The sequence below is a fragment of the Manihot esculenta genome, chromosome 3 (genome assembly GCF_001659605.2).
Source record: "Manihot esculenta cultivar AM560-2 chromosome 3, M.esculenta_v8, whole genome shotgun sequence".
Lineage (NCBI taxonomy): Eukaryota > Viridiplantae > Streptophyta > Magnoliopsida > Malpighiales > Euphorbiaceae > Manihot > Manihot esculenta.
In genome coordinates, this window is record NC_035163.2 from 4,561,016 (window position 1) to 4,704,440 (window position 143,425).

General features: G+C 33.8%; 11 protein-coding genes and 2 long non-coding RNA genes across 22 annotated transcripts in view; 7 read left to right on the top strand and 6 right to left on the bottom strand.

Moving 5' to 3' along the window:
* Window positions 1-3,570: 3,570 nt before the first annotated feature.
* Window positions 3,571-32,801, top strand: LOC110611125 (heat shock factor protein HSF30). 3 transcript variants are annotated; one of them, XM_043955433.1, is made up of 4 exons: window positions 3,571-4,024; window positions 4,663-5,573; window positions 5,697-5,960; window positions 32,617-32,801. In XM_043955433.1, exons 1-2 carry the CDS (start codon window positions 3,719-3,721, stop codon window positions 5,491-5,493), a joined length of 1,137 nt encoding a protein of 378 aa, XP_043811368.1. In that variant the 5' UTR covers window positions 3,571-3,718; the 3' UTR covers window positions 5,494-5,573; window positions 5,697-5,960; window positions 32,617-32,801. The 3 variants fall into 3 exon arrangements, with proteins under 3 accessions (XP_043811368.1, XP_043811367.1, XP_043811369.1); XM_043955432.1 differs by having other exon boundaries at window positions 5,700-5,960; XM_043955434.1 differs by having other exon boundaries at window positions 4,663-5,480; window positions 5,839-5,960.
* Window positions 32,802-34,913: 2,112 nt separating this feature from the next.
* Window positions 34,914-37,872, bottom strand: LOC110611328 (IQ domain-containing protein IQM1). 2 transcript variants are annotated; one of them, XR_006350233.1, is made up of 10 exons: window positions 37,683-37,872; window positions 37,096-37,535; window positions 36,885-36,999; window positions 36,726-36,791; window positions 36,531-36,619; window positions 36,255-36,342; window positions 35,929-36,159; window positions 35,648-35,749; window positions 35,016-35,553; window positions 34,914-34,931 (listed from the first exon to the last, which is right to left on the bottom strand). XR_006350233.1 is itself a non-coding variant. In XM_021751581.2 (9 exons), exons 2-9 carry the CDS (start codon window positions 37,494-37,496, stop codon window positions 35,113-35,115), a joined length of 1,533 nt encoding a protein of 510 aa, XP_021607273.1. In that variant the 5' UTR covers window positions 37,497-37,535; window positions 37,683-37,872; the 3' UTR covers window positions 34,929-35,112. The 2 variants fall into 2 exon arrangements, 1 of the variants encoding a protein (XP_021607273.1); XM_021751581.2 differs by having other exon boundaries at window positions 34,929-35,553.
* A 1,400-nt stretch (window positions 37,873-39,272) lies between these two features.
* LOC110611329 (mitochondrial carrier protein CoAc1) lies at window positions 39,273-44,206 on the bottom strand. 3 transcript variants are annotated; one of them, XM_043955136.1, is made up of 8 exons: window positions 43,980-44,206; window positions 43,172-43,227; window positions 42,598-42,683; window positions 42,316-42,523; window positions 41,023-41,155; window positions 40,279-40,463; window positions 39,780-39,908; window positions 39,273-39,638 (listed from the first exon to the last, which is right to left on the bottom strand). In XM_043955136.1, the coding sequence occupies exons 4-8, from the start codon at window positions 42,469-42,471 to the stop codon at window positions 39,546-39,548; spliced, it is 696 nt and encodes a 231-aa protein (XP_043811071.1). In that variant the 5' UTR covers window positions 42,472-42,523; window positions 42,598-42,683; window positions 43,172-43,227; window positions 43,980-44,206; the 3' UTR covers window positions 39,273-39,545. The 3 variants fall into 3 exon arrangements, with proteins under 3 accessions (XP_043811071.1, XP_021607276.1, XP_021607274.1); XM_021751584.2 differs by having other exon boundaries at window positions 43,172-43,252; XM_021751582.2 differs by having other exon boundaries at window positions 43,172-43,668.
* Window positions 44,207-49,931: 5,725 nt separating this feature from the next.
* Window positions 49,932-52,597, top strand: LOC110610474 (cytokinin riboside 5'-monophosphate phosphoribohydrolase LOG8). The gene is made up of 7 exons (XM_021750410.2): window positions 49,932-50,441; window positions 50,867-50,964; window positions 51,098-51,128; window positions 51,380-51,479; window positions 51,644-51,714; window positions 51,789-51,932; window positions 52,299-52,597. The coding sequence occupies exons 1-7, from the start codon at window positions 50,325-50,327 to the stop codon at window positions 52,389-52,391; spliced, it is 654 nt and encodes a 217-aa protein (XP_021606102.1). The 5' UTR covers window positions 49,932-50,324; the 3' UTR covers window positions 52,392-52,597.
* Window positions 52,598-63,621: 11,024 nt separating this feature from the next.
* On the bottom strand, window positions 63,622-69,101 carry LOC110610338 (probable magnesium transporter NIPA9). The gene is made up of 9 exons (XM_021750214.2): window positions 68,733-69,101; window positions 68,031-68,129; window positions 67,374-67,503; window positions 66,903-66,991; window positions 66,248-66,304; window positions 66,097-66,155; window positions 65,159-65,279; window positions 64,666-64,814; window positions 63,622-64,146 (listed from the first exon to the last, which is right to left on the bottom strand). Exons 1-9 carry the CDS (start codon window positions 68,841-68,843, stop codon window positions 63,927-63,929), a joined length of 1,035 nt encoding a protein of 344 aa, XP_021605906.1. The 5' UTR covers window positions 68,844-69,101; the 3' UTR covers window positions 63,622-63,926.
* Window positions 69,102-90,572: 21,471 nt separating this feature from the next.
* On the top strand, window positions 90,573-91,784 carry LOC110612389. Its single transcript, XR_002487473.2, has 2 exons — window positions 90,573-91,037; window positions 91,572-91,784. It is a non-coding gene; the product is annotated as an uncharacterized LOC110612389 (long non-coding RNA).
* Window positions 91,785-94,729: 2,945 nt separating this feature from the next.
* Window positions 94,730-97,052, top strand: LOC110610804. Its single transcript, XR_002487270.2, has 2 exons — window positions 94,730-95,235; window positions 95,537-97,052. It is a non-coding gene; the product is annotated as an uncharacterized LOC110610804 (long non-coding RNA).
* A 909-nt stretch (window positions 97,053-97,961) lies between these two features.
* On the bottom strand, window positions 97,962-98,975 carry LOC110612193 (leucine-rich repeat extensin-like protein 2). Its single transcript, XM_021752898.2, has one exon. It carries the CDS (start codon window positions 98,825-98,827, stop codon window positions 98,288-98,290), a length of 540 nt encoding a protein of 179 aa, XP_021608590.1. The 5' UTR covers window positions 98,828-98,975; the 3' UTR covers window positions 97,962-98,287.
* Window positions 98,976-100,818: 1,843 nt separating this feature from the next.
* LOC110611050 (U-box domain-containing protein 52) lies at window positions 100,819-104,734 on the bottom strand. 2 transcript variants are annotated; one of them, XM_021751167.2, is made up of 9 exons: window positions 104,222-104,734; window positions 104,018-104,100; window positions 103,715-103,836; window positions 103,379-103,588; window positions 102,981-103,281; window positions 102,792-102,893; window positions 102,251-102,679; window positions 101,403-102,168; window positions 100,819-101,311 (listed from the first exon to the last, which is right to left on the bottom strand). In XM_021751167.2, exons 1-9 carry the CDS (start codon window positions 104,388-104,390, stop codon window positions 101,298-101,300), a joined length of 2,196 nt encoding a protein of 731 aa, XP_021606859.1. In that variant the 5' UTR covers window positions 104,391-104,734; the 3' UTR covers window positions 100,819-101,297. The 2 variants fall into 2 exon arrangements, with proteins under 2 accessions (XP_021606859.1, XP_021606860.1); XM_021751168.2 differs by having other exon boundaries at window positions 104,218-104,385.
* A 4,810-nt stretch (window positions 104,735-109,544) lies between these two features.
* On the top strand, window positions 109,545-116,572 carry LOC110611800 (peptidyl-prolyl cis-trans isomerase CYP57). 2 transcript variants are annotated; one of them, XM_021752285.2, is made up of 10 exons: window positions 109,545-109,969; window positions 110,895-111,073; window positions 111,234-111,335; window positions 111,705-111,811; window positions 111,927-112,068; window positions 112,630-112,873; window positions 113,676-113,715; window positions 114,518-114,713; window positions 115,652-115,792; window positions 116,141-116,572. In XM_021752285.2, exons 1-10 carry the CDS (start codon window positions 109,750-109,752, stop codon window positions 116,279-116,281), a joined length of 1,512 nt encoding a protein of 503 aa, XP_021607977.1. In that variant the 5' UTR covers window positions 109,545-109,749; the 3' UTR covers window positions 116,282-116,572. The 2 variants fall into 2 exon arrangements, with proteins under 2 accessions (XP_021607977.1, XP_021607978.1); XM_021752286.2 differs by having other exon boundaries at window positions 112,660-112,873.
* A 4,111-nt stretch (window positions 116,573-120,683) lies between these two features.
* Window positions 120,684-122,810, top strand: LOC110612207 (protein ALP1-like). Its single transcript, XM_021752918.2, has one exon. The coding sequence runs from the start codon at window positions 120,855-120,857 to the stop codon at window positions 122,337-122,339; it is 1,485 nt and encodes a 494-aa protein (XP_021608610.1). The 5' UTR covers window positions 120,684-120,854; the 3' UTR covers window positions 122,340-122,810.
* A 1,569-nt stretch (window positions 122,811-124,379) lies between these two features.
* Window positions 124,380-127,433, bottom strand: LOC110610672 (RNA-binding protein 2). Of its 2 annotated transcripts, none has more exons than XM_021750709.2 (6): window positions 127,267-127,433; window positions 126,143-126,273; window positions 125,745-126,054; window positions 125,428-125,489; window positions 125,070-125,151; window positions 124,380-124,791 (listed from the first exon to the last, which is right to left on the bottom strand). In XM_021750709.2, exons 1-6 carry the CDS (start codon window positions 127,313-127,315, stop codon window positions 124,697-124,699), a joined length of 729 nt encoding a protein of 242 aa, XP_021606401.1. In that variant the 5' UTR covers window positions 127,316-127,433; the 3' UTR covers window positions 124,380-124,696. The 2 variants fall into 2 exon arrangements, with proteins under 2 accessions (XP_021606401.1, XP_021606402.1); XM_021750710.2 differs by having other exon boundaries at window positions 126,143-126,255; window positions 127,267-127,432.
* Window positions 127,434-135,998: 8,565 nt separating this feature from the next.
* LOC110611848 (serine/threonine-protein kinase 38) overlaps window positions 135,999-143,425 on the top strand; it is an 11,310-nt gene continuing 3,883 nt past the window's right edge. Inside the window, exons 1-8 of one of the 2 annotated variants that reach the window (XM_043955011.1) lie at window positions 135,999-136,319; window positions 138,087-138,261; window positions 138,416-138,499; window positions 139,266-139,507; window positions 139,642-139,885; window positions 141,320-141,399; window positions 141,695-141,779; window positions 143,260-143,391. In XM_043955011.1, the coding sequence (XP_043810946.1) occupies window positions 136,039-136,319; window positions 138,087-138,261; window positions 138,416-138,499; window positions 139,266-139,507; window positions 139,642-139,885; window positions 141,320-141,399; window positions 141,695-141,779; window positions 143,260-143,391 (1,323 nt within the window). In that variant the 5' untranslated portion in view covers window positions 135,999-136,038. The remainder of the gene's footprint in view (window positions 136,320-138,086; window positions 138,262-138,415; window positions 138,500-139,265; window positions 139,508-139,641; window positions 139,886-141,319; window positions 141,400-141,694; window positions 141,780-143,259; window positions 143,392-143,425) is intronic. The other variant, XM_021752365.2, reaches the window with a different exon arrangement.

The window sequence follows — 143,425 nt, forward strand, 5'->3', positions numbered from 1 at the left end:
TCATAAGACTTTTCATATGCTTTTTTCTGTCTACTAGGATTTCTGGTATTGTGGTTTTTGGGCCTTTTTTATTTGCCTATTTTAAACTTATATTTGTTATGGTTGTATGGGGGCTTAGGCTGAAGTCTATCTCTAATAAATCTATGTTATCTATAGACAAAAAAAAAAAAAAAAAAAAAAAAAAAAACTCTAAAGCTGATGCTCCAAACTCTTGGATTGTATACTAGACCTACACAGAGAGCTAATGGAGCATTTGAGATCAAATTGGTTTGGGCCAAAGTTTTAAAAGCCCATCAAAAGCCATCTTTTTAAACTAAATTTTAATTGTGTATTTAAAAAAAAAAGGGAAAAAAATAAATTTGTATATGAAAAATATTTGGAAGAAAGCTCAATTATATCCCTAAACTTTTGATCGAAGACCAATTTTACTCAAAATTTACTTTTGGATCCAATTAAACTAATGCTTTCAATTTCAGCTCATATTAAACCACTTCTGACATTTTGGTGGAGTATACTAAAAAAAATTTAAAATAATGAGGGAGAGAGAACTTATTATTATTATTTTATATTTTAAAAATATAAATAGGAAAAGAGAAACAAATAACTTGGAGATTGAATTGATCTTGCATCTCCACAGCATCTCACTGTCATTAAAATGGAGAGATTAATGCAGGAGCAATATTCCAAGGAGGCAGAGAACATAGACGCTACTCTCATCTCCACCCACTTTAGCTTTTCATACGATTTGCAATTGTTTACATTATTATTCATAGCTTTTTCGATCGATTTTGAAGAATAAATCAATAGTTAAAAAAAATTTTAATTTTTGAATTGTCAAAATTCTTTGAATAAAAATAAAAAATGGGAACATGACACGATACTTCAAAATTAAGCGTCAAATTGTAAGTAATATATTAGATATTTGGCAACTTAGTTTTGCTTTTTAAATTAGTTAATGACAAAAAGCTAAACTCAATCCATATTTAGCGTCGGTGTTAGTATCATTGAGTTTCACATCTACCAATAATTGCTTTGCATTATTATTATATTTTATTATATTCAATCTCAAATTCTTGCCTCTTGAAATTGTAGCCACTCAGCTCTATTATGGAAGGCTCTTCTCCTCCTTTGAAATCCTAATGTTTTTTTCTACTACACTCCTATCAACATTAAAATCCTACACTTTTTGTCCTTGTATTTATTGTTAAGATCCTTGTATTTATTGTTAATAGTATACTTCACTATTATTTAGAACGTCTAGATCTCTCCAATATCTCCTAATCAAATTTAATTTACAAAATAAAAAATTAAGTTAAACCACACATAAAACCCACTCAACCCATGCAAAATTTGTTCTAAGGATAAAAAAAAAAACAAATTTGTAAGTAATACATAATAGAGTAGCACAGTGGCGGAGGGAGGGTACGGTAAGGGGGCACGTGCCGTACCGGCGACCGGAAAATGCTTTGAAGGGGGATGAAGGTGCCGCAGCGGCGCAGCCGGTGGTACCGCAGCAATGCAGTTGCAGTGCCCTATCAAAGGGAAGATTCTGGCTCCGCCACTGGAGTAGCAGCAAAATATGGTATGGGGACTTCTCTTCAAAAAATGAACATTTGAGACATTGAATGAAAAAGAAAAAGGTGACGGCAACTGAACTAGCAGTGAAGGGGAAGAAAAACCTGAAAAACAAATAAAATATAGATTGCTATGGCCAGCACCAGCCGTTCTACCCCTCAAAATGGATTTGCCAGTAATCAAATTTTTGGCTCATTTTTTTTATATTTTCAAGCAAAATTTAAGGATTTCAAAAGTAAATGCTAAAGGCAAAGAGAGAGGAGAGAGGTGTAAGGAAAAAAAGAAATATATTTTAATATTTACTTAATTTGATGTATAATAATATTAAATGTTCAATCATCCCACTTCTGCTTTGATGCTTTTGTTTCACTTTTCTTCAACCTATAATTAAATAGATTAATATGGACTAAAATAAGAAAGAGTTTACTTAAACCTATCATTATTTAGGTTAATATGGACTAAAATAAGAAAGATCGGTTTACTTAGGTCCAAAAATTAATTTTGAATAAAATTGATCCTCTACTAAAAATTTAGGGGGACAATTAAGCTTTTATAAAAAAAATATTTGTTAATATATTTTATACAGAAAATGTTTTATAAAAAAAGAATTTCCAAGAAAATAATTTATTTTTTATTCTTTAATCATAACTTAAAAAATAAAGTAGACTAATAAATTTATACATAATAGTGTTAATAAGATTAACTTTTAGGCTTGTACAAAACTTACTGTTCATATCTTTATAAATTTACTCCTAAAATTGAATCTCCCATGTAATCCAATTACACGCGTACACAACAAATACGCACCGAACAATTTAAAAATTCAATTATTTTAAGGGTCCTTTAGGTTTTACCTATCTTTCTTTAAAGAGGAATCCATCTGACCTCTTGAGTTTCTATTATTATTTGTAACAACACCACAAAACACTCACAACCACAAAACACAAATTTCCTAGAAAGCTAAATACGCATTAAGAGAATCCCTTGCTAATAAGCTACGATTGCAGTAAAAATAAAAAGAAAACTATTCACGAACCTGAATGATGGAGAGAAAGACCCATTATCAAGTAGGAGAGGTGGATCAGCGCTAACGAAAAGGACTTACCCTACCGTACATGAAAGAAAAAAAAAAACTCGCTGCTAAAAACTATAGTATGTATGATTTAAAATATCGAATAACCTACTTGAACCTACTAGTAGAATATGAACTTGCTTACAACTAAACAAAAATAGTATAACTTGCTCACAACTAACAAAAAAACACTATGCTAAACAATCTTTGTTTTTAATTAGATATATACACACACCACAATTTTTGTTCTCTTTTTTTTTATATGTATTTTGTAATTTTATGATAAAATTATTATTTAGTCCTCCAATTCCTAAAAGGCATCTAATTTGTGCCTCATAATTTTCTTTATTCTTTTAACATTAGATGAAAACAAGTTTCACCTTCTTTTTAAAATATTATTTAAGCTCTAGCATGAAACCAAGGCAAAAAAACAAAAACAAAATTTTATTTTATTGAAAAGTTTGAGTTATCAAAGATGACAAAACTTTAATTTATTTTAGTTCTAAAAAACACATATATATTAATTTAATGCTCAAAGAAAATATATAATTAATATAATTTATTGCATCTTGAAATTGCACAAATTTCTTGTGAAAGAAAGCTTTTTGACGTTATAATTTCTTGTGAACTAATATGGACTACAACATAGGAGATGCACTACATGTATAGGTATAGGCCCATGGACCATAATTCTTGGGCCTAGTTATGTAGGCTGTCACAAAACAATCATAGCCCACTCAGGAATTGACACGTGTTCGATGACAATATCCATGATCCGACTATAAGTTCCAGAACTTTCAAGATTGTTTGACAAGTGGCAGAAAGTTCTTACAGCGTTCAGAAAATTGCTGACAACCAAATCTCTTAGGATTTTTTCACTTTCTAGAACTTTCCTCTACCTTCTCATATAAACTCACTCTCTCCTTTCAGAATTAAGAAACATTTTACACTTGCTCCAAAGCTTCATTGTTTTTTCTCAGTGAACTCTAACCAAGAGAACAAGACACGAGCCTGACTCCCGAGAACACCGACATCGAGTAAGCCTAGAGATACGTAAACTAAACAAGCGCGATGGACGGAGTGGTAGTGAAAGAAGAGAAGGAAACGGTGACGTGTGCTGGAGGTTTGTCTTCTTCTTCCTCGTCTTCAAGCTTCCAACCGCAGCCGATGGAGGGGCTGCACGAGGTGGGTCCTCCTCCCTTTCTTACTAAGACTTATGAAATGGTGGAAGACCCTTCAACGGACTCGGTGGTTTCATGGAGTAGAGCTCACAACAGCTTCATTGTTTGGGACTCTCATAAGTTCTCCACTACTCTGCTTCCTAAGTACTTCAAGCACAATAACTTCTCCAGCTTCATTCGCCAGCTTAACACTTATGTAAGTTCTGCAATTGATCAAAGACATCAATTTTTCTGCTATTTCTGTTCTTTGTTTTTAAGTACCTCATCTGGGTTACTTCTGTTTCGATTTTTTTTTGAATAGTTTTCTTTTGAGATTGCAAAATTGGGTTGAACTGTTATCTTTTAGGGTTCTACTGTGAAGTAAGTTTCTCTTTAGCGGCTGATTCTTCTACTAAGATCTTATTCAAAGTGGGTTTTAGATATCTTGTGATGGGATTTCAATGGGCACTTTTGTGGCTGTAGATGCTGTGTTTGTGAAAAGTTCAGTGTGTGCTGTAGGCCTGTAGTATAGGATTCCCCCTCCCCACCCCACCCCCCCCACCCCACCCCCCCCGGAGATATGATCACATACCAAGCGCCATCGATTTTTGGGCCAGTGACTCTTAATATTCGGTATTACTGAGTTCTTCTTTCCTACTCTGCTCATTGCTTCCAAAATTATTAATTTTGGCTGTGGATTTCGATTACTGAAACAGTTGTGAACAATATGGGTCGATTTCTGTTGAATGGGATCCCAATTCCCAGTTGACGAGTGAGCTCTTTGTTTGGCCTTTCACATTTGATATATTGGATTTCAATGTATAATAATCACTTTCCTGATTCTGCATGATGTAGGGATTCAGAAAAGTTGATCCTGATCGATGGGAATTTGCAAATGAAGGGTTTCTGAGGGGGCAGAAGCATCTACTGAAAACCATCAAAAGAAGACGACATATTTCACAAAGTATGCAACAGCAAAGTGGAGGACCTTGTGTTGAAGTGGGAGAATTTGGATTAGAAGGTGAGCTAGAGAGATTAAAAAGAGATAGAGGTGTGCTAATGGCAGAAATCATAAAGCTTAGGCATCAACAACAGCAGTCAAGGGAACAAATAGCTGCAATGGAGGATAGATTACAAAGTACAGAAAGAAAACAACAGCAAATAATGACATTCCTAGCTAAGGCTCTCAACAACCCATCCTTTGTCCAGCAATTGTCTATGAAGGGTACGCAAATGAGAGAAGTGAGAGGTGTTGAAATCGGCCGCAAGCGGAGACTCATGGCAAGCCCAAGTTTAGAAAATTTGCAAGATGAAGCTGCTTCAATGGTGATGGATACTAGCCAAGCGCTGGATTACACAAATCAAGAATTGGGAACCACAGAAACTGAGATAGATACACTCTTCTTAGCCACCTTTGATGATGAATCGAGCAGTGATGTCAGGGATCCAATAGGAGGTTCTACACAAGGAACTAGCATGGACAACTGGGGTTCAGTGAATGAGACCATTTGGGAGGAGTTGCTGAATGATGATGTAATTGCTGGCAACCCCAATGAAGAAATTATCCTAGAAGATGAACTTGAATTCGATGTGAAAGTTGAAGATTTGGTTGCAAAACCTGATGACTGGGGTGAGGAATTGCAAGGCCTTGTGGATCGAATGGGTTATCTAAGGTCAAAGCCATGATTTAAAGGATTTGCTGTTACAAAATGGCTTTGATATTATCTTGAGTTGGTCTCTGCAACGCCATTCCTGTCGTTATAATGGTATGCCTGCAAAACCAGGATCATATGTTAGTCTTTCTTCATGTATTATTGATTGTTTTGTCAGCAACTCATAGAAGAAATTGTCTTTTTTTTTTTTTTTTTTTTTTTTTTTTTTTCACACAGCAGGGAATGGTGGAAGTTGCAGTGGGGCCAACAGATGTTATCGTTCTTCTGTATCCTTAATGATATTCTAGTTCTTTCTAGATTTTCCAAGTAAATTTGTTCTTCAGTGATTGTTCTGATTATTCTGTGTGGCATTTTGCAGGCAGGAAAGCTAAAGAAGATCAGTAGGGGAAGGTTTCAAATCCCAGGCTAGTATGAAGGAGTGTCTTGGAATCTGCCTGGTGTCTATAGGGGTAGATGTTTCTTTTGTTCAAAGTTTGCAAGTTTCTATTAAGATAAAGACTTAATAGTTTTATCTATTTTTAGTATTTGAGTTATAGCTGTATACTTATTTTTATTATTTGAGATATAGCTGTATACTTATCTTGTATTTAGTTAGTTGTAGATTTGTATTATATAAGTTTCTGTAATACGTTCAGTAAATAATACAAAAACTCTTTTCTCTATATGGTATCAGAGTCGCAATTTGCTCTTACGAGTTTTCTGATCCAATTTTTTTAAACTTTAATTAAAGGCTTCGTCATTTATTACTGTTATTCAATTAAATGCTCCAACGCATTTTTCTATTAAACTTACTTAGGAGAATTTTCCTGTTTGGAGAAAACAGATCCAATCAACCTTAATTGGTCTTGATTTACTTAATTTTATTGATGGTTCACGGGTTGCACCATCACAATTTCTTTCTGAAAAAGACAAAACAGCCAACCCAGCTTTCGCCTTATGGTTTCGACAAGATCAAATCTTGATCAGTGCTCTTTTAGGAAGTTGTTCCAATACTATTTAACCCTTGATTTCTTCAGCCAATACTGCCAAAGAAGCATGGGATCGGTTTCACCAGAGTTTTGCTAATGTTTCTCGTTCTAGAATTTTATCCTTAAAGACTAAATTAGCACAGAACTCTAAGGAAACCAAATCGATTGCTGTTTTTCTCAATGAGATGAGGGCTATTGCAGATGAGTTTGCTCTTACCCAGAATCCGGTGAGTGATGATGATTTAATTGTTTATATTATCACGCGATTGGGAGATGATTACAGTCCCATAGTTGCTGCGTTAAAAGTTCGTGAAACCCCAATAACCTTTTCTGATCTCTTTGAAAAACTTACTGATCATGAACGATCCTTGCAAGAAAAAGATTCCACAACTGTTTCAGCTACGTCACAAGTGATTGCTATTGTCAATTACACTCAACGTTCTAGAGGGCGTTCACAAAATCAGAATGGCAATTATAATCGATCTCCACAAAACTACAATTATTCTAGAAATCGACGTGGTGGTCATGGTTCTTACTCTGGTGGTCGAGGTTGAGGTTCTTATCGACCTGATGTTGTATGTCAATTTTGTGAATATACTGGGCATACTGCTGCTAAATGTCGCAAATTGGCTCGCTTTCTTAAGGAGAATAATATGTCTTTGAAGACTGATACCTCTCATTCTTTAGCACCGATACCTGCAGTTAATGTTACTTCTGCTATGGCTGCTTCTTCTCCACAACAATGGTTGTTTGATAATGGAGCTTCTCATCATGTTGTGTCGAATCCAGCTTCTTTGCAAAGTTATTCTGACTATGGAGGTCCTGAGGAAGTACAACTTGGTGATGGTAAAACGCTTGCTGTATCACATACTGGTTTTGTGCAAATTCCTGCTTACTCTAAGAATTTATCATTGCCTAATGTGTTATATGTGCCTAATCTGCGCAAGAATTTGGTTTCAATTGCTAAGTTATGTCGCACTAATCATGTTTCTCTGGAATTTTTTCCATCTTATTTTGTTGTGAAGGATCTGTACACGGGGGCGTCTCTGCTACGGGGAGAGAACATTGATGATATCTACTGTGCAAGTTTTTCCAGAGTTAATTCTCAACGTCCTCAGCTGAATGTTACTACTCGGTGTCTGTCTTTGCTTTCTGAATGGCATCACAAGCTTGGTCATCCCAACAATAAAGTCTTTTTGTTAGTACTTCAAAATATTGGTCTTCAGTCTATGTCTAACTATGTTTCTAGTTTTCATTGTACTTCATGCTCTATGAGCAAGAGTCATAAATTACCGTTTTCTGAGAATTCTCTTGTTAGTAATAAGCCTTTGCAACTTGTTTATTCTGATGTTTGGGGTCCTACACAAAAATCTATTGATGGCTATGAGTATTACGTTACATTTATTGATCACTATTCTAAGTATGTTTGGCTATATCCCATGAAGAAAAAATCTGATACTCATGATTTGTTTATCCACTTTCAGAAATTGGTTGAAAATTATTTTCACACTAAAATTGTTTCTGTGTTCACTGATAATGGTGGGGAGTATCAAAAGCTTAAGCATCATTTTTTGTCTTGTGGTATTTCACATTATACAACACCTCCACATACGCCAGAGCATAATGGTACTGCTGAACATCGTCATCGCTCAATAGTTGAAACAGGTCTTGCTATGTTACAATTTTCGTCTTTACCTTCTAATTATTGGTCTCATGCTTTCCAGGCTGCTGTTTATTTGCTCAATCGGTTGCCTTCGTCCGCTATTTCGTTTCAAACACCTTTCTCTAGATTGTTTGGTATGTCTCATAATTTTAAGAGATTGAAATCTTTTGGTTGTCTTTGTTTTCCATGGCTAAGGCCATATAATAATTCTAAACTTCAGTGTCGTTCATTGCCTTGTATTTTTCTTGGATATTCTCCAACTCAATCTGCATACAAATGTTACGATCCAAAGGCTAATCGTTTATATTTGTCTCGTCATGTTCAATTTGTTGAGCATATTTTTCCATCTGAAACTTGCACTAGTTCTCATCAATTTACAGATTATTTTCGAGATGCTTCTTGTACAGGTTCGGCACAATAACAAAATTCATCACCTGTTGCACCAACTGCAGTTGCTTCGGTTCCATTGGCAATTTCTATTCCAAGTGATTCTGATTTGTTGGTTTCGAGTACTGGTTCAGAATCTATTACAACATTATTAGCAGAATCTGATCAATCTGTCATGCCATTAATTAGTACTGAGACTCAACAAGTTGAACCTTTGATGACTGAATCTTCTACTGCTGATTTAGATTTGCCACTACCGATTGTTTCACAAGACTCAGTTTCAGCTCCTGTACAACGACAGCAGCGACAAAGGAAGCCTAACTCAAAGTATTTTAATTCTTCTTTTGTTAATCTTACAACTAAATATCCTTTACAGGATACACTCGAGCCAAGAACAGTTAAACAAGCTCTGGCAAGTTCACTTTGGCGGCAGGCGATGGATTCAGAGTACAATGCTCTTTTGCAAAATAAAACTTGGGAGCAGGTTCCGAGAGACAAACATCATCTTATTAGTTGCAAATGGGTGTTTCGGATTAAGCGTAAACCGAATGGTTGATAAGCGGTTGTCGAAGCCGTCAAAAATAAACCTATTAAACAATCAACAATAAACTTGTAGATAGTGGCAATAGGATCGAACCACAGGGAATTGACACTAAAGATCTTCCTAATAATAACCAAGATAAGTAAATAACAAATAATTAAAAGAGGGGGGTTTTGAGTTGATGGATTAACACTAAATAACAAAAGAAAGCAATAATTTAAAGATGAGTAAATCAATAAGAGAAAAGCTTCTAGTTGAAGTATGGATCTTATTTCAGATTGTTTAGAATTGATCATTGATTCTTTAACTCTCCTATTTATTCCAATAAATTAGTTTTGGATGTGGAAGACGCTTCTCACAATCCAAATTCCTCCTTAGTTCTAGTTTGATTAGGAAACGTTCGCTAATCAAACACTAATCAACAAGTTGCCAAGGAACGTCCTTGGGGCATTGTAGCATCGAACAACTGTTGACTGCATTAAGACTTAGAGAAACCCAATTCTATCCTTGCCAACCGCGTTGTCAAGTTTAGATTATGCAATTTGATTAAATGTGTATTTGAACAACCTAAGCAATTACGGACCTAAATCATTCAAACAATATTACTTAAGCAATTTAAAAGCAATGGGCCCTTATTGATTCTAAAAGCAAAGTAATATTTATGGAAAGCTCAAATTGCATAAATATTGAAAATAAATAGAAGTTTAACAATGGAGATTTAAATCTCCCAATTCATCACAAAATCTGAAATTCACCAACTTCAACTAGAAAAGAAAAGAGTTTAGCCACTCATGGTGGACTAAATACACAAAAAGATGAAAGGAAAAGAAAAAGGAAGATGCTGGAGAGTTTCTGGCGAGTCAATTCCTCAGCAGAAGATGCCTTTGCTGGTTTGGAGGTTGCCTTTTTATAGTTGAAGAGTTCCATCCTTCTAGGGTTTTGAATTCCCTTTTTAATTTGGCTTGTGACTCCTCTTTTGATGTTGAATTTAATTGCAACTGGAATTCCTTAGGTGAGAAACTCTTTCGTGGCTCTTGGAATTGTTTTGGTAGTGATTGAGTTGGATTTGGACTTCTGAAAACTTGAAATTCGGTTTCCTGAACAATTTCCCGCTCTGCTGTATTTTCTGCTGTCGAAGTGATTTGCCCGGTGATTTGACCAGTTTCTTCAAGTGATTGGGCAAATCACTGACCAGATCGCTTCTCTGTGAGTCAGTCCTCTATGTCTCTGCGAGTGATTTGGCCAGTGATCTTCGAGTTTCTTGGGCAAATCACTGCCCATATCACTGCTGTCTGTTGCCTCCGGGTTTCTGCTTTAGCTTGATCTGGGCAGTGATTGGAGCAGTTTAGCTGGTGATCTTGGGCAAATCACTGGGCAAATCATCCTTCTGTACTTTTTCTGCACTTTTTCTCCCATTTTCTAATTTCTTCATTTTCTGTAAAAACAAGATAAAAACCATAAATTAAACTAAAAAATGTGTAAATAAGCAACAATAATTATGATAAAAGTGTGGCTAAATTATGCTTCATCAAATACCCCCACACCTAGCTTTTTGCTTGTCCTCAAGCAATAAATAACTTAGCCAATCAAGCCCCCTTTTTCTTTAGAGCCTAAGTTCCACTTAATTAGCCCCCCTAGACTCCTAAACTGAAGTATCACAGTATAGAGTACATGCACTAAGGTCATCCTCTCCTTTCCTTGTTTCCTTTCACCTACCATGGTCAAGAGAAAGGTTTTTGACTCAATCATGCTTATTCCTTTATGTTAGTTTTAATGCAACCCCTAGGAGTGATTTGCCCATTTTCTTCTCTTTTTCTTTTATTTTTATTTTTATTTTTAGCAGCACTTATTCTTATCCTTGCCTGAAAAAGTCACTAACCTTTTTACGCGATTGTGTACATGGGTGATACACCCCCGGTTACTCAGTTAGTCACTTGTTCAAGTGGCTACTAGCTCTGTTCACAGTCTAGACCATCGAAACTTATTTGCTTGAAAAAGTTACTGACCTTTTTACGCGATTGTGTACATGGGTGATACACCCCCGGTTACTCAGTCAGTTACTTCTCCAAGTGGCTATTAGGCTTAGTTCATAGTCTTAGACCATTGGAACAAGTTTGTGATTTGTGCTTTGTGCTGGTTTTTCATGATATTTTGGGCAAATCAGCTCTTAGGGAGTTACACTGACTTTGTGTTTGTATGTATTTGTATTTTTATTTCCCTTGACCTTAGCAAATTTGAGGATTCAATTCAAGAGAAAAACTCCCTAAGTGAAGGTAACATACTGTGAATGATTCAATTTAAGCTTAAAGGGGTGGCAAATCAATGGGGTCATGAGATAAGGAAACTCTTTCAGCATTGTTATCTATGTTGAGTAAAGCAATTAGCTACAAAATTCTGTGTGTGTGCGCTAGGAGTGTGAAAAAAAAAAAAATTCTGGTGTGTGCAAAAAGGGGTAAGAACAATGCAAAAAGAAACAAAAAGAAACAACAAGAAGCAAAAAGATGGTGTAATCAATGAATAAATACTCTCCAGTACCCCCACACCTAACCCAAATATTGTCCTCAATATTTGAATAAATGTATAGAAAAATGAAGGAGAAAAGGGAAAGTGACTTCCTGGCATGTGAGTGATTTGACCAGTGACTTGGGCAAGCACTGGGCAAATCACTGGGCAGATCGCTATCTGTCACGGTGCTGGGGCAGAAAATGGTCCACCAGCAGGTTCAACAAGTGCTCCATCCTTTGCATTCGGTCCTCAATCCTACTGAGATGAGCCTCTACTGTCTGGTTGGGGGCTTCGTCTTCAGGTGGCTGAGGAGCATCCTGCTGGGCGGCTGCTAGAGGTGGCTCATTTGCTGGTGCCTGCCCTATTGCTTGTGTTGTCTCATCTGCAGGGGCTGCTATAGTGGCTGGCTGCTGGGTGGTGGTGCTTATGGTGGCTTTCTTCCTTCTGAAAACACGCTCATGGCGTGGCGTTACTGGACCTGCAGGTGCAATGGAAAAAACATCCCCCACCTTGCAAAGCAACCCCATGTCATCTAATGTGCGTAGGTCCAAGGGGGTTGTTTTGGAAGTGGGGGAAAGGTCAGTATATGCTGGGTGCAATAATTTGAGATTTACTGCAATGGCAGTGATCAAGGGACCAAAAATCAAGGGCCTGTTATATTGTATGATGCTGGATAGTTGGGTGGCAACCCAATATCCAAGATGAATTTTCCTGCCCCTGTGCATGCACCAAAGGATATACAACTCAGTTCTGGTCAGGATGTTGGAAGCATCCTTCCTCCCAGAGAATGTATAGGCCAGGAATCTGTGGAGGTATTTCAAACTGGGGTTGCTGAGGTATAGGTCCTTGGACCTAGTGGGTGAGTATGAATCTGGGGGGTTATCACTTAATTCCAAGTACACAGAGCTTGGATCAAACTCAGCAGGGAAGTCCCAGGTGGACTGAGGGCATTCACAGCCCATGGCTATACCGAATTCCTGCAGGGATAAGCGAAATCGCTTCCCCAATAACCTAAATCCAATAGTGTCTGGTGTGTGTATGTTGTGCATGGCAGGTTTGTCAAAATAGAATGTGGTGAAAAACTCATGTGTGAGTTCAAGGAAGGAGGGCATGCGCAGGAAGAAAAAGGTGTCCCAGCCAATAGCAGAGATGAGAGAACGTACCTGGGAATGGAGTCTCAGTGCTCCAAGGGTGGCATGGTGGATATACTTACCTGGGTGATATGGTAGGGATGAAACTTTAAGCAGCCTGGTGCGCTCAGAAATTTTGTTGAATGTCAGTGATTTGACGATGTGATCTGGGTATGCTGGTCTGGGCAAATCGCTGGGCAAATTGCTGGGCATATCACTGAGTGTATCACTTGGTAAGTCCATGGGCGCATCACTTGGCACATTGCTAGGCGCATCAGTGGGCATATTGCTGGGCACATCGCTGGCCATAGCGCTTGGCAAGTCCGCGGGCGTATCAGTGGGCACAGCGCTGGTGGAATCAGGGGGCGTAGTGTTCTCTTTGTGTCCTGTGGGATGCATGGCTGGCTCTGGCTCTGATCTCAGTGGCGACTGTGGTCTTGGCCGTTTTTGGCCGTGGCCGGAGGAAGTGGTGGCTTCAGGTAGCATTTCGCCCGCAGGGTTTGCCTTCGGGACTATTATGGACGGTGGTGGCGGCGTTCTTGGCCGTTTCTTTTGCCGGTGGTATGTCTGGGCGGCCGGTAAGTCGGTGCGTCCTGTTGCTGGTTCAGTAGCCGGTGACGTTTCGGTGTTGGTGGTGGTTGGTGGAGTGGTGTCCCACGCTTCATCGTCGCTGTCATAGGGGATGGGTTTCGGTAGCCCTAGTTTCTTCCACATGAACGGTCCGCCGGTGGCCTTCATCTTAATTCGGACCATTGTGGTCTTGAGTTTGCCGGTGGGTGAGTGGTGGTCGGAGAGGAGAAAGCTTGAAGAAGAAGAAGAGATAAAAAAAAAAAACAGTAGTTTAGCGTAAAAAGTAAAAGAATAAGAAAAGAACTACTTAAAGTGATTTGGGTATGTGAATCTGCCCTGATCATTTAATGCTGGCCCTCTGGATTCTTGACAGGGTGATTTGACCAGTGATTTGGGTAAGCAGTGGGCAAATCACTTGGCCAGATCGCTGCTCCTTTGCAGTTGCTGGGCTGGTACTGTTCATGCCCTTTTCTGATGATGTGCTTGATTTTGCGACTTGACCGGTGATCTTGGTCGAATTATCTGGGCAATTGGGCAAATCACTGCCCCGATCACTTGTGACTATGGGACATTCAGTCGATTCGCCCAGCGATTTGGGCGAGCAGTGGGCAAATCACTGCCTCTGGGCTGCCTCCCAGTAGCGCCCTGTTTTCTGTCTTGGGCTGGACTTCAGTGTCTTGCTCAGCAGTCTTGGGAAGGGGGATCCAAGGGAACCTCCTCCACAACATGGACAGTAAAACCTTCATAGAATCTCTTCAAACGATGCCCATTAACTTTGAAAACTTTGCTTGTTTGTGGGCTCCTAATGTCAACAGCTCCATGTGGATAGATATGTTCAACCAAGAATGGTCCAATCCACCTAGACCGAAGCTTCCCAGGGAATAATTTGAACCTGGAATCAAAAAGCAAGACTTTATCACCAACCTGGAAGTGTTTTCTGGAGATATTCTTATCATGGAAGGCTAAAGTCTTTGCTTTGTAATCCCATGAAGCTTCATAGGCATCACGCCTAATCTCCTCAAGCTCTTGAATCTGTAATTTTCTGTTAACTTCAGCTTCTTTTTCATCAAGATTACAGCTCTTCACAGCCCAATAGGCTTTGTGTTCAAGTTCCACAGGAAGATGGCATGCTTTTCCATAAATCAGCCTATATGGAGACATCCCAATTGGAGTTTTATATGCTGTTCTATATGCCCATAAGGCATCATTGAGGCGTGTACTCCAGTCCTTGCGATTTGGGCAGACCGTTTTCTCCAAGATGGACTTGATCTCCCTATTTGACACTTCAGCCAGCCCATTTGTTTGAGGGTGATAGGCAGTAGAGGTTCTATGGATGACATGGTGCTTCTTGAGGAGAGTTTCTACTACCTTGTTGCAAAAATGGGTGCCTCGGTCACTGATTATGGCCTTGGGTAGTCCAAATCTTGAGAAAATGTGGGACTTTACAAAATCACATACTGTTTTTGCATCATCAGCCCTTGTTGCCTTGGCCTCAATCCACTTGGACACATAATTCACAACAAGAAGTATGTAGGTGTTGCCAAAGGAAGGTGGGAATGGTCCCATGAAGTCAATGCCCCATATGTCAAAGATTTCACACACCATGATGGGTGCTTGTGGCATTTCACTTCTTTTGCCAAGGTTTCCTGTTTGTTGGCATCTTGCACATGACCTACAAAATAAATAAGCATCTCTAAATATGTTAGGCCAAAATAACCCACTTTCAAGAACCTTCAAGGCTGTCTTGCGTGGCCCAAAGTGACCTCCACAGCTGTAAGAGTGGCAGAAAGTTAGGACAGATGTGATCTCATGGTTTGGGATGCATCTCCTTATGACTTGGTCTGCACAATGCTTCCATAGGTAAGGCTCATCCCACACATAATACCTTGCCTCTTTCTTGATCTTGTCTCTTATGTGTTTGGGCAAATCAGTGGGCAAATCACCTATGGCAAGGAAATTAACAATATCAGCATACCATGGTTCCTCTTCTTGGACAGCAAAGAGGTGCTCATCAGGGAAGGTCTCATTGATGGGGCATGTCTCCATCTCGGTCAGAATTCTGCTGAGGTGATCAGCCACAAGGTTCTCCTTGCCTTTCTTGTCACGGATCTCCAAGTCAAACTCTTGTAACAGTAATATCCATCTCACCAGCCTTGGTTTGGACTCCTTTTTCTTGATTAAATACCTTAGTGCAGCATGATCTGAGTATATAATCACCTTTGTACCAAGTAGGTAGGGTCTAAACTTCTCCAATGCAAACACAACAGCCAGCAACTCTTTTTCCGTGGTGGAATAATTGCATTGTGCAGCATCTAGGGTGCGTGAGGCATAGTGAATGACATGAGGAGAGTTACCTATGCGCTGTCCCAATACTGCACCTATAGCAAAGTTGCTGGCATCACACATGATCTCAAATGAAAGGGTCCAATCAAGTGGCTGGATGACTGGGGCAGAAATTAGGAGTGATTTGATCAAATCAAAGGCTGATTTGCAGCTGTCATCAAAGTTGAAGGGTACATCCTGCTGTAACAATCTGCAAAGAGGCCGAGTTATTTTAGAAAAATCCTTGATAAACCTCCTGTAAAAACCAGCATGTCCAAGGAATGATTGAATCTCCCTAATGCTGGTTGGGTAGGGCAGATTTTTGATGGTGTCAATTTTGGCTTTGTCCACCTCAATCCCTTTTGCTGAAACAATATGGCCTAAAATTAAGCCATGGCTGACCATGAAGTGGCACTTCTCATAGTTGAGAACCAAGTTTGTCTCCAAACACCTTTGAAGTATCTTCTCCAAGTTGGCTAGGCATTCATGGAATGAGTTGCCATACACCGTAAATTCATCCATGAAGACTTCAATGATCCTCTCCACATAGTCAGAAAAAATGCTCATCATGCACCTTTGGAAAGTGGCTGGTGCATTACAAAGACCGAAGGGCATCCTCCTAAATGCGAATGTGCCAAATGGGCATGTGAAAGTGGTCTTCTCTTGGTCTTCTGGTGCGACGGGGATTTGATAAAACCCCGAATATCCATCTAGGAGGCAGTAATGGCTTTTTCCAGCAAGTCTCTCAAGCATTTGGTCCATGAAGGGCAAGGGAAAGTGGTCCTTCCTTGTGGCTGTGTTGAGCTTCCTGTAGTCCATGCAAACTCTCCACCCATTTTGTACACGAGTGGGTACTAGCTCTCCTTCTGTAACGATCTGAAAATCGGACCGCTACCGGCGCTAGGATCCAGATCGGCTTAAGGCCGCCGGGACCCGTAGCAAGCCTGACATAAACCTGTAAACTTGTATAATCCCATACATGATCAACAACATGCATAAAAATTTAAAACTTTTCTTTCAAACATCCAACTCAACCTGAACATACATGTACATAGTCATGATCATAGTCATGATCCCTCTGTGGGATCTCATCAATGCCCCAACGGGCGATACAACATGAGATGAGTTGGCTTTCATGAACATTATAAAACATTTCTATAGATCATGTATCAAAAGGGATAACAATACTCATAGGGTCAAGCACATCTATAACCTCAATATACCTCATTACATAACATACTGTAATCTCTTACATTACATCATAATACAATTGTCATGTCCACAATCTAACTATTACATCAACATACTTCAAAAACTCTGGCTAACCTTCTGGTCTACCCTGTACCTGCACACCTAGGGTTAGGGGAGAGGGGTGAGCTACAAAGCCCAGTGAGCAGAATAGTGAAATCATACATTAAAATTTCATGCCATTATGTAATGCAACACATCACAACTAATCACATCTCGGATGGTATTGTCACCTATAGTCCTCCACATAGTCCAACTGTGCCGGGACGTAGAATGGGTACAACCGGTCTTTCTCTTAACATAACATATCATACAGTCCAACTGTGCCAGGGACGTAGAATGGGTACAACCTGGACTTCCTCTTACATCGTGCCAGGGACGTAGAATGGGTACAACCTGGACTTCCATACCATATCATGCCATAACATCATCATATCATATGAGGACTAAAGGATCATTCCATAACCAATCCACATCAACATCATAAATGCAATGCAACATATTCGTGAATACTAATGCAGCAACCTACTATATCTCATGGCATTCATGATGCATGGATCATGCTCAAAATTCATATTTCATTTATTTTAAAACTTAAGGTTTATTCCACTCACCTCTGGCTAGCTCTGACAAACTCTGTAGCAGCTGGCTCACTGCTGGGGTCCTCGGTTCCTCGGGTCCAAACCTACACAGGTGGACTCCAATGAGGGACCAAACATACATAAACATAACTCTAACATACTCCCCAAAAACTCCCTAAAACACCACAAAACAACTATATAAAAACATGCAAGAAATGGTTGAACAGGGCACTTTCGGCGGCAGGTTCGGCGGCCGAAAGTCCCTCCAGAGCCGAAAGTCAGGCACTTTCGGCGGCCGAAAGTCCCAGACAGATCCGAAAGTCCTCTTTCGGGGGCAAGCTTCGGCAGCCGAATGCTGCCTCCACAAGGGGGTTCGACGGCCGAAAGTCCCTTCGGCTGCCGAACCTGGTTTCTCCCAGAATGGCAGAAACTTGGTTCACATGAACCTCTTGCCTCCCAAAACTTCAAATCATGCATATAACTCAACCAAAACATGCATACAAGCTCCTAGGGCCCTCAAACAAACAAATACCCCAACTACAACACTTCAAACATACTCAAACATGCCACATTGTTCAAAAATCACATAAAACCTAACATAGCTCAACTAACTTAAACATGCATTTCTACCCCATAAAAATTCATAAAACTTATTTAAAACATACATTGAGCTTAAGATCGGCTCTTACCTCTTGAAGATCGAGAAAGAGACGACCTAAACTTGGAGATCCAAGAAAATGAGCTCCTGAGTTCCCAAAGCTCCAAAACTTGTTTCAAAAGTTCAAAACCTTCAATGCAAGTTTAAAACTCAAGAAAAATGGTGGGGATTTGGAGGAAAAACACTAGATTTGGAAGAGGGAGGTTGGAAGCTAGCTGTGGCCGAAAATGGAAGAAAGCTCATCCATTTCGGCTAAGGGTCTCTTTTATAGGTGGCTGGCCAGGCCACGTTCGGGGGCCGAAAGTGCTTCCGCAAGCATGCCATGTTCGGCGGCCGAACTTGAGTTTCGGCGGCCGAACCTGAACTTCCCTCACCTATGCTTTCGGGGGCCTAACGGGCCTCCAAAACACATGCATGTTCGGCGGCCGAACTTGAGCTTCGGCGGCCGAACCTGGGTTTTCCTCCAAGGACTTTTCATGTAAAAACTCATTAAATTTTTATACTTAAAACCATGAAATACCTTAAAACATTTTATGAAAATATGATTCTACCCTACTAGAGGCTTCCGACATCCGAGATTCCACCGGACGGTAGGAATTCCGATACCGGAGTCTAGCCGGATATTACATTCTCCCCCCCTTAAGAACATTCGTCCCCGAATGTACCTCAACTAGTACACATAGCATGACATAAAACATAACATACATGTAAAGCACATAAACTTCACGAAGAACTAACCTCAGAAAAGATAAGGGTATTGCTGGAGCATGGACTCCCGTGTCTCCCAAGTGCATTCCTCCAAATTGTGGTGGTTCCACAAAACTTTCACCATCGGGATTTCCTTGTTCCTTAACTTTCTGATCTGGGTGTCTATGATCCGCACTGGCTGCTCAACATAGGTGAGATCCTCTTGGATCTCCACATCAGGCTCACTAAGAACCTTGCTCGGATCTGACACAAACTTCCTCAACATTGAAACATGGAAAACCGGATGGATTCTTTCCATTGAAGCAGGTAAATCCAGCTTGTACGACACATTCCCAATCTTTTGCAAGATTTCGAAGGGTCCGATGTATCGTGGGGCTAGTTTACCTTTCTTCCCAAAGCGAACCACTCCTTTCATTGGAGACACCTTGAGCAATACCAGATCCCCCTCCTGAAACTCTAACTGACTTCTGCGGACGTCTGCATAACTCTTCTGTCTGCTGGCAGCAGTCTTGATTCTCTCTCTGATTATGGGTACCACCCTGCTGGTGATCTCTACTAGTTCAGGCCCTGCCAAGGCCTTTTCTCCAACTTCTTCCCAGCAACAGGCGATCTGCACTTCCTTCCGTACAAAGCTTCATATGGAGCCATCCCGATGCTAGCATGATGGCTGTTGTTGTAGGCAAACTCCACCAAAGGTAGATGCTGCCTCCAAGAACCGCCAAAGTCCAGCACACACATTCTGAGCATATCCTCGATAGTCTGGATGGTCCTTTCTGACTGTCCATCCGTCTGGGGGTGGAAGGCAGTACTGAAATCCAACCTAGTACCCATGGCATTCTGCAGACTCCGCCAAAACCTGGAGGTGAACTGGGGCCCTCTATCTGACACTATCGAAACAGGAACCCCATGCAGCCTGACGATCTCATCCACATATACCTGCGCCAACTTGTCCACAGAGTAGCCACTCCTGACAGGAATGAAGTGAGCAGATTTGGTGAGTCTGTCCACAATCACCCATATGGAGTCCACTCTGTTGGACGCCGCCGGTAACCCCACTACGAAGTCCATAGCTATATTCTCCCATTTCCATTCTGGAATAGGTAGCGGGTTAAGCATTCCAGCCGGCTTCTGATGTTCCAGCTTCACCCTCTGACATACTTCGCAGGCGGACACAAAGTGTGCCACTTCTTTCTTCATCGCTGGCCACCAATAAACTTTCTTCAAATCTTGATACATCTTGGTGGCTCCGGGGTGAATGCTGTATCTCGCATTATGAGTCTCTCTCATAATGTCTCCTTTTAGCCCTATGTCATCTGGTACACATAGTCTGCTCCCATAGCGGAGGATCCCCTTGCTGTCAAATCTGAACTCGCTGTCATTGCCTGACTGGACAGTCCTGGCAATCTTCACTAACTCCGGGTCCTCATGCTGTTTCTGAGCCACCTGCTCCAGAAACACGGGTGCCACTCTCATCTGGGCCACCAGGGCACCTGTACCAGACAACTCCATCTGTAGACCTTCCTCAATGAGCTTGTAGAGCTCCTTCACCACTGGCCTCCTCTCTGCCGATATGTGGGATAAGCTACCAAGTGATTTCCGGCTTAGGGCGTCTGCCACGACATTCGCCTTACCCGGATGGTACTGAATCTTGCAATCATAGTCACTCAGCAGCTTCACCCATCTCCTCTGCCTCAAGTTCAAATCTCTTTGACTCAAGATGTACTGCAGGCTCTTATGATCTGTAAAGATCTCACATTTTACCCCATAGAGGTAGTGCCTCCACATCTTGAGTGCAAAGATTACTGCTGCCATCTCAAGGTCATGTGTGGGGTAATTCAACTCATGCTTCTTTAGCTGCCTAGAAGCATAAGCGATCACCCTCTCCTTCTGCATTAGTACACAACCCAGTCCCACACGGGATGCATCACAAAAGACTGTGAAGTCCTCATCACTAGATGGCAGAGCTAAAACTGGTGCTGAAGTCAACCTCTTCTTAAGCTCTTCAAAACTCTCTTCGCACTGGTCGGTCCACACAAACTTCTGATTCTTCCTGGTTAGTCTGGTCAGAGGAGCTGCAATCTTAGAGAAGTCCTGAACGAACCTCCTGTAGTAACCTGCCAAACCCAAGAAACTTCTAATCTCTGTCACTGAAGTGGGTCTAGGCCAGTTAGCCACAGTTTCTGTCTTCTTGGGGTCTACCTCTATCCCATTCTCTGACACTACATGCCCCAAGAACGAAATGCTCCTTAGCCAGAACTCACATTTAGAGAACTTGGCATACAAGCCATGTTCCCTCAAGGTCTGTAAGACCAATCGCAGATGATGGGCATGTTCTTCTGCATTCCTGGAATACACCAAGATATCATCTATGAAGACAATAACGAAGTGATCCAGGTACTGGCTAAACACTCTGTTCATGAGATCCATGAATGCGGCAGGGGCGTTGGTTAACCCGAACGGCATTACAAGGAACTCAAAATGCCCATATCTGGTCCTGAAGGCTGTCTTCGGCACATCCTCCTCCCTTATCCTTAACTGATGGTACCCCGATCTCAGATCTATTTTGGAGAAACAACCTGCTCCGGCTAGCTGGTCGAATAGATCATCGATCCTTGGCAATGGGTACTTATTCTTGGTAGTGACTTTGTTCAACTGTCTGTAGTCGATACAAAGCCTAAGGGATCCATCCTTCTTTCTCACGAATAAAATTGGTGCACCCCAAGGTGAAGTGCTCGGTCGGATGAAGCCCTTTTCTACCAACTCTTGCAACTGCTCTTTCAACTCCTTTAACTCGGCTGGGGCCATCCTGTAGGGAGGGATAGAGATCGGTCTAGCTCCAGGCACCAACTCTATCTCGAACTCTATCTCCCTAGCAGGTGGTAAACCTGGAAGCTCATCAGGAAAGACATCCTGAAACTCTCTGACAACTGGCACCGAGGCCGGCTCACTGACCTGACTGTCTAGCTCTCTCACATGAGCTAAGTACCCCTGACATCCCTTCCTAAGCAACCTACGAGCCTGAAGAGCTGATATCAGACCTCTAGGTGTGCCCCTCATGTCTCCTCTGAAGACAACCTCTGACCCGTTCTGATCTCTGAACCTGACTACTTTGTCCCTGCAGTCCAAGGTAGCACCATGGGTAGATAGCCAATCCATCCCTAGAATGACGTCAAAGTCTGTCAAATCTAGAACCACAAGGTCGGCGGAGAGGCATCTTCCCTCAACAAGAACTGGACTGTATTGGCAGACTGACACTGCCACTGACGGGTCACACTTGGGTCCACTGACCCATAGGGGACACTCTAACCCAGAGACTATCAGACCCAACCTCTCAACGGCTCTTGGAGCAATAAATGAATGAGATGCACCCGGGTCCATTAATGCATACACATCAGAACACCCAATGACGAGATTACCTGACACCACGGTGTTGGATGTGTTAGCCTCCTGCTGTGTCATGGTGAAGATCCTGGCTGGAGCTGATGGACCTTCACCTCGGGAACCAGAAGAAGAGGCTGCCTCTCTCCCTCTACCTCTGCCACTGCCCTGAGTTGTGGCTGGAACTGCTGGCTGTGCCACACTACCAGAAGCTGTCTGCTGGGGCTGGCCCATAAAAGGCGCTCTAGGACAATCCCGAGCTATGTGTCCCTCCTGTCCACATCTGAAACACGTGTTAGTCCCAGCTCGACACACTCCCCTGTGCGGTCTTCCACATCTCTGACATTCTGTACCATCTGAGCCTGAGCTCGAGCCACCGCCAAATCCCAGACCGGATTTCAACTTGTTCCAAAACTTATTCTTCTTCGGCTTCCTGGTGGTGTTATCCCACCTCTTCTTACCTGAGCTCTGAGAAGAGAAACCTGGTCCTCCTCTGCCTGGGGTCTTAACCCCTGAAGACTGGGTCACTGACTGCTTCACTGACCCCTCAACTATAGCACTTGCTTCCATTCTTCGAGCCATATCCACCACAGTGTGGAAACTTTCTCTCTCAGTTGACTGAATCAACGAGGAGTACCTGGAATGCAGCTTCATAACATACCTCTTGGCTTTCTTCGTATCTGTATCTAGAGCTTGCCCTGAAAAAGGCAATAGCTCCAAGAATTTATCCGTGAACTCCTCTACACCCATGTGCTCTGACTGCCTCAGTTGCTCAAACTCAATCATCTTCAGTTCTCTAGAACTGTCTGGAAAAGCCCATCCAGCGAACTCATTCGCAAATTCCTCCCATGTCATACCGTCTAGTCTCGGGTCCACATAACACTTGAACCATTCCCGTGCCTTCTTGCACTTTAAAGTGAACCCTGCCATCTGAATGGCCCTGCTGTCACTTGCCCCTAGCTCATCAGTTATTGTCTTCACCACTCTCAGATACTCAAAGGGGTCATCCCCTGACTTGTAATTGGGAGCATCTAGCTTGAGGTAATCTGTCATCTTTACTTTGCTCCCATCGGCTGAGCTAGGTCTAGGTGGTTGAGTAACTGGGGCTGCTGGTTCTGTAGGTGGTGGAGGTGGAGGTGCAGCATTCCCCGAGGTGGGGTTTGCCGGGTTTGGATAGAAGGGTGAGGGTGGATAAGCTGGGTACTGTGTGTAAGGTGGATAGAAAGGTGGATAGGGCATGTAGGTAGGGTAGGGGTTAAAGCTGGAGTAATCCGATGTACCTCCCATCGGATACCCTGAACCCTGTGGGAAGGGCGGATAATGGGGTGAAAAACCATACCCCGAGGCCTGAACGCCTCCCTGAGACTCCCCTGTCCCCTCTTCCTCCATGCTCACATCCAGGTTCCCATCCCTCCTTTGATCCTCTTCCATAACCTCCCTCACATCTGAGGAACTTCTTCCTCTATCAGTCCCCCTTCTGCTAGCATCAAAAGACCTTCTAGGGTCCCTTGACACTCTCTCTCTGTTGGCTCTACAAGACATTGCCCTAGGCAATGTAGGAGGACAGACGCTCGTGCCCTTATCCTCAGGTGGCACTCTAGTCAATCATGCAGATCGACGAGTTCCTCTCATCCTATTTTCTGAAAACAGTACACGTCATACAAACATTAGCATCACATGGTTCATGTGGGCACACATGAACCCTCATCACATATACATCATTCATATCATAGCATATCATTAATGCACATGCATAAAGTCATGGCATTTCACATCATCATACAAGACAGGACTCCACATCCTATCCTAGTGGACATGATCTTCCTATTGTGCTTGACCTTCTAGAACATCTATGAGCCCGACACTCTAGGTCCGATCCTATGAACCTAGGGCTCTGATACCATTCTGTAACGACCCGAAAATTGGACCGCTACCGGCGCTAGGATCCAGATCGGCTTAAGGCCGCCGGGACCCGTAGCAAACCTGACATAAACCTGTAAACCTGTATAATCCCATACATGATCAACAACATGCATAAAAATTTAAAACTTTTCTTTCAAACATCCAACTCAACCTGAACATACATGTACATAGTCATGATCATAGTCATGATCCCTCTGTGGGATCTCATCAATGCCCCAACGGGCGATACAACATGAGATGAGTTGGCTTTCATGAACATTATAAAACATTTCTATAGATCATGTATCAAAAGGGATAACAATACTCATAGGGTCAAGCACATCTATAACCTCAATATACCTCATTACATAACATACTGTAATCTCTTACATTACATCATAATACAATTGTCATGTCCACAATCTAACTATTACATCAACATACTTCAAAAACTCTGGCTAACCTTCTGGTCTACCCTGTACCTGCACACCTAGGGTTAGGGGAGAGGGGTGAGCTACAAAGCCCAGTGAGCAGAATAGTGAAATCATACATTAAAATTTCATGCCATTATGTAATGCAACACATCACAACTAATCACATTTCGGATGGTATTGTCACCTATAGTCCTCCACATAGTCCAACTGTGCCGGGACGTAGAATGGGTACAACCGGTCTTTCTCTTAACATAACATATCATACAGTCCAACTGTGCCAGGGACGTAGAATGGGTACAACCTGGACTTCCTCTTACATCGTGCCAGGGACGTAGAATGGGTACAACCTGGACTTCCATAACATATCATGCCATAACATCATCATATCATATGAGGACTAAAGGATCATTCAATAACCAATCCACATCAACATCATAAATGCAATGCAACATATTCGTGAATACTAATGCAGCAACCTACTATATCTCATGGCATTCATGATGCATGGATCATGCTCAAAATTCATATTTCATTTATTTTAAAACTTAAGGTTTATTCCACTCACCTCTGGCTAGCTCTGACAAACTCTGTAGCAGCTGGCTCACTGCTGGGGTCCTCGGTTCCTCGGGTCCGAACCTACACAGGTGGACTCCAATGAGGGACCAAACATACATAAACATAACTCTAACATACTCCCCAAAAACCCCCTAAAACACCACAAAACAACTATATAGAAACATGCAAGAAATGGCTGAACAGGGCACTTTCGGCGGCAGGTTCGGCGGCCGAAAGTCCCTCCAGAGCCGAAAGTCAGGCACTTTCGGCGGCACCTTCGGCGACCGAAAGTCCCAGACAGATCCGAAAGTCCTCTTTCGGGGGCAAGCTTTGGCAGCCGAATGCTGCCTCCACAAGGGGGTTCGGCGGCCGAAAGTCCCTTCGGCTGCCGAACCTGGTTTCTCCCAGAATGGCAGAAACTTGGTTCACATGAACCTCTTGCCTCCCAAAACTTCAAATCATGCATATAACTCAACCAAAACATGCATACAAGCTCCTAGGGGCCTCAAACAAACAAATACCCCAACTACAACACTTCAAACATACTCAAACATGCCACATTGTTCAAAAATCACATAAAACCTAACATAGCTCAACTAACTTAAACATGCATTTCTACCCCATAAAAATTCATAAAACTTATTTAAAACATACATTGAGCTTAAGATCGGCTCTTACCTCTTGAAGATCGAGAAAGAGACGACCTAAACTTGGAGATCCAAGAAAATGAGCTCCTGAGTTCCCAAAGCTCCAAAACTTGTTTCAAAAGTTCAAAACCTTCAATGCAAGTTTAAAACTCAAGAAAGATGGTGGGGATTTGGAGGAAAAACACTAGATTTGGAAGAGGGAGGTTGGAAGCTAGTTGTGGCCGAAAATGGAAGAAAGCTCGTCCATTTCGGCTAAGGGTCCCTTTTATAGGTGGCTGGCCAGGCCACGTTCGGGGGCCGAAAGTGCTTCCGCAAGCATGCCATGTTCGGCGGCCGAACTTGGGTTTCGGCGGTCGAACCTGAACTTCCCTACCTATGCTTTCGGGGGCCTAACGGGCCTCCAAAACACATGCATGTTCGGCGGCCGAACTTGAGCTTCGGCGGCCGAACTTGAGCTTCGGCGGCCGAACCTGGGTTTTCCTCCAAGGACTTTTCATGTAAAAACTCATTAAATTTTTATACTTAAAACCATGAAATACCTTAAAACATTTTATGAAAACATGATTCTACCCTACTAGAGGCTTCCGACATCCGAGATTCCACCGGACGGTAGGAATTCCGATACCGGAGTCTAGCCGGGTATTACACCTTCAGAATTAGGGACAATGGTAATTCCGGTCTTCTTTGGTACCACATGGATGGGACTCACCCATTTACTGTCAGAAATGGGGTAGATTACCCCAATGTCTAGGAGCTTCACAATCTCCTTCTTTACAACCTCCATCATAGGTGGATTCAGCCTTCTTTGTGCCTCACGAACAGGTTTGCACTCATCCTCCATAAGTATCCGATGCATGCACGTTGAGGGTGAGATACCCTTTATGTCCTCCAATGTCCACCCAATTGCCTTCTTGTGTTTCCTCAACACATCCAGGAGCTTTTCCTCTTCTTCTTAGTTGAGCTGGTTGGAGATGATTACTGGAAGTGTATTTTCAGCTCCCAAGTAGGCATATTTGAGGTGGTTAGGCAAGGGTTTCAGTTCTGGTGCATTTTCTGTCTGCTGGTTTTCTGTCTGCCTGCTGTCTGATTTGAGCTGTGATTTGAGCAGATTTTCTGGTGTTCTGGGCAAATCACTGGGCAAATCACCCACATCCAGCAAGTTACAACAGTCTGCTGTTTTCTTTGTTTCAGTGATGTTGCTGTCCACTTCTTCTCTCCTGCAAAGACCTTCATAAAGTAAGTTTTCTTGATTAAAATCAAAAACTTCTTGACTTAAATTATCAATAACATCAAGGCCATAAACAGGAGAAACATCATTTGGGAATTTCATGACATCATAAACATTAAATTTGATAACTTCCCCTTCAAACTCCATAGTCAATGTGCCATCATGCACATCAATTTTTGTTCTTGCTGTGCTCAAGAATGGTCTCCCAAGTAAGATATCAGAGGTGGTGTTGCTCTTGTCTTCCTCCATGTCAATAACATAAAAATCTGCTGGAAAGACTAATTGGTCCACTTGCACCAACACATCTTCTAGCACTCCTTTGGGGTAGACAATGGATCGGTCAGCTAATTGGATCACAATACTAGTGCCCTTGAGTGTACCTGCATTCAACAAGTTAAAAATAGACAGAGGCATGACATTTATTGAAGCTCCAAGGTCACACATGGCCTTCTTTATTCCCACATTGCCTATTTTACATGAAACCGCAAACATTCCTCTATCCTTGCATTTGACTGGTAGTTTCCTTTGGATGACAGCTGAAACACACTCCCCCACACTTACCTTTTCACGTTCAGCAAGTTTTCTTCGGTTGTTGCATAGCTCTTTGAGAAATTTGGCATACCTTGGAATTTGCTTTACGGCATCAAGTAGGGGAATGTTAATTTCCACTTTGCGAAGTGTCTCCAATATCTCTTTTTCCTCTTTCTCCTTTTGGGATCTTGCAAATCTTTTTGGGAAGGGAGGTGGTACCTTGAATTTCTCCATAGGTTGCTGTTTCTGCCTTTCACTTGATTCTGCCTGGTCTGTTGATTTGGGCAAATCACTTCCTGCCTTCTCTGGAGAATTGGTCAAATCACTGCTGGACAGCTTAGTTTGCCCAACGATCGGGTCAGTTCCTATCAGTGAACTGGGCAAATCACTGCCCTGATCACTTTCTGGCAGAATTTCTTCCATGGTCTGTTTTTGCAATTTTTCAGCCCTATTGTCTTGCAACTCCTTTCCACTCCTCAATGTGATGGCACTAGCATTTTGCCTTGGATTTATCTCAGTTTGGGAAGGTAGCTTTCCTTGAGATTCAATTTTGTTCAAGGATGAAGCCATTTGCCCCATTTGTTTCTCAAGATTCTGCACAGTATTTGCCAAATTTTTCACAATCTCTTCAAGAGATGCATTGGGATTCTGAGGTGGAGCTTGAGCTTGATTCCTTTGCTGGTAGCTTGGATATTGATTTCCCCTTGCATAACTGAAATTTGGATGGTCCCTCCAACCTGGATTATAAGTATTAGAATAGGGATCATACCTTCGTTGCCCATTGAAACCTCCAACAGCATTGACTTGCTGGTCCTCCTCTTGAAGGGAAGGACATAGATCAGTTGGGTGGTTGTTGGCACATATTCCACATGTCTTGGGCTGCTGAATCTGCTGGACTTGTTGGGTTTGACTCACAATAAGGCTTCGGACAGCATTGGTGAGTTCAGAAAGTTGGGATGATAAAATGGAATTACTCACCTCATTTACATTCCTTGTTGGCAGCTCTTGGTCTCCAAATTGTTGAGAAGCTGCAGCCATGGAGGAAATTAAGTCCCTCATCTCTCGAGGTGATTTTTTTTCAATTGTTCCTCCACAGGCTGCGTCAATAAATTTTCTCTCTGAGGGTAGCAAACCTCCATAAAAGTACTCAATGAGAGATTGGTCAGAAATATCATGCCGAGGGCAGCTTGTGCACAACTTTTTGAACCTCTCCCAGTACTCATACAAGCCTTCAGAGTGCTTTTGCTTTATGCCACTTATTTCTCTACGGATGCCTATGGCTTTTGAGGTGGAAAAGAATTTTCTCAAGAATGCTCTTACCATATCAGCCCATGATGTGATGGATCCGGGTGGCAAGTAGAATAGCCATTCTTTGGCATAGTCTTCAAGGGAAAAAGGGAAGGCTTTAAGCTTGATATCGTCTTCTGGAATGCCTTGGGGTCTCATGGTTGAGCACACAACGTGGAATGCCTTTAAATGTTTGTGAGGATCTTCATTTTCTAGGCCTCTGAATTTAGGAAGGAGATGAATCAGACCTGTCCTTAGCTCGAATGGTGCTGTCAATAGGGGATATTCAATGCATAAGGGTGCTTGATCTCCTGTTGGTTCAGCTAACTCTCCGAGAGTTCTTTCCCTTTGTTGTGGTGCTTGGATGGGCACGTTTCTTGCTTGATTTTCAGCTTCTACTTGTGCAGCAGGTGGTGCTGCCATTGCTGGATTTTCTGCCATGACCAGAAATTCAGTTTCTGGTAAAAATTCTGCTGTAGCAGGTGCGGTGGTGGAAGTTTCTGCTGGTGCAGAAATTTCTTCAGCAGGGGCAGTAGGTGGTCTGTGAGATGGTGTTGTTGATGAAGATGGTCTTGAGGCTTGGTTCCTCAAATTTGCTTGCTTCCTTAAGCTCTTGGCAGTTTTTTCAATCTCGGGGTCGTAAAGAAGAGTGTCTTTACGGCCAGACCTGGTCATAAAGGGAAAATACGTTAGTTTAAATCAATTCCCCGGCAACGGCGCCAATTTTTGATAAGCGGTTGTCGAAGCCGTCAAAAATAAACCTATTAAACAATCAACAATAAACTTGTAGATAGTGGCAATAGGGTCGAACCACAGGGAATTGACACTAAAGATCTTCCTAATAATAACCAAGATAAGTAAATAACAAATAATTAAAAGAGGGGGGTTTTGAGTTGATGGATTAACACTAAATAACAAAAGAAAGCAATAATTTAAAGATGAGTAAATCAATAAGAGAAAAGCTTCTAGTTGAAGTATGGATCTTATTTCAGATTGTTTAGAATTGATCATTGATTCTTTAACTCTCCTATTTATTCCAATAAATTAGTTTTGGATGTGGAAGACGCTTCTCACAATCCAAATTCCTCCTTAGTTCTAGTTTGATTAGGAAACGTTCGCTAATCAAACACTAATCAACAAGTTGTCAAGGAACGTCCTTGGGGCATTGTAGCATCGAACAACTGTTGACTGCATTAAGGCTTAGAGAAACCCAATTCTATCCTTGCCAACCGCGTGGTCAAGTTTAGATTATGCAATTTGATTAAATGTGTATTTGAACAACCTAAGCAATTACGGACCTAAATCATTCAAACAATATTACTTAAGCAATTTAAAAGCAATGGGCCCTTATTGATTCTAAAAGCAAAGTAATATTTATGGAAAGCTCAAATTGCATAAATATTGAAAATAAATAGAAGTTTAACAATGGAGATTTAAATCTCCCAATTCATCACAAAATCTGAAATTCACCAACTTTAACTAGAAAAGAAAAGAGTTTAGCCACTCATGGTGGACTAAATACACAAAAAGATGAAAGGAAAAGAAAAAGGAAGATGCTGGAGAGTTTCTGGCGAGTTCAATTCCTCAGCAGAAGATGCCTTTGCTGGTTTGGAGGTTGCCTTTTTATAGTTGAAGAGTTCCATCCTTCTAGGGTTTTGAATTCCCTTTTTAATTTGGCTTGTGACTCCTCTTTTGATGTTGAATTTAATTGCAACTGGAATTCCTTAGGTGAGAAACTCTTTCGTGGCTCTTGGAATTGTTTTGGTAGTGATTGAGTTGGATTTGGACTTCTGAAAACTTGAAATTCGGTTTCCTGAACAATTTCCCGCTCTGCTGTATTTTCTGCTGTCGAAGTGATTTGCCCGGTGATTTGACCAGTTTCTTCAAGTGATTGGGCAAATCACTGACCAGATCGCTTCTCTGTGAGTCAGTCCTCTATGTCTCTGCGAGTGATTTGGCCAGTGATCTTCGAGTTTCTTGGGCAAATCACTGCTGTCTGTTGCCTCCGGGTTTCTGCTTTAGCTTGATCTGGGCAGTGATTGGAGCAGTTTAGCTGGTGATCTTGGGCAAATCACTGGGCAAATCATCCTTCTGTACTTTTTCTGCACTTTTTCTCCCATTTTCTAATTTCTTCCTTTTCTGTAAAAACAAGATAAAAACCATAAATTAAACTAAAAAATGTGTAAATAAGCAACAATAATTATGATAAAAGTGTGGCTAAATTATGCTTGATCAATGGTACTATTGATAAGTACAAGGCACGTTTGGTTGCCAAAGGATTTCTTCAGGAACCTGGGCGTGATTATTTTGATACATTTAGTCCGGTTACAAAACCGGTCACAATTCGGGTAGTTCTTACTCTTGCAATTTCTAAAGGATGGCAGTTAAGGCAATTAGATGTAAATAATGCCTTTTTACATGGCACACTTTATGAAGATGTCTACATGCAGCAACCTCCAGGATATGTGCAACCTGAGTTTTTTGATTATGTTTGCAAACTGAAGAAGTCTCTTTATGGTTTGAAACAGGCTCCACGAGCTTGGTATCTTGAACTTACTTCTTTTTTGCTCAAACTTGGTTTTCGCAAATCAAATGATGATGCGTCCTTGTTTATTTTTTCCTCCAATGGGATTACTGCATATTTTCTAGTATATGTTGATGATATTGTACTTACAGGTAATAACAATCATTTTCTGAATACATGTGTACAGAAGCTATCTGCTCAGTTCTCTATCAAAGATTTGGGAATATTAAATCATTTTTTGGGGGTTGAAGTAATTTCTACAGCTGCAGGATTATTTCTTTCGCAACATCGACATATTGCTAATTTGTTAGACCGATTTGATATGGCTGGAACTAAAGAGGTGAATACTCCTATGTCTACAGGAGACAAGCTGATCTTAAATGATGGTTCTAGTTCGACTGATTCCACTGTATATCGCCAAATTGTTGGATCTCTTCAATATTTGGCAATTACGCGTCCTGATGTTTCTTTTGCAGTGAATCGGCTGTCACAGTTTATGCATGCACCGACGCAAACTCATCTTCAAGCACTGAAACGTGTTTTGCGATATCTCAAAGGAATCATATATTATGGCTTATTTCTCAATCGAAATTCCACTCATACTCTGTCTGCCTTCTCTGATTCTGATTGGGGTGGTGTCCTTGATAATGGGCAGTCTACAACTGCTTATGTTCTATATCTTGGTTCTAATATTATCTCTTGGAAATCTAGTCGGCAAAAGACTGTCTCACGATCTTCTACAGAGGCTGAGTACAAAACCTTAGCCAATGCTGCAGCAGAGGTATTTTGGGTTCAAAGTTTATTACAAGATTTGGGAGCACCAATATCACAACCACCAGTCATTCATTGTGATAATCTTGGTGCGACTTACTTCTGCGCCAATCCAATCTATCATACTAGGATGAAGCATCTTGCACTGGATTACCATTTTGTTCGCGAGAAAATTAATGCTGGACAGTTAAGGGTTCTTCACATAAGTTCAAAAGATCAAATTGCTGATGTGCTTACAAAGGCTTTGGGAAGAACTTAGTTTTGTTACTTTAGAACCAAGATTGGAGTCTCCAATGGCGCCTCAATCTTGCAGGGGCGTATTAAGGATAAAGACTAACTATAACAATTTTATCTATTTTTAAGTATTTGAGTTATAGCTGTATACTTATCTTGTATTTAGTTAGTTGTAGATATTAAGGATAAAGACTAACTATAACAGTTTTATCTATTTTTAGTATTTGAGTTATAGCTGCATACTTATTTTTAATATTTGAGATATAGCTGTATACTTATCTTGTATTTAGTTAGTTGTAGACTTGTATTATATAAATTTCTGTAATACGTTCAGTAAATAATACAAAAATTATTTTCTATATAGTTTCTGTGCATTCCATTGCTGTATATAAGCTGTTAGAACATAAATTGATTTACTAGTTGTCGGTCGAATGAAGTGATTAATTACAAACTGACTATTCTTTTTCTATGTAATTGTTATTCAAAAGTACCCATATGGTACATTTGAAGGGTCAATTCTAAAAGTATGATAATTAACAAGTTTTTTTTTTTTAAAAAAAATTATTTTTGTATAATTATTTATTTTTTATTAATTTATTATATCATGTACACAATTCTATGTGATACAGCTTTTTTATTTTTTCGATATACACATTTGAGGCAGTCTCTTTAACATTACCTAATTGGCTTGGGCCATTTTACCGCTACTTGGATGAGCGGCAAACATAGAAGTTAACTGTTTAACACGAATAGTTGTTTTCAGTATAAAGAGGGTGAAAGGGAAAGAGACAGAAAGGGAAGAATACGGGTAAGGCGAAGAAGCGAGCAGAAGGGGAGTGTGAACGGTATCGGTGCTGCGCTTTGGGTGTTTTCTTGATCCTCTAATTTCTTTTATTTTTTCATCTTTGGTGTTTGAGTAATTTTCCTGGGCATGGGAGGGCGGTGTTTCTAGTCGGAATGTATAGTTTTGGTCGGGGTTTAGCAGTGGTCTCCCTCGCCACTTTTAACTGTCGATGTTTGCGGGTTTGTATACGCTTTTGGTTTGGCTTCATTTTTAGGTTGTCGTTTTTGCAAGCTGGAGGTTTGTTGCTTCGATCCGATGATGATGTTGGTGCTGAGGCTGTGAGAATGGGCTTTTGTGTGTTGGGAGGGCTTTGCATGTTGTTGGCTGTAGATTCGTAGTCGTTGATGCGTCCAGTGGTTTATCTCCCTTCGGTCACTGGCCATGGGCTCTTTCTCTGTCACCTCTTGGTTCTGCTCCTTTTGTTGCTTAGCTTGATGTTCTGGATTCTGAGTTTTTTTGGACGTTTTGGTGTGGTGGATCTGTGTTTGAGGCGTTCTTCTTGGGCTCCAATGCGGCTCTGCAATTTATCCTATTTTGTATTAAGATTGTGAAATTATTTTAATTATATTTTTAAATAGTTTAAATATATTATGAGATATTTTCAAATATAAAAGTATCGTCAGACTTTTTTCGTAAAATTAAAAGTAAAAAATTGCAGTTTTCAACCATCCTTGAATAATAAAATGTTCAGAAACATTATTTTCCAGTCTTAAATCTCAATAAATTTTCAATCTTAAATCCCAACAAAAAGAAAATTTATAAAAGTTACCCACCTCTATGTCATTCACATTAGTTAATATCCTTCCAAATTTCTCCAGTGCAGAGACAATATTATTTAGGATAATTTGTAAGGACGTTTTTGAAATTTGATAAAATTTACAGTATAATTTCTCATTAAATTTTTTATAACAAATTAATTATTAAATTTAATTTTCATTTCACAAAATGGTTCTTTCATTAAAAAAAAATGCATTTACCGTTTATTGACTAGAAATTAAATGTTTTTAAATAATCAAAATATTCTTTTAAGTGGTTATTAATTTTTTAATAAAAAATTTAAAAAATACTAGTTTAATTTTAAAGATCGGTGACTTATGAATTTTATTTATTATTATTTTTATTCGTTGTCATAGTAAATAATTTTAATTTTTAAAATATAAAAATTAATATTTTATAATATATTAAATTTTTATATTTATAAAAATCAATTTAGATAAATTTAAATTATGATATACAAATATAAAAATTAAATTTTAATTAAGTATAAAATTTTTTATATTTATATAAATCAATTTAGACAGACTCCAACTGTGATATATAAATGTAAAAATTAATTTTTAATTTTTAATTAAGTATAAAAATTAATTTTTAATTAAATATAATTTTTTTTATAATTATATAAATTAATTTAGACAGACTCCAACTATGTAAAAATTAAATTTTAATTTTTAGTTAAATATAAAAATTAATTTTTAATTTTTATACCTATAGAATATAAAAATACTCCTTTAAAATAATATCTCTCGATTTTTTCATTATTAAAATAATGAATAAAATAATTTTTTATTAAAAAAATAACCATTTAAAAAATATTTTAAAGGAGTATTTTGTTCATTTAGAGATATTTAACTACTAATCAATGGTGAACTAACGATAAATATATTTTTTATTTTTTTATACAAAACTTAAATTTAAAAATTAATTTATTATTGAAAATTTAATAAAAAATTATTATATAAATTTTGTTAAACGTTAGGGATATTTTTATAAATTACTCTATTATTTATTAAATTTTTATGTACAAAAATAGTAAAGTTCATTTAGTGCGATGCTAAAATATAAACATATCTCACTCTTCGTAGTTTATCCTAAGACTTTAAATACAATATGCATTATAAAAAAATTTTAAAAAAAGTTAACTATTAATGAAAAAACAAAGGTAATTGGTTAATTTCTTACACTTCCCTGCAATTAAACCAAACTTTGTCACTCTCTGTCCTAAGCTCCTTTCCTTATCTAACTTGCAGAGCTAACTGCTACCCTTGGGCTAGGGAGACCCATATATGCAAGTCTAGGCGAGACTCGAATCCTTGGGCTGGGCCGCGGAGAAGGGATTGGAACTCCTGCCCCATAGTGGCCAGGGCTGACCCTCGGCGATAAGTTGACTTGCTCGAGTGCCATGAATTGCAGCTCTGGAGGGTAGTCCCTCACGCACCCAATTCTTGGACCAACCCCACTAGCCCACTTGCATGATAACCTCTTCGTCACGTCAAATATTACTGGTGCTTCCAACTTGGCTGCTGGGGCTTCACTGCTGTCTTCTTGATCATCATTGGTTGTAAGCCTATTGACCTCAACAGCTTTTGTCTCCGGTACGGGCTCTGTCTCCTGTGTCTTTGACTTGGACTCATCACCAGCTATCTTAGATGAAGCATCATCATCATCTACTGCACATCTCTGTAAAAAAAGCTGTAAATATGAGCTATGCATGTTGAAGACTTGAAGTGAGTATCTATTAGGAGCTCATATGTTTGTGTAATGGAGGTTTTACCTTGACATTTGCTAAATCCACGTTGTGCTCCTCAAGGAAACTGATGAATTCTTTAAAATTGTCCTCGGTGGGGAGATAGTGACCACTATATGGCCATATTGCCTGAAGAACATGAGAACATAAGAGTTTAGAAGCTATGATCAATACAGAACTGCGGCTTTATTTTTGATATATTTTCTAATGGAGTTGAAAGTTTCGTGCTATATCTGTATTGAGAAGTACAATCACTCTTTTTCAAGTAGAATTGTTTCAACTTAAGTTATGATTCTTGCAATGCATACCTCAAGAACCCCTTCAGTGGCTACCAATCTTCCAGCTGCAATTGTAGCTCCCCCAGATAAAAAACTTGAGTGCTGAAAGGCACCCTTCTTCTTCTGTCCCACATACAGTGCTCTTGATGTGCTCAGCACAAAGATCCACTTAGAACCTTCAGTAGTAGTAATAAGCATTCCAGTTTGTCCGTATACAAGCTTCCCATCCTCCACAATTACTTCATATGTTTCTCTCTCTTTCTGCCACAGCCAAAACATAGAAATATGAGTTGGGATGCAGGGGATCAGAAACTTTTTACAGTAAAGTATGCAGATGACAGAGCTACAATGCATACTGGTCCAAGATATTTGATGCACTGGCGATGTAGAACTGTTCTTGGGCACTTCTCCAAGTTTACTTCCTTCCCATCACCAATGTCCAGCCTTTAGATGATTCAAGGGAATAAGGAATCCAAGTCAGTAAATGCAAATTTTCATTGTATCAAGGAGAGATTTTTTTGGTATTTTCCACTGGGTAAAGTGCAACCAAAGAGTATTTGCTGCCCTCTCCCAACACTCACTCGTTGGTTGTAATAGGAGATTTTGATTTTACTTATCACAGGGATACTTACCAGTAGAAGAAAGGTTGAGTGCTCTTGCTGTCACTCCAGACATCATAATACAAATGTAAATTGTGTCCATAACGATGTCGTGGATCGATCTGTAAGAAGATTAGAAAAAGTTGATTATTAGTTTTCATGTCTATCTAACTCATAACCGGAATTTTCAATTATCCCAGTTTTCTAGCAGAAGATGTATGGACTTACAGCTTCAAGCCAGTGTTGCAGGGCTAACTTTTGAGCCTTCTCATCTTTGCTCAAACCTTTCCCAACCTATACACAGAAGCCAAAAAAGAGAACTGAATGACAACCTGATGTTTCAAATGGAATCTGTTTAGTATCAAACAATTGAATTTTCTCAATCACCTTGGCTGCCCTTGTGGTAGCCCTTGCCCACTTCGACACAGCAGTTTCATGTTTCTCAATGTTGAAGAATGATACTGAGCTCCTTTTCAGTGCTGCAAAATCTAAGGCCTTCCACCTACAGCAATCATAATTTTCAAATTAATAAATATAGAATAAATAATCCAGAAGATAATAAAGGAAAGAAAAGAAGCAAGAAAATTTAGAGGCAAACCAGAGCTCTTCAACTACAACTGCACAATCTGCAAGATTTCTTCTAGTTCGATAACTCTTGTAAACTTTTTGAAGCGTAGTTGCAGCAGCATCAAGCTCACTAATGGGTCTTGGAGAAAAGAACAGAATTGGTTCTGGGATTGTGATTGTGGGTTTCGTTATGCGGATTGTTTCTTGAGCCTCGTCCAAACTTTTAGATGAATCTGACGATTTAACATCTTGATTGGAATCCCAGTTCTTGAAGCTTAACGACCTCTCTAACATCATTGTGTCTGAATCTCCTTCTCTGTCCAAGATTAAAGACTTCTCAGTGACATTATCAACAGCGTCAATGGAACCAAACAACTTCAGCCAGAGGATTTCAGTCCAAGAGGATAAGAGCAGTGAAAGACAAAGACCCATTCACCAGAAGACTTTTGTGTTCAATATCAGAAGGTCAACCTGCCAATAAGCTTACGAGTTTTAGTCTGCTAATAATCAAATTTTAATTTTGAATAAGAAATTAAAAAGAAAAAAAGAAAATTTTTATAACCCATCAAGAAAAATCCATGTGAAGATGAAAATGAAAAATGAAAGAAGATCACTCACCTAGAGATGTGCTGTTTCTGTGATGTTGAATTGAAAAGGAGGAGGAAAATTTGGTAAATGGATGCCATTGACGATGAGGCTTGCTCTTATATAGTAGTTGGAAGTTTGAAAAATCAAAGTTGGAGTGTGGAAATAGTAACCATGGAAAGTTAATGAGGGAGCTTCAACGAAAACAAAACGAAAAATTGCAGAAACTCCAACTAACCAAGCATGTTTAACATAGCTAAATTAAAGATTGCATGGTGGGGCTCATAGCTACTTTAATAGATATATATTATTATCCAATTATTTAAATTTGATGGTTCCATGCCAAGTTGAGGATTGAGATGCATATGTTCAGTAATTTGTTTTTTTTTTTTTTAATTTGAAATTAAAAATTAAATAAAATATAAAATCAAAATGCATCACCAAACTAAATTGAATCGGTGAATCATATTTAGTAATTTATTAACATTAAAAACTACAATATAATAATATGGGATACGTGTTTTTTAATCTTCATCTCACTCCACTTGATTTCAAGGATGCTTCAAAGATGGTTGAAGGATTTCTAACTATTTGACTTCTTCTTTGGTAGTGCAAGGATGTCAGAGATTTTGAAATGAGTCCAAAAATTGTATCGAAATATTAAAAAGTTATATCAAATCAAATTTATTTTATGATTTTAATCTTTTTACTGAAAATTAAATTGAAATCATATTAAATTTATACCGTAATTCATACCGTGTTATAATCAAATTGTGAATTAATTTTGTACTATTGTTTTTCTATCAATTTTAGGTATATTATATATTGCGAATATAATTATATATTATTTATATATACTCATAACATAATAATATATGTTAGTGTTAGATGTTGAATATAATTTTAAAATTTAAATAATATTTAAATATAATTTTTTCATGAAAAAATTATATAAATTTATTCTACAAATTAAAAATAAAACTAAAATCATCCTGAACGAAAATTAAAGAATCGGAAATCATACCAAATCAAAATCGAAGTAATAAAAAATTGAATAAAAAATATACTGTATTTCAATTCAATTTCAGTTCCTATGTAAATCGAACCAAAAACGCACGCCAGTAGGAGTTTGGATGCAGGTTCAAAAGTCAAATGCCCAAGTTGAAACTAGTTTATTATCAAGATTCTTAATCTGGGTACCAAACCATCATCTATTAGTATTACCCTATCAATAATTGAAGGTGGGTGAGATTTCTATTATTGTGGGTCATCCAAACTGTGGCTGTCAACTTGACCAAGTGGTCTTTATCATCTACGTACAATCAGAAGCAAGGTCCACACAAAAGTTTTATACTTCTATCAAGTCATGCCACGAAGCATAAATCAGAAGCAATAATAAAGAGGTTGGTGTTGCAGAGGCCATGGCAGCAAAGAAAGTAACTCTCCATGCAGATTGATTATCTAAGGCTTCAATTTTTCCTGTTAATTTCTGCTTTCAAGTTCAGTAATATCTCACAGCTTAGACCGATTCTGGGATTTTCAAACATATCTTAACAATCCATACGGTGGGTAATTGGCGATATCGATTCAAGCATATGAAAATTGTACCAGAAGAGCAGAAGGTTTCACTATCACTGTCAAAGTCTTTATCTTGATTAGAAATTGGTAGTTACAAGCCTATGGCAATGATCATTTAAATTGATTGATCAGCATAAACTAATTCTGCTCAGACAATTTGACAATCATAACTATACATAATTTTGCTGAGCCTTCACACCTACATAGATACCCTTTCATATGCTTGTCTGACCCATTTTACATTTGCACAACAAATAGGTATCACTAATGACTAGTACAAGCTGTTTCAGGTAGTTGTTAAGTTAATTGATCAGAGACTTATCCAGATTGCGACTTCTGTCGAGGTGGAATTCGAAGCCAAATCTTCATCATGTCATATGCAGTAAAGCCAATAGCCACAGAGGGAACAATCTGATAAGCAAAACAGTGAAATTTATCAGAACAGAGCATTCTAGATCGAAAAATCTTCTCATGAATGATTAACATCCTAATCCATCCAATATTTTATTTCGTAGATGAGAAACTAGTTAGAATTCTAAGTATAGGAATTACCTTGATATAATTAATGCTCAAGCCAGCATATAACTGTTTCCATCCTTGATTTCGGACAATTTTGGACAGGCCATCCCACGTGCTTCGGTATCTAACATGACCTTGAATTGAAGGTTGCAAATGTTCAACCTGTCATGTCACATTCCTCATCTGTTTTAGAACTTCAGATATATAAAATTCCTGTTCAAAAATTCATTTCAATGCATGCTGATATTTAACCCTTTTCTATTCTAAACGCATTGTAAAATATCTTATGCCAAAATTGAATCCTGGCTACAGTGAGTTTGACCTACTTTGCCATCAGATGAAGAGCCTAGAAAATGATCTGAATATCAAATGATCAACCAACATGGCAATTAGGTGCCATAAGAATCAGACTGAGAGTAGCCAATCTAAAATCTAAATACAATTAGACATCAACACCTTATGCTCATCCATACTTTGCCTGGAATTACCAACCAACCCATCATAAAATGAGTGTCTGAGTATTATATAATACCTGCATCTGTCTCCTAACAACATCTAATGGGTATGTGACGGTCTGCCCAAACAATCCAGCAAGAGCTCCACATGAAAGACGCATCACAATGGACTTTTGATGCTCTTCAGGAATGTGACACTTAAGTTCCTCATAAACGTAGAACTTCAAACCAGCATAAGGAAGGATCCCGATAATTGTAGGACCTGATAAAATATATATATATATTATTACTAATGATCCATTTGGTAGTTGATTTTTTCAACAGTCAGTAATTGCAATAACAATACACGAGACTCTAATTGAACTCATGCATGTGAACTATTCCAAGATTAATGAATAAACATTAACAAACCAATTGACGTTAGAGGGCAAAGTCACACACACAGAAACAGATGTTTCTGAATATCACGAGCCTGATAAGAAAATTCTTCATAAACTATTTAATCATTAGTGATATCATAGAGGGGGTAGGATTGGCATGGGTTGGCCCAAGACTAGACCCAAATTAAGGATCAACATGTTGGTCCATTGGGTCTACACAGAGCCCATCTTAGCTTTGAGCTGCTGTTGACACCTGAGCCTGGCCATATTATTTAATGCCAAGTAATCATGCCAGTAATAGATTGGGCCTTACAAGGCCCAAGACTGACCAAAGAATAGTTGAGAGTAAGATCAGGCTCATGAATGCTGACTCGCCTAAATCCAACCCCCGAGTTACAAGATTTTCCAAAACACACTGAAAGAAAACAAGCATATACTCACCTATTCCTCGATACAGTGCACGTGTTCCCCCTTCCTTGTGAACACTTGTAAGTACATCTTTTAGGCCACCACAAGCAGGTTGAGCACATACACTTCTCATGCTGGATCTGTAACTTGCACTTGTGTCCGAAACCTATAGAACCATTAGGAATTTAATCAAAGAGAGAATATCACATGATGAAATTGAAAGTTTTTGGACTCACCAACAGAATATATATACAGTTCAAGTGTATCTCTAAGTACAGATCAATCAGAGAACCAAGAAGTTTTAAAAGTATATTCTATTATTATTTCATGGAAATAATATTTTTAGGTTGTCCATTTGCAAACATCTCCTATCTACTGTGGGTATAAAAACACAGCTCAAAAAGATATCGTTGCCTAATCATTAACTTTCACAAGTCACATCTACATCCAAATATTTGCATAAAATATTTTAACTTTCAAGCACTTAATCATCACAAACATGCACTTTCATATTAATCCTTCCCATACATCCAGGAAAGGGAGCATGGAGGAGGTGTTGCAACAAAAAGTATATAATTTCTTATTATGAAGCATCAAGGCTCCAAAGCATCTGACCATAATGCCTATGATGTTTTTATCTTATCATGTGCATCCAGAGTGTATAAAGTGACCTCGTTCAAAACCTCAAGAAACATTAAAAGTTAACATGTCAACTAACACTGGATACTTAAAGTCCCAGGTACCAATTACAAGAATAAAATCAATCAATTTTACAATAAAATCAAACTAAAATATGACTAAAAACAAACAAATAAACTTAAATTGTCCAATACGAGTGAATATAAGAAAGCACCACATGTGTTCCTAGATCATGAAACGCTTATAATTAGCAGTCAGCGTTCCGATTTATGCTAGAAATGAGCAATGTCTGCGTTCCTTTCTCTGATATTTTAGTATCCCTTCTGGAAAACTAAATAAGTAGTGGTGTTTATAATAAAGAATAAAGTGCAAGTTCTAGAAGTTCATATTGCTTGAAACAATGGTCTAACTTTTAATATCTGTAGTTCCAAAATGTCGTGATGATTCTATAATTCTTATCACCATCACAGGAAAGAGTTCAGACAGAATCTTATCACCATCAAAGACCAATCCCTGTTCACTACTTAGAAAGCACAGACCAAGCGAGGCACATTAAAAAAAGTCTAAATTTGATTGATAAAATGGAGCAAAATTGCAAGCCCTCAAACCAATATTCCAAAGACTCCCAAGTCTCACCAATGTCCAATAAATTTAAAAGCCTCATCAACAACTATCAAAGCTAATTACCTGATAAGCAAGTTTAGTGCGAGCCAAATCCAAGGGATATGTGCACATAACAGCTGTTCCTCCAGCCACTGAACCAGCTAATAAATCTACAACAGGCCCTGAGCCTAAAGCAGGACAATTATTCAAGATCCAACCACGGTACCGCTCATATGTCATGAAGTGTAAGGCAGCATAAGGAACAATCCGAATGACACTAGCTCCATTTCCCCTACAAGAAGACACAAGCGTGAATTATTGTTAATCTCTCAGTGAAAGAGATAATATGTAGATGACTAAACTCACCTATAAAAGCCATATATTCCCTCATGCTTTAATATTTTCTTCAATGACTGAGACACCCCAAGAGATTGAAATCCTTCAGTTCTTGTCTGCAAAATAAAGAGAAAGTTAGGAGAACTATACAGAAGCACAAATTTGATCAGAAAACTTAGAAACAGAGAATTCTGGAAAAAGCAATAACCATACAGCTAATTGGATATGCCAAAGTAGCACCAGATTTCCATATCCAATCTTCTTTCACATCGACATGAAATTGATTCAGATATTCAGAACAAGCAACATAATTATGAGTGTTAAAATCAAGCATCTCAACCAATACTGATCTTGTACATTCATAACATATATGACCGAGTGCAAGCTCCAAAAGGTAAAATGAATCATATCAAACACCTTCCAAGTAGTTTTTGTTTAATTAATTGTAAGAGAAATATTTTCAGCAAAAGTACAGAGCAATTTAACTAAAAAAATGTTCAAAAAGAAACGCATCCATTATCAAGTGATCAAATACTTGAATCCAAAGGAAATACCCATTGACATAAAATCCACAAATTTCTGAAAAATCAGCAGGAAGCTTCACCTGCAAGAGTATTTTAGTCCTTTCAAGAGGTGCAACAGCAGTCTTGGCAAATCCTCCTGCAGCACCACCAGCAATAAGCTCCTTAACATAAACAGGCATAGTATCAATGTAAGAGAACTGTTGGCCAGCATGTGAACCATCAACCAAACTGGCCACATTAGCAGACAATGCAGACCCTTGTGTAGAATCCATTTTAAAAAATTCCAATTGAATCCAAACTCAAAAACCAATAAATTAGTGAAGTCGACGAATCAACAATTAGCCACCCTGCAGCTTGAAAAACTCCTTATCCAATCTATCTCTACGGATACAAAATGAGAAGGCCTTTCGTTCAAAAGGTAAATTCGATGGCGTGAGAAAACCCAGAAAAGAATTGGGCAAGTTCACAAGCCGATCCTCCTCTTTAATACTACTAATAATAAGATGCATCAATAGGTTAGAGAAATCAATCACATCCAGCAAGCAAATCCTTTCAATCCCGCTATTCTCCCATGAATCTACAATTACACCAGGTTCAAAATTACAACCATTACCAAAGAAATCAACCCAAATTCAAACAAAACAAAAATCCCATAAATTTGGTAAAATAATCCAGACAACAAACAAAAACTACAACCATTATTAAATAAATCAACCCAAATTCAAACAAAACCAAATCCCATAAATTTGATAAAATAATCCAGACCCTTTATAGAATTGAGCCAGAAATGAATCGTTATAATGTTTAGAAACTCATTATATCAAGAAACATTAAATGAATGAAAACAACAGCAAAGACTGGACCATAGAAATCATGAAAGAAACCTACCAAGTAGAGGAAGAAGAAGAATTGAGTGGATTGGGTAACGGGATAACAAGGCTTAGCAGAAGCAAGACCATGAAATCCCGTTATCCAATGAAAGTGGAAGGAGAGGCTTCTCCAACGCTTATTTCTGTTTCCCTTGGTCTTCGTCTCGTATTTATTCTTCACAAGCGGGAGCTTTGCTATTTGTTTATGAAACTGAGAGCAAGTTTCGGTGTTGGCCTCCCTCTGTGATGGTGATTGTGAACACATATTTCTCTTTTCAAAATATATTTTGAAATTGTAATTTGCAATTAATTTTTGTTTCTTGTTTAATATAATTTCATCATTTTTTTTTAATTTTTAACTATAATTTTGTATTTTCTTTTATAAAATAAAACTTACCTTATTAACAGATTTCATAAAGTGATAAAAGTTTAACATTTATATCCTAAAATTATAAAAAGTTAACCAACTATTTATAAAACTACTCTTTTTAGATGGAAAAAAATAAAATAATAAAAAAATAATAATTAAAAAGAAAAATTATTTATTATCGTTGTATTTGGATAATGGAAAGAAAATATTAAAAATAAAAATAGCATTTAGAATAAAATTATAATTCTATCCTTAAATTTTCAAAAATATCATATTTAGTTATTTTCAAACTTTTCTCTCACTTTTCTCTCCCAAGATAGCACTCTCATTTCCTCCATATGAGCATTCTAATAGGAGCACCCTTAGAAATTGAGAATGCACTTTCACTTAATTAATATCACTATTATACAAATCAAAATCATATAGCGTGAAAAATTATTATGGTTCGGCTAAAATATGCTCTTGCATACTAAACTGTTATATTACACGATCTAATTGATACCACTTTATGATGTGAAAATATAGCAGTAGAACAACAACTCTTTAAATTTCTTTTTTTTTGCAATAGTATTCGAGAAGTAACTCAATTAGAGTTTCAGTATGTGATTCTCAAATTACATGAAATTAATATATAAGTGTTACTAATAAATCAATTTAGTATTAAATTAATAATTTTATTTCAATTTATTACCTGCTCAGTTGATCTAATTGATATTGCAGCTCCGCTAGAACATGGATAACAACCTCAATAATCTGGTATTACTCCACCTATATAATATATTATATTATTAAATATTCAATTATATAAAAAAAAAGTAAAAAAGTTAAAATATCACGTACCTACTGTGTCTAGGGGAGCATTATGATGTAATACTCAATTAGCCATCGTCGCACTATTGTTATAATTCAATTTCATGCTCATATTTGAAGTATAAACAACGTACCAATCATATTAACAACATCAGGATTTGTTGCATTATACAATTATCTATACAACTATGCTAGACATACTCTACTCTGTCTATAATTATCGGCTCTTCCAAATCGGACAGTAATGGTAAAAATATGAGATTTATACGAGGACCAGATGTATCACTAAAAACAAATTCAATGACTCATAATATATAATCGCATAAATCTCTGAACAACTTTCTCATCAATATTTGTTAGAAGTTGACTGAACTCTCAGCTAGCCAATTTATCTTCAAATAACATCCTCTAATGGCATTATTAGTTAAAATAATACCTAATAATACTTGATATAATATCGGCCAACAGTGACGTGATCGGTCTATAACAGCTGTATCATCAACCGGCAATCTAATAATCAATCCGACATCTTGAAGAGTGATAGTCATCTTTCCCTTTAGAAACATATATGTGTAGGTCTCTGTTCACTACCGCTCAACAAAAACAGTAATTAAGTGTCAATTCAAAATAAAAAAAACCTAGGCGTATAATGCATAAAAACCCATACACCGTAGGTGATATATAATTTACTTTGAAATTTCATCCATATAATTTACTTTGAAATTTCATCCATATACAAGATGGTACCAATTCTTCTATAATCTATCACCTCAATTTCTATAAATTGTTGACATATAATTTCATATCGATATTCTGATTATGCATATAATAACAATGGTTATTAGGACCTGACAAAATATAATTATGACGATCGCATCGTCCCTCCATATTTACTTATAAATAATAAATTATTATATTAAATTAATAAATTATTATACTAAATCACAAGAAATATTTTATCACTGCATTAAATGATGAAATATAAATTGCTATTACAATAAATCACAATAAATTTTTTTTTTACTGCACTAAATAACATTTATTAATTTATTATATTTAAATCACATTATATATTTTAAAATTAAATTAAATAATCAATATTAAATTTTTCCATTTAAATCACAATAAAAAATTTTACAACACACTAAAATATAATTATTAAATTTATTCTGTTCAAAATCACAATAAATATTCAATCACCATATTAAATGATCAATTATAAATTTACACTATACTTAAATCACACTAAATTGTTTTTACTACACTAAATAAGTATTATTAATTTATTCTAACTAAATCACATTATATATTTTAAAACTAAATTAAATAATCAAATATTATATTTTCATACTAAATCATAATAAAAAATTTGTACTACACTAAAATACAATTACTAAATTTATTCTATCATCACAATAAATATTCAATCACCATATTAAATGATGAAATATAAATTTCTACTACACTAAACCACAGTAAATTTTTTTACTATACCAAATAACATTTATTAATTTATTATAAACTAAATTAAATAATCAATATTATAATTTTTCCACTATATCACATTAAAAATTTTATCACTACACTAAAAAAATTTTTACAATATAAAATACAATTATATAAATTCTTTAATAAAAATTATAATAATTTTTTACTACACTAAATTATAATTATATAAATTTTCGATCTAAATAATAAAAGAAAATCATAATTATATAAATTTTCGATCTAAATAATAAATAATAAAAGAAAATCATAATTATATAAATTTTTGATCTAAATAATTAAAGAAAATTATTTATACATTACCAAAACACAATTAAAAATCCTTTTTCTATATATTTAAAAAAATAAATATATATATATTTTAAAATTATATATATATATAGTTTTAAAAAAGAGTAAAGAATTTTAAACATAACTGGTAATAAGATGAAATAAATTAAAGAAGTCTATAAATTTAGTTTACATTAGAGAAAAAATAGAAAAAAAATGTTACAGTTATTTACGGTGAAAAATAATACTTTCCGCAACAAATAAAGAAGAAGAAGAGAAGAGTGCAGGGTGAAGAAGAAGAGAATGTGGGAAGAGGAACTTTGGCTTCTTAAAGCTAAATTTGAACTCTCGCTAGGTAAGAGCAGGTACATGTGGAAAGCTCTCTGAATGCAAGCACTCGCATGGCGCTTGCATGCAACAAAATATCGGACACTATAAGTGTCTAATGCGTCAATCACATTCTTTGAATCCCTGCACTAATTGGAATGCAGAAATTCTTTATACTCGAAGATGACATGGCTCAATTAAACACATTTGGTGTCGAACGTCGCTAACGTGTCCTGCGACACGTCAGCGATGAAAGCTGACGAATTTATTCGATATTAACAATGTCAAACAAGCTTTTCTTTGCCAGTGAGAAAAGCAAACAAGCTTATTCGATACTTTAAGTATCGAATAAACTTGTTGATCACCGAAATTCGAAAAAAATTTTATTGAATATATGATTTGAGATATATTTTTTACATGTGACCTGATTTATAAAAAAAAAAAGCTCATAATTTGGTTTAAGGTGGGTATTTTGGATTGCATAATTAAGTTACAGAAAAACAAAATTGAGAGTTATTTTCATTTATGGTTGATGAGTTTACAAGCAGAGGATATTGCAATATAACACTCGGGAGAAATGACGGTTAAGTTAGTTACATTTTGAAAATTCTAAAACTATAAGACCGTTTTGTTATTTCAGCTAAAAGTATCAGATTCCTATATCATGTCAGAAATGGCATCAATTTCCTGTGCCTTTCTATGTATATCTTCAGTGGGTATCTGGATCCTCTGTTTTTCATTTGTTTTATTATTATTATTGTTATATTCGGTATCATAATAATTATATTAAAAACATAAAAATCTAATTAAATCAAATAAAATTTTGAGAAATTAAATAATATATATAATTAAATAATTATAAAAATTAAATATATAAATACTGAAATCTAAAATAAATTAATTAATATCTTTTAATAGAAAAATCAAAGAATTTAATTTAAAAAATATAAAAACGTTTAAATTAAACTAAAAAAATAATTAATCTTAACAAAATTAAAAAATCTAAAAGTAATTTATTATTAGCAATGTTGAGAAGGATGGACCTGGAATTGAGTTAATTTGGTCCAATGGGTAATTGGGCATTACAAAATGAAGTCCTTAAGGCCTTGTGAAAGTTTGGAGTGGATTGGAAGAGTCTAATATTATTTCTCAATAATAATTTTGTTTTCTCTTCCTTCTATAATTTTTATTCATATTTTTAATTATTTTAAAATTATTATATATTTTTATATTATAATAATATATAAATGAATATAATTTTAAAATAATTAAAAAATAAATAAAAATTATAAGCGAAAGAGAAATAATATAAACTCTGTCTACCCATTCCAAATTTTATTTTATTTTAAAAATAATCTCTCATTAAATATTATTTTTTTAAATAAATATTTAAAATATTTTTTAATATTTAATAAAATTCAATATTTATAAGAGGAGTATAATTAAAAAATGAGAGATTTATTATTTAGTCTCTTTATTAACAAGTTAGTTTTTATATTTTAAAAAATATATTAAAACGTGATTATCTTTTTTTTCATCAACAAAATAATTTTTTCATTTTTTTCTATTAAAAATAAATAAAGAATAAAAAAATTTATTAATATTTTATCATAATATTTTCTCTCGGTCAATAAATATAATACCTAGCGAGAAATATAATAAATAGTGGATGCACATTTTTTTCATAAAATTTTCCTTTTCTGGAAAATGAAGATTTTGAATGCTAATTCAATAGTAGTAAAGAAAATTTTATTTTCAAAGTTGGAAAAAAATACTTTCCTTTTTAAGGATAAGAAAAATATTTTAGGAACATCGTAGAAGTAAAACTTCTATTTTGATCTTTATATAATTTATATTTAGAAAAATTTATTATTTAGTGCTTATATTATGAGTAAATTCAATAGTTAATTTTTCAATTTTTAAAAATATATTTAAATAATTTTAATATTTTAAAAAATTTATTAATTAGTCCTTTCATTAATTTTAATCGTTACATATTTTACTATTTGATTCTTATAATTTAAAAAAAATTATTAAAATTAAATCAATTAAAATAATTGAAATTTTTAAAATTAAAAATTAATCGAAACCAAAATAAATAAAAAACTGAACTGAATTTTAAATTAATTCAATTCATTCAATTTTTTTAATTTAAATTAAATAACGCTCAAAGAAAGAGGAAATGCAAATAAATAATTTCAAATAAACAAAGGGATTTTGCAAAGCATAAGAATAAGACACATCATGATTGAAACCTAATCATAACTTATATTAGGTTATGAAATGTCCACTTTGTAAAAAAAAAATAATAATAAAATTAGGGTTAAATATGTGAAATATGAGTGAACTAGCTTGGGCCATATAACATGTGGATGATTTGTCCAATTCATTGAGCACACACACCTGCCTTCATGTTTGAAAGAGACATCTTCCTATACAACACTTTTAGGACCATTGTAGAAAGAGACATCTATAAATACATAAAGGCATTATGTGAATAAAATCCATTCTATAATTGACTTGACCTCTTTTTACAAGCTATTTTAATTTCGTTTTTGCCTTCTTTTACCCTTCCTTCCTTAATTTAAATAAATTTTATTTTAAATAAAAATTAAAAATTAAAAAAATAATACTGAGGAAAAGAAAATCATTAGTTACTTAATTGTTGAATAATAAATCTTTGAAGCCGACAGAGAGACGTTGGATGAGAAAGGGAATGGAGCATGTGGGCTTCTCATGTTCTCCTCCATGTATATAAGAGAGGAAGACCTTCAGCTTTCTCTAATTTGTTTTCTATTTTTTTTTTTTTATTTCGAATTCAAGATCAGCCCAGATTGTTTTTTCTGCTGATTTCTTATTTTATCATTGATTCCTCAAAAAGTTTTGGTTGTTGCAATTAATATCTATCAGCAAAAGATTTCCTTTACGTTAATCGTTTGCTTCTTTTTGTCTTTTCTTGTTTTCTTCTTCTTCTTCTTCTTTTTTTTTTAATTTTTGTTTTTATTTTCTTTTGTTCTTTATTCAAATGGTTTTCTGATTGAATTGAGAAAGATTAAAGATTGTATTAAATAGAGATTGTCAATGGAAGAATCAAACAAATTAAGAAGCAAGTTCAGGAGGATGTGTGTGTTCTGTGGAAGCAACTCTGGCTACAGACAAGTCTTCAGTGATGCTGCTATTGAATTAGGCGATGAACTGGTTTGTTATTTCACCTGCACTCTATTAGATTTTATTTTCATTAACTACGATACCAGTTGCCTGTTCTAAAAGGAACCACCTATTTTCTTCATTCTTGTCTGTGTATCTTTAGCTGCTGTGGATTAGGTTTTTGATGTATAGAACCAAGTTTGCTTCTTTCGATAATGGGGTTGTTCTTTGTAAGAATGAATTCTGCTAATCGTTTTCTATCCATGTGATTTTGTTATAACATGGATGATTTTGTGTATTGGATTGGATTTTCTCTGTTTCCTAAGAGGATGTCATTTCTTTGATTGTTTTGTTCTGTGGTCTCAAAACGCTCGCTATGTGTATGATTTCTTGCTTCACTGAATGAGTTGGGAATCGGGTTTTGTGAATTTTGAGCAAATTTCTGTCTGTCTGCTTATAGTGGGTGTGAATTACAGGTGAAAAGAAAGATAGACCTTGTTTATGGTGGAGGTAGTGTTGGGCTGATGGGTTTGATATCTCAGAAAGTGTATGATGGAGGCTGCCATGTTCTTGGGTAATAAAGAAACTATTTCTGAAGAATATACATCATATTTATCAGCTTTTGAGCTTTTATTGAAATGCAAGCGAGGTGTGCTTTGGCGTTGGCGTATCACAGTGCTAAGTTTATAATTTTTCTTTCAATGCAGGATCATTCCTAGAGCACTCATGCCTCTTGAGGTATCTTTACTAACCATTTTGTGCTTGTCTTTTGCTATCATGCTTCCTTCAAATATCTTGTCTACTTTTGAAATCTTTTGGACTGATATAGTTTGAGATTGATATGTTTCTGGTTTTCTCAGTTTAATTGTTTATATTTTACGTTCATTCTAATCCTTATCAGGACTCTTTGACAAAAAGTAGTTGCATAACTTAGTGGTTGTACAACTTCTATCAATTGTTAATCATTTAATTATTATTGGCAACAACAGATATCTGGTGAAACTGTTGGTGAAGTAAGAACTGTTTCAGACATGCATGAGCGTAAAGCTGCTATGGCCAGAGAAGCTGATGCCTTTATTGCTCTTCCTGGTACTAACCTTTGAAAATCTCATTAACTATGAACGAATGAAATTTAGCAGCAGAGTCTTGTTCCTTACTGGCTGAAATAAACACGATAGTTGTGTCTTTAAAATACTTGTTTCAGTATTTTGAGGCGTTGTGCTTGCAAGTACTAATAATTGAATCTTTTTTAGGAGGATATGGAACCATGGAAGAGCTACTAGAGATGATCACATGGTCACAACTTGGAATTCATAAGAAACCGGTAACTCGTTGATTATTCTTCTTTACGTTTGGCTGTTTCACTTTTATATTGTAACCAGTTAGTTCTATGGACAGGTTGGCCTGCTAAATATTGATGGTTACTATAATTGTTTGCTTGCATTGTTTGACAATGGTGTTGAAGAAGGTTTTATAAAGCCTGGTGCTCGTAATATATTTGTCTCTGCTCCAACAGCCAAAGAACTTCTGGAATTGATGGAGGTATAATCTCAAATACTAGCATTTAAGAGGAAGTTTACTTCTAATTGCCACTTTAACCCCTGCCGAAAAAAAAAGGTAGGGAAAAAAAGAAGAAGAAAAATACGTATAAAAATGATTTGGCTGGTTCTCACAAGAAAAGAAAAACATTCCTATTTACCTTCCCTTTTCTTGCTTGCTTTGTAGTGTAATTTTAACTGGTAGCAACACCAACCGTTGTTGTTTAAAGCCTATTATTTGACCAGATATCGGAGAAAATTGAAAATTTTGTTCTGGAATTTTCCAGTAATGATACTAATTAAGAAAATGGACTAGTGGAACCTTTTTATTGTAATAGCACACTGAACTTGTCCTGGAATTATTTTGCAGCAATACACTCCTTCCCATCAGCAAGTTGCTTCACATGAAAGCTGGAATATGGAGCAACTGGGTAATTATCCAACACAACATAATGAACAGTGAACCATTGGTGGTAGGTCATTCACTTAAATTGATTCCTGATGTACTTCATCATCATTCGAGTTGTGTACAAGAATCTTTTTCAAGTGGGGCTACATGGTACTGTTGTCGTTTCAATGATTTGAATTCTATTAGAATTATCCTTGCTGTTTCACAACTTCCTATTGTTTCTGGTCAATAAAGCCACTGTATGTGGCCATATTTAGTCATTACCACTTCCTAAGGTTTTCATTTTAAATGTGAAATGAGATGGTCCCACAATGCAGTGACTTAAGTGGACTAAGTGGGTTGGCTTGGGAGTACCTGGGTGTTGGGGACTAAGCCTTAGATTCTAAGCGAATTGATGTGACTTCTTAGTCTAACTATGTTGAAAATTTTGAGTGAAGTTCTATACAAGTTCATTGAAGAAGAGAGCTCCATGGTAGCACTTGATCATGGTGTTGCAGTTTTAATATTGTTGGACTTCTAATACAGCTCAAGGATGGTAACGAGTCGGGTATTTTTTGGTATTCACCCAGCCGAACTACAATAGGATGAATTTAGGTAATCTACAATCGGTTTTGGAATGAGTTCAGATTTGAAAATTAATTTGCAGCACCTTTTTGATAGAATTCTTTAGTTGGAAGCATCTGCAAGGTAGGACATGTGATAAAAGTCTACTAGGTATTGATTTAAGATACTGACAGGATAAGTAAGTTGATAACAACTGGAATTTATTAGCTTATCCTAACTGCAAAAAGTCTGGAATATTAGGCCACAAGTCTTTTAATCATTTCTTTCACATGTTCCACTAATGTGACTTGAAGCAACTCTTTCACCAGAAGCTCCTGTCATGTGCTTTACAATAAATCAAAATGAGGTCCATGAGGACTATTGCTATTCCTCGTACGGCCGCTGTCCTAAGAACTCCATAACACAGGAACAAGCTCGGCGATATGCAGGTGCCCGACTTTCGTTTTGGCTCCATGGTATTGCAGAGACTGGATAGATCAGAGAGCTTGGAGACTTCGTAGATTTAGTCAAGATTTGAATTCCTACAAGCTGATGGCTATTCTCCTCCCAAGAACCAAAAATCTCAAACCATCAAATGGATATTGGGCAGAACTGCAGAGAAATGGTAGAGCAGACGGCCACAATAGATAAGATAGATAACTAAGAAAATAAAAGAAAGACAAGGTTAAAAGCATATAAGGCTTAAGGAAAATATTAATGGAAGAGAGAAGAGTTGCTGCAGATTGTCACCTGCAAGTAGGTGACAGTCCATTTTAAATCTTAAATTTGGACTTTCTTGAAAGAAGTGTAAGAGAGACAGCCCATTTTAAAATCAATGTTATTTAAATTAATAAAAAATCTGAATTCTAAAATATATACGAATATAAAAAAAATCAAAATTTTATTCAAATTAGTTTAAAAAGTAGATATTAAATTATGAATTTTACTATTTCAAGAAATACCCCATAAATTATTCGAATTTTTATTCGAATTAATTCTTTTTAAAAAAAAAATGGAAATGAAGATTGGGACTGGAACCTCGATGTACTTAATTTTTATAACTGAGAAGGTCTGCAACCCTACTGGACCTCCATTTTCGAGGAGAACAGTAAATGTCATGCAAATAATTCCATTATAAGTGAGTTGCCTTCAATTTGTTGGGGTATTGGGATGAGCGAAACAGACTGGCCAATTGCAGCAAATGATCACAAAGGAAAATATGGCAAAGGATAGAGAGAGCATTCAATTGGCTGAAAATCCATGCTTTGCTTGGGCAACAGTGTCATCCAAAAAGCAGAAAGCAGGGACAATGATTGAGAGTAAAATGTTGGTGTTTGGAGTATTGAACTTGAAATTATTGGAAATGGCGAAAACAATAACACAGCAAAGCAAATTGTCCAGAATGTTTGGAGCCCATTTGACTTGTCACTTGTGGAAAAATCATTTGGATCCTCATTGGGTAAAGATTGGCTTTATTGTGAAGTTGCCATTGCCAACTGCAACCCACATGGATCTCCCCTTGGTTTTGCCTGTTTAGGGGTCCTCATAGTACAGTCCTTTTCTATGCTTTTTCCATTGCTGTTTTTTACCAGACCATGATGCTTTTTTCTTGCCTTGTGAACTTTTAGGGTTTTTTTTTCCCCAAAAGTACTCGTTTCAAAGCAATGGTAGTATTTGAAAGCATTATTGTTCTTAGGATCTGGATCCATTATTAATTCTAATGGAAGCTCTTCTTTGTTTTTCTCCATACAAGAGTGAAAATATGGTTCTTATGGATGATTTAACAAAACATGTTCTAACGACAAAGACATATTTTTTTATTAGAAACACTTTTTCTTTGTGGTATTCCATACTTTGCCTGTTTTGGTCCAAAAATAAAATTTTTGATGGTACTTGTTGTATTCACCTATTTTCGCAATAAAAGGTTTTGTCTCTGTCGATCTGCAGTCGCCCTTGCCCTTTTCGTGTAAAGGGGGTCTTCTTCCACCTTATTTGGCAGTGAATTTTCCTCCCCCTACCAGATGAGATGAGGTTGTATAGTTTTTATTTTGTCTTTGATTTTTCTTTTATTTTGTTTTGACATATTAAGCTTATTTGAGGAGGATTCTCTCAGTATTTGCCTTGTGTTGGGTTGTGCTTTAATGTCTTGTTTACAACTTCATCCATCTGTGTGCTTGTGCTTCAAGGGGACGCTCTGGGGAAAGAGAAATCGAATCTCATGAGGTCGAATTCCCCTTTTGTTGGGTTTGTTCGACTGGAGGATTTTTCATGACTTAGGTGATGGGGCAGACTTGATCGTTTGGAGGTTCGTACTTCCTTTTTTTAGTGTCCTGTTTTCCATTGTCGACCTTTAGATACGGAGATGCATGGTTTCATTGCAGGTGAGGCTGAATCGACTTCATGCTACATCTGGATTCTTGTTTGTCAAAGATCGGACTGGAGATGGCTCACACTAACGGCATGAATGCGTCGCCTCAAAGCAATATCTTCACCGCCTCCGTCTGCCTTTTTAAGCCTGTTGAAGCCTCGTAGTACAGTCCTAACCCAAATATAAGTATCTAAAATCAAAATTGAGTACAGTTTGGCAGATAAGATTTATCTGTTTGATTCCCGGGTTTGAAGCTGGCTTTGTTTGTCAAGTATGATTGTGCCCATAACGCAGTTCATAACACAGCTTATCTAGAGTATCCTTTTATGAATTTGATTGTGGCCACCTTTTATCTCAGAATGTGGGTTCCCAATTGGATTTTTCTTATTATCCTCCAATCCTACCAAGATAACGAAATTTAAACAAATCAATCTATTTTAAATAAAATCAAACTCAATATCTAGATAATTTGTAATATTAAAGTTGCATAATTATGCATATTATCAAATCCCCCACACTTAGATCAGACTTGCCCTCAAGTATGTACTCATTAACAGAAAAAACCCAAAAAACTACCCATAATCAATGGCTCACAAAGTTAACTCAACTTATTTCAAATAACCCGCATTTCACAGCAAAATCTCATCAATGTATACAAATCATAAAAGAAATACCAACACAATCTTCAAAAGCTGAAATGTAGCAAACTTAGTGCATAAAGAAACATGTACCCAACAACTAAGAAAGTCTTTTAAAATTATAATTTTTACCAGGGAACCAGGAATCCACTTTTTATTTTTTTATTTTTTATTTTTTTTCTTCCTATGGTTTTGGTTCGAGATTTTTTCGGCTCCTACGAGGGTATACTCTCCCAACACTGATTTGCTCCATTCACAAGGGACATCCCTTACTTAAGGGGAATGGGTCCGACCCACCCAAACCAACCAGTGATGGTAAACCATATTATTAGTGGTATGTTTCGAATTATTGACGGCCCCTACGGGGTATAATTCTCCCAACCACTAACTTTTTCCATCCACAAGAGACATCCCTTGCTTAAGGGATTCAAATGCCGTACCATTTGAACCAGTTAATGTTGGTAAACCACTCAAAAAGAAATTAATTTTTTTTTTTTTTACATTAGTTCCCTAGATAGTAGTATCAAGACTCACTGCAGTAGGTTAAAGTAGAATTTCAGAATGTACTATTGGTCTTTTATCAAGCAATATTCATTCACTTAAACATAAGTTTGCACATTTCAAACCATAAATAAAATGCTAGAATCTCTCAATGATCTGCATAAAAAGATAAGAGAATGATATTTATGCCAGCTACCTAAAATAATTCAATTTAACTCTGAAAGTCAATTTTTATTTTATTTTTTATTTTTAATTTTTTAAACCTTTATTATTATTATTATTATTATTTTTTCCTTTAGGCAGATAAACAAATCAAATAAAACAAAAAGAACAATTAAAACAAAAATAAGTGAAAGACTCTCCCCCACACTTGGATCACAATGTCCTCAATGTGATAAAGAAAAAAAAAACAGCCAAAGCATATATACGTTCAGCTATTCCCCCCACACTTGGGTCACAACAAAAAAAATAAATAAATAAAGAAATAGGAATAGAGTTTAGAATAAGACCCGGAAGGATGTCATGTGACGGGTTGCGCCCATTGAAGGTGCGAACTCGCGGCCATCAGTAGTGGTGGAGGAGGATATGCGTTTAGATGCCATGAGAGTATATGATGTGCGGCTACTATAGGAGAGAGAAGAGAGAATTGAGTTAGGTGTAGGAAGAGTAAAAATAAATAGTAAAAAGGAAAACCAACTATAATACTACCTCCTACACCCAAAAAAAAAAAAAAATAATAATAATAATAAATAAAAATAAAAAATAAAAATAAAAATTACAGACCTGTAAAACATTTACGACTGGAAAAGAAAACTAAGAAATATAAAAAAAAATAAATGAAACAAATAAAACAAAAATAAATAAAGATCAAAATAGAGAGTTTTCTTTTTTTTTTTTTTTTTTTTTTATTTTACCCATCATAGAGTTGGTTATGGGCATAACCAAAAACACAAACATACCCCTATAAAAATTTTATTTTAATTTTTTTTAAACAAAAGAATTAAAATCTAACTAGAGAATGGCATGAGTAGTTCTAGTTTATAGTCGTAGCTAGACTTCATTGGAATATCATGGCTATCAGACAATTGGTGTTGGATCACTGAAAGTGATCTCTTTAGCTGGTTCCACCTTAAACCCTTTATAAAATGGCTTAAGAAATACTTGTTCGAATGGTAATTTCAAACTGTGTGAAGTGCGATTCTCATTTATGAATGGAGGTGGTTGACCAGGCAATGATTTATGTTCCACTTTTATTCCCTGCACAATAGAAGCTGAAAATTTAGTATGAATATTAGGTGGTTCCTCAATAGAAGCAATATGGTGTAACGATTTGTTTGCTTTTAATTCATATACCACTTCTTTTAAACAATCAAAATTTTCCTTCATATTCATTGAGTTGGATTTTCCAAAATTCTCACAAAGTTTAGTATTCAACTCATCTCCATATTTCAATTTAAGCACTTGCTGAACTAGAAGTTCACTGGCATCCACTCTACACACACTAGAAACATTATTGGGGTGTTTCACATCATCATAAACATTAAATTCAATGATTTCCCCATCAAACTCCATGGTGAGAATGCCATCATAAACATTTATTTTTGTTCTAGCAGTAGATAAAAAGGGTCTCCCTAGCAAAATATCATAAGAATTTGAGGATTTATTATCCTCCATAGGAATCACATAAAAATCAGCAGGGAATATTAAATTATCTACTTGCACTAAAACATTCTCTAACACCCCATCAGGATAAACAATAGAGCGATCAGCCAACTGAATCACCACACCCGTTTCTTTTAATGGACCGGCATTCAAAGATTGAAAAACTGATAAAGGCATGATATTTATTGATGCACCTAAATCAAACATTGCTTTTTTCACACCAATATTGCCAATTTTAATAGGTATAGTGAATATACCTTGGTCTTTGCATTTGGTAGGCATTTTACTTTGAAAAACAGCAGATACCTTTTCATCCATACAAACCTTTTGGTAGCCTACTAACTTTTTTTTATTTGTGCATAATTCCTTTAAGAACTTCGCATAGCGAGGTACCTGTTTAATTGCATCAAGTAAAGGTATATTGACTTCTACCTTACGAAATGTCTCAAGGACCTCCTTTTCTTCTTTCTCTTGTTTGGACCTAGCTAATCTCTGAGGAAAAGGAGGTTTAATGATCAGAGGTTCAGATTGCTCAGGTGCTGAAGCTGATTTATCTTGTTCAGGGACGATCATCTTGGTTTCTAGATTTGTACTGCGATTGTGCCCACAACTTACCTGATGAGGATTGTCGTGCCCGCGACTTACCTGATGAGGATTGTCGTGCCCGCGACTTACCTGATGAGGATCGTCCTGCAGTTCTTTTTCACTTCTGAGTGTAACGGCACATACATTCTGCTTAGGGTTCACTGTGGTCTGAGAAGGCAATTTACCTTGATTTTCCAATTTGTTCACCGATACTGCCAATTGACTGATTTGTGTTTCCAAGTTGCGAATACTCATCCGGGTCTCCTGTTGAAATTGTTGAGTATTAGTTGCCAAACTTTTAACAATATCTTCCAAGGACATACCTGAATTAGTTGAAGACACTTGTTGCTGAAATTGTTTAGGTTGATAGCTTTGAAAATTTTGCTGTTTATAGCTAAAATTTGGGTGGCTTCGCCATCCTGGGTTATATGTATTTGAGAAAGGATCGTACTCTTTTTGTGGAGGACCTAGGAACCCATTGACAGCATCCACATGCTGGTCGTCCTCTTGAAGTGATGGGCACATATCAGTGGGATGACCCGTATTAGCGCAAATTCCACAAGCTTTGGCTTGTTGTACCTTTTCTGCAACAAGATTTTCAACTAAATTGGTTAGATGAGAAAGTTTAGACTCAACAGAATAATTGCTTACCTCAGAAACTGTCCTATGAGAGTCTTGTACAGGTACAAATTGTTGTGAATTTGCAGCCATCGTAGATATCAATTCCCTAGCTTCTCGGGGTGGTCTTTTGCGTATCGCACCGCCACTTGCAGCATCTATCATCCGTCTTTCCATGGTCGTGAGTCCCTCATAAAAATGAAGCATAAGTTGTTTATCTGAGATTTCATGCCTAGGACTGCTAGCACATAGACGTTTAAATCTCTCCCAATAGTCATGGAGAGTTTCTGTTTCCTTTTGTTTAATTCCTGATATTTCTCTTCTTATTGCAGATGCTCTAGAAATGGGGAAGAATCGATCTAAAAATAATTTTACCATTTCTCCCCATGTAGTAACTGAACGCGGAGGTAGGTAGTACAACCAGTCTTTTGCATTGTCAGCTAGAGAAAAAGGAAATGCCCTTAGCTTGATTTGTTCTTCTGTAACTCCTTGTGGTCTCATGCTGGAACATACCACATGGAACTCTTTCAAATGTCTATGAGGATCTTCCCTTTCAATTCCTCTAAAGATGGGGAGGAGATGAATTAATCCTGATTTTAGCTCAAGTGGTGCATTTAGTGCAGGATACACGATGCACAGGGGTTGAGGGTCATCCACATTGTCAACATCCTGTATTGCTTGTTCTTCAGCCATTTTCTCTTCCACGTCAGACTCACCAGAGGTATCGTCCGGGTCAGATGCTGTTTCCTCCGTGCCCGCGACCTGTTCGTCGACAATAACCTGTTCTTCAACCGCGATCTCCTCTTCAATTGCAGCAACCTGTGCTTCAATAGGGAGTTGTTCCTCAATGCTGGATGATGAGAGATCTTTGTTTCGCTGTTTAGCCTCTTTTCTCAGTTTCCTTGCGGTTTTCTCAATTTCTGGGTTGAACTCAAGGCTACCTGCAAGATTAGAACGTGTCATTCAAAAAGAATTAATAAAACAATTTAGAACCAGTCCCCGGCAACGGCGCCAAAATTTGATGGGTGTCGAAACCACCAAAAATAAATTCCTGCTTTAAAATAAAATTTGCGATAATGGTAAGCAGGGTCGATCCCACAGAGACCGGTTAAATAGATTAATTCTATCGAATGAAATAAATTAAATAAAAATAAAATGGGGGGTTTTGAATATAGAGGAATAAATAAAATCAATTTAAAAGAAGAATCAATTTAAATTTAAAAGAGAGAATCAAGATGAGACACATTCAGTTAAAGGAATAATTTTAGTTCCAGATTTTATGGGTTGATCACGGATACAAAATAATCTCGAATTAATTAGTAAACCAGTTATAGATATCGAAGACGCTTCAGGTATCCAATCCTTTCTTAATTTTAAACTAGTTAAGAGACGCTCGTTAACTAGCCCTAACTCTTGGACAACCGTAGGAGACGCTCCTAGAATTTAATCCAATTATTGCATTAAGAATTAAAAGAACCTGATTCTAACTAACAAACGCGAGACGCTCGGTTCATTTAAGTTAGATTATATTATTCCTTAGGAAGGCCTTACGCAACCTAATTCACTACCTATTTCAGTTTAGTTAAACAATTGCGGATTTAACTAACCTGAATAGCAGTCTACCATTCTATCAATTGAGCAATGGCGCCTTAATGCAACAACCCACAGAATGATATTAAGCAATAAACATATGAATAATATAAATACTAATAATTGAAGAAACTATAAAATTACATCAATCTCACAACCCGTTTAACTGGAACTTTTAATTATCCTCTAACTGAAAGGAGAAATTTAGCCACACAAGTTCATGGCTAAAAATAGGAGATGAAAGATAAGATGAGATGTCTCAGATACATCAGAATGCCCCCTTTTATAGTGCTAAGAGTCCTAACCCAAATATAAGTATCTAAAATCAAAATTGAGTACAGTTTGGCAGATAAGATTTATCTGTTTGATTCCCGGGTTTGAAGCTGGCTTTGTTTGTCAAGTATGCTTGTGCCCATAACGCAGTTCATAACACAGCTTATCTAGAGTATCCTTTTATGAATTTGATTGTGGCCACCTTTTATCTCAGAATGTGGGTTCCCAATTGGATTTTTCTTATTATCCTCCAATCCTACTAAGATAACGAAATTTAAACAAATCAATCTATTTTAAATAAAATCAAACTCAATATCTAGATAATTTGTAATATTAAAATTGCATAATTATGCATATTATCAGTGGCTAATGTCCAATTCATGGTGGACCTTGTTGGTGTTGCGTGCATAAACAATGAAGTAAAGTTAAAGATGAGCATTGTTTGTCCTGTACTGTCCTGTCCTGTCCTGGTAGTAGGTTTTCCTTGTCCCACATGAATTGCATAAACAACTCAAAACCCATTTAATTAACTGTACACTAGGAAATCGGCAGTCAGCCAATTCGGTTTAAAATTGAATCGAATTAAATAAATTAAAAATTAAAATTTTAATATTTATAAAAATTAAATCGAATCAATTTTGATCAAAAATTAAATTAAACTGAATCGATCTGATTCGATTTGATTCGGTTTGATTCGATTCAATTTAATCGATTTTGATTTTTAATAATTTTTTATTTTTTACACTTTATTTTTTAATTTTTTAAAATTTAATTAAAATATTTTAATTTTAATATAATTTAATTTCTCTATATTATTAAAAATAACATATTATTATTACTAATCAATTCGGTTTGATTTTTTTGATTTTTTTATTAAAATCAAACCGAACTGAAATAACTGAAATTTCTGAAATTAAAAATTGAATCGAACTGAATCAAATTAAATTAAATAAAAAAATCAAACCGAATTTTTAAATTAATTCGATTCAATCGATTTTTTCGATTTAAACTGAATATTGTTGACCCTAACTTATACTATTTTTAATTTACCATTTACACACCAATTAAAAAAAATTAAATATATTAAATTTTAACTATAATAACGTAAAATTGTAATTTTTTTCTAATTTAAACATATTACCTTAAAAATTAGCTATAAAATTAAGATTTTTTCATTCAAAATTTAAATTTTGATCGTAAACGTAAAATTATATATTTTTAATAATTTTGTTATTTATTATTAGGTGTTATATTTAATTGAATTTTAAACTAATTTTAATATATTTAACTAAAGTTTAATGATTGATTTAGTGAATTATGAAGTATTAACTCATTGCTTAAACAATTAACTAATCAAATCAATCTCACCGTCGAATCAATCTCTGAGGTCAAAATTAATAATTAACAAAAACAGCAACAACCAAATTTTCTTTTTGAGGTCTCCAACCAAATCAAACTGCTACAATCATACTAAGGATTTTATTATATTAAATAATTAGTTATGATATGACAAAAAATTAGGATCAATGGGAAAATGAATTCAAAAAAAAATTAATTTTTTAAATAAATTAATTATTTATCAAATAGATACGAGCATAATTAAAGTTTTTTTTTTTGAGATTTGATTTTTAAATTACAATGTTTTATGGATAACCATTTTAAATTTATAAAATGTTAAATATGTTTTTAGTTGGTAGATTTATTTTATAATTTTTCGATAAATTTATTTCGAAGCATTGGTATTTATTTTTATTTAGGTAAAATTTATTTAAAGTGATTTCTTAATAAATTTTAAATTTTATATTAAAATAAAATTTATATTATATTTATATTATGAATTTATCAAAATTTTATGAATTAATAAATTAAAAATATACATTAATTAGATTAAATCTTATAATTTGCAGTGATCAATGATGTTATATATTTTATTGAAATTAATTATTTACTCTATATTTTTAAAATTAATAAATTAAAAGCATCTTCATATTTTTTAAAATTGAAATTAAAATTTTTAATAATTTTATTATCTTTATATTTTAATTTAGTTTTTTTTAAATAATCATAATTAATTTTAATAAACACGTGAATAATGAGTTAACAATAAAGTAATAATTTTATCGTCATGTAAAATGACGGGAGGAATATTCCTAGGAAAGTAAGCCGCCATTTCAATAGCCTTTCTGGCTAAGTGCATTCCTTTAAAAATAGGGGCCCACCATTACCACCGCACCCAACATTCTGGCCTTTAATAAAAATAAAAAAATAAACAAAAATCGACTTTAGCCAATAAATATAAGAATTTATTAAACCTATTAAAAGTTAATTTAAAATTAGACATTTCAAATCAAAATAATACCAAAATGGATTTTAGGGTTAAAATTGGATAAGGTTTTAAAGGAGCAACATTTTGTTTTCTTCGAATTGCAATAAATCGAATCGGAATTATTAAAAACCAATCTGCACATATTAAATTGAAAAATCAAACCAAACCAGAGTTTCTTCTGCAGAAAGCAGTATATAGATGTATGTAATCATATCAACATCATAATCATAGAGTGGGAAATACTAATAGTTTACATCTTATCAGCATTCTAAGTGTCTAACTTGAAATGGGTACAAAGTATTTCTACTTGAGAATTTAAGTAACATTTGTCTGGGAGAGAATGATCTCCAAAATTTCATGCCCTCCAAAGGAAATCTAATAAGGTACACTGTACACACAAGCCTCAACATCAACAACACACCGCAGAGTCGAGAAAGCACGTTAATCAATGCAAATGCTAATATTTCTAAGCATTGCTAGCAAATTTAGGCTTTCTCTTTAGCTGGAGTAGCTATCAAATGATGCAATGTTGCTGCCTGGATCACAGCACTTGGATTTGAATCCTTAACCCGCAGAGACCCTGATCGGCCCAGACTAAAACTCCGATCAACATTGCTTCTCATCCAGTGTCGCAATGGCCGTGGAAGGTGTCGCAGTAACCGGGTTGAACTCACCAGTAAGATAACACCTACCATGATGAGTAGCCTGCAAAGATACAATTTTCTAGTAAATAACATAAAGCAAAAATCTCTATGCTATCTAACATCCTAATAAGCACATCAATTTTCTAAGTCAGATCTAATAACAATACTGCAAAAAGGGGGGGGGGGGGGGGGGGGTCATGAATATACACTAGTCGCACCACATCATCTAGGAAAAGCAATTTTTTCATAGAAATTATGCCAGAAATAGACATTATGATAAAATCAGCAAACAAGGCCTTCAAATCAGATGTCAAAAACAGTCACAGTTTCTCTTCCTCTTTATAAAACTATCTTCTTCCTTTTCTTTATCCTAAAAAAAATATAAGAAAAAGAGAGAGAATTCTACTGAATAGGGCTCCTTCAGTTCTCACCAGTGTACAATCACATTTGAAACTGAAGCTTAGTGGCAGATTGTATGCCTAGGAACCCATGACTCTCCAAAACCAAGCTATGACTTAAGATGTTTTCATCTATAAGAGCAGAGAGTAATTCAGTAAAATACAAGTTGTGGCAGAATTACCATCCCAGCAGAAGTGAAAGGCGGGCAGTTGGTGCTGAAGGCAATCGTTCTCCCAACGCCAGCATTCCAGAAAGCACACCAGTCACTATGGATGCTACAGCAGCACATGTAGACACCACAATTGCCCTTCCATGCTTTAGACCACGAGTCTGTTCAAAAGGAACAGCACAATTGGTTTGATTTGTCAATTTTAAATGCACCCAGAAACCCCAATACCAAGCATGCAGTACTTATAGCTCCATATATAAAAGAACACACTAAAAAACGCAGAATCATGTGTTAGAAATGTGTCCACATGAAGGAAGGAGCAGGATAGAAAAATATAATCACTTCCCTTAATTCCCCCCTTCTGTTTCTGTAGCAAGAGTGAGAGACAATTCCACTTAACCATGATATTCTTAATGTGGCAATATATTATACTTTGAGCAAAAACACTAAAATATCAGGAACAAAGCAACATCAATATCCTGGTCCAGCCAAGGCTTCAGAGTACCTGGTAATAAAATCCTGTTCCACTGCAGCATATACTGATTGAGATGCATATGGGAATCAACATCCTTGGGAAACCCTGCTCCAAGAAAACAAATCCCATCTTTGATATCACCGAGGCCATCCTGCAATTGGATAGATTAACTTTACATCAAGATCTTAACTTTAAGCCTACCTCAACAGAAGTGAAATTGAGATCTGAATTTCAAATCAAAATCTTTAACTCTATGAATTGAGGATCAAGTCAAATTATTCACATCATAGGATTCAGTTCAACGATTTCCAATAAATTCCAACTCCATTATACATTTAAAAGGTAATGCTGGGAAATGAATCTTCAATACAAATATTGGATATGATTATGGCCAACTGCTCTTGAGGCATGTCATCTGTGTGGGCCTTAGTGCCACCAAGATCCATTATCTTCAAGATACAATTTCAATTCCAACAACGTTTCTTTTTTTTCTCTTTTGAAGGAACAGTATTTTCAATTCACCTGTCCATTGAATTGTGTTCCAGAAAAAACAATGCCAGCATAAATCATCAGGAAATAGTTTCTTTGATTGAAGGGAAAAATGAAAGCTGATCAAAGCTTATGCCAGATACATGGACCACGGTATCAAAAATGGTCAATTCTGTTTAAAAATGTTATAAATGAATATGTTCCACAAGCAAGAAAAACATTTTCTTACAGCAGACACCTTTAATTATTGGCGTAAAGTTATTGTGAAATTCATTAAAATGACAATTAAGCTCTACCACATTACATCCAGCAAATCAGAGAGTCCCATTTCTTAAACTTGCCACAGCAAACATTATATAGCCATTTGATATTTGACTATATGGATTCTATTAATGCATTTTGGCTTTTAGATTTTCCTATATAATAGAAGAGTCAACTCTGAACAAGAAATTATCCACATGAAGTTGGTGGAAACTTACCCAAATAAAATGCCAGATTCCAAGCCATATATAATTTCTTCAATAACTTCATATTCCATCTGCATGACAGATATTCTCAATGGGTGAGAGGACGTGAAGAGACAAAAACAAGTAACTTCTCAAAGTATCAACATGAACAAACAGCAATTACCGTCTCCTGTTCTCTTCGTTGACATTTGCAGACACGAAGCCATCCATTAAGGACTACCTAATTCAAGAATAACAATAGTTTGCATGAGTCTAATCATATTTAGAAATAGCAGCATAAGTCATTTTCAATAATGCAAAGCACTGTCATGAGGCCTATAAGTTCTAGCATGAATGCAATGACACAATTGAGATGTAAAAGCACAGAAGCAAAACTCCTCTACACCAGTAACTTTTGATCCACTGTTTAAGGAAGGAAATTACAAGATAGTACTAGTCTTCAGTCTTTTTGCATAGATTTAATACTCTTAAGAGTCAAATATCATCCCAATGGTTGGATGCGTATGATCAAGTGCATCAGCTACAAATTTCTAGAAGTTCACTTGAGAATCTGATAGAATTTATGCATTCATTGGTCAAGCTAAGGGCTTTGGATTTAGAATTTATGCATTCATTGGTCAAGCTAAGGCCTTTGGATTCCTCCATTCCCTCTAGTCACTTAAATTCTTAAAATAAAGGGATATATCCTTCAAGTTTGCAAGATCAGCATCTGAAGACATATAGGACCTGGTGTAGTCATATATGCTTATGCAATATATGTATGTATAAACAAATCAGCATCCACTAACATAAGATGGCGCAAAGTTTGAGGTACCTACAAACAAGATGGCAACAATAAATGCCAGATATGGTAACTGGAAAACAGATACGGAAGAAGCCTCCTGCTCCTCACCTCCAGCACCAACTCCTGCCATTGCCCAAAAATGAAGAGGTAATCAGCCAAATACATAAGAAATTGAACCCATAATGTTTACTTTCAGGGAGTTGAACTCGCATAACCAGCTTAATTTATTATTTTGTCAAGAATTGCAATGGAGAACAAAAAAAGAAACTCCATTCTATAGGGCAAGGCTTGCAACAATGAGAAATCACTGATTACTCAGATTTTTTAATGCAATTCATAAAGCATACAGTATATCACAAATATGGAAAATATATGATGAGAAAAATAGGTATTCATTTGATTTTACTAAGAAAGACAACTGTTGTATGAGGATTCAAGAAAGTTCCCCATTGAAACATCATCATTTCTAACAATTAACCAAGAGAGCCATGAAGGTTTTACATACCTATGGTGCCAATAGCTGCCAGAGTTATTCCAATCCAATCAATTACATTCATGACTTCTTTTAGGTAAAAATGGGAGAAGACAGAAAGGATCGCAAGACCACATCCAGAAACTGGTTGGATAACAGACACCTGATAAAACATATTCAAGGTTGCTCAGATGACGAATAGATGCATAGTGTCTTAAAACTGGAGATCTACTGATGGTTTAAGAGGTTCAACTCAGTCAAAAACTAATCAAAATTAATTTTTTTCCCAGCAGTTTTTGAGGTGAAAGTTTTTTTAAAAACAATAAATTTTAAAACAACAGCTCATTGAACAGGTTTTCATTTTACCCAGCCTGTCTGGCAGTTTTTACAACACTGGCGCAAAGTCATACCAAACATATTGACTAAGCTCAATACATGTAAATATTTTGACCTCAAAAGCGTAGGAGCCAAATGAGGTCTTGTGCTTAATTCAAAAAGAGTGCCAAGCAACCTTTTGAATCATGCTAAACAAACATTTTAAGCCCGCATTGATAAGTTGCAAATGAAGTTTTCAAATCATTACGGTTAAAAAATGCTGATACGTGCCTTCCCATTTTCATAAATAGAAATAGTAATTCCAAACAAAAATGTTACTCTATCAGAAGTTATGAACATTATGAATTCACTTACAGGAGCTTGTGATAATGCCCTCAACATTAACATTGCTCCACTTATATCCATCAGGAAACCTATGACCCAAGCTTTATTAACAGCATATGCCCTAATCACCTGAAAAGTAATGCAAAATCAATGAAATATGAAAAACTACAAGTCATTTATGACAAGAAAATAATCACGGAAAGAGGCCTCAAAATTACTCATTCCCAACTTCGGGCTCATGGTTCAGTCGCCAAAATAAGCTAGAATTTGATCAAATTCCACAAACACAGAAGAAGCCAACACAAAAAATTGATGGAAAAGCTAAGATTCCCAATATCAACGGAAATTTACCAGTATACAAGTGAGATCTTGAAATTGCAATTAGAAATATGATTCCAATTCCATAAATGGATCCGCAATTAAAAATTTCAATCCTAAGTTGTTCCAAAATGAAGTCAGGAAGGAAACAATCACGAAACAAACCCTTTTTTAGATTATGCTAATGGGAAATCAAACAAAACAGCTAAGAATAAAAGTATTGCAAAAAAGTTCGTTGCTTTGCTATCCAATTCCACAAAATTGGAAATTCCAAAACAACAAATACACATTCCAATCCAATGCCACAAACTTCAAAATCACAAAACAACAAATACACAATGTCCAGAAATGAGGAACAAAGGAAATAAACAAACAAGGAGCAAAAACAGAGGTAAAAGAAAAATGGGTAAAAACCTTGAGCTTGAAAGAAAGAGGAGGCAGAATGATGGTGCCTTTTTTCTGAAGAACCTTGCCGATGTTATTGCCTGCGGCAGCCGCCAACGTTAAACAGATCGATTCCCACATATTATTCCCTCTCTAGCTCTCCCTCTACAATATGAAATCACAAAATATAAACGCAAAGATCTCCCCTTTCCTGATTTTTGGATGGTGTTGTCCAAATTTAAGGTAGGTGGTGGGCTATGAATTGCGATCTTACGCTACCTGGGACCTGCCGTTGTTATCTTATATATGTTTAATTTTGAGAGAATTACTTCTATTGACAGGTTTTTACTAAGTTTAGCGGCTGGAGGAATAGGTGATGGGGCTCCAAACGTGAAGGAAGCATTTTAAACTTGCACGCACTTGCGAGCCTCTCTTTTTTCTTCTTCTTATTTTTCCTTAACCAAATTTGGTTTTTACACAATTTTTTTTATTAACTTTATAAATATATTTATTTCAAAAATATTAAATTTTATTTAATATTATTTAATATTTTATAGAATTTCTTAAAAATAAAATTAAATTAAACAATTTTATAATAATTAATTTATATATTATTATAATATAAAAATAAATAATAATTTTAAAATAATAAAAGAATAAAAATTATGAAAAGAAGAGAATTTTTTTTTTTTTTTAAGATATAACTCATAAATAAAAACCAACAACCATATATCTGAGTTAGAATCCGTAGAGAAGTTTTACAAGAAGGATAAAACCTCCTTCCAACAGTCAAGTGGGCTCCCACCCCTTAAATCAGAAGATCGTAGCATGAAAGGGCAAAGAAACTAGACCTGTATTGCTCTTGGACAATGAAAGAATAAGTGAATTGAGGTTTCAGGTTCTCCACTGAACTTGCACAAATCATTAGCAGCTGGAATAATTGTTTTTAAGTTTTGTATTCGTTGGCAGCTTATCTTGAAGAAGTCTCCAAAGAAAAACTGCCAATTTTGGAGGAAGTTGGAGCCTCCAGATTTGTTTCCACATAGCTCTGTTTGCTGCAATGGTCATGGGACTCGGACCTGCCTGGTTGGAACTGAGACTTCTTTCCTTCATTTCACAGGCTACCCAATACTCTGACTTTATTGAGTAGGAGCCTGAATTGGAAAAATGCCAAACCAGATTGTCATCATCCCTAAACATTGATAAAGGAATGCTCATGATGTTCTTAGCTTCCTCCTCCTCAAAAACTTCCTTGAGTTTGCATATATGCCATGAAAGAGAGCCATTATCAACAAGCTGAGATGCCAAACAAATGGAAGGATTTGCATCTGTTTTAATTTGAGGGTAGTTTGGAAAAGATTTGGGAATCCACCTGTCACTTTTGCAAAAAAATGGAGTTCCCATTATTAAAATTCCACCTGATACCTTCCTCTAAAATCTGTCTTCCCCAAAGAATGCTTTGCCAAGCCTAAGATGGTTGAGATCCGTACTTAGCTTGCATAAAAGATGAAAAAGGAAAATACTAGCCCTTAAGAACACGTTCCATGAGAGAATTTGGATTAGAAATAATGCGCCATCCCTGTTTGGTCAAGAGAGCCATGTTAAACTTTTCCAAATCTCTATAGCCTAATCCTTCCTGTAACTTTGGTTTGCACATTTTATTCCAAGCTATCCAATGAATTCGCTTTTCCTGATCTCTTTGCCTCCACCAAAAGTTAGCTGTGAGACTATTAATAGAATGACAAAAGGTAGCTGGGAGTCTGAAACAACTCATGTGGATAGCGAAAGCAACAGCTTTGATAAGAACCTCTTTACCTGCATGTGATAACAATCTCTCCTTCCATCCCAAAATTTTGCTCTGAATTTTGGCTTTGAGTGACTCAAAAGTTTCCGTTTTGGATCTAGAGATAAGAGCAGGAAGTCCCAAAAATTTGTCCTGACCACCCACCTTTCAATCTGCAGGAAGGAAGCAATATGGTCTCTTAGGGCTCTTGGTGTATTATGAGTAAAGAAAATAGCTGATTTACTAAAGTTAACCAGCTGACCACTATTCATAGAGTATTTATGCAAGAGAGAGTGAATGATCCTTGCTTTTGTGATGGTTGCCTTAGAGAAGATGATAGAATCATCGGCAAAAAGAAGATGTTTCACTGATGGGCCTCTTGTGCAAATTGAAATTCCACTAATGTTAAGAGTTATGAAGCAAGTGAGAAAAGCCTTCGACACAAGAGATAAAGGAAGGGTGATAGCGGATCGCCTTGTCTAAGTTCCTTAGTAGGCTTGATCAATCCCAATTTATGCCCATTAACCTGAACTGAATATGAGACTATAGACACACATTCCATTATCCATGAAATCCAAATTTCATGAAAGCCCTTACACCTTAACATATGTTCCAAGAAGGCCCATTCCACACATTCATAAGCTTTGTCGATGTCAAGTTTCAGCGCAAAACTATAATTCTTTCCCTTTCGTCAATCTTTTAAATGGTGCATCACCTCATGGCTAACAACAATGTTATCTGAGATAAGCTTGCCTTTGATTTTATACAGCACATTGCAAAGACCAATTGGTCTTAAATCTTTCATAGTGTGTACCTGTTTAACTTTTGGGATCACAGTGATGATTGTATAGTTTAGACTCTTGAGCATTCTACCTCCCTGGAAAAAACTGAGAATCGCATCAGTGATTTCATCTCCAATTACATTCCAGTAATCCTGATAGAAGTGCCCCATCCCCATCCTCGCCTAGGGCTTGGGTGGGATTAATAGAAAAAGCTACCTTCTGAATTTCTTCTCTGCTGATCAATTCACTACCTTCTGAATTTCTTCTCTGCTGATCAATTCAATCAACTGCATATTCATATCCCAATCTGTCTGGTTCTTCATGACTTCAAGCTGATTTTGTAAATTGTGACTGCTTGATCTCGAATTCTGAGTTTTATTTTTCCTCCAGTTGAACAACATGCTATGACATTTCTTAATTTTTTTAGTAACTCTGAACATGCTAGATCCCACCTCTTGAAGTTGCCAAGAAGAGCATATTAAGTTCTCAGCTTTCCTATTTCCCAGCCACCTAGCATCAAAGAAAAAAAAAGGGCTTTTGGCTTTGTACCATTGTCATCTAAACTCAGATAAATAGGCCTGTGGTTAGAACATGTATCCTCTAAATGACGTACCATTGAATTAGGATAATAACTGAACCATGATGAATTGCTTAGATATCGGTCAGTCCTTTCCCTTATATTGGCCTTGCCTCCTCTTCTATTATTTCAGGTGAAAGGTGGTCCTATATAATCGAGATTATGAACTCTCAAGGCATCGATAAAATTTCTGAAGTTCTGCACTTTAAAAGAAAAATGGATGTCTCCTCCTTGTTTCTCATTTGGATGAAGAAAGGAATTAAAATCTCCAGCCAAGAGAAGACCGTCTCTAAGATGACTATTCCAAGAGATAATCTTCATTTGGGTGCTTGGGACCATTTTGGGCTAGTTTCCTCCACCCTTTGCAGCTAAGAAAAAGGACGAGAAGTCCCAAGGCATGCTCTCTTAGAGAAACTTTCTTTCTCTGGAACTGTCTTTCTCTTTTCATGATCATTGAGTGCCTCTTCCTGCGATAATTCTCTTATACTTCTGAGTTTGAATTCATTTTTGCTCGAGCAAGTCTCTTCCAGCTCCCCCTGTTCTTAGAAGGTACCTGCTCAACAAGCTATGAAACATCTGAAGCTTGATTAGGTGTCTCCTTAACTCCCAGCTGGGTTTCTGCAACCTCCGGATGAAATAATTCTATAGCAATAGGAATCAATTGATCCAAAGTCATTATAGCTTCCGGCCCAATAATTCCAGAAGGAATTTGTAAAGGAGATCATCTGTTGGCCCATTCATCTTTCCTAATCTCCCATTTACTCAGTTTTTTAGGCTCAGTACTAGTTAGTGGGCCTTCTCGAGTGGGTCCTGCCAACCCATCATGGGAGGTAAGTGCCAACTAGTCCATCTGAAAGAGAGTTGCAAATCATTCTTCGTCATTTGTCTCAATAGTTGTCTTCTCCAAATTAAATGCCTCGACAATTTGAATAATGAGCAGATGATGCAATACATTAAAAAGCTGCAAGCAACCCTCAAACAGTATAAGATTTGAGAGAATGCCTCATTCATGGCTCCCAGGATAAGGGAGGAAACATCTTTTGAAACTCTAAAGACTTGGACAAAGGTAGCTCACATGTGCCCTGTCAGAGGAAATCCTTGCAGAGACCTTTCCCACAAAATTCAAGCTGCCTAGTTTGGATAAGTACGATAGGATGGTAGAACTCCGGAGCCATCTAGCTATCTTTTGGACTATGATGTAACTTCAGGATGTTAACGATTTTTTGTAGTGCCGAGTCTTCCCATCCACCCACAAAGGTTTGGCTCAGAAATAGTACCAGCATTTGAGTCCATGTTCTATCAATAGTTTTACTCAACTTACCATGTTGTTTAAGGCTAAATTCATTATTTTTATACCTCTTAAAAATCTCTCTTTAAACTTATAGAAAATCTATTAAGGAAAGGGCGGGTCTTTAAAAAGTTTTATCTCACATTTCAATGTTGAAGCGATTTAGATTGAAGAACTAAATCATGAAATAGCATGTGAGGCACTAAAGGAAGGGATTCATAATATAAAATTCATGGATTCATTAATCAAGAACCCAACAACCACTTATCAGCAATTAATACACAAGGCACAAAAGTACATATGATTGGATGATGAAGTCCATGCACTAAGAGAGGATAAGAGGACAAGTCAAAGTAAAACCCAGAAGCTAGAAAGGAGAGGCTATGAAGGAGATCGGAAGAATTATCCCGTATTCCGAAGGAGGGAAGACCGAGGCAAATATAAAAATTATACTCCCTTAAATGATTAATGTACATATATTTTGATATAGATCAAGAAGAATGACAAAGATGTCAGATGGCCTTCTAATCTCAACCTTGATAAATCCAGTAGGTGGGACAGGATGAAATACTGTTGATTCCATGAAGATCATGGACACACAATGGAGGAATGCCAGCAATTGAAGGATGAAATTGAAAGACTGATAAGGGGTGGCACACTCCGAAAGTTTGCCAGGAAAGATAGAGGACAAGAGACCCGAGCTTGAGGTAAGAATACCAGAAAATATTGTTGATAATGAACTCATTAGGGTTATACATGTGATTGCAAGTGGTCCTAATGATTGCAAGGGAAAGAACAAGTGCACCTCTGAGGATGTCTTGTCTATAAAGCAAGAACCATGGACGAAACAAGAGGTAAAATTCGAGTCGATTGACAGGATGACAGAAACTCTGCACAATGACCCATTAGTTATAAGCGTTTGGTTGAACAGGTATGATATAAGCCGAGTCTTAGCAGACACAGGTAGCTCCATTAACCTTCTCACTTAGAAGTTTTTAATAAGTTAGGTTCAGATAAAAATAATCTTGCTAAAGTTTCATAACCGTTAATGGGACTAGGGACAAAACTGTGGCAATTTTTGGCACCACTAATCTCCCACTTGTGCTGGGGGAGGAGAAGTACAAGCGTGAATTATATGCAGAATTCACGGTGGTAGATATTCCACCTGCCTATAATGTTATACTCGGGAGCCCGGACTTAAACTGCCACAGGATAGTAATTAACATAGGTATTTTGTGTTTAAAGTTTCTAGCACCAGGGGAATTGGCGATTGTTCGAGCCAGGTAGAAGTCAACACAAGAATGCTATAGGCACTCCATAAAAAACCTCAAAAAAGCAATGATGTTGATTGATTTGATGGAAAAACTAGACTCACATATGAAGTCAGAACCAGCAGACTTGATGGAGGAAATCCTCTTGGAAGCAGATAAAAAGGTGCATTTTGTAACTGCATTGAGTAGTGTAATAAAAGATAATATGGTAAAATTACTAAAATGGAGAATGACCACCTTTGCTTGGTATCTAGAGGATGTAACAGGTATAGACCCAATTTTAATCACCCACAAGCTGTTTGTTGATGAGCAAATAAAACTGATACAACAAAAGAAAATAAAGTTTGCCCCGGAGAGACAACAGGTGATTAGGGAAGAAGTTAAAAAACTTTTGACTGCAAGTTTAATAAACGAATTCCAATATCCTATATGGCTTGTCAATATAGTATTGACCAAAATGGCAAACGGAAAATGGAGGATGTACGTGGACTTCACCGATCTAAATAAGGCATGTCTGCAGGATCATTATCCACTCCCATCCATCGATAGGTTAGTAGATTCTAGCTCATGTCACACTGTGGTCTCTTTTTTAAATGTCATTTTAGAATACCATCAGATCCTTATGGATCCTGAGGATGCCGAGAAGATCGCTTTCATCACGGATGAAGGGGTTTTTTTTATAAGGTGATGTCATTCGAGTTAAAAAATACATGGGCAAACTATCAAAGACTAGTGTCAAGTATTTTTAAGGATCTAGTAGGGATAATAGTGGAAGTGTACATTGATGACATGGTGGTGAAGAGCTGAACCTTAGAAGATCACCCAGGTGATATTCAGATGGTTTTTGACATGCTGGATAAGGCAGATATGAAACTCAACTCTAAAAAATGCACTTTTGGGGTAAGAGCTGATAAGTTTTTAAGGTACATTGTCTTCGAAAGAGGCATAGGAGCAAATCCTAACAAAATTAAAGCCATACAATGCATGGAAGTACTTAAGTGCATAAACGATATAAAGAAACTAAATGGGCGGGTTACAGCTCTTGGTCGATTCATATCTTGCTCAGCCAAGAGGTGTCTCCCGTTCTTTAAAACATTAAAAAGGAAAAATCAGTTTAGGGAGAGGGGGAAGAGTGCGTTGAGGCCTTCTATAATTTGAAAAATTTCTTATCAAGCCCATCTTTTCTAAGCTCACCCATCAAAGGCAAGGTTTTGTTTTATATTTATCTGTTACATAGGAAACAATAAGCTCGGTGCTTGTACAAGAAGACAAGAGAAAGCAAAACCCTGTCTATTATACTAGCCAAGTCTTGAAGGGGGTAGAGTAAATTATCTCCCTCTTGAGAAATTGGCCTTTGTAGTTTTAATGTCTGTCATAAAACTATGACTTTATTTCGAGTCCATACTATAAAGGTAATGACAAACTACCCTTTTCAAAAGGTACTTCACAGGACAGAGCTCTCAGGGCGATTATCCATCTAGGTCATTATACCATCATCCTATGACATCAGGTACATTCCTAGAAATGCAATAAAAGCCCAAGCTTTAGCTAACTTTATAGTAGAAATGAAACTACCCATTAAGACCTCTAAACCAATGGTTGAAGAATGAAAGTTGTGGGTGGATGGTGCCCATGGAGTCAGGGGTTCTAGAATAGGAATTCTCCTACAAAGCTAGACGAGAATAAAGCTATGGTATGCAATCAAACTTGCCTTAAATGCCACGAATAATGTGGCCAAATACGAGGTCGTGATCATAGCACTTAGGATCATTGTGGAAATAGGCATGCAAAAGTCTATTATTTTTAGTGACTCATAATTGGTTGTGTAATACCCGGCTAAAGTCTGGCACCGTAATTCCTACTGCTCGGTGGAATCTCGGATGTCGGAATCCTCTAGAAGGGTAAGAAGTGTGTTTTTCTACATGATTTTCATAAGTTTTAATGTTTTAAGTGTAAAGAAGATGAATTTTTGAAAGAAAAGAACCAAGGAAGAAAAGTTAGGTTCGGCCGCCGAAAGTGACGTTCGGCTGTCGAACATGCATGGCTTTTAGCATCACGTTTGGCCGCCGAAGGTGGTATGGCCAGCCACCTATAAAAGGCCCTAGGTCGGTGAATGGATAAGATTTTTCTTTCCATTTCCACGGACAGAGGTGAGACCATGATCTTCCTTGGGTGATCTTCATGTTTTCTCCAAATCTTTCAAAGTTTTGATAAGTTTTCATGTTGTTTTGAAGCTTTTGAGCTAAAAACCAAAGTTTTGACGCTTGGAGACTTTGAGAGAGAGTTACTCCATATCTCCACGTTAAGATCACCTATCCTCTAGATCTTCAAGAGGTAAGTGTAGATCCTTAATTTCTTTTCATGTTTTATGAAGGTTTTATAGAGTTTTATGGGTAGAGATGCATGATTAGGTTGAGTAGGGTTTTTGGTTGATTGTTGGTGAAAGCATGTTGATGTGTTGAGTTGTGATGTTTGGTGGGGTTTTAAGGTAGTTTTGGACCCCTTTGTGCATGTACTTGAGTATATGCTTGTTGTTGAGTTGTTGGTTGCATGTTGAGTGAAGTTTGGTGAAGTTTTGCATGAAGAGGAGCAGGGTTCTGCCTTACTGGAGAACCCAGTTTCGGCCGCCAAAGGAAAGTTCGGCCGCCGAACATGCTAAGGAGGTGGTTTCGGCTGCCTAAGCTCGCCCCCGAAAGTTTGGACTTTCAGCTCTGGAGGGGGTTTCGGCCGCCGAAGGTTGGGGACTTTCGTCTCTGGAAAGGACTCTCGGCAGCCGAAGGTGCCGCCGAAAATGCCTGAGTTTCGGCTCTGGAGGGACTTTCGGCCGCCGAACCTGCCGCCGAAAGTGCCCTGTCCAGCCTTCTTTTGCATGTTTTCCTTGATTGTTTTAGGATGTTTTAGGGGGGTTTTTGGGGAGTTTTATAGAGATGTTCTTGAGTTAGTTTGGTCCCTCATTTGAGTCCACCTGTGTAGGAACGGACCAGAGAAACCGAAGAGATCAACAGTGTTAGCTGCTTCAGAGTGTTCAGAGTCAGTACAGAGTTAGCCAGAGGTGAGTTGAACTAAACTTAATCCTTTTAATTAAGAAATTAAATGCTTTTAGCATGTTTTATGCACCATGATTATGCAATAGGTTGATTGCATTAGAATTCACTAATATGTGCATTGCATTATTTATTGTATTTGCGGACGGACATAGAGTTGATTTCATTAGCCCTCCCAGTAAAGTCCTGAGGAGCCCCATTGAGGGCCGGGCACAGTAAAGTCCTGAGGAGCCCCGAGAGGGTCGGGCACAGAGTACTTTTGTACTATTGATTGTATAATAAAGTCCTAAGGAGCTCCTTCGCGGGTCGGGCATTGAGGGATTTTTGATTCAGTCCGTTCAGTATGTAATTACTTGTGATGTGATGCATTTCATGTGAGCATGTTTATTAACATGTTTTTATGATTCTATTCACTGGGCTAGTATAGCTCACCCCTCTCCCTTAACCCCAGTCTTGCAGGATCAGAGTACAGGGGGAGTTCAGCAGAGTATATGAAGAGTAAAGAGTTGTGTAATAGCATAGTGTGGACATGTAATATTGTAAAGAGCTGTTTTAGTAGTGTATAGATTAGAGTAGTGTGCTGACCCATATGTTTTGTAAATCCCTTTTTGTATACATGGTCTGTTTATGTACATGTTTTATTGATAAGCATGAAAACCAGGCTTAACATATTAAGATTTTAACCCGTCTAGAGCAATGATGAGAGCTCTAGTAAGGGGTTTTGTAGTACAGAGATAGTGCATGCACAGGTTGAGCCTTGGTACAAAGCAAAGTTTTATGTTTTTACAAAAAATGTATGATCATGTATGGGAGTTTACAGGTACAAAGAGAGTATAGCAAGCTTGCTATGGGTCCCGGCGACCTTAAGTCGATCTGGATCCTAGCGCCGGTAGTGGTCCGGTTTTCGGGTCGTTACAGATTGTTAATTAGTGTCAGGGATAGTTCAACTTTTGGGACTCAAGTCTCGTTTAGGTATGAATAAAAAGTTCAATTCTTAATAACAAGGATCAAGGGCAGGCATGGTGACTGTGAACTTCATCAAGTGGCCAGAAGTGACAGTGAAGAGGCTGATTAATTGGCAAAAATGGCAACAACAAGAGAGCAGCACTTGACTCAGCCGCTCCAGTTTGAAGCCCTATAGACTCTAGTGATCAATGAAGAAGAGATTCCGCCAATTGAGGAGAGAGAATTATGGATACTTAGGTATACAGATTTCTGACGTAGGACGAGTTGCTAGCAAATGATTTAATGGCTAAACTGTAATAAGAAAATCTTCTAGATATGCGCTAATAAATGGTTGGTTGGACAGAAGATCATCAACTCAGCAATGGTTACAATGCGTAATGGAGGATGATGGCAGGAGTATCCTCAGATATATCAATGAAAGAGACTGTGGAAGTTATTAAGGAGCTTGGACGATTATTCGAAAAGCACTCAGATAAGTATATTATTGGCCAACAGTTATGCAAGAAGCAAAAGAGCTTATCCAGAAGTGCCAATGGTGCCAAGCACATGTAAGCATTCCTCGAACTCCAAGCGAAATGCAAGCGACAATAGGCGGTCGTTGGCCCTTTTTTCAATGGGAGCTAGATATCTATGGCCCATTTCCTAAAGCAACTGAGTCAAGAAAGTATGTAGTTGTGGCGGTTGATCATTTCAGCAAGTGAGCCGAGGTAAAAACAGTCCAGTCTGTCACCACCCAATAAGGCATTTCCTTTGTCAGTAAAAACAATTTTACTCATTTTGATATCCCTAAGGTAGTTACTACTGACAATGGGACGCAGGTTTTTTTTATAGAAAATGAGATATTGACTTACGATTCAACGCAACATACCATTCTCAAATCAACGACATAATCGAGGTTACAAACAAAATGATCCTTCAAGATTTCAAGAAAAAGGCTTGACAAGGTCAAAGGCAATTGGTTCGAGGAATTACCTCACATCCTTTTGGCATGCAGAACAACTCCAATAGTAGCCACAAGAGAAACCCCATTTTTATTGGTATATGAAGCTGAAGTGGTAATTCCTGTGAAGGTCTAAGTAAGCAATTTCAGGATTCAGCATCCCAAGTCCTCAAAAGCCCCCCGAAGGAATGTAATTTAACTTTGATCAGGCTGAATTTCTACGAGAATAAGATTCAATTAGAATGGTTGTCTACAGAAACAAAATATCTCAGATGTTCAACACACAGGTTAAATCCCGAGTCTTTAATGTAGGAGACTTAGTTCTTAAATAAACTGATGTACAAACAGTAGTTTTGAATTTGGTGAGTTGGGTGAAAATTGAAAAGAACCGTTTAGAATATTGAAAGTTATTCACCATGAGGCTTATAAGTTAGTCAAGTTAAATGGCCGAATTATCCCCATTTTTAGAATATTTGTAATTTGTGTAAATTTTATCAATTATATTAACGAGGTATTTTAATATGTTGTTTATTCAGTTATATGAAATGATAGTTTGCCAAAATAAACAAGAACTAATTATTAAGGCATTTTCAAGAATAAGTCACAAGACGGGTAACTGTTAAGTAGTGATCAATTAAATTGTAGTTCAAGTACATTAGAATAGGGGTGAGCATTCAGTCGATTTGATTTAAAACTGAATCAAACCGAATTAACCAAAAATCAAAATTTGAGTATTTTTAAAAATCAAACTGAATCAATTTTGATTAAAAATCAAACTGAATCGAACCAATCTGATTCGGTTTGATCGGTTTCTATTTTTAATAAATTTTTTATATTTTACACTTTATTTTTAATATTTTAAAATTTAATTAGAATATTTTAACTTTAATATGATCTAGTCTCTCTATATTATTGAAAATAATATATTATTATCATTAATCGGTTCGGTTCAATTTTTTTAATTTTTTTCTGATCAAAATCGAACCGAACCGAAATAATTAAAATTTTTAAAATTAAAAAACCGAACCGAAATAACTAAAATTTTTAAAATTAAAAAATCGAACCGAAATAAATAAAAAATCGAATCAAATTTTCAAATTAATTTGGTTCTGTCGGTTTTTTTGGTTTGAATCGAATACTGCTCAACTCTACAATAGAATTCACTAATTAATTTTTCAATTTTAAAAAATATATTAAAATGTCGCTGATATTTTAAAAATTCTATTAGTTAGTCCCTTATTAATTTTAAGTATTAAATATTATATTAATAAATAAATTTTTTATAAAATTAAAGAATTAATTAATAAAATTTTTTAAATTATAAAAATTAAATAGTAAAATACTCAATAATAATTAAAGCGAAATGATTAAGTAATAAATTTTTTAAAATTTTAAAAATATTTTAATTTATTTTTAAAAATAAAGGACCATTTAACTAGTTTTTTCATAATAAAGCTATATTTGCCTTGTGCTCTCAACACTTTGCATTTTGTAGCTAACATCCCATAACTTTCCTTGCAGCAAATTTCAAGTCCCTTGTGTTAAACAACATTTAAATGTGAATCCTGAGAAATTTATTGTTTCAAAATTACTCTTATATATAAACACTTAATAGTGAGAAAATGTGAGAAAATTTTAAATTTTTTTTATTTTCTTGATGGCTAAAATTAATAGAGGGACATTTTAATAAATTTTTTTAAAAGTAAATGAATATTTTAATATATTTTTTAAAATTCACGAATTAACTAATTAATTTTTTACACCACACAAATTAAATACTAATTTTCCTAGCATGATAATGTTGAGTACTTAATGTACTTTCTCTTAATTTGATCATAAAAATGTACAAATTAAATTATTAATTTAGTTAAATCTCGACATCAAAGAATAATTTATAACACTCGGTGAGCACTATTCAGTTCAAAAAAATCAACTCAATCAAATTAATTTGAAAATTCAGTTCGCTTTTTTATTTTTTTTAGTTTAGTTTGATTTTTATTTTTAAAAATTTCGGTTATTTCAATTCAATTTGATTTTGATCAGAAAAAATTAATAAAATCGAATCGAGTGATAATAATATATTATTTTTTATAATATAAAAAGATGAACTAATATTTTAATTAAATTTTAGAATATTAAAATTAAAGTGTAAAAAATTAAAAAAAAACTATTTAAAAATTCTAATCAATCAAACTAAATCAAATCAGATCAATTTAATTCAAATCAATTTCTATTTAAAATGAATTCAATTCTATTTTTACTTATATTAAAATTTTAATTTTTAATTTATTCGATTTAATTCAATTTTAAATCGAACTAAAATATTTATCCCTACCACTAAATGCAGATTCTAAGACAGTCAAAAGGGGCTTTAAAATGTTGTCCAAAAGCGAGTACTGGGCTTCATGGGCTCAGTTGTGGGAGTTGACCGTGAAAATGCAAGTATGGATACTGCTCAATCTATTAGTAGGGGTGTAATCGAGCCGAGCCGAGCCGAGCTTTGTAAAGCTCAAGCTCGTTTATTAAAAAAGTTTGGAAGCTCGAGCTCGAGCTCGACTCGAGCTCTAATATTTGATTCGAGCTCGGCTCGAGAATTAAATATCATAATCGAGCTCGACTCGTGAAAGGCTCGTTTGATTTAATAACGAGCCTAATTCGAGCTCGAGCTCGAAAAGCTCGATTAAGAAGCTCGTTAATAAAATTCGAGCTCGAACTCGGAAAGCTCGATTAAGAAACTCGTTAAAAAAGCTCGAGACCGAGCTCAAAATTAAAAAGTTTGGTTTGAGCTCAAGTTCAGACTCGAGCTCGAATTAATAATTACACTTTAATCAGTTTTTAATTATCATTAATTTAAATAATATAAAAAAGAGAGAGTGTACATAAAAAAAATTACGTAACACAATTTATAATTAAAATAACACAAATAAATATAAATTCAATGACATAATAAAATTAGATTACACACAAAGTTTAATATCAAACGAATAAAGTTGATTCCAACTTCCAACAGTTGAAACAAGCTAATATAATTTAATTATCTTCATAATCATCTTCATGCTTGTTCAATTAGTTAACTTGAATTTCAACTTCAACATCCATATAACCTTAATTAATTATTATTAATATACTTTGATAATTATTATCATCTTTTATACTGTATGCTTAATTATATACAAAAAAATTTTTATAATTATATTTTAATTTTAAAATGTATATAATTTTTACAACTCAATTTATCATGTAGTACTATAATTTTAAAGAATACTTATTATAATAATTAATATTGATTATTTGTGATTATACATTAATTTTATGGAATCTTATTATAATAATTATATACAAAAGATTTTTATAATTTAATTTTAAAGAATATTAATTATAATAATTAATCTTAATTATTTGTAATTTTCAATACTATAATTTTCAAGTATTTATAATAGTTTAAATTTTATAACTTTATAGTTATTTTTATTTTTTTAATAATATATGAACTTGTTCATAAATTTATTTAACGAATTGGTTCACCAATTTATTTAAACAATATTACTCACGAGCCTATTTAACGAGCCTGCTCGTGAGCCTTCTCAACGAGCCTGCTCGCGAGCCTTCTCAACGAGCCTGCTCGCGAGCCTTCTCAACGAGTTTGCTCGCGAGCCTAAAAACGAGTCAGCTCGCGAGCCTTAACGAGCCGAATACTATGGAGCTCAAGCTCAGCTCGTTTAAGTGACGAGCCTCAAAATTGAGCTCGAGCTTGGCTCGTTTAAAAAACGAGCCGAACTCGGTCGAGCTTTTATCGAGCCGAGTCTCGAGTAGCTCACGAATAACTTGGCTCATTTACAGCCCTATCTATTAGACTTGGCCCAAATATCTTACAACTCATTTCCTAAATTGCAAAGTGATTCTAAGGCGATACTTTTATATATATATATATATATATATATATATATATATATATATATATATATATAATAAATAAAAGACTTTTTTTTTTTTTGAAATAGTTGGAGGAGTCGAACCTCAGACCTCTCAGATCTATCAGAATGCACTTTCCACCAGGCTAAGCCTCAAAGTGCAATAAATAAAAGACTTTAAATATTGAAATTAAACTTGGATATTAAACTTGGATAAATAAAAAAAAAATAATTTTATATGTTTTTTTTTAATAAAGGGATGAAGAATTGGATATTAAACTTGAAATTTCTCAAAATTCAACGGTTGCATTTGCATTTTATATACTAATTTCTAAATACTTAAAAGGTAGAGGATTATAATAGATCAATTGAATTAAAAAGCTAAACTTTTTTATCAATTTACAAATTTATTAAATACTTTAATTGTGGATCATTTATCTAAATTTTTAAATTTTGAACAAATTTTCTCCAAAAAATCTAAATCTTTCATATTATATTTATGGATAAACTGCAATTTAGTCCCTCTAATTTAGTGAAATGCAACATTTCGTCCCTCTATTTTAAAAAACTTTCAATTTAGTCACTGTAATTTTTAAAAACTATGTCATTGGTCCCTCCCGTTAGATTTTCAGTTAAATCACCGTTAATTTTAATTAAAAGACTAAAATACCCATAACAGCTTCTTCACTCCTGACCTCACCTGCTTCCTCCCAAATGGCCACTTCGGCATTCAGATCCACCACCAAGCGAACCCCATTGCGAAATCCTCTTCTTCCAATCAATTGTTTTCTGCTTGTGTTTTTAATTCTCCACGTGTCAATATCCAGTGTATTTTGGGGTATTGCAGAAGAGTTATGTCGTGGAGGAGAGCGACGAGGAAATTGAGGATAAGGAAGGTTCACAAGCAGAGCCTGAAGAGGAAGAAGAGGAGATGGTGATAGTTTTCTTAGCTTGGGATTGGTGTGTGCTTGCTTGTTTTGATTGTTTAGTTTTGGGTGTACATGATATTTTACAGCTACTGTTTACATCAAAATGAAGAAACCCAATGCTGTCATCCGGGATGCCAATGCTGCTTTTGAGGTTGTTGCTTTCATTAGCTTATTTGCACAACTGCTTGCATGAAATCAAACACAGAAGAAGGCGGAGGAGGAGGAGATCGGGAAGAAGAAGAAGAAGAGGAAAGAGAGAATGGGTATTTTAGTCTTTTTAACTAAAATTAACGGTGATTTAACTGAAAATCTAACGGGAGGGACTAATGACATAGTTTTTAAAAATCACAGTGACTAAATTGAAGGTTTTTTAAAACAGAGGGACGAAAGGTTACATTTCACTAAATCAGAGGGACTAAATTGCAGTTTACCCTATATTTATTTAAAAAATTTTATGCCCATTTGCGGTTCACTGTTTTTAACAGCTGACAAAGGGTTGGTTTCATTTGTTGTTCGTTGATCTTGTTCAATCAGTTTGTTGTCAATGTTTGGGTGTTGTTGGAGGATTCTTCTGTGTCTTAGTTTTCATTCTAGGTGGGGGAGGGTTGTCCCTATTTTCTTTTTTTTTTTTTTGTTTGTCACCCCTGTTTCTTTTCTCACCGCGAGCGATGGTAATTTAATTGTCTTGTTTGTTTTTCTTATTTCTGTATTTGGTTGATGAATCTCACGCGGTATCGAATGAAAATTTTCTTTAAATTTACTATAGAAATTTCTCTATTCTACTTTTTAAAGACTTAATCAAATGTGATATTAGTATCTCGGCTCTTGGAGATTATCGCTCCCACGTGAGTTCGCATCCTCCATAGATGGTATTGGATGCTTAATTTTGATTTTTAAATCAAGAGCCTTTTTGTTTGTGCCTTGTGTTGCATGTTTATTTGGATGTTTTATTTTTTTTTTATGGTGGTTTGTTAATTTTCTTCATTTTCTTCGTTTTCTTTTGTTTTTTAGTTTAATTTTGCTAATATTGCCTTATTACTACTCTATTTTGTTTCGACGTTTTAAACAGTAACCTGTTTTGGTATTTATGTGATTTGGTTCAAATTTTATTTTTACATGTCTAGTGTTTAGCTCTTCTCGACATTGTTACGTTTGTTTTGATAATCATTTTTACTTTGTTATCGGTGATTGTGATGGTAAAATGTTTCTGACACTAGATCAATGCATTTCATGATTGAATTGAAATTTTTGCATGAATTTAGTTTATTTTAAGTATTTTTATTTGATTGATTTAATTTTAATTCTTAGGGTTTGATTTGGAATGTATTTTTTGAGCTAGATTTTTTTTGTCTATGGCTTTTTTATATACAGTTTGAGCCTAGGGAGCGTTGATAACTGCAATTTCCAGGTGCATTCGTCAAAAAAATAAAAAGCAGACAAAGGGATTATAATATTTAATTCTTGATTGAATAATGAAAAAGGAAAAAGAAATAAAGAATTGGGAAAATGTTTGCAAGTCTGAATACATGTTCATGCAGGCATGGGATGGAACACAACATCACTCCAAAAACACACCATGCCTTTGTTATCCTTAATTTGGCTGTCTCTGTGATAATTTGTCTTAAAAATTAAAAAATATATAGATGCAGCTTTTCCAACCAGGCAAGGCAAGGGAATACAATACAATTAATTACAGGGATGTGATATGATCAGAAGCAGTTGTGCTGGGTATCTGGTGGGATGCTGCTACTGCACACCTCCACACTTAGCCAATTGCTTGCATGCTGTGAGGCACATGGCTGATGGCCCCCTCATCCCTCTCACATGCTAGCTTCTTTTAGAATATCATGGTCCTCCATCCTCCCAAATTCAATATTTTAATTATTTCTTCTTCACTTGTCTTTTACTCTCTTCTCTTTCATTTCAGGTTTCTTTCAAAATTAATATATTAATTCCCAATATACAATTTCTTTGTTTATCTCAACTTTTTTTTTAATTATTATTATTATTTTATAAATCTCTCAGTTCTTCCATTGATATACACTTCGATTAATTTGAGAAGAAAAGAAAAGATGTTTTATGACAACAAAGCTAAGGTGGCGACTAACTCAAAGTAAAAAAGGAAATGCAAAAACCCTAGTTTGCCACCTGTGCCCCAAACAAAGAGAAACACTCCTTCGGTTGCCGAAAGTGGCAGAGAATTTTGATTAATTAGGATCAGATTCACAACGTGGTACCAAAGTGTCTTTATCAATACAACAATCACTAATTAATTAATTTCCAAACAAAAAGATACTTCAGGTGCATGCTTATCATCATAATTAGTAGAAATTAATGCAAGTGGAATTTTTATTTTTATAATAATAATAATAATAATAATTTTTTATTGGTTAATTAATTTAATTAATTTTTTTGTTGCTTAAAAGAATCAAAACTCCTCATCATCTTCCACTCCTAAAAGGGTAAGTCCTGATGCCCCATTTCCCTTATCGGAAAATGTCTTTTTATTTTTTATTTTTTGCCCACTTCTTAGCATTATTGGAAGTACAAGTTCTATCCCTTATTATTCTTTGCTCAATTAGCCGCCCGGCATGGCCTCTGCTTATAATTAATTTAATTTAATTAATTAGGCTCTATTCCGTAATTTATTTAAAAATATTAATATTTAAAAATTAAAGAAATGAATTATAAAAAATTATTTTTTTAAACTTTCTGTTATGAAATTAAATTGTACTGCAATTAGTTAATTTATAAAAAAAGTGAAGTGATTGACGCTTATAACAATTTAATACTCAAATCAGTAAATTAAAGAAAAAGACGAGTATAATATAAAATTTTAAATTCAAAAGTAGTTGTGTTAAAATGGTATATTTTAATTTTTGTATTCATTTACTTTTTTATATCGTAGAAAAATGAAGTTGGTTATCAAATCTCCTACTGGTTTGTGGATATGAAATTCTGCAATTACAGGTGTGATGAGAATCTGTTAGATTGCATTCTCTCACGGTAATTTTTTTATATAGTTTTATCCTCTAGTTGAAAGGGCGAATTTTGATGAAAAATTGAAACTTTTAGTATTCAAGTCTTCTTTTTTGTTGGTAAACAGATATTATATAATTATACCGTTGCTATATAGTTTCATATTTAAATGACAATTTAGAGCGATTGTGTGCTTATATCACTATTATTAAAACAACTGAGAACTATTAAAATGAATAATATTATTAAATAGAGCCTTAATATTAATCAATAAATAATTTTGATGTATTCATTAATTATATTTTTACAGTAAGCACAAATATGATAGCATAAAAAATCAGTTTATAAACTATATTTTATTAGATATAATTTTGACTCATATATTACTTGATATTAATATTTGTTTCTAATAATAATATTTAATTAAAGTATTTAATTCAATAATTACTGATAATAATTAGTAATAATAGATCAATCAATAAATATTCTTTCCATTTCCCAAAAATAAATTAATTTTTCTTTTTTATCTATCCTAAATTAATATATCTTAAGGGTAGGAAAAAAAGAATAATTATAATAATTATATTATTCTTAATTTACCTAAATATAGAAATAAAAATATATATTTTTTTAGAATGAAAGGATGAATCGTGAATAATAAAGACTTTAGGGTCTAAAAATAAAAATTTGACAATGAAATATTAAATTAAAAGAGCATCAATAAAACAAAACTCAAAATTAAAAGTAGTTAACATAGTAAAATGATGGGGTCATAGTGTGATTAAAAAGAAAGGCAGGTAATTAAAGAAGGTAATTATGGATTAGCTAAGGTGCTTTAGGCAAGTATCAAATCTAAAGACAATAATACTATTGATCAATGGAACGTAGAAAGAAATGATCGAATAAGGAATATGGATACGAGTGATTCGATATTTTTTCAAATAAAGTTTATTTATAAATAATTTATGGGCGATTAAGGTATTTTTTTTGTAAAATACATTCATTAACGTTCGAGTCAATTTTTGAAATACAGTCTACCAATCTATTTAAATTACTGGGGCATTTCTACGTTAGTTGAGTGTTTAATCGGTAAATCGGTTTCATATTTAGTTTTTGGCTAATCATGTTGGATGAACGGCAGCGTTGAGAGATTCTAATCTTGATCTTCTGGATTTGCTCGTTTTTCATAGTGGATCTCTATATGAAGAGAATACATGTTAGGCTGATAGTTATTAGTGTTCAAATTACGAATCGTATGTAATCGGTCGTCAAATTTCATCATTTCACGTTAAAAAATATATTATTTTTTATTTTTAATGGATGGATCGGTAAGAACAAAATTTGTAGTTATTAAAAATATTTATCATTATATCATAAAAAAAGAGAGAAAAGGGATGATCACATCCCAACAAACAAAAGCAAATAAGAGGGCAAATGTCAATGATTCTTTAAATCTTGATTAAGAATAATTAATTCAAAAGCATATATACTTTAATTGTTGCTTTAGCGCCGCTGAGAGGATATGTCGGTCTGTCATTGGCTCATAAATTCATGACTCATTCATTCTCTCTTTTTCTTTTTCCAAAGGTAGGGGACCAGCACCACCGTACCCCAGCTTCATTGAACAAGATTTTCACTTGATTTTTAATGTTGGGTGGGATTGAGTTTTGAACGTTGGCTTTTCTTTGTTTAATTGTAATGGATTTGGGTTTTTGAATTGCTCAGTTTAATTCAGTTTAATTTTAATTATTTAATTTAAAATTATATTTTATATATGCTATATAATTTTATTAATTTTCTTGTATTCTATTTTATTTTTATCGGTCTAATTTTTGACTTTTCATATAAATTGATCATTCACATATAAAAATGATAATTTTTATTGTCGGCTATCGCTTCCTTTTTCTCATCATTATCTTCTTCTTCTTTCTTATATATCTATATGGTATTTATGACAAATTTGAAATGCTTCTTTAAGCATCAAGCCACCACCTTATTTTCATTTATAATTTTTTTTATTAGTATGAGTATAATTATTATTTATCGCTAATTTTAATTGGAAAATTCATTATTTTATGATAATATTGAGTTTATTGGCATAATTAATATGCACCTAAAATGGATTTTGAATCATCTAGAAAATGGATTTATATAATGTGTATTCATAAAAACTAATCAACCAAACTGAAAATATTCTATTTTGATTCATATTTTAATGAAAATTATTTTTTTAATTTTGATTCGATTTGAAATTAACCGAATACTGTCTTTATGTTTTTCTTAAATAATTCATCATGAAAAAGGATTTTTACCATTTAAGATTAATATTTAATAACAATTAAAAATTATTTATCATCATTTGAAATATTATCAATAAATAAATTATGAGAAATTGATTATACATATATTAACGCATTTATGTAATTTCCATTAAAATTTTCTCTTTTTTAGTTAGTAAAAATTTAGAAAGTATTTAAAAAAATAAATAAAATGCTAATTTTTTTTAAATTTACTTTTTATTTAGAAAATGAAGCGATTTGATATCTCCCATGAGATTAATCAAGCTTTTTGTAAACGTTTGAACAAAGGGATAAGGGCAATCCTCTGTTGTGTTAATCATAGTGTGATCGATTCTCTATTAGTCTATTATTCATCTCAGCTCTTGAGAAAATAAATTATTATTTTTAATTATTTTAAAATTATTATTCAATTTTTTAGAGTATAATAATCTATAAATTAACTATTATAATTCTATTTTATTTTATTTTATTTTTAAAAAAATTTAATATTTAATAAAATTTAATATATTTAAAATGATATAATTAAAAAATTAATAAAAAATTAATATTTTTTAATATAAATAATATGTGTAAGAAAATAGAGTGAAATATATATTTTATAGCATTTATTCTCATCAACTCCATCATTTTTTTTCCCCAATTAAATAAATTCATAAATAATTCATAATTGATCAATTTTTTAGATTTTGGTGCATTTTTAAAATGGATGAATAAACTATAAAAATAAATACCATGTGTTTAAAAAAGATTTATTTTTATTTTTATATAATTTAATAAAATATTGTTAACTATATAATTAAAAGTAATAAATTTTGCATAATATTTTTTAAATATTAATGCTTTAAAAATTTTGCATGAGTAATAAGAAAATAATTAGATAATCTTATTTTTATATAAAAAATATATTTTTGAGAAAAAAAAAAGAAAAGAAAATAATTATTGAATATAATGTGTGGTTAGGAGGATTTCCCAAAACATATATGCCTTTGAACATTCTTTCTCTCTCATGTATCATTGCATTAAAATATTAGGAGGCTTCTCTTTCTGCTCCTATAAAAGGACCCAACATGCCAGCTCTTGTACCACACCAAATTCAGCAGATCGCCAGTGATGTATGGAACAGTGATCAGCTGGCCTGGGTCATTACTAGGGTTTTTGGGTTTAAGTTGTAGCTGATGTCTAATTCAAGAGATGCCACTTGGGTAGTGCTTCTACTGCCCAAATGTCAAAATCGCTGCAAAAATCAGTCGAAATAGAGAGTTTTAAGGGTAAGGGAGGTGACAGAAGAGAGTGAGCACACATGGCATTTTCCTGCATGACTTTACATGCTCGAAGCTCTGCGTGCTTACTCTCTATCTGTCACCCCACCACCATCTCTCTCTCCTTATCTTTCTGTGTATTGTGAGGATTCCATTTGTTTTGTTTCGTTACATTGAACTTCTTGTTTGTTCCTTGGTTGGTGTTTGTAATAAGAAGCTGAACATGCACAAAAAGCTACTGTGACCAGGATTCGACAGCCAGCTAGCTACTGTCAAGGAAACTTGTCGTCGACAGCCTAGTATCGGGTAATTATATATTAATCTCAGAAATAAATTAGCACTGCTTTTTTGCTTTTGTTCATCCCAAAAGCTTATTAATTGAATGTCCTTGATGGGTCCTGATGATCATAGATCAGATTGTGTTTGTGTTTCACAATACAAGACTAGTTTATATAGATGAACAACTCTCATTGGTTCACATGATCACTCATTAATTAAATGAAAACTCATTGGTTCACAAAATTTGAAATTTAATTATATAATAATTGATAGACACATATATAATATAATAATATTTTGATCAGAGCTAGCAATCATTCATCGTCTTCTCTTTCTTTTCTGTTATGGTGTGGAGATTGCAAGCAAGCATGTTTAGTTTTTTTAAGCATAAAATTTGTTTGATGCATCAAAGCTTCCTATTCAGATTCAAATTATTAATAATTATTTTTTTAGTGCGAGCATGTTTTGTGGGATAGACGTGAATGTGTTGGGTTTTTCTGGAATGATTCTTTGCATCCGCCATGTGTAGGAAACCTGAGGAGTATATATGTTTCTTTGCAGGTGATGGCGACGGTGGTCACAAGGAGGAGCGGACACTTGGGCCGCCAGATGGACGGTAGTTTAAACTGAATTTGATGGTATTAGGAGATAAGGTGTCAACTTTTAGAGTTTTGTTTTTACAGAGATTCTTAGGACTTAGTTTATCTTTGCTTATCCCTTGTCTTGTCCCCTTTGTAATTCTTCCTCTTTCCAAGAGTTGTCTTTTTTTTTTTAGCAAGACAAGAGATTGAAGGTGTAAAATTAATGGATTTGTAATAACTTTGATTAAAGCTAATTAAGAGTGCTAAACCTATTTTCATAATAAAATTTATTAAATAATAAAATTAATTAATAATATTGAAATATTCATATTCCTATACACATTAATTAGTTACGGTATTTCATCTATATACTTTACTACTTTTATTTTATTATAAAATCAAGTTTAGTGTATTAAAATAATTGTCAATCATTTTAATATTTACATTTTTTTATTAATTTTTATAATTCTAATTATATTATTATTTAATTTTTATAATTTTAATTATATTATTATTTAATTTTTATAATTTTAAACATTTATATTATATAGCCCAATATAAAACTCAAAAATTGACTAATAATTTTTGTATTATAGTACCTAAAATTTTAATAAAAAATATATTATTTTTATCTCAAACTGATTTGAAATTCAATACAATTTCTTGTGTCTATAACTATATTACGTATGAAATATACATGTGAGGCCTAATATCAAGGCCTAATATCATAGAGAATTCGTGTTATGTCAAATTTAACTCATTTTAAAACACCGAGGGATTCAGAAATTTTATTTAAAAGGTTAAATTTTAATAAATGATTAATGAAAATAAAATATATATATATATTCAAAAAATTTATAAAAAATTAATAAAATATTATAATTAAATTATAATTTATTTATTTTTTATTAATTAAAATATATTAATAACAACATTATTTTCAATATTTATAAATATACTTTTCAATATAAGTTAACGATCCATCAATACCTTATTTCTCATCTTATTATAAAATTCACTTTTAATAATATTTATTATAGAAAAAAACTGTTTCTATTACAATGATAACATGCAAATTCATAAAAAAATTTGCATAAAAAAAATAATACTATTAAAATAACATATTAATTTAATATATTATTTACTATAAATATTATTTATTTTTAAATTAAAATATCTAATTCATTAGTTATAAAAACAATATTTCTATTTCATTTTTTTAAATTTAAATAATCTAACCTATTATTTATAAAAATAATATTTGCTTTATATGTAAGTAATTTTAAATTTAAATGGTGTAATCTATTATCCATTAAATTTATATTTTTTAAAATTAAATTATATTTTAAATTTAAATAGTCCATAAAACTCATTAATTAATTAATGCACGTTTATTTATAAAAATTTAAAATTTATTTCATTTAACCAATAATATTAATTATATAAATAAATTAAAAATTAATTAAGTGAAATAATTATTTTTTAATAATAAAAATAGAGTATAAAATTAAATTACAGATAAAATTAATTAAATATCTTTACACAATTCGAAATTTTTCAGGGACTATGGCTCCTTAGCTCGGTGGGCCGGGTATTAAAATTAAAATTTTAAAAATAAAAAATAAATTTTTTAAATCAGAAAGGATTGAGAGAGTAGAATTTAATACTTTTTAAATTTATTCAAATACACTTACTATTAAATTAAATTTGTGAGTATATATATAGAATAATGAAATAATTTAATTTTATAAAATATAAAAGATATTTTAATTAAATAATTATGAAATAGCGATTAAATCATTAATTTTTTAAATATTTAGAACCTTAATAGTAATTTTTTTCCTAAAAAATCTTAAAATTTATTTATATCTTTGTACTTATTTTTTATTACTGGTGAATAAAATTATCAAATTTTCTATTAAAAAAAAATTTTAAAGCCTAATTTACATTATGAAAGAAAATATGTCAAAATAAAATAATTAATAAGAATATTCTTTACACGAGATTGTGATCATCATTTAGTAAATTACTTTATTAAATAATTAATATTTACTAAACTATATTTTATTTATTGCTTGTCTTACCTTAATGTAATAAATATATTTATAAATAAATTTAATTGGTTACTCTAAATTTTTATTAAAGTTATTCTATATTTTAATTTCAATATAAATATAAAATAAAATTTTTAAAAAAATTAGAATTTAATAATTAAACATTAAATGAGACGTCATGTGTTATGAAACTAAATAATGTATAGTTATGTTCTTTGCTTAATAATTTTTATAATTAAATTGAAATTGAACTTATACTATTTTGATAACTATACTTTATTATACTTATGTAAAGTAAAAACATATTACTAATTATAATATTTTCTTTTTAAACTTTAATAATAATAATATGCTCTGTCTTATAATTTTATTTATTTTACTTTTTTATACATATTAAAAAATATATTTTTTATTAATGGTTTTGAAGGCTTAATTTGTTGTTCACTTCCCTTGTGATTTATATAAATAATTGATAAAATTGTATTTTGTATATCTATGAATTTTCTTGGTAATTGTTTTTTTTATATAATTTTTATGTATGGTACTAAACTATAGTTTATGAGAGCAAAATAATTTTCTCAAATTTTAAAAATATTTCGATATTTAAATTAAAAATTTTTAATTTATAAATAAAAAAATTAAATTATCTTTGATATTTTAAAACATTATAAAACTACCGAATATGTTTTTAGTAACATAAAATTTTATTTTTTATATTTTTTTATTATTATTTATTTTTTTATATAAATCTCTCAAATTTATTTAGATATACTTACTATCAAATTAAGTCTGTAAGTACATACCTTTTACCATTTTTCTAATATTTGATTTTCCCTTCAAATCATCTCCTCATTTTTATAAATCTTTTTCTTTGAACTTAGAGCACCGATTGAAAGTGTTTTCCACGTTAATATGAAACGAATTTTATGAAATTGCGAAACATTAAGAAAATTAAAATTAATATCCACAATTTCATTCCGCAAACCCAATAGTAAAGATTTACATATAGAAATCCTTTTTCTCATTTAAAATAGTATTTTTTTTTTCTAAAGATAATATTATCATGAAAAAGGTATGTCTCATATCTGATCCAAAATATAAAATTCAAGAAAAAGTAGGTCTTTGGATCAAAATTTAGAAAAAACCCTTTCAAACCCAGTACAAGCTTAACCCAAAAAGCAAGAAAATTCCTAGTTAAACTAGAGGATTCGACCCATAGCAAGAGTGGATTCTCTACTCTTCGAGTGACAGGAGAGGAGTTCGAGCAAGGGCAGACCAACGAGATACAAGCATGAGCAAACAAGTCACGTAGACTACAAATGAATCATCAATATCTATTGAATAAGGAGCAATAAACAAAAAAAAAAAAAAGGGGCCGTTAAGCTACTGGGCTGCTCTTCAATTCTGTTAAGAGGATATCTGTCCAAAGAAAAAACTCAACTCCAAACATTACTACGAGATTATTACAGGATAGAGAATACTACTTGCTGAGAAAGAACGACGACTTTGGTTGCAAGATGATAATGAAGCCTCGAAGCATTTCCACAAGCACTTGGAGGAGCTTTCATTTTCAACTCCAAAGAGAAATTGGTACCATTCATTCTCCCACAAATTTATATCTTCTAATTCCACTCACTCTCATGCAAGCTTGAGATCTAAATTCTATTCTGCTTAATTTAGGGACCTTGATGATGCCCTGGCTTCCTTTAATCACATCATTCTTATGCATCCTCTGCCTTCTATTGTTCAGTTTGGTCGATTTTTATCTGCTTTTGTCAGAAAGACACAATACCATACTGTTCTTTCTTTGTCCAGAAAAATTGAGTCTCTTGGAATCTCACACAATATTTATTCTCTTAACATCTTGATTAATTGCTACTGTTGCTTACAGCGTGTGGATTTTGGCTTTTCAATTTTGGGAAAAATCATCAAACTTGGATTAGAGCCCAACACTGACATTATACTATCTTAATTGATAGGCTTTGTAAAGAGGGTAAAATCAATAGAGCAATAGAAATTTTCAATGACGTGGTTGCGAGAGGTTTTCAACCTGATGTTTTTACCTACAATGTGATAGTAAATGCTCTGTGTAAATTTGGCAAAACAAATTTGGCTACCAGGTTGTTGAAGGAAATGGTTGGGAGAGGTTGTGAGCTAGATGCAGTGATTTACAATGCAATCATTGACACCCTTTGCAAGGATAAGCTAGTTTCTGAGGCGTTAGACCTCTTCTCTCGAATGAAGAACAAGGGCATTTCGCGTACTGTTGTCACTTACAGCTGCCTAATTCAGGGTGTTGGCAATTTAGGCAGACTGAATCAAGCATTGTCCTTGTTGAGTGAAATGGTGGTGCAGAATATATCACCAGATGTTTATACCTTCACTATATTGATTGACAATCTTTTTAAGGAAGGAATGGTTTCAAAGGTTCAAGACATTTTCGGTATGATGGTTAAAGGGGGCATCAAGCCTAATTCAGTTACTTAAAATTCATTGATGAACGGATATTGTCTGCATAATCAAATGGATGAAGCTAGAAAAATATTTGATCAGATGGGACAAAGAAAAATGGCAGATGTCTTTAGCTACAACATCTTGATCAATGGGTATTGTGAGAACAAAAGGATTAATGGAGCAAAGAAACTTTTTGATGAAATGCCTTATAAAGATTTGGTTCCTGATGCTGTTACTTATACTACTCTTATAAAGGGCATGTGGCGAGTGGGGTGGTCCTGAAATGCACTAGAGGTTTTCAAGTACATGTGTTCTCAAGGTCACCCGCCAGATAGAATAACTTTCTCCATTTTGCTTGATGGCTTGTGCAAACAGGGAGATCTTGATGACGCACTCACATTATTTAATGTGATGGAAAAGAGTCGATTGAAGCCTGATCATGTGATATATAACATTTTGATCAATGGTATGTGCAGAGCTGGGAAGCTTAATGACGCCAAGGAATTATTTTCTAGGATTTTTTAAAATGGTTTAGAGCCTGATGTTGATACATATAGTACAATAATAAAAGGATTTTGCAATGAAGGATTACTAGATGAGGCATACAAGACCTTCAGAGGAGTGGAAGATGGTGGATGTTTACCAGATGGTTGCTGTTATAATGTAATTATTCAAGGATTTCTCAAGCTTAAGGAATTAACAAAAGCATCAAAACTTATTGATGAAATGGTTGATAAGGGATTCTCTGCAAATGCGACCACTGCTGAATTAGTAATCCATTTATCTCAAAATGAAGATCTCATTCTGAGTAGACTACGAAATCGTTCTGAAGGTTCTGAAGATGTAATGTGAGGTGATAATTTAACAATCAACCCCTTATTACGGGGTGCAGAAATTCTTTGTTATGTTATGAGTTATTGGTATTTGAAGGTATTTTATCTTATTGCAATTATAATTCCTCTAGTTAGTTGCTTTTGCTCTTTACAAAATATTGTTTATTTGTTCTAACATCACATTTTTTTAGGTAATATATGCACATTAACTGTAGTGAATCTATTTTGTTGAGACATTATTTTGGAAGGGTAAACCAACACATTTGGTTGCCGGCTTATTGTTATAATGAAAGAGGGGGAGGGGAGGGGAATCGAAACTTGGTAATCTACCAAGGGATTCCCATATATGTCTTGTCATCCCATCTTGTGGGTGGTAGGCATGCATAGACCTTGCTAATATATACATAAGTGCTAGTGATATATGTCCGATTGGCTAGTGTTGATATGTTCTTGACAAGATAGTTGGATTTGCTAAAGGTTGTTGAGATGAAGAGGAGAGGATTTTCAATTGCAGCTATCGCTTTTGCTTGATATGATTTACCTATCTGGGACTATTAGTCTTCTCATAATCTCATTTAATTATCTGCATATTAATTAATTGGGTTAATATGTAGAGTATATGCATAAATAGTTCATTAAGTCTGTTAATTTTCCTTGCTAGTACATACAAGTGTGTATGTAAATATATATGGAGTGAACAATAACTTATATGTGAGAATTGTTACTCAATTTTATTTTATTTCTAAGAAATCTCCTAAAATTTAAGATGGGTATAGTTAGAAAGTTAATAAAAGAAATTATATTTTTTAATAGGTGTGAAAAAGCAAAATAGATAAAAGTTATAGAATGGAGAAATTAAAAAATAAAACTAGTAAATTAGTTTAATAAATTATTTTTTAAATTGATAAGTTATTTAATAACAAAATCTAGCTGATTAATTAAATGATATATTAATTTAATAACAAAAGCCAACACTTATACTGATGCAACAAAAATGACAGAAAGGAAAGAAAGAAAGAAAGAAAATAAGATGATAAAACAATCATGATAATTAACAAAATAAAATTAATTTATTATTTCATACATTGAATACAAATGAATATGACATGATTGAAGAGCATAATAAGTAACAAATCTCTCTCCATCTCTACCTACCTATCTGACCTTAAATTCCCCACAAGACCCATCAAAATAGCTTAATTTTCCCCTCTTTACAAACTCGACCATCCTTATTTAGACTGAGTTTATATAAACTCATAATCTAAATGCATCGTGGGATTCACATGAAATTCAGACTACGGATTCATATGGATCGAGTCTAAATAAAAATTACCCTTAAATTATACATACAACTTTCAACAATAAAACAATAACAGCATACAACACAAAAAATGGAAAAACACAATGGAAAAGTAAAAGGAAGCATGAAAAGAAAGAGAAGAGGCCTTTGAGGCATAGAAGTAGTAGTAAGGGTAAGGGTACTGTCCTTGTTTGGGTGGCACTTGAACACTAGGAGGGCCCCAAGAAGGAAACCATGAAGGTGGCAAAGGCGGTGGCGAAGTTGACCGTGGTGGCGGCGGCGATGGTGATGGAGGTGGTAGGGATGGTGGTGGTGGTGATGGTGATGGAGAATGATAACGCTCAGATTGAGGAGGTGGAGAGTGGTGAGATGGGGGTGAATAATAATTATGTGACTCCACTGGTGGAGGAGGTGGTGAACAAATGACAGGACAAGTAGTACAATCACTAATGCACAAGACACCAGCTTCAGGTTCTCCAATATGATCAGCCTCAGAGCTTGCTCTAGCAAGCAGAAACATCCCCATTATTGCAAGTTTCCATAGCAAGACACCCCATCTTCCTCTCAGAGATATTACACCATTGGCATAATTCATCCTGAGCCAGCTGCAAGTTATTTGATCCTTAGTTTTTCTTTGTGAATTATGGCTTGTTAACTCAGAAACTTGATGTTTATATACTCTTGTTACTTTGCAGAGAATGAGCCAAGGTGAAGAATATGGGTGGCTTTTCAAAAAAGTTAGTTTTAGATGCTTCTTTCATTGTCAAGTGATGTATTGCTGTAAAGCATACCATTTACTTCCATCTCTAATCTATGATCTTGTAATTTTTCAAAGGAAAATACTTTATACAACACCATGCATGAAGTTCAAGTGATGCCCAAAATTACCCTTTATAACCCAGAGCTAAGTGCATCTTGAAAATTATTATTTGGTCCTTTTCTCGATTTAAAAAAATACATTAAAGTGGGTGCCTGAATTTGGGGGATTTAGAGCATAAACAGTAGCTTGTTTGAGTTTTAAAAGTCAATACATTTCCCTCCCTCTTTCGGTGGTGATGGTGATGGATACATGTGTGGATGTGCTGAGCACAAATGGTTGGACCTACAACCACAGGGACCAAGAAATCTCCATGACTTTTCATATTTGATCTTGCCAGAATGTTTCCCACCTAGAAGCTCTTAATTCAAAGATTGATCTGATCAATGTCATTAACTGTTCATGTCTCATACTTGACCAACCTTGCATTGACATGATTATGGAGGTCTTCATTTTCAAGGGATAAGGAATCCAAAGCAAAAACTTGTTTGACAATACCAATTCTTACTTTTTTTTTTTTTCAATACCTTTCCCCAAACATAATCTAGCTTTGTGGATTCCAATTCTCCCTTCACTGCGTCAGCCTCCTTTATGCTTTTCTTTCATGGGAGGGCTTCTTCTGAATCTTCTTTACCACTCAAGTGTTCTTGTGAATTCTTGCTTCACTTTCAATTATCCCACATAATGACATTTCTTTCTATCTTGAACCTTTTGCAATGATTGTGTTATTAATTCACTTTCAATTATTTCACATTAATATTCTTAAATCTAGAAAATAGAATTTACCTTTGTATGAGTGAGCTTAGTTGGGGAAGATCATCCCTTTCCTCTTTTATTCTTTTTTTTTTTTTTGTCTACCAGTGACGCATATCTTGAGAACGGCCCCATAAACTTTAGACCTATGTCCTCCTCCAGGGTTCGGACTCACTAGAGTGTAAAAAGTCCGACGGTCATCGCACATGAATATGGATCACTCTATCCATTAAAAAAAGTGAATCCTGTGCTCATGTGAGTAAAGAAGCACATGCTCCACATGTATTCTGTAATTTATCAATTACTTTCTAAATCTATTTTCACTGTTTCAAAAGTGATTTCTTTATCTGATACTTCAACTTTCATGTAATGACATGAAGCATTTTTAATCCTTATACCAATCATTGAATCTATGAGGATTTGACACCCACTCTTCTACCACATCACGCTGTAAATGAAAAAGAGTTGGATCTTGTTTGATGATTTTTTTATACTAATTAAGAAAATAAGAATCTATGATTACACAGAAACTAACAAAATAATACCTTAATTTATTCTATTTGAAATGGAGTTTGCTACTCTCTTTTTCCTTTTACCAGGAAACAAAGGGGAAAAAAATTCCAGGAAGGACATAATGACAGTACATATAAGGAGTTTCCAAGAAGCAAAACCACTAGAAACTAGCAAAAACAATAGAACTAGATTTTCCAATTTTCCAATACCAGAAAATTCTGCTAGATTCAGAATTCTTCCAGCAGTAGCTACCGACTAATGTGAAAATTCAGAAAGAGAATTGAAAAAGAAGCTGGTATTGCAACATATTCATCTCATAAATAGCAATATCATTCTCTGAGAACCTAAATTGGCTAAAGTATAATAGAATAAGCATTTGATGTACCAATACAAGAATCCTTTTGAGAAAAGAGGGTAATCAAACAAGATAAGAATAGGGAAGAAACTAATAGCCAGTTTCTTATGCATTGCACCTATTACAAGCTTCTGTCATTCCGAGTCTTTCTTGATAGATTATTTCATTTTATTATAATATATCGATAAAATAATTGGTGGAGAGAACTTGCATGATGTAATATGGTATCACTATCTTGTCTCCTCTGAAGAGGTATATGAATATAAAGAAGTTTCCAGGAACTTGAAGATTGTAGTGTAACGAACAAATCACTATCTATTCTGCTGCGAGAAAAACAATAATGGAAATTTTCTGGTGCAATTTCTTTGTAGCCATTTTTTACAAGAACCAAAAAAATAAAAAAGTCTGAAGATATATAGTTCTTGTTCTTCTGATATACATTTCTTGATTTAAGTTGTTTTTTAAATAAAAACTAGCAACTCAACTGACCAGCACCCTTCAATTTCCACCCTTTTGTTTATCAGCAAGCAGCTTTCTAGTATTTGATTCTGTTTGTATGTAATTGGTCCTCAACTTCTTTCACTTTCATCTTCCCACATATGTGGTGAATTCCCCACATCAGCTGCTTTATGTGTCATTTCCTAATTAATTAACATCAAATCAACATGAACATTTTACATAGATATATAATAAATTTGCTCCAAGATAATGCATATCAAGGTTAGTGCAAACCAGTTGAGGGAGAATGACGAAGAGGGCTACGACTGCGACTTCTGCTGCCGTGTGGAGGATCACCATGTTGATCAATGTTATGCCTTTGGAGATCTTTCAACCGGTTAAGCTCTGGCAAAATAATTGTGGCAAGACTTGGCCTGTCCTTCTTTCTTAGTTCAGCACACTTGAGTGCCATTTTAGCATAGATTAAAGTATCTTCAACAGGCCAGTCTGTCACCGAGGGGTCAAGCATCTCTTCAAATGTTCCTCTTTCAATGGCCTTGGCAACCTGATGTGCAAGACCCATTGGAGATTTGGCAGTGATAATTTGAAGCAACATTATTCCCAACGAGTATATATCTGATCTTGTAGTTAGCATTCCTGTTTGTTGATACTCAGGATCTATGTAGCAAAATGTACCTGCAGCTGATGTGATGTGATATTGAGTCACACTATCAGCTACCGATGGGGGAACTAACCGTGCCAGGCCAACATCACTAATCTTGCTCACAAAGTTACGGTCCAAGAGGATGTTAGCTGGTTTAAGGTCCCTATGGACAAGGGGTTCTGGCTTTGCTTGGTGGAGAAATAGAAGGGCAGTTGCTATCTCAGAAGCTATCTTGAACCTTCTCCTCCACGAAATTGGATGGGTGTTATCTTTTCGAAGCAGCCTATCTTCCAAGCTGCCATTTTCCATGTATTCATACACCAAGCATCCATACTCCGGGCAGGCTCCAAGAAGAAGGACCATGTTTGGATGTCTGATGCAGCTCAAAACCTCAACCTATGCATTATCAAATTGAAGAGAATATTAAATAAACAAGGGTCCAATGACACTTCCTAATTAAGTTATCGAGGCACCTTACCTCCTGTTGGAATTGCTTCTTCCCTTGAGCAGCATCAGGTCTTAGAGCTTTTATAGCAACTGGTGTGTGGTCAAGCTTGCCTTTGTACACAGGTCCATATCCTCCTTCACCAATTTTATTTGAGTTGGAAAAATTTTCTGTGGCTTCTTCTATCTCTTCAATAGTGTATTTTCTGTACCGCACATCATTATGTGCTAAAGCATTCAGTGCACGATCCTTCTCAGCGGATTCTCTCTTGGCTTTCATCTCTGCATGTTTTCTTTTTTGTGCTTCTATCTCTGCTAGCCTCTGTGCTTTCTCTGCTGCTTCCATAGCAGCCTTGCACTTGGCCTTTTCCATCTCTGCAATGGCAAGAGCTGCCTCTTCAGCAAGTCTAGCTTCCTCAAATCTCCGAGCCTCCTCCATTTTCCATTGATGAATCTCACTAGCCTAAATACAATCATCCAGAATTAAAGCTTTTTTTAACTATTCCTGGTTCCCAAAACTAGCTAATTTCTGAACAAGTCTACGCAAAATGGTATATTACATGGTACAATATTACCTTCTTTTTGGCTGTGAGTGCTTCTCTGCAAGCTGTACTGTACATGTCTATGGTCTGCTTAAGTTCAAGCTTCAGTCTTCTCATCTCAGCTTCCAAGTCTCGCTGCATTTCCATTATGTGATTTATTTTTTCTTATTCTATCAAGAAGAACCAAGTAGCAGGTGTTGCTGAATATCAGTTTACACTTACTGCATTTTGTGAAAGACCCTCTGTGGGAGACATCTGAGAACATTCTGAATTTTGGGCTGCAATGTCTAAGGACCCCGGAAAAAATGGCGCTGAAAGATCAGTATCTTCATGTATAGATTCGCGAGCATTTGAAAGTCTTGGCCCTGTCCCTGGGTATGAGACGTCATTGCCTTCTATAGAAAGAATGGATGGAGTTCTAATTCTCTCACGAAATGGACTTCTGAAGGAATCGTTGCTCTTGTCCAAAAGAAATTTTTCTGATGATGCTGGATTTCTGTAATATGCTTTCGCATACTGTCCTCTAATTTAAGCCCAAAAAAATAAAATGCAAACATTGTATTCCCATTAAAAGGCGGAGAAGATATTGATCATTTTACATGGAGAACAAAGCCTCTTACCTAAATCCATCCTCATGTTCAGGGTGATCATAAGGGTGTGGAGCTGGAAGTGATAGTGGAAATGGTGCCTTGGGTGGAACTGGAGGATTAGCAGCAGGCCTTTGTGCTGTTCTTACAGACATGATTTTTCCTTTGGAAATAACATAGACAGAACAAAAATCTGGTGCAGATTTGATTAAGCTGGTGGGAACATCTTGGGTTTTGAATTTCCTGTGAACACAGAGTGGTATACTTTAGTCACATCATAATTTTCTGCATTTTGTTCTGATCTAATAACAGGAATTTCTTTTCTTTTCTTTCCTTTTCCTTTCTTTTCTTTGGTTGAGAGACAAAGACCTGGTAAGAGCATTTCTCGTTGAAGCACCAAGAGCAATACTTGCAACATAGTTCTTGCTGATATAGTCCAGGAGTGCTCTTGCCACATCTGTCTCATCAAATACGACCTCCCTTAACTGAACCTGAATTTGAAAATGATTTCTGATATTCATTAAATCGCCAACATTTCACATATTTTATTATCATACTAAGATGCTATTGACAATCTCCCTTGATCAGAAACTAATCAATCAAGATCTTAATCAATCAGAAAATTCACAACATTATGCAGCAAAATACAGTGTGTTGTATAAATATACGAACCCCTTTACGAGCACAATATCCTCGGAAGGGAATGAAAAGCTGCTGCACTTCATCTGATTCAGAATCATTCCCATTGGCAGAATCTATATATAAATGTGAGAAGAGAAACAAAGATAAGATCTCATTCATGAAAACATAGAAATAATTAAGAAGAGAATATAGTAATTTTAAATAATAAAATGAGAAATGAGGGAGGGTACCTACGATGTTGATGGGTCTTGTGTCTAACATGAATAAGAACAATAACTGGGTTATTGATTATAAGATGATCAATAGCCCATCGGACGGCATACTGGCTGTTCTTGTCTTTGTCAATGGCTACAACGGTGGCATTTGTCAGCGATGACCCATCGTCATAAGGGACGAGAGCCATTTAAGAAAACAAAAGAAAAAGAAAGACCCAAGAATTGTGAGTTGCAGGCTGTGAAGATGCCAAGAATTTGGCACCGTCCCAACACTGCCACCCACCAGGCAAGTCTCCAAACCCGCTGTGTCTGGTTTTCTTTTTCCTTCTTGGATTTTCTTTTTTAGCTAACGAGAAAAGAAAGAAGGAAACAGAAAAGGAAGCAGGAAGAAGCTAAGGCAATTAGCTTCTCTCTCTTCCGGTGGTGTAAAATTCATGTAAACTCCATCATCAAAACCAAAACAAACATAACGAACTCAGACTTTGTGCCTCTCCTCCGTTTACTTGTTTTAGACATTTTGACCTGGCCTTTCTTCACCCGAAAATTGCGTGTTTAATGCAAATTTTGAGAAAGAAATTTCCGACAATTTTTGTACGTAGTCGCACTAACGTGGAATCGCATCCCACATCTATGAAACCTAGGAAATTGGAAATAATAATTAGCTGGAATTTGTAATTGCACCAATACAATTACTATGCCAATACATTTACCCGTATGATATGGTGTATTCAACCAATTAAATAAATAGATAATTTTTTTTATTAATTTTTTAATTATATTATTTTAAAAAATTAAATTTTATTAAATATTAAAAAATATTTTCAAAATAAAATTAAATAAAATTATAACAACAAATTTATATATTATTATAGTATAAAAAAATGAATAATAATTTTAAAATAATTAAAATAAACAAATCAGGAGAGCGATGGAGCAATTAGTAAATATAACCGCGAATTCCACATTGTTTAAAATGTTAAAAAATCTTTACACACACATGCTATCATTTAATTAGTGCACAGTGATTATGCAATAATTTTTTTATTAAAATTTTGTTTGATTCAGGGAAAATATTTTTTATATTTTTAAATATTTGAAACATTTAAAAAACTTACTTAATAAAAAATATTTTTTAATTAAAAAATTTTTAAATTACTTTTAAAAAAAGACTTTCTTTTTTAAAAAAAAATTATTTTCTATATTTTAAAAATTTTATATATAAATTGATTAATATATTTTATTTTTTAAATTAAAATTAAACACTGAAAATAGGTTATTTTATTAAAAAATTTTGTTCAGATAAAATATTTTCTATGCAGAATATTTTTTAGAAAAAATATTTTTTAAATATAAATTATTTTTCACAAATATACAGAGATTAAAACTCTATTTATTTTTAAAAAAAACTTTCAAAAATCTTGGATTTGAAAAATATTTTGTATTGAAAATATTTTCTTTGAAAAAATTAACTATTTTTTAATTTTTAATTTTAATTTAAAAAATAAAATATATTAATAAATTTTTATATAAAGGTGCTAAGGAGATTATTAAAGTGTTTAAAATAATTTACTTTTTTAAAATATGAAATTATTTTGAAATGTTGATTAAAAAAATATTTTTTATTGATTAATTTTTTTTTAATATTTTAGTCGTTAAATATTTTATCATTTCCTATCTATAGTTTTTCATCTCATAAAATTAAGGCAGTGATTTTTTTTTTTTTTACTAAAAACTTTTTCCTAGCCTCGCTGCTGTTTTTCTCTAACTCCCTTTGCAGTCAACATTGAAAATAAAGCATTAAGCATATGTAAAATAAACTAATATATTGAAAAAAAAGGAATTCATTAATTCTAAACTATATATAATAAGAATACATTTTATCTAACATAATATTTAAAAAATAATTTTTTCATTATCGATGAATATTCTAAAAATAACTATAAATAAATATTTTAATTGTAAAATCAAAATAAAAATAAATTATATAAAATTTAATTGCATTTCACAATTTAAATTATATTGCACTAAATCCAAATTTTATATAAAAAATAAAAGGTGAATTACAACTGCATTTATATTAAATTTTATTAAGTTTTGTTATTATTAATAAATTAATTTTTATATTTTTAAAAATTCACTAAAAAACTTCATGTTTTAATTTATTAAAATATATTTTAAGATATTTTGTGGGTCAAATTTTAAATAAATAAGTACGTAATTCATCAATTCAACTTTTTTTTTTAAAACCTGTAATAAAGCATTCTATTCCATGGCTTGCAGAAGCAATAGGAACAATTACATTAGAATAAAAAATTAAAGGGTAAATTATATTTTAATTTTTAAATTTTAATATAATTAATAAATTAGTTTTTATATTTTTAAAATCTAACATTTAAATTTTTATATAATTATTTTGTTCAAATTGAAGTTATTTTATTTATAATTTCGTTAATCATTCGATAAAAGGGAGAATAAATATTTTAAATACCTAAAATATCCTAATGAATACTTAAATCCTTACCAATATAGATAGATGAAAAATTTTTATTGTGTAAACTATATTTTGATCTCTGAATTTTAGCATAATTAACGGATCGGTCCTTATATTTTTAAAACTAAATCGTTAAATCATTATATATTTAATCTGTCTAAAATTACAGTTCTTTCCTCAATTATAGATATTAGTTCAACACTAGTGAATGATCAATTTTTTTTTAAAAGTATAATTTTTTTTCTAAAATACTTTTTATCAAAATTTACAATATACTTAAAGATTACTGGGTAACATTTTAAAATGAATATTTTCTAAAATTTTTTTTTTTTTGAAATAGGAGGTTGGGGGAGTCGAACTTTAGACCTTTCAAGGCTACAGGATGCACTTTCCACCAGACTAAGTCTTGGAGTGCTATTTTCTAAAAATTTTAAAATTATAAGTATTGAAATATTTTAATGAATAAAATTTGAAAAATAAAAAGTGTTAAAATATAAGGAATTTGTAGAGCCTTCTGCTTGGCTCTACTACTTTGGTTTCGTCGAGCTCAGAAATTTGTAGAGCCTCTAAGTTGAACTTAGCCACGTATTATCACAGAGATTCGTTCCTCCTCTGTGGAACTATTTCTAGGTAGCTCATTTTCCTTTTAACTGGGATTCCGGCAATGAACCTGCTGATAAATACGCTGACTAGGTCCATAAAGTTTTTAATGTTTCCCGTCTCTAAGCTGTTGAACCATGCTCAGGCTGGTCCAGTAAGGGTGGTGGAAAAAACTTTACACATCAAAGCATCCGAGTGGGTCTGCAGTTCCATGAATGTCTTATAGTTCAAGACATGCTCCCGAGAATTCCCCGTGCCATCATACGTGACAATTGTCGACATCATGAATTTTTTAAGATGGTTTCTCCCTATACCCATCTCACAAATAGGGATAAGGTTGGTAGCAGGGGGATGTTGTTGTCTCGTGCCCCCAGCTCTGCTAGTAGTTGCTCCTTCAGCCTCTTCAGCTTTTGATCTACATCTACCTCTTTTCTCCATGGTATTTTCTCTAGGCAGTAGCCTTTCTGCTGGCTTAGAAGAAAATTTTTCAGCCTCGTCGTTCTCAATAAACTCCCTTACTGCTCAGCCTCTCACTTTGGCCGCAGACTCATTCCTTCTGCTAGCTTCTCCGTCTCCATCACCTATCCTCCTACTCCTTTGCTGAGGGGCTTGGTGGTTTAGTGTGGGTTGGGGCTCATTAACGTTGAACCCTTCGGTTACTGGTGGTATGAGTAATGTTTTAGAGTTAGAGAGTCATATTTTGTAGCTCATGGTCAGATAGAGTGATTTGAGATATGGTTCCTGCTAAGTTTGGCAAAGGGTTAAATAATGTAGGTGGTTGATTTAGTGGGATGGTAGGGCTGAAAAATGAGAATTGTGGTCCTTCCTAAGCAGAGCTCAAATCGTTTGGGGTATTTTCGGTGTGGTTTTTGTCGTAATTGGCCATACGAATCTGAGTGGGTATGGTGAGGATGAGAACTCCGGTGACAAAAAGATCACATTCGATTCCCACAGACGGCGCCAATTGATGTTTTGAAATCCAATAGAGGGTAGGCTCAAGGTATGTATTTGTGAACTTAATCTAGTTAGCTCATGCCTTCCTTTTTTTATCCTTTTCCCTTTTGTTCTCTAGTGATACATAACTGTCGTCTTACATCTGTACACCCTATCATTATCACGTAGGGCCATACGTATGGATTTACTGTGTCCTTTCCCATCGTTTAAATGGTCATTTAATTTCCTCCAGTGCCGTGTGGACACGATCTCTAATCTGTTGCTCTATTGACCAATCAACCCAATTGAGCTGGATTTTCCTCCGATAGACCCGAGTCCTGCTTTGTCCGGCTTACTTGCACGAAATTAGAGCCGCGTGTTAGTGAATGAACCCGCATAATGAGCTTTGATAAGGCTGCAATATAATATTCCTACACAGACTTAGCTATGATTAGGGTATCCGAAGTCCAATAATTATCACGTTATATAAAATTGTAGAATCCACCTCATATTTAATCGTGCCTCTATGATAAAAATGAGAAACATTAGATCTTATTTTTTAATATTATTGTTAGGGGAGCAGTATTCAAAAAATCTATCAAATTAAATTAATTCAAAAATTTGATTCGATTTTTTTATTTTTTTAAATTTAATTTAATTTTTATTTTAATAAATTTTGATTATTTTGATTTTAGTAAAAAAATTAAATATAATAAATTAGTGATAATAGTCTATTATTTTTAATAATATAAAGAAATTATATAATAATTAAAATTAAAATATTTTAATTAAATTTTAAAATACTAAAAGTAAAATAAAAAAATAAAAAATTTATTAAAAATTTAACTGATCAAATTAAATTGAATTAGACTAATTTAATATAGATAATTTTTATCAAAAATCAATTTAATTTAAATTTTAAAAATATTAAAATTTTAATTTAATTTATTTAATTTACTCGATTCGATTTTAAATTCAATCAATCAAATAATCAGTTGGTTCAAATATCATTGGAAAAAAACTGATATTTCCTATAGGGTCAAAATCAATTTAATCATTTACTAATTCTCTTGTCGTCCCGTTTAACTTATTTTAAAAATTTTAAAAAGCCTATTTAATTCCGTCCTATTACAAAAGCATATTATTTTCTTCTTTTTTTTTGACAATTTTTATTTTTTTTTCTTAAATTTGAACAAATTAAATTAATTGAGAGACAAAACTATAACAGTAAATTAGCAATTTCCACAAACCTAATCCAACCAAAATAAATTTTCAACTAATTTTATAAATTAACATTTTTTAATCAAAATGTCTCTTATTTTCCTCGCGCACTCTCGATCACCGTCTTCCTTTTCTCCCCTCTTTCTTTCCCTCTTCCCCTCTTCCCGTCCCTCTGTTTCCTTTCCCTCTCACTCTCTTTTCTTCCTTTCTCTCACTTCGTTTGAACCAAACGGGTCGCTGCGAGAGGACATACAGAACTTGCGAAGTCCTGGGTGCTTCTGTGTATCTGGTGGTGGTAGATAATGTCGTCCGTTTACGTGCTCGAGCCGCCGACAAAGGGCAAGTTGATTCTTTACACCACGTACGGGCCACTGGACATCGAACTCTGGCCTAAAGAGGCCCCAAAGGCCGTCAGGAACTTCGTCCAACTGTGCCTGGAAGGCTATTACGACAATACCATCTTTCACCGTATTATCAAGGGCTTCCTCATACAGGGCGGTGATCCAACCGGCAGTGGCACCGGTACTTCCCACTTCTTTTTCGTAATTTTTGCTTCTTTAGTTATCATTTTGGAGTTTCCGTTGAACATTAATATCTGTTGCTTGGCTATTTTACGGTTTCCTAAGTTGGGGTTCTGTTAATATTTTTATTCTTCTATCGTGCTTCTGCTAGCTGTATGTTTCTCTTCTGATTGTGTTTAGGTCTGATTACAAGTTTTAATTATCTATTTCGATCGTTTCTTTATTGCAATTGATGTTTAAGTGATGGTTATTGGATTTGGTACTGGCTCATTTGCTCCTCTTGAAGTGCGATTACTCCTCGAGAGGTGAAATTCACTTAGTAATTCGCAATTTATGGAATTTTAAATTGAATCCAGTGAGTTTTTTGCCCATGAATATTGAAATTTTACTAATCTTCAGCAATTATACAAAACCACCTTGTCACTTCCATTTCTCTGGCATTAACCTGTTTAATGTTCCAGCCCTGCTGTTATCCCAATATTATCTGGATGAAAGTAAACTCAAAATCCCGTGTCTGGAAAGGTGGTGGTGGGTTACTTGAGAGGGGCAATATATGCTTATTTAGAATGTAAAATACTTTTTGGGATTGCATATGCAAAATCGATAAGGCATTAAAATAATCATAAAAACTATATTACAAATATATTAAATGAATTTCAATTAAAAATGCTGTTTAAATACTTTAGTGCTATAAAATAATATTCAAATCTGAAAATTATAAAGATTATAGTAACATAATTATTAAACTTTATATGACTAGGATTTTTCAATTGGTTGAATTAAATTGTTTGTATTGGAATGCTAATATTGGTTTTCCAAATTGCTGTTAATCCATAATCCAGATGTATGATCTGGAAGCAAATTGCTACAGGTGTAACAATTTCTAGTAATGTTTAATGCATATCGGGGCTTATTAATATGTGCAGGTGGTGAAAGCATATATGGAAGTGTTTTTCCTGATGAGTTCCATTCACGTCTAAGATTCAACCACAGGGGAATTGTTGCATGCGCAAATGCTGGTACCCCACATTCTAATGGGAGCCAATTCTTTATTTCCTTGGATAAGTGTGATTGGCTTGATCGAAAGAGTACCATTTTTGGAAAGGTAATGGTCATTTTGATTTTGAAATTTTTTCTCATTGATTTGTTTTGATTAAATGAATACCATTTTTGGGAACAGACTTGATTTTGATTTTGTACTTTTTTCTCATTCATCTAGAGTGTAATGGAACCTTTTTCTTTCTTTCTTCCTTTTCTTTTTCCAGGTGACTGGAGATTCAATATATAATCTTTTAACCATTGGTGAGGTTGAAACTGACAAAGATGATTGGCCATTGGATCCAGCCCCAAGAATCAAATCAATTGAGGTACGCTTTTCTCTGTGTTTGGAGGTGACATCTTTCTCAGATGCAGATGCATAGCTATATGTAAAGCTGGTGTAACTTTGATGCTTTGGCATTTGAGCTCAATGATTCTACAAATGCTTGCATGTGGTTTGTTGATTTTTTTTTTGAACTACATAGACTTATAAACAACATTGTCCATGATATGTCGACATATGATGCTTGTTCGCCTTAGATTTTCATTCCTCTGTTATTTAGTTTGTCTTCTATCTTTCATTTTCAGATTTTAGGTATCAATGTATATGCTGTTTCTTAGTCCTAATAATATAATTTTCGTGTAGAAGTTTTGAAGGAGTTTACTGCCTAGATTTATTCTTCAAATCTGTCTTCTAGGTATTATGGAACCCTTTTGAAGATATTGTTCCTAGGGGACCCCCTAAGCCCCTAATCCAATCTGCAACAGATACTGAAAATAAAGATTTAAAGAAGAAACCTGTGAAGTAAGTTCCTCCTCCCTTCCTCTGTGAGCTGATGCAATGAGTTATTTTTGGAATAGAAAAACATTCATTTCCACCGGTTTTATTGTTTAAGGTACACTATATCTACATAATGCAGAAAGTTGAACTTACTTTCATTTGGAGAGGAAGCTGAAGAAGAGGAGAAGGAATTAGCAGCTGTGAAACAAAAGATTAAGAGTAGTCATGATGTATTGGATGATCCTCGTCTCCTAAGGGAACAACATCCAAGTGAAGAATTGGTGATGATTCTGTTCTCTTAGTTTTTAAATTAAAAACTTTTATGGTCATACTAGGATGTGATCCAAGTGTAAAATTGATAATGTTCAATTTAATATGTTACCTTTGCATAATTTTAGTCATAGAGACTAATATATGCCCAAAATTATAGGGAACAAAAACTCCTAATACTTGAGACTGAAGGTCATGATTAATATCTGCATGTATTATGATTTTTTAAGATTGGTTGCAATAGGCATAATTTCCTTGAATAATGAAACAAACATGAGACCACCTTATGCTTAAGTATTTTTTTTAATGTATAACACCATAATCCTAAGCAGTTCTGCTGTAATTAAGGTGGATTCACATACTGATTTTGTTTGTGCCTACCTATAACAGGTTACTAGGCCCCTTTCCCAACCATGGTTACTAGGCCCCCCTCTCTTTTGATTCGTAAATGCAATGTACTCAGTCATCATACACTTATATTTGATATTATCCTCAGAGATTGGTTGGCAAGTCAGCTATGCAAATGGCAAAGTTGTCATTTTTTTCATTTATATGTATTTTATGATCTATAGGACATGTCCTTGAGCCTTTCTTCAATGCAGAACTCAGCTGAAGCCAAAGCAACCAGGGATCTGCAGTTATCTGTGAGAGGGGCATTAAGCTCTAAGAAGGACGCATCAAAGAAAGATTCAGATGCTGAACTTTCTAATAGTGATGATGATGATGATGAGGCCAACTTTGATGCACGAATGCGCCAACAAATACTCAGAAGAAGAATGGACCTGGGAGATCTCTCATCTAAGCAAAAGAAAGATGGTATCTTTTCAATTTAATGAAATTTCTAACCTGACTAATCAGCATGGAGCTTCTATTTTCTTCTAATTTCATCGTATCTTCTGCTGAGAGCATAAAACTTGAGTTAGATCTGCTCCCTCTCTAAAGGCTTTGAATTTCCCTTTTCGTCAAAAACAGCAACAATGATTTGTAAAATGAGGCAGGGAAGATCTTCTAAGTGAATAAGTTAGTCCTGATCTATTGATGAGTTTGTTTCAAAAGTCATTTCTCCTTGTGAAACTCTAATGGATGTGACACATGCACACTGATGTTGAGCTGACAGGTACCCTGCCTTGCCAAGTTTTAGAAATTTGTGAATGAATAATGAGTAAATTGGATAAAAACCATCTAACACGCACACTTGGTTTGCACATAAAAAGTTCCTCATATGTTGATGTTATTTCAGTTTTCTGGGCAAAAGCTGCTGTCTGAGATGAGATTGTAACTCTTGAAATTCTTTACTAGATATTCCAACATAGTTCAGAACCAATATCCTTTTTGTAATTTTGTTGCTAACTTATGAGAGTGGTTTAGTTTTTCTTATTATTTTTGGACTTTCTCTATTCAACTTTGAGCCATGTCCTAATATGTTCTCATCATCAGTTTTAAATAGTTGGGGTTTGGATATAATGGTTATGTTAGACTTAAAAGAATTGTTTGGCCATTTTGGCATTTATCTCATATCCTCTACTGTATATACCCTTCCATTTTAGATTACTACTTTTTTATCAAAGATTGCCTTTGTTATTAATGCACGTCTGTTCATTGTATATTTTATGTGCAGGAAGCACTAGCCCAACAGGTCGTCAAATTTCTGTCCCAAGGTAAGAAATTAAGAATAGCATTTCTTTTGAGGAAAAAGAGAAGGGGGAGTTAAAACGTCATTTTGCAGGCGCATTTATGCATTAAGATGAAATGGCACCTTGCAATTTCATGAAGATGAAAAAAGACGCTTTGAAGTTTAATAGCTCAGCACAGATCACTTTTAAGTTTAGAACAGAAAAAAGGAAGCATAATCAGAATGTAACTGTAAATTCCATGGCTGACTCCTCCATTTCTTTGCATGTCAATTAAATCATATGAAAACCGAAAGTGTCACCATTATGTAGGCATTCTCTCATTGCAGCAAACTCTTAGTTCTACTGTGTTTGAACAGAAAGTGATGTAAACAAATTGGCACAGCAACAGATTAGGTGGAACACACAAAAATGAGCCAAAAGTTTCTCTTGTAAAGAAGTGAAGGATTTGCAAAATTGCAATCAAGGGGATCATTCACCCTTTTTTTGCATTTGATTGAGGGAAGGGTATTACTTGCAAGTTACTATTTTCTTGAACAAAGCACATTCCTTTTCTCAAAAAATTTTAATAATGCTTTTCCTTGGTTGTTAAAGCAATGCTTCATGTTCTTTTATGCTGCAGAATTACTTTTATCCCTAATATAGTTTGTTACTTTATTGTGGAATCATGAGCACTATTTCCTGGTCTTGTCTTGTTGAGCGCATGTTTCCTATTATATCATTTAGAGTATTACTTGGTTTTTCAGTACGAGTCCTAAGTTGAATCCTGTGCAACTTAACTTAATTATATAAGCATTCTGTGCTTTAATGCCTGTTTCATTCTTGCCAGGTATACTGCTGAAAGCATTGACGATGACCAGCCAAGGGTGGAGAAGCTGTCGCTGAAGAAAAAGGGAATAGGATCTGAAGCCAGGGCAGAGCGCATTGCCAAGGCAGATGTAGATTTACAGTTATTCAGTGAAGCTGAACAAGGAAGACTGTTGCAAAAGCAGAAGAAGCGCAGAATTCAAGGACGTGAGGATGAGGTATATTATGTGTTTGTGGTAATCTTAACTTTCTTTACTATTTATTTATTTATTTTATTGTATTTTGCTGTAGGCTGTGTTCCTAGTGATCAATCTTGTTAGACTATCTGATCTTAGCTGATAGGGAAATGAGGCTAACAAATTATGCAGAGGCATAGGCTGGGGTGGGATTATCCATCATTTTTGCTCAATCTGGGAACACAACTACACCAAGCTTTGTCTGCAAAGTGGGAAGTAGGATGAAAATATTCAGGAACTTACAAATTACGGTTTTGACACTTATCTGTCAAATACTTTCTGTACGAAAAGGGGTGTGATGTAGAACAAGCTCTGATACCAAGATATCCTGAAAACTCTAATAAAATACTTAGAAGTTATAAATATTTATATTATAGTATTAGTCATACCACTACTAAGACTTGGTATTTTTAAATAACCAAACATTAGCTAGGAATCTCAAATCAACACAAAATCCCTAAATAACAAAATACTAAATCTAATAGAACTCTAAAAATATTCCTAAATAGTAATAATAGAATTTCTAAATAGTAGAAACAATACAATTCCTAAAATTTGAGTCTTCTTCCAATAGTGCATGTGTACTTCCTCTAAATTTCATGTTGAATTCTTCAATTGGTTGCTGAGAGTGGAGAAAAATAGAAGTTGAAATATAAGGACAATCATCTATGCTGTCTATAATTTGTAAAATTGTCACCCTTTTTTCTTCTTCTTTAGTTCTTACCAACTCAGCTAACAAATAAATATGTATTGATTATTAACCAAAACAAGATGAAATTAAAGTGGGTGCGTAGTGGGAAAACTTTATGTGCTTCCATTGTCTCTGAATCTTCTTTATATTTGTATATAATGACCTTTAGTATTAAATTGGGATGTGTTTACATATATCTTTTGGTTGATTCTGGTTCCATTACTACTAGGTTTTAGCAAAACTTGAGAAGTTTAAGAAGGCAATTTCTGCAAAGGAAGTTGCCGCAAACACCGAGTCCGGAGGTGCCTATAAAGAGGATTTGTCTGACTGGAGTAGTGTCCGCCTAAACTTTGAACCTGAACCTGGCAAGGTAAGCTTCGCATTACCATCTCCATTCTCCAGTATATATTTTGTTCATTTCTTAGAAGGATTTTTGGAGACCACATGTACGTTTTTTTCCTTGAAACAATGATTTTTTTTTATTTTTACATATTTTAACCTGTGAAGCTACTTCAGAAAAATATGATGTTCAAAGTGGTACAAGTTCTCCTCGCAGAGTCTTGGGTTCAATACAGTTTTGAATCTGAGCAGTAGATAGATTATGATCATCACAGCATGAATTTGAAATTGCACAACTCTTTTTTTTCAAAAATATTTTCTATGCACGACAAGGGGATAGGCCATATTATGAAGTTGTGCACTTTTTAACTTGTAACAGGATCGTATGTCTCGCAAAGACGACCCAAATGATTATGTTGTGCATGATCCCCTTTTGGAGAAAGGAAAAGAGAAATTCAACCGAATGCAAGCCAAGCAAAAAAGACGAGAACGAGAATGGGCTGGCAAATCTCTCACTTAGTGTCATCCCTGCAAATGACGACCATGAAATTGATGAGTTGGTTTAGGTGGGCCGCCTAGTGTTTGCTATGTGGTTTGAGTGATCAAAGTGTGGAAAAAAAATCCCCATCTTGCCAGCCAAACTTCCAAGAAACTGGGAAGCTGTAGTTGACCAATAGGCTCCTAGGTTCATTTCATTTGTACTATTACACTGATTCTCGCCTCCTGTCTAATTTATCTCCTGTAGAAGTACAATTCATTGTAGATACCTCTGCTAAATATGCCATGATCATAGAGGGTTTTACGAGTCAAATTAGGTGCTTGAACAGATGTAGCTTGTCAAAGTGATTGGAGTGATACTTGGGTGCTAGCCAACCCAACCCATTTAGCTCTGAAATTTCAAAAAATAAAATATAATAATAATGATAAAAATCATGTTGGAACTGGTATTTGATGAGAAGTGGCATAATTATTTATTGAAAAAATTACTATGGAAATTTATTAGTTATTTTTTTAAAGATATATTAAAATATATTTAGATTTTAAAAAATTTATTAATTAATTGTTTTATTAATTTTAATATTTAAATATTGTATATTTTTAAAATGGAGAGATCATGTAATAGACATTTTTATAAATTGTAGATATTAATTAATAAATTGTTTTATATTATAAGTAATAAATAGAAAAATATTTATTTATTAAAATTAATAGAATAATTAATTAATAGATTTTTTATAATTTTATAAATATTTTTAAAATAAATAAATAAATTAATAAATTTGTATATATTATGGAGTAAATTTTCATTATTTATCTGACTATAGGAACAGGGATCTAAAGTCTTAATAGGTTAGTCTTAAAAAGGCTTGTTTGGGGCATAAAGCAAGCACGTTATGGTTGTTGACCATCTCCGCAATTTTTAGGAGTTGAGGGTTTAATTTTCCCTTTTTTCTGGTCTCTTGCTTTTGGCTTTTGCGGCGTGTTTTCGGGAATTTCTCGCTTTCAGTTCACACTGCGGAGCGTCTCTGCTTTTTCACCTATCTATTTGACTTTGTTTATAAGACTGCAACGTCTTTGTAGTTTGTTGGAAGCTAAGCTTTTGAATTGTTGAAAAATCAAGCTCTTCTGAATCCGATTGCGATTGCTCCCTGATTATCACCACCACCTCTTCTCTCTTGCACTTCTTTCAATATTAAATATCGACAAAATATATATTCATACTGCGTATTATTTAATAAAAAAAACTAATTAGCAAATTTACTATACTTATTAAAATTTTTATAATTTTTTTATTTTTAATCAATTAAAAGATTTTCGATATTTTATTTTTTTTCATTATTTTAACTAAAAAAAAGGAAAATCTTGAATATACTGTATGTAGAGTTAGTTCTTTAAGATTAATTAGGGTTATGGGAATTGGCATGGTCAAAAGCAGTGGATAATATTGAATTTCTTAGCATACTCGTTGAGTGCTCCCCATGGCCCCACAAAATTTAATCTTTTCATCTACTCACCATTATTACACTTGAGATTATAGCCAAAGTACCCATTTACATAATAATATACAATTTTTTTTCTTCTTTTTATAAAAAAAAAAAAGTAAAAAATCTATTATGTAATAGAATCTAATCACTGGATTCCCCTAGGAAAGTAGTGTCTGGATCGATTTGCTCAGTAATAAATATTGTTAGTTGTCTAAAATTATTGTTGATTTTTTAAATTATAATAATATATATAAATTGATTATTATAATTTTATTTTATTTTAATTTTTTAATATTTAATAAAATTTAATATTTTTAAAATTGATATAATTAAAAAGTTAATAAAAAATTATCTTTTTAATGTGTGAAAAATTAAAATAAATAAAAATTATAAATTATTCAAAGTTGATTTGGTATCAGAATTTTTAATTAAAATAAATTAATAAAATCGAATCAATTAAAAAATAATAATATATTATTTTTAATAATATAGAAAAATTAGATTATAATTAAAATTAAAATAATTCAATTAAATTTTAAAACGCTAACATAAAGTATAAAAAATGAAATTTTATTTAAAATCTCAACTAACTAAACTCACGTAAATCGAACTAAATCTAAATAGTTTAATTTAAATTGATTTATATTTAAAATCAATTTAAATTGATTTTGATAAAAACTAAAATTTTAATTTTTAATTAATTTATTTTAATCCGATTTTAAATCGAATCGATCGAATACTCTTTAAAAATAATTAATATTATAAAAAGATTAAGTCAAGTGAAAATAAATTTTGAAGAATTTAATTTAATTTTTTAAAATTTTTTAAGCTCAGACTAATTCGAGTATGGCTCATTTACTCGTTTAGGAAAATAAGTTAAGATAAACTGAGTTTTTATTAAACTAAATTCCAAACAGCTCACAAGCAATTCATTATAGAAATTTTAAGTTAATAATAAATTTAAAATTAAATAAATTTAATTAAACAATCATGAGTAAATTTGTAAATCTATTAAACAAATGAAATCATAAACCTTAAATAATTATATCACTAAGTTTAAGTTATAAAATAAACTTAAAAATTATAAAATACAAAATTTTTTTTGTTAAAGTAACTTAATTAAAAATTTTAAATTTTTTAAAAAGAGTTAAAATTTTATTTATTTACTTAATTACTATTTTTTATTAAATTACTAAAAGTTTTAAGTCTTTTTTAGTAAATAAAGGGAGCATTAAGGTAGATTACAGAATGGAGTCTGCACTGATTTCACTCTTATCATGTTAGAGCTACTCTTTCACACTATTAGATGAAAAATCTAAGATTTGGAGATCTAATATAAGAGTGCTTGTGGTAGAAACTAAGTTGTTTGCACATCTATTTGTCTCTCGATCTTTTAGGCCATCTCCATTAGGCATCATTTTTTACACTATTTTGATGTAAAATATTAAAATAGCACAATATTATTTTCTAACTTTCTTTATTATTTTTAACACCAAAAAGAATATTATTGGATTCGTATTTGACATTCCAGAATATTAAATATTTAATGTACTGTTGATAATTGTAGTTTAAATTAATATATATTGTTCAATTATAATATATGTGTCACTCTAACTTTTTTGTATAATATATTATAAATAAATTAATTTATCATAAATACTTTTTATAATTAAAAATATATTAATTTAAATTAAATTTTAATAATTATAAAAATATAAAATAAATTAAAAATATAATAAATTATGAAAATAAAAAAATTAGAGAAAATATATATAAATTTTGAATTATATATAAATTTTAAAAAAAATAAAAATAAAAATAAAAAAAATAAAATAGTGTTGCTATAATGTTATGCTATATTTATCGTCATACTGTAGTACAGCACTAAAATTCTATTAAATTTTGGTGCTATTTTATATAGCCATTTTCGGCACTAAATTGAAAATTAGCATAGCGTTCCAACGATCTTATTGCTGCTATCTTTTTACAATAAAACCTCCTAGGTATTCAAGAACATGTTGATTGCGTTCAGATTATAACTCTCCACTATCAACTGACGAAAGTTCCATTGGTGTGCGAATCTAACTCCTTCAAAAATAGCCATTAAATCAGCAATCAGAACCGATCATTTGAACTAAATAAGTCCATAGTCTAATCAAATCTTCTTTCAACATAAGGGTCACGCCCATCAACTGTAAGAGAATTATGGCCTAAATGGTCTACAATTCAGCAGCTACAATTTGAAAAATTCTGACAAGCAACACTGTTCATTCCAATTCCAGGCAAGGCAAAGTACAAAACCCTAAGCGTTACAATCCCTCCTAAGTTACAACCTTCGGCATATTAAAAAGAATTCATCTTTTGTTTAAGTATAATTATATATTTTTTACTTATGAAACTAAAATTAAATTTTATTTATATAATTATTTCATTAAAAAATTAAATATTCTCGACGAATATTTACTTAATTTATTTATCATTATCAGATCTTTAATTTCACTTAAAAAATATTTTAAAATCATTTATTCTAACACTAGTAGACAAACAACTCTCAAAAAGTTTACTTCTCAATAATCATCCTCACTGGTTTATTTGCAATAATAATTTTTGCAAGATCTAAAATGAGATGTCATCTCTCATCATATCTCAAAAATATTAACTATTTGTCAGACAAAATTAACTATTTGTCAGACAAAATTAGGTCAGTCATTAGAATTATCAATACCCAATATTCAAAAGAGTAAATTTTGAATTATATTATTCAAATTTGAATCAAACCCAGTTGTCATATAGTGTGTTTTTAATCAAATGTGTAATGGGTTAGAGCTGGAATTAATGAAAACGATAGAAAGATTGCCGCTTTATAATAAAAATTACAAGACTTTGCCAAAATGAGTTGATAAACCATAATTGTCAAATGGATATGTGTTTGTGTTCACACTTGGCTCACACATTCTTTGAAAAGCCAACTTGAGAAGACTTTGCTATTTCTTTGGTCCTTCCCTCTCTCTCTTCCTCCTATTATATGAAAGTCTCTTTCTTTTCTGCCCAATCCACAAAAATTTTGGTCCTTTTTCTCTTCCTCTGCTTCCCTCTTCACTCAAACAAATGAATGAATCCAACAACAGCAGGAAAAGGCAGAGGAAAAATATGAAAGAAAGCGATGATGGGGACACCAATTCATTTGAAGAAGACAGCAATAATACCTTTAGCAACCAGAAGAAGAAACAGTTGAAGGGTATAATCACATCATTGATGTTGCTGGACGAGCAAGAAAAGTGCGATGAAGAAGACCAAAACCGAGCCTCATGTGAAGAGAAGCAATTACTCGAAGCAAATTATAAGAAAAAGAGTAGAACAATGGTGGAATATTATTCCAATGTTCAAGATTATTATACAGAAATTGAAGAAACGGACCGAATGAAGCGCAAGAAATCACGGGCAATAGCTGGTGCTGCTGCTATTTCGGCCGCCGCTAATGGGCTTGCTAATAAGGGAACTGGCGATGCAAAGCAAGCGAGTGGAGGTCAACAAAGACGATTATGGGTAAAAAACAGGGATAAAGAATGGTGGGATGAATGCAATCGGCCAGATTATCCTGATGAGGAATTCAAGCAAGCTTTTAGAATGAGCAAGGCAACTTTTGATATGATATGCGATGAGTTACATTCATTTATTGCCAAAGAGGACACAACTTTGAGAAACGCCATTCCTGTAAAGCAAAGAGTTGCTGTCTGTATATGGAGATTAGCCACTGGTGAACCACTTAGACTTGTGTCTAAAAGGTTTGGTTTAGGTATTTCTACTTGCCATAAATTAGTTCTTGAAGTTTGTTCAGCTATTAGAAATGTTTTAATGCCAAAGTATTTGCAATGGCCTGATGATGATAGCTTGAAGAAGATAAAAAATGACTTCGAATCAATTTCTGGGATACCTAATGTTGTTGGATCTATGTATACTACTCATATTCCTATTATAGCTCCAAAGATTAGTGTAGCAGCTTATTTTAACAAGAGGCATACTGAGAGGAATCAAAAAACATCATACTCCATAACTGTTCAAGGTGTTGTTGATCCACAAGGGATCTTTACTGATGTATGTATTGGTTGGCCTGGCTCTATGCCTGATGATCAAGTGTTAGAGAAGTCTGCTTTGTATCAAAGGGCTAATGGAGGTCTTCTGAAGGATGTTTGGATTGTTGGGTCTTCAGGGTACCCTTTAATGGATTGGGTTTTGGTCCCTTACACACAGCAGCATTTGACATGGACTCAGCATGCTTTTAATGAGAAGATTGGGGAGATTCAAAAGGTTGCTAAGAATGCATTTACGAAATTGAAAGGGAGGTGGAGTTGTTTGCAGAAAAGAACAGAAGTGAAACTGCAAGACTTGCCGGTGGTTCTTGGGGCGTGCTGTGTGTTGCATAATATCTGTGAAATGCGTAATGACGAACTGGATCCGAAGCTGATGGTTGAGCTTGTTGATGATGAGATGTTGCCTGAGGTTGCCTTGAGATCAATAAACTCAATGAAAGCTAGGGATGCTATTGCTCATAATCTTTTGCATCACTGTCATGCTGGCACTGGTTTTCTATAATTCAGCAAGTTTCACTCATTTTCCCTTGATATTGGAATTCTTTTGCCTGTTGTTTGCTATACTATTTATTGTAGAATAACACCCTTGTCATTTATCATACTTTGTTGAAAGGGCTGTGTAAACAATGCGTGCCCCTGAAACAAATAGCTGATAGTAGACTTCATAGGTTTGAAACATACATACAGATCACGGTAACATCAAGAATCCTTACTCAGATTCAAAATAAAAGATGGATGAAGTTGATATTGTATTATTCTTTTAACATGACCTTATTGTTAGTGCAGATGTCAAATCTCATGAAAGTTTGTTCTCACTTTTTCTGTTTTCTTGTAATCTCTGTCTTAGTTATTAGTAAAGATTTGTGGAAGTGTAATTGGTTTGGTGATATTAGACTAGCCTCCATGGAAGTTACAATGTGCAATTGTATCTTGTTATAGTTAATTTCTAAGCAATTATATTCTTCATTCTACCTGAAATCTTTCAATTTACACGCTTGCAAAGATGCTTCTGTTCTTCAACTGTTTGTCACTGAATGAAGTTGCATAAATGACTCCGGTAAAATTCAAGTCATTCTCATCTCTCATTTATTGTGATTGCTGCAAACTAAGATGCTGGTTCTTATTCTGGATATTGATATTTTCTATACTCTTTTGTATTATGGAGTGGCCAGTTGATTCACTTTGAAGTCCTTGATGTGTATAATTTTGTCTCTCTGAGTTCATTGCAACAAGTTCCGGATTTTTAACATCCTCTTTCATTTACAAGATTATGCAACCTGTATTGGGGAATTAGGTGTAGCTAGCTTAATCTAACAGCTTCATTCTGATTTTCTGCCCATATATTTATTATTTTTCGTTTACCGATTTAAATCATGGATTACTGTGGAGTTTGTACTGCTTATTAAACTTTGTAAGGATCAATCTGTTTGTTTGTCCGAGTAGAGAGGATGCTTAATATATCACTTCCTGAGTTAATCTTAACTCCCTATCATCCCTTGGGTGGTTCAAAACTTTAAATGTCTCTATGATCTATCAGGTGTCTTGCCATAGTAGACACTAGACAGGTCATCATCAATTGTTCTCAGTTGTCTTGCCCATTATATTGGAATATGTTATGTATATTCAGTTTAAGAGATTCAGAGGGTTCTTTGTGTTATTACTATATAAAGAGAGATTCTAAGTTGTAGATGGTATTAATATATGCCATAGGCCATATAACCATAGCAATAGGAAGACTTATTCTGTTATATTTTAATTTTGAGAAGTGCAAAAGATGATGATGGATTCAGTGGAAGAGAAAAGTTTTGTATTGTTTATTAGTAGCTGATATAGTCTACTACAGGAAAGTCATTAAGAGATGTTCATGTAATTGATTGGGTTGCTTGGTGGTTGGAATTGTTCTCTTTTTTTAATGTCTATAGATAAAGGTTTGGGTAGCTTTCTCTGCTTTTTCTTCAATGCTCCATATGCATCTTCAAAGATAATGTCTGGAATAAATAAATAAATAATGACTTGAATTAGAGAGAGAAAAGGCCTAATTCCAAAAGGCACTTAGGATGCAATCTTAAAACAATCGAGTATATTTGTCTGAATAATTACAAACCAATTAATCTTATCCTTCTCTAGATCAAGTGGTTATTGTTGTCTTGCCTATGATTGGATTTTTAGTAGTTATTTCAATGAATCACAACATTAAGGACTCTTCACACCAAGAAAGACTAATTGAATCTCTGCAATATAAAACTTAATTCAGCACCAATGGCAAAGAGGAAGCTGACTCCCATATTGTTATAAATCCGTCCTTCAAGATTCAAGATTCCACAATCGATTGTGGAGTATGTGTAGAACTTATGTAAGACCAAGGACTTGGTCAAAATTAGTCTTTAATAACAATCCGGTCCTGTCTCTAAGCCCTGTATGTGTATATTTTATCTCTGGAAACAAAAATTCCAGGCTTTGCAGCCATATAATCACACAACAAATATGTAAACCAAACAAGGAAACAAATAAACTCATGCTAGGATGATAAAAAAAATTGAACTGGCAACTGGGAACATCGACTATACCTCAAAAATTAATTCATCAAAATTAATTTAAGTAACATGGCAAAGGTTAAGGTCCATTTCATCACAAATTGGACCTTCAAATACTACAAAGAAGAGTGTAGGCGCCCACAGAAACAAGCTTTTCCCTGGATGCTGTACTAATCACATAGAAATTGCATATACAGCAGTAGCAGCCTATCTTTGTAATTCAGATATGGAAGACCTACATCTTTTTGCATCATATCAAATACAAGGCAACCAATTGTACTCTCACTACACTAACAAACTCAGTGATTAACATCGGGTGCAGTGATTATCCATCCCGTTCAGCTGGAAGACGAAAAGGGAAGTTTGCAAAGTGGATCCTCAAGACAGGGGAGTCAGGTTTTTTATCGTCAAACTTGTACCCTGAAAAAATTCACATTCCAGAGAGTGATCAAATCACGTATTTCCATGCTGAACTTTATCGGTTGAGAAATTTCAATATCTTTAAAAAGAATATTACATGTATTTCAATTGCATAAGCACCAAAATAAAATTTGATGAACTGAAAACATTGGCTATATCGTTTTGTTCCATAGTTTCCAAAAGAAAAAATATAAAATGTGAAATATTTCAACCCCAGAAAAGTCAGTTCATAAATAATTTATTATAAGAAAAAGAGATTATTCTTATTCTCTCTTTACCTTGAAGAGCTTCCATAGCAGTGACAGCACACTTTGCATCAATGAACTCCACAAAGCACAAGACAGTAGCCCTATCTCCACTCTACATTGTAGTACACAGAGAATATCATCTTAAGGAGCAAAAGAAAGAATAAAGGCAACACATCATCCAAAAAAGTTTTAGAAAAAAAAAACTGTTATTGGAAAACATCTTAGAATTTCTATGCTAAACTCCTAGTTTCATCTAGGTGATGACATAAACACAAATAGAAGTATCTTTAACCTAGTAATCAAATGCATTTATATATTATATCAGCTTTAGCACTGTAACCATGCATTGAAACATATTGAATAGGGTTTGGAGAAGTAGAAAACTTACACATCTGGGCTCCTTGTGAATAACTTTGATGTCTTTGTAGCCAATAAATGGACGGAAAAGATCTTCAATAATTAATCAAGGATAACAATATAGAAATAATAAAATGAAACAAAGTTAATTAATAATATTTCAAATGTTCTTGCTTCTTGCAGGTATGATCCCTTCATTCAGATAGAAACATTTCCAAAAAAATAATATCAAAAAGGTAAATCCTAAAGTACTTCAATTGAAATGGACAAATTTCATTTTGCATGTGAATTTCATTTCCAAATGGAGCACAAAATACAAATGTCCCCTAATGACAACAATAAGGATACGTCCTACTTCTCTTCTAGTGCTATTGGTAGGGAGCCCATCAACAAACAGAATGTTTGACTCCGCCCTTGGGGCTAAAGGACCATCAACATTTCTCAAGGAACTGGGCCTGTCATTGGTCTTGTCAGGAATGGCTGAAGTGATATTAACTGATGCATCCCGTCTTTGGCTTGGTAAGTTTGGATCCTCTAGAGGAGATGGGTAGCCCTTTCCGCTGGCTCCTGCTATTGCTCCACCAATAACAGGTTCAGAATGAACCCCAATACCCAAAACATTGTCCAAGCCATATGACCCAGGCTGTGATGGATTTACCTGCTAGTAAAAAAATTAAGAGTTTTAGAAGGGAGACAGAAACTTTGTGCAATTCAAGTGCACTAAAAGTGAAAAGCAAACTTCTGACCTCCCTATGTGGAAAATCTACAGCACCATCTCGCAACTCATTAGAGCATGGAATATGACGGGATGCCAAAGATGGTACTTCGGATGAGAAGTAGCCAGGAAAATTAGGCATACCTGTAACAACCAAGACATCTGTGAAACAACCAAATGTGAAACAGCAAACAAGGAAAGAAAAACAAAGCAACCAGGCATCAGAAGCACATATGAAAAACTTTAATTTAAACTGAATATGGTGCCCCAAAAAAAGAAAAGAAAAGAACAGACTGCATTTGCATGGATGGCCTTGTAAAAAGGGGAGTGCACGGTTCTTGAAGGTGTCCAACCAAAGTGAATTACCATTACCAAACTAAACTTATTTTAACGTTTTTTATTCAGTTCTAGTTTGAACCATACAAGATACATAACTACATACTGAACTTAGAACCAATTTTTATATATATGTTTTTCTATAATTATAATTATATACTTATATGCCACTAAAATTATAATAAATGTAATACAATTATCATAAACATATAGTATTGCCGTCTACATTTTTTCAAGTAATTATAGTTATAAATATATTAAATCAACTTGTAATCGTTAATTATAAGTGCCCTATATTGCATATATGTGCTTAATCCTTAATTATATATGTATCTTCTAGTTAAAACTATACATACTTATGAAATAGCTAAAAGGTATGTAATATATAGTATACTTATACTGCTACATTATATACTGTGCTTAATCTTAAATCATATATGATTATATAATTAAGAAATAGTTAAAGGTATACCATTCAATTTACCGTGCATTAATAACCAATATTGAAGTTTTTAAAGTATGAATGTCCCATGGAAACGATCTTTCTGAACTCAAACTGAATCCCAAATACGCTACAGCTCATATGTATGGTGATTCACTGTTTCCCCAATTATAAAAAATGTGTTTAATCATAAAACAATCAAATTGTCAAAAAGTAAACTATCATCCGTTTCAATTATCAAATTAGGTCGTTTAGTTAAAATTACCATATCCTTGTCGAATTTTCTTGAATGAAAAACAATTTGAGTACTCAAAGCAAGAAATATAGGAGAATTGTGAATTCTAGGGTTAGGGAAGAGTGCTAGAGATGAAGAGTACCTGTATCTGCGAGAGCACCGTATCCGTATCTATAGTAAGGATCTGCCATTGTGGTTTTTACAGGTTTGAAGCCCCTCGCTCTTCTTTGCTTCTGGTTAAGCCTACGCCGATGAACAACTGAGCAAGGTCCACTTCTCTTCAGTTCTCCCACAAAGTTCAAAATAGTTTGTTTCCCAGAAACTTTATATGATTGGAACGACTTCGTTTAGGTTTGGGTGGGTCTGGGTATAGGGTGGAGCACAGCCCAATTTGTCTCCTTTGGGAATCCGGATCTGGAAGCTGGCCCAGCTTGTTTATGAGATCTCGCGTCTCTAAAAGCCCACCGCATAAAGTTAATTATATAAGAATAAATTGCATTTTGATCCCTGAATTTTAGCATGATTAACGGATTGATTCTTATATTTTTAAAACTGAACACTTAAATCTCTATATAATCCGTTTGTCTAAATAGAGTCTTTCCATTCATTTTCATTGTCAAAAATATAAAAATATCTTTATTACCCTTTTTTTGAGTAAACTAGTCCTTAAATTCTAATATAATTAATAGATTGATTTTTATAATCAGAGATTAAAATATAATTTATTAATTATGTTAAAATTCAGAAATTAAAATATAATTCATCGTTAATTAAATATTATCTTAAAATTTTAATAAGATAATTTTTTATTTTTTTATTTTTAAATTTTATTATTAAAATTTTAAAGGATAATTATAAGTTTCAAGTATTATTAAGTAAATTTTAAATAATTGATATAGTTCTATATTTGATCAGATATAAAAATATATAGAATTTTAATCTTACATTAAAAAAAATTTTTGATAAATTTTAAAAGAAGTTAATAACTAAGTATCTATATTAGTTGTTAAATAAAGCAAAAAAAATTGTACTATATGGCAACTTTTTGAAATATTATCAATAAAATTCTAAAATTTGAACATAAAAATATTTTTAAAAATAAATAAAAAATTTAAGTATTTTTATTTAATATTTATTAATTTGAAAATAAAAATATATTTAAATTTATAAATAAAAACCTATATTTAACATTTGTAAATATTTTTAATTATAAACACGAGTAATAGAAAAAGCTACATGACGTTGTTTTAAGCATCTTCAAAGAGTTTATATGACTTAATATTATAAAAATTAATTTTTTTAATCTTGGATTCACATGTTCTAGTCGATTTTCCTTCATGTTGTACTGATAAAATTATTATTTTATTATAATAATATAATTTAAAGATATTTTTTACATTTGTATTTAAGATTCATATTATCAAATTTTATCAGTGACAAGAAATTTATTAATTACAATTTTATTTAAATTATTAATAAATAAATGTTTTTTTTTAAATATTTTCCATGTAAAAAAAAACATATATAATGCAGCTAAAAAGAGAGACACAATGTGTAAGGTATTATAAAAATTTTTAAATATAAATGTTTAAATTTTATGAATAATTTTTAGTTTAACAATTATTTAAATATATATTAATATAATTTTAGAAAAATTCATCTTCTAAAATTATAATTAAAAAATACTATTTCTTAAAAATATATAATATAAGAAATAGAATTTTACAATGTTTGAAATTGCAAATTTCAAAAATTAAAATTTTAAAATTCTTTAAAAGGTAGGAAAAGTAAGTTTAGATATTTTTGTTTTAGTAATTAAAATATAATAATTTTTCTAACTTATATTTCTTATGGTCAGTTAAAAATAAATTTAGAGAAGATATTATGCCACACAGTGATTTTTCTCATATAACATATCATTTTTTTATTTTTTACTTTTAAAATTTTTTTTATATAATTAATATTTTACAACAATAGTCTAAAATAGGTCATGAGCTAGCATTCAAAAAGAGAATCACATGACAAGTTTGATATGATGATACTTAGTTCTAGAGACGGAAAAGAAAACTTGGACACAGTAGATTTAAGCTATTTATCAAGACGTACCCTCACAACTATAGGACGAGACTCCATATGAAATTATCATTAGAGAATACAATTCAAAAGATCCACATTACACCTACAATCGCGAGATCTCTTATTCACTGGTCGATACCAGTCAGATTTTTAGAAGATACGATAACTAACTCCATGTTCTTACAGTATAAAAGTTAATTATCATAGAGATCAATGTACGCTCTTTTGACACAACTACTTTTGAGTTCAAACCATCTCATTATACTCGCTCTTTTATTCAATTTACTAACTTGGGTATCAAAGTGACTGCCAATCACCTCGCTTTCTTTTTTTCTTTTTGCAAGTTGATCGATCGCAGTACCTCGTTTGCCACATCATGTGATTCTGTTGCTGAAAAATTCTATAGATTTTCTCGGTTTAATTGGAATAGAAACCAGTCTTTCATTCATTTTCCTGTTAAAAAGGATTTTTTTTTCTTTTTTATTCTCTAAAATGGCTACTAATTCACGAGCTGCTGTTAAGGCTACTGCCAACAAGTATGTAATCATTTACTCCAATCCTAGTAGTGGATAAAACACTCCATCAATGACCAATGAAGCTGATATGGGCCGTGCAAAAGTATCAGAAGGAGCAAAAGGAGGATTATGGGCTAAACGATGCCTCACCCCTGTCAAAAGAGATCTTGGAAGAGACATTGCCCGCCAAGTTCAAACTTCAAAATTTGAACAAATATAACAAAACAGCAGATCCCAAAAGTCACCTGGCGATCTTTAAGACAACAATGCAACTCTTAGATATTAATGATTTTGTTGTGTTGAGTGTTTCCGTTAACACTCACAGGTTTGACTCATAAATGATACCAACATCTGAGTCCAAATTCAATTTATAACTTTACACAATTCGCTATGTTATTTATATACAGATTTATTACTTGTATACCTCCTAAAAAAATCTCCTCTAACTTGCAGAAGATTCGCCAAGGAGAGGGCGAGTCTTTAAGGAGTTTTATCTCACATTTCAATGCAGAAGCAATATAGGCGGAAGAATCAAATAACGAGATAGAATGTGAAACGTTGAAAAAATGAATGTGTAACATCAAGCTCGTGAATTCTATAATCAAGAACTCAGCCGCTACTTACCAAAGCTAATTTGATAAAGTTCAAAAGTACATAAGGCTGGATGATCAAGTACAAGCGTTGAGAGAGGACAAGAAGACGAGTCAAAAGCAAAATCAAAAGCCACAAGGCAGGTATCTACCAAGCCCATAATTTTGGTATTAGTCCCACTAGTTAAGGCATTTTATATCAAGACCATAAAACGAATATCTGTCAGGCTCATAATTTAGATGTTAATCCCACTACCTAAGACATTTAATGTCATGCCACAAAGCGAGTATCTACCAGGGTGATATCCAGATGTTAGTCCCGATTAACTAAGGCATTTTATGCCTAAGACCACGAGGTAGATGAAGTTATGATAGAAATCCATATATGTACATGTATTTGTACATTGAAGTTATTTTAATATTTAGCTAATTTCCAACTCATTTAATTTACGCAAAGCAATAAAATGTGTCAAATCGGTTTGATTCGATTCGATTTAGTTCGATTTGATTTATTTAAATTTTTAATATTTTTTAATTTTTTATACTTTATTTTTAATATTTTAAAATTTAATTAAAATATTTTAACCTTGATATAATATAATCTCTATATTATTGAAAATAATATACTATTGTCACTAATCGATTTGATTCAATTTTTTTTTATCAAAATCGAATCAAACTAAAATAACCGAAAATTTTGAAATTAAAAATCAAATCAAACCAAAATAATAAAAAATCGAATTAAATTTTCGAATTAATTCAGTTGGATCGATTTTTTTAATTTAAATCGAATACCACCCTTTATTACTACCAGCTTTATTTCTCTATTTTAATGAAGGGATAATCACTATTATGTCTTTAATTTTTTTAATTTAAATTAATTATCACATAATTAAATTCTTTAACCAACATTTAACTCCGATTTATTTTAGTTTTTTCCTCCATAATTTACTTGAATGTTGAAACAAACTCATAATAGGATTCATAAAAACACTCAATATAAATTTATGTGACTTTTTATTTAAGTTCAAGAAACAGAACAAATGATATTGCATGAAATCTCAATTGACCTTCTCTACTCCGTTTTCTGTATATAATTTTTTAAATCCTAAGAGTACTTTATTAGTGTGATGTAATTTTTAGAAAGTGCAATGCTTATATTCTTTATGTTATTAGTATTAAAACAGGCTTTTCATAATTGATTATTGTGTGCTGGTTATGGTTAAATTCGTTTATTCTTTTTTAGAGGTAACAATCAGACTAATTTAGTTTCTCGATTGATTGAACGAGTGATGGTGACAAAAAATCTATGATTTTTAAATGTAGATAATTTTTTTTAGTTAAAATTAATTTAAAAATATGAATACAATTGTAACTAATTTCAAAGGTTTGGTTATTTTATAAAAAATAAAAAATGAAATATAAGTTGCGGATATTTTGATCCAATTACTTAGAGTTAAAAGTTATACAAAATTGTTATGTTGTTGTGAGCTCTTGGGACCTAATTGAGATACCCAAATAGATTTAGGATCTGAATTGTAAATTTTATTTTTATAGAAACATCCCCAAAATTATGAAGGGATTGGATAAATTTTGTGAAATAACTAATGAAATATCAAAATCAATAGCCTTTTAACTCTTTAGCACTGATATTCGTGAGATTTCAAGTTAGATCTAATTAGAGTTTTAAGCCTATTGAACTAACAAACTCCAGCTTTATGAGTTTTCATATATATAGCTTAATTTTTTAATTTAAAAAAAAAATTAATTTTTAAATTTATTATGATTGTAGCAACTTTTTAAATTAATTTTAATCATATTTAAATTAACTTATATGACACACTATATATTATTATTTTTACCATAAAAATAACTTAAATTAAATTTTAATTAAGATTTTAAACTCTTAATTATTTAAAATTTAAAATTTAGATTCTTATTTAAATATGAGAGAATTAAATATTTCAATTATATAATTTAAAAATTTCATCAATTTGATATTTTAATTAAGATTTAATTATATTTAATTAAGTTACTTAAATCATAAAAATAATGACATACAAGCGTGTCATGTAATTTAATTTAAATTTGATTAAAATTAATTTAAAAAGTTACTATAATTATAACAAATTTAAGAGTTGATATTTTTTATTCAAAATTAAAATTTAGATTATAAATATCAAAAACCTTAAAATTATTTTTTTTAGCCAATTGATCAAGAATTTATTTTCTAAACTAATAATTTATATAGAAAGATAAATTATTATTTTTTAAATCAAAGGTACAAGTTCATTCTATAAAGATTTATATAGAATAGTGCAATACTTATTTTATTATTGTTTGATTTTTTATGTTTTATATATAGCTATAGAATATAATAAATTCAGTTATTTTGATAGTTTTTAATTCTATTTTTTTATAATTTTAAAATTTTTCAAACTTTTTAACCTTTGTTATCAATTTGGTTAATTTTGATTTGATAATTAAATATAAATTTATTGATAATAATAATAACAATAATTATATATTACTTAATTAATAAAGTATATATTTTATGTAATTTTATTATTAATTTTCATCATTTCAATTTGATTCAATAAATATTTTAAATAATTATTAAAATCCGATTCCTAAACGTTTTCTATTCAATTTATTAATCAAAAAGTATATTTTTATTCGGCACCCAACAAAAATTTCCTGGTTCTGCTCAGCATACATTAAAAGAGTTATTAAGATATAGTTTCAATTTATTTCATGAAAAAATGTGAAATATTTTTTCATATTTTCAAAATTTTAAAAATTCAAAAGAAAAAAAAAATCAATAAAAAATATATTACCGCTAAAGGAAAAAATTAACTATTGTTAAAAATAACGATGTCCTATTTAAAAATGTTACATTACTAAACTTTTTTTATATAAATTATTTACATTTTATTTAACTTTGCAAAAATAAAAATAAGTTATCCTTTTAAAGAAATACTCTTATAATCTACACATACATTCTTTTTTAAAAAAAAATTGAACTTTTTTAAAAGATAAAAATTTCATTAATAAAAAAAATTTTACAATTGAAAAAAAATAATTAACTATACAACTTTAGTCCAGCCCTAAAGGCCCAATAAATTTTTTTTTTTTATCTAAAAGGCAGATGTATTAAAGCTCAAAGGCAAAAAGGAAAACATACATAACTTGGATAATTGGGTTACAAAGGAATCATCATCCCAATTGACCTTAGAAGCTGATCTATGAGCTTCTATATTACCCATTGGTTTAACAAATTGAAATTGACAAACAACAAAAACTGTGACTAAAAGTTTAATATCTTCAACAATTTCCGCAAATTCTATAGACTTATTCTTCTAAGTAAAACATTTATGAGTGATTTTGAATCACCTTCCACTGTGATGTGACTAAATTATTTAGATTTTGTCAAAATTATGCCTTCTTTGCAGGTCAAAACTTCAAGAATTAAATGAACAAGTATGACTAAAATACGCTTACTCTACCGATCAACAGAAATATAGTTATGGTTTCTATACAGTCTAACTAGTTTCATACCCTCTTTTATTATTTATGACTGCATCAAAATTAATCTTAACAAAATTCCTCATAGGAGGGTACCAGACGGATGGATCAAATCAGACGGATGGATCAGATGGTACAGATTCTGAATTCACACAAACTTTTCTCATGAATTTTAAGAAAGTCATATAAGTGATGTTTAACAAAGAGAAATACTTCTAGAAAGGGAAGAGAAGGTTGGTGAAAACCTTCTTGTTCATATTCTTCCAGATTTGTTGGAGGAAGATCTATTTGAACCCAACAAATAACTTGAGCTGATGTTAATTTAGATCTGACATAAAGCATATCAATTTTAATATTAGTTGTGCGGACCACTCCTTGAGCTACCCACAGTGTCAATAGAACTTCCTATTATGGAAGCCAAAGATGCAAAATATATTAATGTAAAAGGTAGTACAATCAAATAAAACAGATATAAAGTATTAGAGAAAAGGAGGCTGAAAATTTATAAAATTATTTTTAACATACAAATAAAATGAAATTCTATAAGACCACTTATATATACATACTTTATTTAGGTCCAAGTTTAAAAGCTAAGGCCTGACTATACATAAAGGCCCAGTACAAAGACAAATCAACCCAAACCATTAAAACAGACTTTAAAACCTGAAACAATAATAACCCAAGAACTAGAGCTCTAAAACTCGTCTAGTTTGATCCAATATCATTGCTCCAACTTTAAGAAAATTCAACAACCAACCATAGCTGAAATTGGAAAGGAGGATCAGAGATGATAACATTTTCGTATATTTTTGAATATTCGATTAATGAGATTAAATTTAAAAAATAATATTTTTAAACAATTTTGATGTGTATTTACTATATGAATTCATTTATATAGATAATTAATTTAATAAAAAATATATTTTATAATAATATTTATAATTTTTTTATATTTTCATTTAAAAATTAAAATTAAAATATTCTTTTAGAAATTTTAAAATTTTAAAATGAAAATTATTAATAAAAAATATTTTTTTATAAATTATTAATTAAAATATATGAAATTAAATGAGTTTGAATTTTTTTCAAATAAAAATGACCGAATTTAAGATGAATTTAAATAATTTAAATTAATTTTTAATCGAATTCGGGTATTACTAATTTAGAAGGATTTAGATAATTTAATTTTGATCGACACTCTATTCATTTATATCCTTAAAGAGAATATCATATAAAAATACTTTAAAAACACTCACTTAGGAACCAATGAGAGAAGAAAACTGAATTCCAAATCATTTGGCATTGGAAAATTTTATTTTCAAACAAAAAAACCACATCCACTGCTAAGTCATGAGCTGAAATGGAAAAACAAGAAGCTGTAGAGAAAAAAGTCATCCACAACCGCTACATGAAGCATGCTTTTAAGTCAAAAGAAACTTTCCCATTTGGTAACGAAACCATTGGAGGGAAGGTGCATTCTGCAATAATTGCGCGTTTACAGAGTTTGGACTCCAGGAGCAGCCACAAATAACCTCTTATTAGGCTTAAAAAACAATAGAAGTACATAATCAAATGGAGATTTCCCTATAAAAGCTAAAACACATAAAAAGAAAATTAACCTACAAATGCATATCAAAGATTTCTCTTTCCCTCAAAGACCATATTTCCAATCCAAAATCTAAAACTTTTATTTGAAAAAAATAGAAAAAAACTAAACTCACATTTCATTCATAGCTATTTTTCTTTTATAATAAAAAAAAAGCCGCCACAAAAAATTAATGACAAATAATACTAATTGACCAGCAAGCACAAAATAGAAAAAATGAAAAGAGATTCTCTCTCTAGCAAAAACCAGAGTGAGACACTTCATACTTCATTTTTGTTAGTTTATCATTTTATATAAAATCGTGGGTGCACAGCCGGTACAGTGTAACTCGCCTTTTAACAACAGTAGACTAATTAGTAGTTAAACTGACTGGTTTATTAACAAAGAGTTCTTTTCTTCTACTTTTCGTACCACGCTACAAGATGCCACGTCATGCACAATATGTCTAATGTTGATGTGGCGGTGTTTGATTCGTAAGTATTTACACTGTGAATAGAGTAGGTAGCATAGGATCAAAACGCCTCGCATTTTGGGGGTTTTTAGGCACTCTTTTGGCATCATCTCCTCGTTGTCGCAATAAATGAGTCTAAGAGAGTGAGTGCATGTGCTTTTTAGAGAGAGAAAGTGAGGTTGTAGAGAGAGAATATTCGGAGACTGAGCTTGAAAATTTTAGAGGAAGAGAAAATCTAAAGAATACACAGGTAGATAGAGAGAGATTCTTGAGAGAGAGAGATAGGAAAATGGAGGATATAGAGGAAGAGGAGAAGGGAGAAGAAGAGGTATTGGGATCGAGCTTGACGATGGAGAAAGTAGCGGCAGCGAAGCAGTTCATAGAGAATCATTACAGAGCTCAGATGAAGAATATTCAAGAGCGAAAAGAGAGGTATCTCACAAACTCACTCTCTTTCTCTAGTATCACTTGAATGATTAGAATTCACTCGGCTACATGCTTTTTTTTAATGTTCTGTTTGGCTGTTATAAGAGGTTGAATTGAGATACAACGTCAACAGTGTGCATTATTTGGGGAATCCGAGAATGATTACTTAGTTGGAGCTATTGACAGGTGTTAGGCTTAGTTGATTCAGTGATTTGACTTCGCGTTGTTGAAATTTGTTATTTAAAACCTTAGTTCGAGGGATCCGAAGAGTGAATTGTGCTGATGATGGGTTAATATTATGGTTTCCTTTTGATTTGTATGTATATCAGTTTGCTTTGTGTGGTAGCTGGGAAAGTGTAGGTGAAGGAAACAAGGTAAGATATCTCCTGTAAGTTTTGGATAGCCAAACACGGCATTAGATGAGGGCAACTATGCTCTTGGCTGTTGAATTGGGAGTTCAATAAATTTTATCTAGATAAACCTATAACCTGACATCCTTAATCAATGCTAGTTGCCAATTGTGATCAATTCTTAGTTGAGCTGAGATGGGAGCAAAATTAGTTGCTAAATTAGCTTTCATTTTTAATACCTCATTTTTTTATCAACTAGAGTAGTTTAAGAAAGTCAATTAATTGAGATGACCAACATTTCTTTCAAGGTCATATTGTTATAGAGGATTTCTTTGTTTTGAATTTCACAAGAAGGTAGAGAAGCTTAATTTGTCACTCCTATAACCAGTTGGTTGCTTAAAACAAATGCCATCAAGTATGGTTGATTATTGCCTTGCCTCACAGCTTCTTTTATTTTTCTCAAGAAAAAAAAATCTGTCTAAAAAATGGGGGAAGCAAAGGGAAGGATTTTGATTTTTTTTCTTTTCAAGTTCACTTGAAACAAGGCACCATCTGGAATGAACTTTCTAGATGAGTGGGATTTTGCCTCCTTACAAATGGCTTTCTTCCTTTCTTTTTTTCTTTTTCAAGAAAGTTTCAATTCTTTGACCAAAGTTTGAGCGGGATAACAGTTGAGTGATAGAAAATTAGAATATCATACTTTCTCGAGAAATTTCCATACATTTATTCTTGATGCTTCATCTATTATGAACTCTGTGTACTGACTATTTTATGATGAAGTGGCAGCTAACTTCTTTTTCTTTCTAGCTGTTTTTTTTTCCTTCTGTAATCTCTTGTGATCATTTTATTCATTTGCGCTATCTAGATGTTTTATATTAGCTAGAATCACAGTCATTTGATGCACCCTATGCGATCAATCTCTTGGTTTTATGCCGGAAGGATTGCAAATGGAATGTGAGAAACCTTTTCTTTAGCACCATATTTGGTAAGCCTGAGATTTGTGTCATATGCTCAAACAACTCTAGGTTGATGTAGAAGTCCCCTTTGCATGATTGGAGAGGTTGTATGTCATATTAGAGGCATCACAATTGATCTTGGGCGAACAAAATTGATTTTTTTTAAATCTTGTTTTCTTTATTTTATGAAAAGCTTCATTTAATCAATGGAGATACTGTGAAAAAGTTGTTCTCACTAAAAACTCATATCAGCAAGTCTTGATTGTTGTTTTTAGAAGAATAGTTCTACATAATACAGGATAAATCAAATTTTTACATTTATATTCTCAACAAAAAGGTCCAAGAGTAGGGGAAAACCTTGGATCCTTGATTCGGTGATGCTGTTTCCTACTCTTCATTAACATGCTTGATTTAAAGATGTATTTTTCTTTTTGTAATTTTGCTACTATGATTGGCTTCTATTGCAGACGCTGGGTGTTAGAAAGGAAGCTAGCTTCTTCTGATGTGCCCAAGGAGGAACAGATCAATCTGATTAAAGACTTGGAAAGGAAGGAGACGGAATTTATGCGACTCAAAAGGCATAAGATTTGTGTTGATGATTTTGAGCTCTTGACCATCATTGGTAGAGGAGCCTTTGGGGAGGTTAGGAATGTACATGATGCTTGATCAACGCACTGAATGATTCTATCATTTCATTAGATTCTCACTTTTATTTAACTATTGTTCATCCAATCCTACTATATCACATGTTGACAGTTCTTAAAATATTTGTTTCTGATACTTCCTCTGATGACAGGTTCGCCTCTGCCGGGAGAAGAAATCTGGCAATATCTATGCCATGAAAAAGTTAAAGAAATCAGAAATGCTGATGAGAGGACAGGTGAAATGGAACATACTATATCTTTTTTCTTCTAAGCTCATCATGAAGAGTAACTTTATTTTTATTCTTTAACTCTTTATCTCTGACTGTTGAGTCATTGCATATGTTTGTCGCATTTCTATTATAGTAACAGGTGCCATTTCTGTATGTCTCTCTCCATCACTTTCTCCCTTCCTGTGTATACTAGTTATTCTGGGAATACTTAAAACAGTTTCAAGGAGCTGAGATCTTGGTTGCTATGATGAATATCTCTCTAGTAGTTTGGGTGCTATTTGGTTTTAGAGAATAAAATGTTTCCACATATTGGACAAATATGGCAAGCCTCATTTAGTTTACTGCTAGAATGTGTATGCAAATGAAATTTGTAGATATGTTTAGAACTGTGTATTATAATCATTACTGCTACTAAAACTGTGGCATGTCCTTGCATTTACTTGCATGTATATAATTATGTACCTTATTATGGCTGCTGGCTGGTGCTAATATTTAGGTGCTTGATTGAAATAGGAGCAGATTTAACGCTGTTATTTACTTTGTAAATGGAAAATATATACTAAAAGTTCCAAATAGGTTGAGGGTAAGCTGTTGGTTTCTGTTTTATGTCATAGTTTTAAGATACAATATGTTATTGTGGTTTTCTTTTTTGCTTTGATTTGTTAGGATCTGCACTCTTTTTTGTATTGCTGGCTGTGCTATTAGTGTTATTCTGGTATTGGTTTATATACTTATTTACTGTTCAGACAAAATATGTTTTTTTCCTCAACAGGTGGAACACGTGAGAGCTGAAAGGAACTTGCTGGCTGAAGTTGCAAGCCACTGCATTGTCAAACTTTATTACTCGTTTCAGGATGCTGAATATTTATATCTGATTATGGAATATCTGCCAGGTGGTGATATGATGACTCTGCTGATGCGGGAGGACACATTAACTGAAAATGTGGCTAGGTTTTACATTGCTCAGAGTGTTCTCGCAATTGAGTCAATTCACAAACATAATTACATTCACAGGTTGAAAATCAGCTGTTGTAAATATGCTTAAAATTAGCTTGAAATTGGATCATATGGTGACTTGTCTTGCTATTGTTTTTTTAAAGTTGGATATTTTGCACCTTCTCATTATATTTCATTCATTTTCTTTCCAGGGATATAAAGCCTGACAACCTTCTTCTCGATAAAAATGGTCATATGAAGCTATCTGATTTTGGCCTTTGTAAGCCTCTTGATTGTACAGCTTTATCTGTGATTCCTGAAAATAAGACAGTTGATGGTGAAAATATGACTGAGCCAATGGATATTGATGGAAGTTTCCCTGATGCGGACAATAAAAGTAATTGGAAGAGCCCCCTTGAACAGCTTCAGCACTGGCAAATGAACAGGAGGAAGTTGGTAAGTATATGTAGTACTTCTAAAATATGAGAATGGCGAATGAGCAGGAGGAATTGCATTCTAGATGATATATACATGCTCAAATCTGAGAACAGCTTAATTACATGTTGCAGAACTGTAAAAAAGTTGAGGAACGCAATTTTGTAAATGATGTAAAATTTTATCCATTATTTTTGTTGAGGGTTGCAGCCATTAAGAAATCAGTTAATGACCAAAAAATTCAAACTTTAGTCAAATATGCAATTATGGCAAATCCTTAATTTTGTCGAATACATAACTATGATGAATAACCACGAGGTTGGAGGTTCAACCCCTTGTAGCACCAAACAATGACCAATTAATCCAAATTGAACTGGGTCATATCCATGCCTTGAAATATTCTGCTTTGGCTCTTCAATTATAAGTAAACTTTCTCATTACTGTAAATTGTTGCCAAGCTTGGAAGGGAATATGCTAAAATTCTTAAATGGCTAAATAGCATATATTTTATTCTAGAAAATTTCTTCACATTAGCATCTGATATGATATAGTCTGAGTGTATGAACCTAAATTAACCATTATTTAACACTAATAATCTAAAAAAAAAAGAAAAGAAAATCTGGATCTTTTTACTGCATCTTCTTTCTCTACCATTCTTCCTTTCTTCTTAAATATGCTTATGTGAACTTACTATGTATAAAATTATGTTATATCGGTAATTTGAGAGTTCCATCACATGCTTTTTCAAGTTTGGTGTTACCATTGTTGCCAATATGAATGGATATGCATATAATTGACAAAGTTAAAACAATTCGCCCTAACTGTAAATTTGATGAAAGATTTAGATTCATTAACCTTCAGAAATTCCGTAGAAAATTTCTTTTCTCCTTCTTTTCAAATACTTGAATAATACTTCTTTTTTTTTTTTTGGTTTCCAGTAACATGTTTAAATGTTGATTTTGAGCAGATAGTAAATTAGTAATAGTTGCTGAAACTGAAATGTATTTGCTTCTTTTCTTCATGTGTCCATGTCTATTTGTTTTGAATTGTGGCCAAATGCTCACCCAAATACTTTTTCTCTGCTAAGTTAGTGGTGATTTTAGGTCTGAACTCTGATATACTACTATAGTACTACCAGACTCTTCATCTATTGTAATGGTTTTGATTGTAGATTGAGCATGCCACATGATATCTAATGTTGTGTACAGAGACATTGTATACATTTTTGGCTTTCAGAAGGTCTCATTGTTAACATCACTGAAGGTTATCTTTATTAATTCTATAACTTAAGAGGCTAGAAAGGCACACATGTATAGAAAGTTTGCCTATAGCGTTGTCTTATTACTGTTGGACATGATTGATATGTCAAACCATAGTTATTGAGATATTATGGTACTTTTTTATTTTTCATTTTTTAAATATAGCGGCTAGAAATTTCTTTTGTTTCTGTGAAAGGCATTTTCTACTGTGGGAACACCAGATTACATTGCTCCTGAAGTATTACTGAAGAAAGGATATGGCATGGAATGTGACTGGTTAGTTCTCCTCTCTGTTTTGGTGTATTCATTAAAGTTCACTCTATACTACGTCCTTTAATTCATTGCTAGTTTTGTTTATTATGATTATCATTTGCTTTTTCTTTTGACTCATTGGTTGTCTTCTTTTTATTTGTTGTATTTTTTCTTCTCTTGTATTCCTTAAAATGGTAATCATAAATATATTAACATAGTATGTCTCTTGAAAAATGTCCTGGATGCTATATATATGTTGTGGTGTTCTCATTGACGGTATCTAAAGGGTAATTACTATAATTTATCTGAACCCCTTCAGGTGGTCACTCGGAGCGATAATGTATGAAATGCTAGTTGGATACCCTCCTTTCTACTCGGATGATCCCATAACAACATGCAGAAAGGTAACAAAACCATTTGCTTATCTTTGTTATCTTTTGACAGCTTTAGGCCTTCTTTAAATTTGTTATCTTTTCTCAGTGTCAGCTGATTGCATTATTCTATTTTTGTGCTCTCATTTGATACCATATAAGGTTTTCAAAATTTTTTTTTTCCATGTAGAAGGATAATATTTGTTGTTGTATTTCACAATAGAGATTACAACCTATTTATACATGAGAGACGGTATCTAAATAGGAATCCAGTCTATGATTATACAATCTTAAGATTAAGTAACTGATCCATTTATCAATATTTACTTCCTATATTAACATATTTACTTCCTACAACTTATAACACTCCCCCTCAAGTTGGAGCATAAATGTTAATCATGTCCAACTTGTTACATATATAATTAATTTCAGCCATAAGGACAACAAACCCAAAACAATCAAAATAAACAAAAGATCAGAATAACAAAACCCATAAGTAGTACTCGTGAACAGTACCCGATGAACCGTACCTGATGAAGCCGGATGTCTCCAAATGTTACCCTTTATGGGTAACCAAATGAATAGTGTCCTAAGTCTCCAAATATTACCTTTTATGGATAACCTCGATGAACAGAGCCCTAAGTCTCCTAAGTCTCCTAAGTCTCCAAATGTTACTCTTTATGGGTAACCCAAATGAACAAAACCCTAAATCTCCAAATGTTATATGGGTAATCCCGATGAACAGAGCCCTAAATTTCCAAATGTTACCCTTTATGAGTAACCCAAATGAACAGAGCCCTAAGTCTCCAAATGTTAGACATAATCCGCAAGCTAGCAGGTGGACGTCACACTCTCCCTTGCTAAATTTGTGACGTCCTCGTCGCAACTGAATCAAATACAATTGCTAAACCAAGACCGAACCCTCGGGTATTGTGGTTTGCTAGTACCTTGGGTGACTCCACCTCGTCTCACACTGGTAGTCCTTTCCTCGCAGGTCCACTAGCTCCACACAATTTGTCTGACCCAGGTGGCTCTGATACCATGTAGAAGGATAATATTTGTTGTTGTATTTCACAATAGAGATTACAACCTATTTATACATGAGAGACGGTATCTAAATAGGAAGGAAAATCAAGTCTATAATTATACAATCTTAAGATTAAGTAACTGATCCATCTATCAATATTTACTTCCTATAACTTATAACATTCCAAAATTTCAGATTACCATCTCTACTTTGGGCTAGTTCTTATATTTTCTACAGAGATAGCTTGTCAGCTGATTATACAGTATGGAGTGATGGACATGTTGTTTGTCACTCTTATCAGGTTGTTGGTTATCTACTATTTTCTGGAGAAACTAGAATAATTTCTAGGCACCATGGTGATTTTGCCATAGCCTTACCATATGGCTTTTCCTTAGTGCTTTGTTTTCATAGATCTTTATCAAATTATGGTTTTCTTCTTATGAATTGAATTAATTTACTGTTTCTTTGTTCATCAATTATTTTCAGATTGTTCACTGGAGAAATCACCTTAGATTCCCAGAAGATGCAAGGCTTTCGCCTGAGGCAAAGGATCTTATTTGTAGGTTACTGTGTGATGTTGATCATAGGCTAGGTACTGGAGGGGCACACCAAATTAAAGTAAGAAACTTGAATTTATTTCAGGCCTTTCTTT

Excerpts from the sequence above, each read along its gene's own strand:
- LOC110611125 (XM_043955433.1), top strand. The coding sequence starts at position 3,719 with ATGGACGGAGTGGTAGTGAAAGAAGAGAAGGAAACGGTGACGTGTGCT. Across the intron at positions 4,025-4,662 it reads TTCGCCAGCTTAACACTTAT|GGATTCAGAAAAGTTGATCC; the intron begins GTAAGTTCTGCA and ends TGCATGATGTAG.
- LOC110611328 (XM_021751581.2), bottom strand. The coding sequence starts at position 37,496 with ATGGGTCTTTGTCTTTCACTGCTCTTATCCTCTTGGACTGAAATCCTC. Across the intron at positions 36,792-36,884 it reads CTACCACAAGGGCAGCCAAG|GTTGGGAAAGGTTTGAGCAA; the intron begins GTGATTGAGAAA and ends TTCTGTGTATAG. Across the intron at positions 36,160-36,254 it reads GCATCAAATATCTTGGACCA|AAAGAGAGAGAAACATATGA; the intron begins GTATGCATTGTA and ends TGGCTGTGGCAG.
- LOC110611329 (XM_021751582.2), bottom strand. The coding sequence starts at position 43,363 with ATGGATTCTACACAAGGGTCTGCATTGTCTGCTAATGTGGCCAGTTTG. Across the intron at positions 42,524-42,597 it reads GGAATATATGGCTTTTATAG|GGGAAATGGAGCTAGTGTCA; the intron begins GTGAGTTTAGTC and ends GTCTTCTTGTAG. Across the intron at positions 40,464-41,022 it reads TGCACTGTATCGAGGAATAG|GTCCTACAATTATCGGGATC; the intron begins GTGAGTATATGC and ends ATATTTTATCAG.
- LOC110610474 (XM_021750410.2), top strand. The coding sequence starts at position 50,325 with ATGGAAGAATCAAACAAATTAAGAAGCAAGTTCAGGAGGATGTGTGTG. Across the intron at positions 50,965-51,097 it reads GGAGGCTGCCATGTTCTTGG|GATCATTCCTAGAGCACTCA; the intron begins GTAATAAAGAAA and ends CTTTCAATGCAG. Across the intron at positions 51,715-51,788 it reads TTGGAATTCATAAGAAACCG|GTTGGCCTGCTAAATATTGA; the intron begins GTAACTCGTTGA and ends TTCTATGGACAG.
- LOC110610338 (XM_021750214.2), bottom strand. The coding sequence starts at position 68,843 with ATGTGGGAATCGATCTGTTTAACGTTGGCGGCTGCCGCAGGCAATAAC. Across the intron at positions 66,156-66,247 it reads AACGAAGAGAACAGGAGACG|ATGGAATATGAAGTTATTGA; the intron begins GTAATTGCTGTT and ends TCTGTCATGCAG. Across the intron at positions 65,280-66,096 it reads GAATCTGGCATTTTATTTGG|GATGGCCTCGGTGATATCAA; the intron begins GTAAGTTTCCAC and ends ATCCAATTGCAG.
- LOC110612193 (XM_021752898.2), bottom strand. The coding sequence starts at position 98,827 with ATGAATTATGCCAATGGTGTAATATCTCTGAGAGGAAGATGGGGTGTC.
- LOC110611050 (XM_021751167.2), bottom strand. The coding sequence starts at position 104,390 with ATGGCTCTCGTCCCTTATGACGATGGGTCATCGCTGACAAATGCCACC. Across the intron at positions 104,101-104,221 it reads ACACAAGACCCATCAACATC|ATTCTGCCAATGGGAATGAT; the intron begins GTAGGTACCCTC and ends ATTTATATATAG. Across the intron at positions 103,282-103,378 it reads GAACATGAGGATGGATTTAG|AGGACAGTATGCGAAAGCAT; the intron begins GTAAGAGGCTTT and ends GGCTTAAATTAG.
- LOC110611800 (XM_021752285.2), top strand. The coding sequence starts at position 109,750 with ATGTCGTCCGTTTACGTGCTCGAGCCGCCGACAAAGGGCAAGTTGATT. Across the intron at positions 111,336-111,704 it reads CAAGAATCAAATCAATTGAG|GTATTATGGAACCCTTTTGA; the intron begins GTACGCTTTTCT and ends TCTGTCTTCTAG. Across the intron at positions 115,793-116,140 it reads TTGAACCTGAACCTGGCAAG|GATCGTATGTCTCGCAAAGA; the intron begins GTAAGCTTCGCA and ends AACTTGTAACAG.
- LOC110612207 (XM_021752918.2), top strand. The coding sequence starts at position 120,855 with ATGAATGAATCCAACAACAGCAGGAAAAGGCAGAGGAAAAATATGAAA.
- LOC110610672 (XM_021750709.2), bottom strand. The coding sequence starts at position 127,315 with ATGGCAGATCCTTACTATAGATACGGATACGGTGCTCTCGCAGATACA. Across the intron at positions 125,490-125,744 it reads CACTAGAAGAGAAGTAGGAC|ATCTTTTCCGTCCATTTATT; the intron begins GTATCCTTATTG and ends TAATTATTGAAG. Across the intron at positions 124,792-125,069 it reads TGCTATGGAAGCTCTTCAAG|GGTACAAGTTTGACGATAAA; the intron begins GTAAAGAGAGAA and ends GAATTTTTTCAG.